At 45.2% G+C, this 144,179-nt stretch overlaps 1 protein-coding gene across 1 annotated transcript; it reads left to right on the forward strand.

The window, feature by feature from the left end:
- The first annotated feature begins 29,691 nt into the window (after positions 1-29,691).
- LOC138666504 (uncharacterized) lies at positions 29,692-102,877 on the forward strand. Its single transcript, XM_069754720.1, has 17 exons — positions 29,692-29,895; positions 30,025-30,204; positions 30,288-30,411; positions 30,495-30,592; positions 30,791-30,881; positions 44,784-45,534; positions 61,243-61,298; positions 78,104-78,869; positions 80,280-80,425; positions 80,906-81,331; positions 81,679-81,830; positions 95,700-95,807; positions 95,934-96,113; positions 96,195-96,318; positions 96,402-96,499; positions 96,699-96,789; positions 101,297-102,877. Exons 1-17 carry the CDS (start codon positions 29,824-29,826, stop codon positions 102,736-102,738), a joined length of 4,905 nt encoding a protein of 1,634 aa, XP_069610821.1. The 5' UTR covers positions 29,692-29,823; the 3' UTR covers positions 102,739-102,877.
- The last annotated feature ends 41,302 nt before the right edge of the window (positions 102,878-144,179 follow it).

Consider the following 144,179-nt stretch of genomic DNA (forward strand, 5'->3'; position numbering starts at 1 on the left):
AGATCATCTACATTTTGGGTAGCCAGACGTGTCCTTTTTTCGGTCAGTATTGAACCAGCAGCACTGAAGACTCTTTCTGAAAGCACACTGGCAGCAGGGCAAGCGAGCTCCTGTAATGCATATTCTGCCAATTCGGGCCAGGTGTCTAGTTCAGATGCCCAGTAATCAAAGGGGAATGACCTGTGAGGGAGAACATCGATAAGGGATGAAAAATAGTTTGTAACCATACTGGACAAATGCTGTCTCCTGTCACTTTGAATAGATGCAGCAGTCCCTGTTGTGTCAGCTGTCATTGAAAAATCACTCCACAACCTTGTCAGAAAACCCCTCTGTCCAATGCCACTTCGGATTTCTGCACCTCTAGCACCTCTGCCATGTTGCCGCCTACGGCAAGTGTGAGGACCATCACAACCTCTGTGTGCTGGGAATGCCTGAACCAAACGGTCTACAAGAGTTGCTTGTTTGGTAGCCAATATTTGCTCAAGGTTCTCATGTGGCATGATGTTTTGCATTTTCCCTTTATAGCGTGGATCCAGGAGGCAGGCCAACCAGTAATCGTCATCGGTCATCATTTTGACAATGCGGGGGTCCCTTTTTAGAATACGCAAGGCATACTCAGCCATGTGGGCCAATGTTCCTGGTGTCAATTCACTGGTCCTGCTGGGTTGAGGAGCACTTTCTTGGAAATCCACATCACAAGTGTCCCGCAAGAAACCTGTACCTGACCTTGCAACGCCACCAGTTTCAAGTGGCCCCTGAGAAGCATCCTCCTCCCATACATAGTCATCCCCATCATTCTCCTCCTCATCCTCTTTGACCGCCACCTCGTCCTGGACAGTTCCCTGACCAGACAATGGCTGACTGTCATCAAGGATTCCCTCCTCCTCGGCTGCAGACGCCAGCTCCTTGATGTGCGTCAAACTTTGCACCAGCAGACGCATAAGTGGGATGCTCATGCTTATGATGGCGTCGTCTGCACTTGCCAGCCATGTGCATTCCTCGAAACACTGAAGGACTTGACAGAGGTCTTGTAGCTTGGACCACTGCACAGCAGACAACTCCATGTCTGCCATCCAACTGCCTGCCCGTGTATGCGTATCCTCCCACAAATACATGACAGCACGCCTCTGTTCACACAGCCTCTGAACCATGTGCAATGTGGAGTTCCACCTTGTTGCAACGTCGATAATTAGGCGGTGCTGTGGAAATTGAGCGATCGCTGATGGTTCAGCATACGGCTGGAGTGTACAAGCGACCGGCGGATGTGCGAGCAAAGTCTTCGCACCTTCAGGAGCAGGGCTGGTAACTCTGGATAATTTTTAAGAAAGCACTGCACCACCAGGTTCAAAGTGTGAGCCAGGCAAGGTACGTGTTTGAGTTGTGAAAGGGCTATGGCAGAATAACTAATATTTTATCACTTATGTAGGGGATGCTGAAGCCTAAATCATAGAAAAAAACCCCAAGAAACTTTATTAAGTATATAAATATTAAAAAGGCCACCAAACCTGTGGCTACACCAAACAAACAAAAAACACACCGTGAAAAAACTAGTGTATGGGGAGAGGAAGTCCCTAGAACGTATCTGTACTGATAGCTGCCTAGCAGCGGGGGTTGGCGCCCTAGGGGGAACGTTATGGCGCCCCCGCTCAACGACGGCTTACCCTAGAGTCCCTGGATAGCCCTAATAATACCAATGGGTCCCTCTACCCGCACAATTATAATATGCTAAAGGTACCCCTATTAAGCTAGACAGATGACATACCTATCCATAGGGAAACCTGCACCCCAACACCGTGAATATAAAAAAAATAATGAGCACATGCAGTGGGCAAATGACAAGCAAGTAAAGCCAGAAGTACTAAGTTGATTCAGCTCTAATAAACGGCTACTTAGTACTATTTGCTACAATTAGCCTGAGTGGTGGATCAATCAGTAGCAAGTCTTTCAGATTCGTTAATGGGTCACATAAATGGGCCCCCAGCCCGATAAAGCGTGACCTCTCATGCAAAGATACATGCCAATAATAAATGCAGCACAGGGTAATCCCTATAAAAATCAACAGTGCCACAAATAGAATAGAACCGAAAGATCCTTTTCCACATCACTTAATCATAGATGAAACTACAAAATTAGTACTCATCCTTCAATGTCATGCCGTCAGCCCACTGTCATACACCGCCTCAACGCGTTTCGCCTTTCGGGCTCATCAGGAGGCCCGATACATAAATCATGTGTCTCGATGATGTGTCCTTCATCGAGACACATGTGAGGGAAGCAATGTTTCAGTGCTGACTACCTTCATTCATACCTGGTGCACCAACGGTACAGGACGTTAGGTAGTTAGTCCAGGCTTGCAAGTGCATGCTGTTTAAATGTCTACGCATGCACGTTGTATTTAAATTGTTAAGAATCTTCCCTCTGCTAAAGGTCTTTGAGCATTTTTTACAGATCACTTTTGACTGATCATTGGGATCTTGGTCAAAAAAACGCCACACTGCACTCTTCCTACTATGGAATTCCTTTTCAGGCATTGCACGCTGTGCAACTTTCACAGGATGGCCACACTGTCCTAAAACTGTTTTTGTCAAACGTTTTTTGCCTGATACGCGCCTGCCAGATGACAGCTGTTGCGATGTAGATTGGTGCTGCTGTGGATAACCCTCCTCCGCTTCTGAGCTAGTGGCAGCACCACCCTCTTCCCCCAATGGCTGCCAATCTGGATCAACAACTGGGTCATCTATCACCTCCTCCTCCTCAATGTCATGTGCACCTTCCTCAGTGTCACCGTGTAAGGTGCTATAGCGTTCGGGACAGGGCACCATAGTCTCATCAGGGTCAGATTCTGGCTCAGCAAACTGTGAGGGCAATGTAGTGATCTGACTCGATGGAACAGCATCATAATCTAGCTGTGGCTGTGCATCAATGGGCAGGGTACAATTTCCCTTTCTAACCCAGGCACGGTATGTGTAAAGAGCTCCATGGAGTAACCTGTTGTGTCACCTGATGCATCCTTCACTTTTGGTTTGGGAGAAGGACACAAGGAAACGTCTTGTTCCTGACCGGGAGCATCCACTGACGACTGGCTGCTGTGACATTATGAACTTTGGGAAGAGGAGGCCAAAGAGCTAGAGGCTGAGTCAGCAAGGAAAGCCAAAACTTTTTCCTGCTGCTCCGGCTGTAAAAGCTGTTTTCCTACTCCCAGGTAAGGGAGCCTTCGAGGCCTTGTGTAGCCAGACGATGACGCAGGCTCAAAACCTCCAGCTTTAGGTGCTACTGTGCTTTTGCCACTACCACCAGATGCAGCACCACCATCAGTACCAGCTGACAACCCCCGCCCACGGCCTCTTCCACCAGACTTCCTCATTTTTGGGGGGGAGACACAGAACCACAACTCTGGCCCAGTGGTATAACAGTAAACTATGAATGTGCCAGAAAGTGGCTGCCTGATATATACGACACACTAGCAGTACAGCAGAATATACACTGTGTGCGAATTTTAATCTCCCTTTTTTGGGGGGGGGAGACACAGATCCACAACTCTGGCCCAGTGGTATAACAGTAAACTATGAACGTGCCAGAAAGTGGCTGCCTGATATATATGACACACTAGCAGTACAGCAGAATATACACTGTGTGCGAATTTTAATCTCCCTTTTTTTGGTGGGGAGACACAGAACCACAACTCTGGCCCAGTGGTATAACAGTAAACTATGAACGTGCCAGAAAGTGGCTGCCTGATATATAAAACACACTAGCAGTACAGCAGAATATACACTGTGTGCGAATTTTAATCTCCCTTTTTTTTGGGGGGAGACACAGAAGCACAACTCTGGCCCAGTGGTATAACAGTAAACTATGAACGTGGCAGAAAGTGGCTGCCTGATATATACGACACACTAGCAGTACAGCAGAATATACACTGTGTGCGAATTTTAATCTCCCTTTTTTGGGGGGGGAGACACAGAACCACAACTCTGGCCTAGTGGTATAACAGTAAACTATGAACGTGGCAGAAAGTGGCTGCCTGATATATACGACACACTAGCAGTGCAGCAGAATATACACTGTGTGCAAATTTTAATCTCCCTTTTTTGGGGGGGAGACACAGAAGCACAACTCTGGCCCAGTGGTATAACAGTAAACTATGAACGTGCCAGAAAGTGGCTGCCTGATATATATGACACACTAGCAGTACAGCAGAATATACACTGTGTGCGAATTTTAATCTCCCTTTTTTTTGGGGGGGAGACACAGAACCACAACTCTGGCCCAGTGGTATAACAGTAAACTATGAACGAGCCAGAAAGTGGCTGGAATTATTATTTTAAAAAAAATTAAAAAATAACAAGCTCCCTACAATGAGCTCAGGACAAGTATGGCAGCAATAAAAAGGACTGCTTAACACAAAAATGTGGACAAATAAACAAGATAGGTAACTGTGCAGAAAGGAGCAACAGGAATTTTGCTTTAAAAAAAGCAGTTGGTTTGCACAGCACCGTGCACACAGCTATGCAGCTGCTGCACTAAAATACGACCTCCACTGTCCCTGCACAAAAAGGTGGTGTGGGACAGTGAAAATCGCTCCAGCACAAGCGGTTTGGGGGTTTATATTTCCTCCCTAACTCTGTCCCTGCTTCTGACTAACTGCAGCAACACCTCTCCCTATGCTCAGATCGGCAGAAGTAAGATGGCGGTCGGCGTGCACGCCCCTTTATACCCCCTGTGACGCCACAGACAGCAAGCCAATCACTGCCATGCTCTTCTCAAAGATGGTGGGGACCGAGACCTATGTCATCACGCTGCCCACACTCTGCGTCCTCCTTCATTGGATGAAAAACGGCGGTGACAGCGTCATATGAAACGCGACTTTGGCGCTCTGATCGTGTACCGCATGGCCAATCCCACTGTAGGATCGGTTCGGGTTTCATGAAACCCGACTTTGCCTAAAAGTCGCCGATTTATGAAAATAACCGATCCATTTTGCTCAACCCTAGTCGGGGTGCATGAGGCCAGGGAGAACCGATAGTAATCTGTTGGCCCAAATTTTTGCATAGATCTTAACATCGCAGTTTAGGAGGGCTATAGGACGAAAATTTCCCGGAGAGGTTGTCGGTTTCCCCTGTCTCGGGAGAGTCGCGATGGAAGCCTCCAACCTCTCAGCTCTAATGCTACCTATCGACAACCAGTTATTAAAAAGGCGCAGAAGATAAGGGGAGAGGACAGAGAAAAACTGAGCATAATAAAAAAAGGAAAGCCATCAGGCCCAGGGGAGGAACCCTTATTAACGTCCCTGACGATTTGAGATAATTCAGACTCAACAATGGGAGAATTCAGATAGGAGAGCTGCTCCGCGCTGACCGAGGGAAGATTAGCCCTCTCCAAGAATGCCAAAATTAGCTCCCGCGAAGGCTGGGGAACCCCTCGATCAGATCCAAGATCATAGAGAGAGGAATAGTAAGGGCCAAAGTACCCGGAGAAAGGTCTGGAAAGACAGTGATGTGGGCAAATCTTTCAGGTAAAACTGGATTCTTCCTTAGTGCCTGAAGAAAGTCCTCCTTCATTTAATAGAAGTGTATGCGAGCAAGTACATCTCTCAGAACCGAGGGCCCCAGGCCAGACAGTTTAGGGATTCGATGGACACGGTCAATTATGATATCTGAGGGAGAGCAGCCGCAATAAAATCCTGCATAAACAGTTTCAAATCCCCTGCCAAGATAGTTTCCTCAACGCCTCTGAGTTTAACCTATCTTCCAGGTCCAGGGCTTTGGAGTGGGTTTTCGCTGCCAGGCTTTGCAGGGTCTCATGTGCGTCCCAGAGTTCATTATGAGAGGAGACCAGCTCCGCCATCTTGCGCTCCAGGCGGTCGCTGCGATTGCCCAGCTCCACCACCTCCCCCTTCAGTTCAGCCAGCATGGCGCGCATATCCTCCTGTATGAAGGTTCTAAGGTCTCCAAGCAGACCCTTAAGTAGAGCGGCAGTCACTGGGGCATCGGCAGGGTCTGGCGCTGCATCGCCTGAAAGCGACGCTTGAGCGCCGCGTTGTGAGCGGGAAGCCCTGGGGGAGGACGGCGCCATCTTGGAACTCAGCGGCGGCTGAGGAGGGGCCGCGATGAAATCAATAATTCTCCTGGAGGGATCGCGGGCGCCAGCTCTAGATTTCCCCATACACTCACCGCCGCTCCAGGGACCGGTGCCGACTCTGTGAGGGTGAGAGAGGCCGCGGGAGAAGATATGAGCCGCTTTAAGGTTCCCAGCCACGGAGCTCCCACTCTGTGCGACCTACTCCATCAGCAGATAGGCCACGCCCCTATTTTTTTTTATTTTTATGGCTGTAGGTTATACCCTTCTGTGAAGCACTTGGGGGTTCAAAGTGCTCACCACACAGCTAGATAAGTTCCTTAAGGGGTCTGGTTTTCAAAATGGTGTCATTGTGGGTGGTTTCCACTGTTTAGGCACATCAGGGGCTCTCCAAACGCGACATGGTGTCCGATCTCAATTCCAGCCAATTCTGCATTGAAAAAGTCAAACGGCACTCCTTATCTTCCAAGCTCTGCCGTGGGCCCAAACAGTGGTTTACCCCCACATATGGGGTATGGACATATTCAGGAGAAATTGCACAACAAAAATTGCTTCTGAAGTAAAATGTTTGTAAAAAAAGTTAAATGTTTAATTTTTTCCTTCCACATTGCTTGAGTTCCTGTGAAGCACGTAAAGGGTTATTAAACTTCTTGAATGTGGTTTTGAGCACCTTAAGGGGTGCAGTTTTTATAATGGTGTCACTTTTGGGTATTTTCTGTCATGTACACCCCTCAAAGTGACTTTAAGGGTATGTGCACACGTTGCGGATTCTCTGATCCACAGCGTTTTTTGCAATGCAGAAATGCTGCAGATCTACAATTGCTTTACAGTACAATGTAAGTCAATGAGAAAAAAAAATGCTGTGCACACTTTGCAAAAACCCGCTGCGTAAACGCTGCGGTTTAAAAGAAGTAGCATGTCACTTCTTTTTTGCGAATCTGCAGCGTTTTTGTACCCATTCCATTATAGAAAACCGCATGGGTAAAAAACGCAGCAAATCCGCAAGAAAACGGCCACAAAAATGCACAAAAAACGCTGCGGAACGCTGTGAATTTTGCTGTAAAAATGAGAAATCGCTGGTCAACTTTTAACTCTCAGAGTCAGCAGGATCCGTTAAAGGGTTCCAGAGTTATAACCTCATAACGTGACAGTGGTCAGAATTGTAAAAATTGGTCTGGTCATTAAGCAGCAAATTGGCTCCGTTACTAAGGGGTTAAACTGCCATCTAATGGCAAGAAGAAAAACACAAAAATTGAGCTTGAATTGAGTTGGTACCCATGCAGAACTTAAATGCATGTTCACATTGGCCACGAAACATATAAAACCTACAAGAGAAAAAGTGAGCAAAAACCCTGATGTAACTAAGTAAATAAAAAGCCAAAGAAAGAATTTAAATAATATAGTTTTTAGTAATACTTTTTTTTTAATCAAAACATAGCACAAAATCCATCCCACCACGACAAGGTAACTCTGATTGGGACAGTCCTACAGTCTCTAATATTAAAACCTTACCATGTATCAATGTTGACCTCAGTGTGAATTAGGGCAGACAAAAGGACTGGGCCCAACCAGTGCAACGCCAGTCTGGGGGAGCTTTACATACAGTCTCCAGCTCAGAAAAGGGATGGCCACACACCAGCTTGCACAGAATGCAATAATACAAAGAAAAATACACAAAAACAGCTTGACTTTAGTTGGTACACATGCAGAACTTAAATGCATGTTCTCATTGGCCACAAAACCTATAAAACCTACAAGAGAAAAATTGAGCAAAAACCTTGCTGTAACTAGTTAAATAAAGAGCCAAAAAGTGCATTTAAATAACAGAGGTTTTTAGTAATACTTTGTTTTTTAAAAAAGCCATCCCACCACGACAAGGTAACTCTGATCGGGACAGTCCTACACTCTCTAATATTAAAACCTTACCATGTGTCAATGTTGACCTCAGTGTGAATAAGGGCAGACAAAAGGACTGGGCCCAATCGGTGTAACACCAGTGTGGGGAGACTTTATTTCCAGCTCAGGAGAGGCAGGACACACTCCAGCTTGCACAGAATGCAATAATAAAAAGAAAAAAAACACAAAAATTGAGCTTGACTTGAGTTGGTACACATGCAGAACTTAAACGCATGTTCACATTGGACACAAAACATATAAAACCTTCAAGAGAAAAATGGCAAGTTAGGGAATAGTATCCCACTTAATCTATGAGCAATTCCCACCTAGACCTTATGAAAAGTCCTATGTGTGTATTGTGGATGGTGCCAAGCACTACCTAATAAATATAAGATCAAGTGAATGGGTCTCTAGGTAGACTTTACGGTGCATCAGGAAAAAGACATGCAAAAGTGCATTTAACCCCTTACCGGCATCGGACGTACTATACCGTCCGATGCCGGCTCCCCTGCTTTGATGCAGGGCTCCGCGGTGAGCCCGCACCAAAGCCGGGACATGTCAGCTGTTTTGAACAGCTGACATGTGCCCGTAATAGGCGCGGGCAGAATCGCGATCTGCCCGCACCTATTAACTAGTTAAATGCCGCTGTCAAACGCAGACAGCGGCATTTAACTACCGCTTCCGACCGGGCGGCCGGAAATGACGTCATCGCCGACCCCCGTCACATGATCGGGGGTCGGCGATGCTTGTGAATGGTAACCATAGAGGTCCTTGAGACCTCTATGGTTACTGATTGCCCGTCGCTGTGAGCGCCACCCTGTGGTCGGCGCTCACAGCACACGTGCAATTCTGCTACATAGCAGCGATCAACAGATCGCTGCTATGTAGCAGAGCCGATCGGGTTGTGCCTGCTTCTAGCCTCTCATGGAGGCTATTGAAGCATGGCAAAAGTTAAAAAAAAAAGTTTAAAAAATGTGAAAAAATAAAAAAAACATAAAAGTTTAAATCACCCCCCTTTCGCCCCAATCAAAATAAATCAATAAAAAAAATATCAAATCTACGCATATTTGGTATCGCCGCGCTCAGAATCGCCCGATCTATCAAATAAAAAAAAGTATTAACCTGATCGCTAAACAGCGTAGCGGGAAAAAAACTCGAAACGCCAGAATTACGTTTTTTTGGTCGCCGCGACATTGCATTAAAATGCAATAACGGGCGATCAAAAGAACGTATCTGCACCGAAATGCTATCATTAAAAACGTCATCTCGGCACGCAAAAAATAAGCCCTCAACCGACCCCAGATGATGAAAAATGGAGACGCTACGAGTATCGGAAAATGGCGCAATTTTTTTTTTTTTTTTAGCAAAGTTTGGAATTTTTTTTCACCACTTAGATAAAAAATAACCTAGTCATGTTTGGTGTCTATGAACTCGTAATGACCTGGAGAATCATAATGGCAGGTCATTTTTAGCATTTAGTGAACCTAGCAAAAAAGCCAAACAAAAAACCAATGTGGGATTGCACTTTTTTTGCAATTTCACCGCACTTGGAATTTTTTTCCCGTTTTCTAGTACACGACATGCTAAAACCAATGATGTCGTTCAAAAGTACAACTCGTCCCGCAAAAAATAAGCCCTCACATGGCCAAATTGACGGAAAAATAAAAAAGTTATGGCTCTGGGAAGGAGGGGAGCGAAAAACGAACACGGAAAAACGAAAAATCCCCCGGTCATGAAGGGGTTAAAGATGTTCCAATAGTGCAGTGTGACCATCACAACAAGGCACATAGAAAGTTAAGCAGACATAGTATTTACCACCAAATCTGTACCAGTGGACCACATGCAGAGACTCCTTAATGTACGTTTCACCATAGTTTCCTCTGACATCCAAATCCAATATTTGCCACCGATTGTAATCCGAACCAAATTTTGAAAAATTCACGCAAGACTAGTCGTGGGAACCGAAAGAGAATATCCATGCCCCACTTTTGCTGGAGAAATTCCTTGTGGGCTTGAAGAGGAGGGGCATAAAGGGGGGTAATGTAGCGATAGTATCCTTGCGTGCCTCCGCTCCTTCCACCCAGCAAGGATGCTGACTTGCTCACTGCCCTGAACACCAGCCCACATCTTCTGCCTCTGCTCCCTCTCCACAGGGTTTCAGCATGCCTATGTTTTATGAAATAATGATTTTCATTATATTCTCACAATAAATTAGTACACCAGTATGGTCACTACCATAATCCAATAAATCACATCTGTTAATTTCCAATACTTGTTTAAAAGTATTATTCAGATGAATTTGTTTATAACCTCTATTTTTACTTAGCACCATATCAGATTCCCTGGCGAAATCGTCCATTTGAGAACAGTTTCTTTTTCTGCGAATGAGTACAGTCTGCACCAGTACCAGCGGCCATCCTGTCTTCTGTCCTGCCTGGGACACACTATCTGAACCAGTGTCTCTGACTCTTGGGGTCAGCTGCTACTGTTCCAGGCACTGCCCATGAATGGTACCTGGCAGATACCTGCCACTCAAGCCTGACCTCACCGACAGAGGCTCTGGTAAATACCAGGGAGCTGCTCAGTGAGCCTGGCCCCTAGTGTGGTAGAACCACCATCCAAAGGAGTTACAACCCCATTTAGTGGCACATGGAAGGCTCAAAAGGGTGCAGGTTTATAATATGTAGGGGGAGTGTGAATTTATATATCTGCAGGATATCTGCCAAGAAGAGAGGGCAGCTTTACCATCTGAGAAAATAAAGAACCTCATCCACAACTACCACAAAAGACTTCAAGATGTCATTGATGTTAGAGGGAGCAATACACGGTATTAAGAAATGGGGTATGTGAAGTTTTGATCAGGGTCAATTAGATGTTTTGGGTTGTCACTATGATTTAAAAAGAGAAAATGCAGAAGTTTGACAATAAATGGCTTCACCCAACTACTAACCACGAGTGGAGAACAAGTTTTGGTGTTAACATTCATATTCTCTAAACAAAAGGCAAAGAAAGCAAAACTTTTGCTGGAGTATGTTAACATTTGAGCACAACTGTATTGTGTCAATGATATACATAACATCTTTCCATCATCTCTCTGTATATATGAATGCTTTCTTAGTTCTGTATATAAGATTCCTTTTTTAGCTCTGTACTGTACTGTACATAAGATTGCTTTCTTAGTTCTGAATATAAGATTGCTGTCTTAGTTCTTTATATAACATTGCTGTCTTAGTTCTTTATATAACATTGCTTTCTTGGTTCTGTATATAAGATTGCTTTCTTAGTTCTGTATATAAGATTGCTTTCTAAGCTCTGTATGTAAGATTGCTTTCTAAGCTCTGTATGTAAGATTGCTTTCTTAGTTCTGTATATAACATTGCTTTCTTGGTTCTGTATATAAGATTGCTTTCTTAGTTCTGTATATAAGATTGCTTTCTAAGCTCTGTATGTAAGATTGCTTTCTTAGTTCTGTATATAAGATTGCTTTCTTAGTTCTGTATATAACATTGCTTTCTTAGTTCTGTATATAAGATTGCTTTCTTAGTTCTGTATATAAGATTGCGTTCTTGGTTCTGTATATAACATTGCTTTCTTAGATCTGTATATAAGATTGCTTTCTAAGTTCTATATATAAGATTGCGTTCTTGGTTCTGTATATAAGATTGCTTTCTTAGTTCTGTATATAAGATTGCTTTCTTAGTTCTGTATAAAAGATTGCTTTCTTAGTTCTGAATATAAGATTGCTCTCTTAGTTCTGTATATAAGATTGCTTTCTTAGTTCTGTATATAAGATTGCTTTCTTAGTTCTGTATATAAGATTGCTTTCTTAGTTCTGTATATAAGATTGCTTTCTTAGTTCTGTATATAAGATTGCTCTCATAGTTCTGTATATAAGATTGCTTTCTTAGTTCTGTATATAAGATTGCTTTCTTAGTTCTGTATATAAGATTGCTTTCTTAGTTCTGTATATAAGATTGTTTTCTAGGTTCTGTATATAAGATTGCTTTCTTGGTTCTGTATATAAGATTGCTTTCTTAGTTCTGTATATAAGATTGCTTTCTCAGTTCTGTATATAAGATTGCTTTCTTAGTTCTGTATGTAAAATTGCTTTCTTAATTATGTATATAAGATTGCTTTCTTAGTTCTGTATATAAGATTGCTTTCTTAGTTCTGTATGTAAGATTGCATTCTTAGTTCTGTATATAAGATTGATTTCTTAGTTCTGTATATAAGATTGCTTTCTTAGGTCTGTATATAAGATTGCTTTCTTAGCTCTGTATATCAGATTGCTTTCTTAGTTCTGTATATAAGATTGCTTTCTTAGTTCTGTATAGAAGATTGATTTCTTAGTTCTGTATATAAGATTGCTTTCTTAGTTCTGTATATAAGATTTCTTTCTCAGTTCTGTATATAAGATTGCTTTCTTAATTCTGTATATAAGATTGTTTTCTTAGTTCTGTATGTAAGATTGCTTTCTTAGTTCTGTATATAAGATTGCTTTCTTAGTTCTGTATATAAGATTGCTTTCTTGGTTCTGTATATAAGATTGCTTTCTTGGTTCTGTATATAAGATTGCTTTCTTAGTTCTGTATATAATATTGCTTTCTTAGTTCTGTATATAAGATTGCTCTCTTAGTTCTGTATATAAGATTGCGTTCTTAGTTCTGTATATAAGATTGCTTTCTTAGTTCTGTATATAAGATTGCTTTCTTAGTTCTGTACATCAGATTGCTTTCTTAGTTCTGTATATCAGATTGCTTTCTTAGTTCTGTATATCAGATTGCTTTCTTAGTTCTGTATATAAGATTGCTTTCTTAGTTCTGTATGTAAGATTGCTTTCTTAGTTCTGTATATAAGATTGCTTTCTTAGTTCTGTATATCAGATTGCTTTATCAGTTCTGTATATAAGATTGCTTTCTTAGTTCTGTATATAAGATTGCTTTCTCAGTTCTGTATATAAGATTGCTTTCTTAGTTCTGTATATAAGATTGCTTTCTCAGTTCTGTATATAAGATTGCTTTCTTAGTTCTGTATATAAGATTGCTTTCTTAGTTCTGTATATAAGATTGCTTTCTCAGTTCTGTATATAAGATTGCTTTCTTAGTTCTGTATAAAAGATTGCTTTCTTAGTTCTGTATAAAAGATTGCTTTCTCAGTTCTGTATATAAGATTGCTTTCTCAGTTCTGTATATATGATTGCTTTCTTAGTTATGTATATCAGATTGCTTTCTTAGTTCTGTATATAAGATTGCTTTCTTAGTTCTGTATATAAGATTGCTTTCTCAGTTCTGTATATAAGATTGCTTTCTTAGTTCTGTATATAAGATTGCTTTCTTAGTTCTGTATATAAGATTGCTTTCTCAGTTCTATATATAAGATTGCTTTCTTAGTTCTGTATAAAAGATTGCTTTCTCAGTTCTGTATATAAGATTGCTTTCTCAGTTCTGTATATAAGATTGCTTTCTTAGTTCTGTATAAAAGATTGCTTTCTTAGTTCTGTATATAAGATTGCTTTCTTAGTTCTGTATATAAGATTGCTTTCTCAGTTCTGTATATAAGATTGCTTTCTTAGTTCTGTATATAAGATTGCTTTCTTAGTTCTGTATATAAGATTGCTTTCTTAGTTCTGTATATAAGATTGCTTTCTTAGTTCTGTATATAAGATTGCTTTCTTAGTTCTGTGTATAAGATTGCTTTCTTATTTCTGTAAACAGCTTTACGTTACATAGAGCTTTATAGTAACAAATGATGTTATAAATGCATTGTATACGGGCGGTAGGAGAGAAACATCCCACACTCGCATGACACTCGTCTAACTCTCCAGGATGAACATCGGAACGATTTATAATATGCTGATCTGAAAGAGCCCTTAGCCGGACTCTGAATATAGTCTGTAAGGTACACCCTCCCTGGAAGGGGGAACATAGACCAGAATTTGGCATTTTAGCTCCTGTGTGAAAACGATAGCACAATCATATACCACCATATAGTAGACGTCCGGTAACTGGTGATAATTCCCTCATGTGTGGGGTCTATTTGTCTCCAGAGAAATCACACGTTACATTCCACACATAACATTGTGTAGAAAAGGCGGCGCGGGGTAATTGTGCCAGTAGTGAGGGGCGAATAATGGCGGAAATGTCACTGACTGAGGAGAAGTTTCCATGTAGCTTCTTCACTCCGGATATCAGTCACTGAGGCCCCTGATCATGTGACCCCTGACTCCTCCCCTCCTGTGATCTCATCACAGGTCCTGTGCGCACCGAGCAGCCATATATGTGGAGTGCGGCTCTGCAGGTGGAGGTAGGTGCTGGAGGCCTCATTATTCTCTATGTGGAGTGCGGCTCTGCGGGTGGAGGTCGGTGCTGGAGGCTCCATTAATCTCTATGTGGAGTGCGGCTCTAACGGTGGAGGTCGGTGCTGGAGGCTCCATTATTCTCTATGTGGAGTGCGGCTCTGCGGGTGGAGGTCGGTGCTGGAGGCTCCATTATTCTCTATGTGGAGTGCGGCTCTGCGGGTGGAGGTCGGTGCTGAAGGCTCCATTATTCTCTATGTGGAGTGCTGCTCTGCGGGTGGAGGTCGGTGCTGGAGGCCTCATTATTCTCTATGTGGAGTGCGGCTCTGCGGGTGGAGGTCGGTGCTGGAGGCTCCATTAATCTCTATGTGGAGTGCGGCTCTAACGGTGGAGGTCGGTGCTGGAGGCTCCATTATTCTCTATGTGGAGTGCGGCTCTGCGGGTGGAGGTCGGTGCTGGAGGCTCCATTATTCTCTATGTGGAGTGCGGCTCTGCGGGTGGAGGTCGGTACTGGAGGCTCCATTATTCTCTATGTGGAGTGCGGCTCTGCGGGTGGAGGTCGGTGCTGGAGGCTCCATTATTCTCTATGTGGAGTGCGGCTCTGCGGGTTGAGGTCGGTGCCGGAGGCTCCATTATTCTCTATGTGGAGGGCGGCTCTGCGGGTGGAGGTCGGTGCCGGAGGCTCCATTATTCTCTTTGTGGAGTGCGGCTCTGCGGGTGGAGGTCTGTGCTGGAGGCCCCATTATTCTCTATGTGGAGTGCGGCTCTGCGGGTGGAGGTCGGTGCCGGAGGCTCCATTATTCTCTATGTGGAGTGCGGCTCTGCGGGTGGAGGTCGGTGCCGGAGGCTCCATTATTCTCTATGTGGAGGGCGGCTCTGCGGGTGGAGGTCGGTGCCGGAGGCTCCATTATTCTCTATGTGGAGTGTGGCTCTGCGGGTGGAGGTCGGTGCCGGAGACTCCATTATTCTCTATGTGGAGTGCGGCTCTGCGGGTGGAGGTCGGTGCTGGAGGCCTCATTATTCTCTATGTGGAGTGCGGCTCTGCGGGTGGAGGTCGGTGCTGGAGGCCTCATTATTCTCTATGTGGAGTGCGGCTCTGCGGGTGGAGGTCGGTGCTGGAGGCTCCATTATTCTCTATGTGGAGTATGGCTCTGTGGGTGGAGGTCGGTGCTGGAGGCTCCATTATTCTCTGTGTGGAGTGCGGCTCTGCGGGTGGAGGTCGATGCTGGAGACTCCATTATTCTCTATGTGGAGTGCGGCTCTGCGGGTGGAGGTCGGTGCTGGAGGCTCCATTATTCTCTATGTGGAGTGTGGCTCTGTGGGTGGAGGTCGGTGCTGGAGGCTCCATTATTCTCTATGTGGAGTGCGGCTCTGCGGGTGGAGGTCGGTACTGGAGGCTCCATTATTCTCTATGTGGAGTGTGGCTCTGCAGGTGGAGGTCGGTGCTGGAGGTTCCATTATTCTCTATGTGGAGTGCGGCTCTGCGGGTGGAGGTCGGTGCTGGAGGCTCCATTATTCTCTATGTGGAGTGCGGCTCTGTGGGTGGAGGTCGGTGCTGGAGGCGCCATTATTCTCTATGTGGAGTGCGGCTCTGCGGGGGGAGGTGGTGCTGGAGATTCCATTATTCTCTATGTGGAGTGCGGCTCTGCGGGTGGAGGTCGGTGCTGGAGGCCCCATTATTCTCTATGTGGAGTGCGGGTGGAGGTAGGTGCTGGAGGCCCCATTATTCTCTATGTGGAGTGCGGCTCTGCGGGTGGAGGTCGGTGCTGGAGGCCCCATTATTCTCTATGTGGAGTGCGGCTCTGCGGGTGGAGGTCGGTGCTGGAGGCTCCATTATTCTCTATGTGGAGGGCGGCTCTGCGGGTGGAGGTCGGTGCTGGAGGCTCCATTATTCTCTATGTGGAGTGTGGCTCTGCGGGTGGAGGTCGGTGCTGGAGGCTCCATTCTCTATGTGGAGGGCGGCTCTGCGGGTGGAGGTCGGTGCTGGAGGCTCCATTATTCTCTATGTGGAGTGTGGCTCTGCGGGTGGAGGTCGGTGCTGGAGGCTCCATTATTCTCTATGTGGAGTGCGGCTCTGCGGGTGGAGGGATGTGGATATTCCCCATTACTGGCGCATTAATACTAGAAATATATTGCACAGCGGATATCGCAGCCAATTCCCACAAGAAGAATTCTGGAAACACAGAATTAGAAATGATTCTTTCTCTAGTCACCTTCCACGACAGCCACTTCGGAGGTTGTCTTCCCCGCCCTAATAGGGGACAGGAACACAAGAGGTTAAATACCCCTCCCCTTCCTGCACCGCCAGTGTTTTCCTGTCCCCTATGGGGCATGAAGAGTTTCTGAAGGGGCTGCCGTGGCCGGCGACGGAGCTCCACTTACCCAGAAGCCGGGCGGCATGAAGGTCGGGTTTCCCTCCTTGATAATGCCGCTCCCGTCTCCTCTCTTCGGAGCGACTCGGGACCTTCCCGCCCCTCCGGCGCTCCCTTTGGGGGCAATGCGGGGCGGTGATGTGCTTGCCGGGGGCCTCCTGCAGCCCCTCGGTTCCCTCCTCCACAGCTGCAGCGCTGGAGGTGGCGCGCGTCCCGGGCTGGGGCCGGAGAGCCTGATGACTTCCGGGTTAAAGCGCGCCACTTCCGGTTCAACCAGGAAGCGTGCCATGGAGCGCACGCCGGCCGGCAATGGCGTCCAGCAGCAGAAGCACGCCATACAAACAGCGGCGGGGGCGTTCTAGGACCTACCCCAATCGGGCCACACGTGGGGGGAGGAGCACTGCACGCTGGACCACCGATCCTTATAAAAAGATCCGGGTAGCAAGGTAAGCTGTCTGACTGTTAGCAACCTGACGGACATGGACAGTGACAGACCCCCTTGCTCTGCATCTGCAGATGCCAGCGTTCCCCCTCCTACCAAAGTAAGTAGCAGGTGTTGGGCCCAGCTATCCCCTATATACATATGTGCTTTTATGTATATATGTATATATAGATATATTCCTCTAAGTGGCTTAGCAAAGCCTCTCTCTCTTAGGGAGAAAAGGTTTCCGACCCTAAAAAGTCAAGCCGCAAATGCAAAGTGTGTACGGCCAGACTCCCATCAACATACGGGAAAAAGCTCTGCCAATCCTGTACGGATGAGATCCTGCGCGCCGAACAACCCTCACTGTTGGATAGCATTAGATCCCTCATTAAAGATGAGGTCCACTCTTCTATGGCTACCTTCTCTCAGATGTCGGTGCCTCAGCCACCCCCTCCAAAAAAGAGGAAAAAAGCCCCAGTAGAATCCGACCCGGACTCGGGAGAAATCCAGTCCTCAGGTTCAGAGGATAACTGGGAAAACGAAGGCTCCACTTCTACCCCCACCTGTAGATCAGAAAACAAAAAATATTATTTTAGTTCTGAGGACATGAGTGAACTAATCGGTTTAGTAAGAAGCACCATGGGGGTAGAGGATGAAGAAGTTACACTCACAGTACATGATGAGATGTTTGAGGGTCTGAAACCCAAAGACCAAAAAGGGTTCCCGGTGCATAAGAACTTACGAGATCTAATTCTGCATGAATGGGATCTCCCTGAAAAAGGTCTGACTATACCATCGGAACTAAAAAACCGGTACCCATTAGATGGGGATAACTCCTTATGGGAGACCCCGAAAGTAGATGTTCAGGTGTCTAGGGTAACTATAAAAACTGCCCTCCCCTTTGAGGACTCTTCGCAACTCAAGGATCCGATGGATCGTAAAATAGAGAGTTTATTAAAAAAGTCCTGGGACACCTCCACAAATCTGCTAAAATCTAATATAGCCTCTACTTGCGTAGCCAGATCTCTATTTATCTGGTTACGCAAACTTGAGGATCACTTGACTCAAGGCACCCCAAGAGAGGAGATTTTAGACTCCCTACCCTTACTACAGAAAGCTACAGGGTTCCTAGCCGATGCATCTGCTGAATCGGTTCGAGTAGCCGCGAAAGCTGCCGTTCTCTCTAACTCGTCCAGGAGAGCACTCTGGATAAAATCCTGGGGAGGCGATTTTGTCTCCAAGTCCAAATTATGTAGCATACCCTTTCAGGGTCATAATGTATTTGGACCCGTCCTGGACGATATTTTGGATAAGGCGGCAGATAAAAAGAAATCTCTCCCTGAGCAAAAGACCCCCAAAAAACGCTTTTTTCGTCCCTCCCGTGATCAAACCTCACAGAGAGGAAAAGGCAAAACGGGAAGATGGAGTTATCCTAAGGGAGGCAGGGGAAAAAATATCCTGGCCCCTCAGGCCCAGCAAACCCCAGATAAACAATGACTGTACTCCGGTCGGGGGTCGACTCTCACGATTTTTCACCGAGTGGCAAAACATCTCCACAAATCAGTGGGTCCTTCGTACCATTCAAGAAGGATTAAAAATAGAATTTGTGAGACCACCCCCACATTGCGTAAAGATAACCTCCCTCCAAAACCCAGATCTCCAAAACTCCTTGTTACAAGATCTACAAAAATGAATACAATCAAATGTGATTTCTCAGGTGCCGAAGTTAGAGGAAGGACGTGGTCATTATTCATGCCTTTTTCTAATAACCAAGCCGTCGGGGAAGAACAGAATTATCATAAATTTGAAACCCTTAAACGATTCTGTCCGATACAGGAGATTCAAAATGGAGACAGTCAAATCCGTAATTCCCCTCATCGGTCAGGGTTGGATGATGGCGACTGTGGACCTGAGGGATGCGTATTACCATGTGCCAATCCATCCAGAGCACAGGAAATTCCTCAGGTTCGCAGTCTCCAAGGGTCACCAAATCAAACATTTTCAGTTCAATGTTCTCCCCTTCGGCATCTCTTCGGCCCCTCGGGTTTTCACAAAGATTATGGCGGAAGCGATAATCTTCATCCGTCAGCAGGGAATATGCATAGTCCCGTATCTAGACGACCTGCTTATCATGGCTCCATCTGCCTCCCGTCTGGAAACAGACGTATCAAAGTCCCTAGAGATATTACAAACCCTGGGTTGGATCCCAAATCTGGAGAAATCGGAGGTCCATCCCTCCACAAGAAGAAAATTCCTGGGGGTGCTACTGGACTCGGATGTAAGAACATCTTTTCTACCCAAAGATCATCAAATCAACCTTGTCCGCAAGGTAACCAAATTCAGAGGCCAGCGTGCACCGACCCTCAGAGAATCGATGTCTGTACTAGGGTCCCTGACCGCATGTATACAATCGGTTTCCTGGGCCCAGGCTCACACACGAACTCTCCAGACTTATGTTCTCCTACATTCCAGGAGACGACAGACTCCATTGAATCAGAAGATTCTTCTCCCTGGCCATGTGAAATCGGCGCTAAAATGGTGGCTAGATTATCAAAATCTCCAGAGAGGGGTCAGCTGGGACCACCTTCCCCTAAAAACACTCCGCTCAGATGCCAGCAAAAGAGGCTGGGGTGCGGTGGTAGAGGGTTTCCACTTTCAGGGACAATGGACATCGAACATCAGCAGCAGCTCCTCGAATCTAAGAGAATTGAAAGCTGTGGAGGAGGCCCTAAAGGCATCATCTGCACTGATCAAAAATCATCACGTTCGTATTTACTCGGACAATATGACCACAGTGGCCTATCTACGACACCAGGGGGGGACAAAGTATGCCTCTCTAAAAGAAGTGGCCGCAAGAATATTTTTCTGGGCAGAGAGGAACCTTCTATCGGTCACAGCAGTACATCTGAGGGGATTGGACAACACTCAGGCGGATTTCCTCAGCAGGAAAGACGTTCATCCGGGAGAGTGGTCCCTAAACCAAGCAGTATTTCAGTCCCTAGCCGAAAAATGGGGTACTCCAGAGGTGGATTTATTCGCCAACAGGCAAAATGCGAAGGTGGAAACATTTTTCTCCCTTCATCACAAAGACAAGACACAGGGAATAGATGCCTTTTCACACCAGTGGAAATTCAACCTTGCATATGCCTTTCCTCCCATTCCCATGCTGGCGAAAACCCTGCAAAAAATCAGGACAGACGACGTGACCACAATCTTGGTTGCCCCATTGTGGCCCGGGAGGAGTTGGTACGGCGCCCTATTAGATATGGCCCTGGAAGGTCCCTGCCTTCTACCTCAAAAGACCGATCTCCTACACCAGGGTCCTCTACTACATCTGGACCTAAACAGACTGAACTTGGCTGCATGGCTACTGAAGCCACAATCTTAAAAGCTAAAGGACTCTCAGATGACGTAATCCAGACCCTTCAAAAAAGCAGAAAGGCAGTAACCAATGCCATCTACACTAAGGTCTGGAAAAAATTTACGTCCTGGTGCTTCCCAGAAGTTCCAGACCCCTTCAATCCTGATATAGCAAGGATCTTACAATTTTTACAGAAGGGCTTGGATATAGGCCTTACCCCTAGCACACTCAAAGTACAAGTATCGGCCCTTAGTAGCTTTTTTGACTCAAATTTAGCCAATCACCGCTGGATCAAGCGATTTATGACAGCCGCATCCAGAATTCGTCCTACACTCCGTACTAGGGTACCCTCCTGGGACCTCAATACTGTACTTAACGCACTAACCCAGGATCCATTCGAACCCCTGGATGCCATATCCATAAAAAACTTAACTTTGAAAACAATCTTTCTAGTCGCAATCACTACGGCTAGACGTGTTGGTGAATTACAGGCCCTGTCAATACAGGAAGCCTATTTAACGGTCACTGCGGATAGCATTGTACTAAAACTAGACCGGTCCTTTTTACCCAAGGTGGTCTCAAATTTCCACAGAGATCAGGACATTCTACTTCCTTCTTTTTGCCCAAACCCTCATCCTAAAGAACAGGCCTTCCACACCTTGGATGTTCGCAGGGTGGTTCTATTTTACTTACAACAAACTGAAGCCTGGCGAATTGATCAAAATTTATTCATTCAGTTCTCCGGACGAAATAAGGGAAAGAAGGCGGCAAAAAACACCATGGCAAACTGGATCAAACAGTCTATTTGCTTGGCTTATTCATCGCAGGGACTGGATCCACCTGCCTCTCTGAAAGCACACTCTACCCGAGCAATGGCAACATCGTCGGCAGAGAGGGGGAATGCCTCAGCAGAGCAGATATGCAGAGCCGCCACCTGGTCGTCCATCCATACGTTCACCAGACATTACCGGCTAAATTTCAATAGGGATTTTGGCAGACGTGTTCTGCAGGCTGTAGTCCCTCCCTAGAGAAATTAGCTGTTGGTACTACTCCGAAGTGGCTGTCGTGGAAGGTGACTAGAGAAAATAGAATTATTCTTACCGTTAATTCGGTTTCTAGGAACCTTCCACGACAGCACTAATTTCCCTCCCTACCTGATATTCTTATTGGATGATTCCTGCACTTTTGTGGTAACTATACATGCTACTGTGTCCAGGAAAACACTGGCGGTGCAGGAAGGGGAGGGGTATTTAACCTCTTGTGTTCCTGTCCCCTATTAGGGCGGGGAAGACAACCTCCGAAGTGGCTGTCGTGGAAGGTTCCTAGAAACCGAATTAACGGTAAGAATAATTCTATTTTCCCCGCAGTTTCTATAGGACTTAATACATTCCTGATTCCGGAGAGTAATAGAAATACGGCAGAAAACAAGAAGAAAGTTCAGAGAAGAAGCTTCATAGAAAGACATTGAAGTTACAGACGCCATTTAACCCTTTGGGAGACAGTGATTCCAGCACTTTACCGTGTAAATCCCACCAGAACTGTAGCAGGTAAAGACCCCAATACCCACAGGTGTCCCTTCTAATTGGGGGAAACTATCCCCTCTAATAATCCTCCGACAGTTCTGACAAACACAGAAAAGTGCCCCTTTATGGAGGTGACAAAGTCTGTTTAGTCACTTTAGCTTCATAGTATCAGCTCTAATCCAATGGTGAGAGAGCGATTTACCCTGAAGATTCACAGATTGTGGGGTTGTTATAGAAATGTTATATTTAGGGGGTTTGTGTTGTCTCCCTATAAGGGCTCCTTCTCACTTGCGAGAAATACAGTTAGGGCCAGAAATATTTGGACAGTGACACAATTTTCGCGAGTTGGGCTCTGCATGCCACCACATTGGATTTGAAATTAAACCTCTACAACAGAATTCAAGTGCAGATTGTAACGTTTAATTTGAAGGGTTGAACAAAAATATCTGATTGAAAATGTAGGAATTGTACACATTTCTTTAGAAACACTCCACATTTTAGGAGGTCAAAAGTAATTGGACAAATAAACATAACCTAAACAAAATATTTTTATTTTCAATATTTTGTTGCAAATCCTTTGGAGGCAATCACTGCCTTAAGTCTGGAACCCATGGACATCACCAAACGCTGGGTTTCCACCTTCTTAATGCTTTGCCAGGCCTTTACAGCCGCAGCCTTCAGGTCTTGCTTGTTTGTGGGTCTTTCCGTCTTAAGTCTGGATTTGAGCAAGTGAAATGCATGCTCAATTGGGTTTAGATCTGGAGATTGACTTGGCCATTGCAGAATGTTCCACTTTTTGGCACTCATGAACTCCTGGGTAGCTTTGGCTGTATGCTTGGGGTCATTGTCCATCTGTACTATGAAGCGCCGTCCAATCAACTTTGGAGCATTTGGCTGAATCTGGGCTGAAAGTATATCCCGGTACACTTCAGAATTCATCCGGCTACTCTTGTCTGCTCTTATGTCATCAATAAACACAAGTGACCCAGTGCCATTGAAAGCCATGCATGCCCATGCCATCACGTTGCCTCCACCATGTTTTACAGAGGATGTGGTGTGCCTTGGATCATGTGCCGTTCCCTTTCTTCTCCAAACTTTTTTCTTCCCATCATTCTGGTACAGGTTGATCTTTGTCTCATCTGTCCATAGAATACTTTTCCAGAACTGAGCTGGCTTCTTGAGGTGTTTTTCTGCAAATTTAACTCTGGCCTGTCTATCTTTGGTATTGATGAATGGTTTGCATCTAGATGTGAACCCTTTGTATTTACTGTCATGGAGTCTTCTCTTTACTGTTGACTTAGAGACAGATACACCTGTTCTGGACTTCAGTTGATGTTGTGAACGGGTTCTTCTTCCCCCAATTATGTATGCGGCGATCATCCACCACTGTTGTCATCCGTGGACGCCCAGGCCTTTTTGAGTTCCCAAGCTCACCAGTCAATTCCTTTTTTCTCAGAATGTACCCAACTGTTGATTTTGCTACTCCAAGCATGTGTGCTATCTCTCTGATGGATTTTTTTTTTTTTTTTCAGCCTCAGGATGTTCTGCTTCACCTCAATTGAGAGTTCCTTTGACCGCATGTTGTCTGCTCACAGCAACAGCTTCCAAATGCAAAACCACACACCTGGAATCCACCCCTGACCTTTTAACTACTTCATTGATTACAGGTTAACGAGGGAGACGCCTTCAGAGTTAATTGCAGCCCTTAGAGTCCATTGTCCAATTACTTTTGGTCCCTTGAAAAAGAGGACGCTATGCATTAGAGCTATGATTCCTAAACCCTTTCTCCGATTTGGATGTGGAAACTATCATATTGCAGCTGGGAGTGTGCACTTTCAGCCCATATTATATATATATATAATTGTATTTCTGAACATGTTTTTGTAAACAGCTAAAATAACAAAACTTGTGTCACTGTCCAAATATTTCTGGCCCTAACTGTACGTCCGAGTCTCACAGGTTAAAACCCTGCTCTAGCGCCGGCACTCCAGAACAGAGAGTGTGGCCGCACATCAATACATGGAGCTGCACGCTCCGCTCTGGAGTGCTGGCACCAGAGCAGGGTTTTAACCTGTGAGACTCGGACATATTTCTCGCAAGTGAGAAGGAGCCCTAAGAATCACAATGGTTTTGTTCATTTTTTGCTGATACATACATAAGACCCAACTATGAAAGACGGGAACCAAGGAAACCTGTATTACTGTCATAGTACAGGGCCCCTTTCTTTGCCCCCCCCCCCAAATGGAATAATGTTCCCACAGTATCTCATATTCAATTTTATTTTGTAACATTTTAATTTCTGGTTTTTTTTTTGGTGTTTATTATGTAACTAGATGGTGGCCGGATTCTAACGCATATATACTACGTCGCCTGTGTTATATACTGCGTGGCTGCTATATACTGCGTGGCCTGTGTTACATACTACTAGATGGTGGCCCGATTCTAACGCATCGGGTATTCTAGAATATGCATGTCCACGTAGTATATTGCACAGCCCACGTAGTATATTGCACAGCCCACGTAGTATATTGCCCAGCCACGTAGTATATTGCCCAGTCACGTAGTATATTGCACAACCACGTAGTATATTGGCCAGTTACATAGTATATTGCCCAGTCACGTAGTATATTGCCCAGCCACGTAGTATATTGCGCAGCCACGTAGTATATTGCCCAGTCAGGTAGTATATTGCCCAGTCAGGTAGTATATTGCCCAGTCACGTAGTATATTGCACAGTTACGTAGTATATCGCACAGCGACGTAGTATACAGCACAGTGCCACGTAGTATATTGCCCAGTCACGTAGTATATTGCGCAGCCATGTAGTATATTGCCTGTTGTGAATTCTGCTTTTGGGCTCCCTCCGGTGGTTGTAGGTGGTAATGCAGTTGTCCCTGGGCTGCAGTCCTGGACAGGTGTATCTGCTGATTGCAATTCTGACTGGGGTATTTAGGTTTGCAGGACTCATTAGTCCTTGCCAGTTGTCAATGTTTCTTGGGAAGTGTTGGATCTCTGTCTGGCTTCTCCTGCTTAGCTGCCAATTCAGCAAAGATAAGTGTCTGTTTCTTTTTCTATGGCACACAAGCTGTGGGCTTGTTTTTTGATTGTATTCCTGCTCTGAGTATAGGAGTCTCTGGAGTTGCAGATATACGTTCCACGTCTTTAGTTAGATGGAGGAATTCTTTGTATAATCTGCTGTGGATATTTTTGGAAGGGTTTTAATACTGTCTGCACAGTACTCTGTCCTATCCTTTCCTATTTTAGCTAGAGTGGCCTCTTGTGCTAAATCCTGTTTTCTGTTTGTGTTTGTCTTTCCTCTCCTACTCACAGCCAATATTTGTGGGGGGCTGCCTATCCTTTGGGGTTCTGCTCTGACTCTGAGGGAAGGTAGTATTCCTATTTCCATCTATAGGGGTATTTAGTCCTCCGGCTGTGACAAGGTGTCTAGGGTTTGTTAGGTACACTTCTAGTTGCGGTGTTAAGATCAGGATTTGCGGTCAGTATAGTTACCACTTACTCCAGTGAAAGTTTTCATGCTGCTCCAAGGTCCCCGGATCATAACAATTGCCCAGTTACGTAGTATATTGCCCAGTGACGTAGTATATTGCCCAGTCATGTAGTATATTGCCCAGCCACGTAGTATATTGCCCAGTTACGTAATATATTACCCAGTGACGTAGTATATCGCACAACGACATAGTATACAGCACAGAGCCACGTAGTTTATTGCCCAGTGACGTAATATATTGCCCAGTGACGTAGTATACAGCACAGAGCCACGTAGTATATTGCACAGCGAAGTAGTATACAGCACAGAGCCACGTAGTATATTGCCCAGTGACGTAGTATATTGCCCAGCCACGTAGTATATTGCCCAGTCATGTAGTATATTGCCCAGCCACGTAGTATATTGCCCAGTTACGTAATATATTGCCCAGTGACGTAGTATATCGCACAACGACATAGTATACAGCACAGAGCCACGTAGTTTATTGCCCAGTGACGTAATATATTGCCCAGTGACGTAGTATACAGCACAGAGCCACGTAGTATATTGCACAGCGAAGTAGTATACAGCACAGAGCCACGTAGTATATTGCCCAGTGACGTAGTATATTGCCCAGCCACGTAGTATATTGCCCAGTTACGTAATATATTGCCCAGTGACGTAGTATATCGCACAACGACATAGTATACAGCACAGAGCCACGTAGTTTATTGCCCAGTGACGTAATATATTGCCCAGTGACGTAGTATACAGCACAGAGCCACGTAGTATATTGCACAGCGAAGTAGTATACAGCACAGAGCCACGTAGTATATCGGCCAGTCACGCAGTATATTGCCCAGCTACGTAGTATATTGCCCAGCCAGGTTTTTCACAGGTGAAAAAATAAAAAATAAACATATACTCACCTTTCCGAAGGCCCATTGTAGTCCACGGCAGCTTGTGGTCCCACGGTTGGTATCAGAGCGCAGGACCTGTGATGACGTCGCGGTCACATGACCGTGACGTCATGGCAGGTCCTTGTCGCGCAGGGCCTGTGATGACATCGCAGGCACATGACTGTGACGTCATGGCAGGTCCTTCTGCCATACCATCTTTGACACCGGAAACTGCAGCGGAAGATGGCAGGAGCGGCTCAATGGACTACGGAGGGTGAGTATAGCGGGTTTATTTATTTTTTTATTATTTTTAACATTACATTTTTTACTATTGATGCCGCATAGGCAGCGTCAATAGTAAAAAGTTGGGGACACACAGGGTTAACAGCGGCGGTAATGGAGTGCGTTACCTGCGGCATAACGCGGTCCGTTACCGCCGGCATTAACCCTGTATTAGCGGTGACCGGAGGGGAGTATGCGAGCGACAGGCACTGACTGCGGGGAGTAAGGAGCGGCCATTTTCTTCCCGACTGTGCCCTTCGCTGATTGGTAGCAGCAGCCATGACAGGCAGCTGGCGAGACCAATCAGCGAATGAATAACCGTGACAGAAAGAAAGACAGACAGACGGAAGTGACCCTTAGATAATTATATAGTAGATTTGGGGTGTGTTATATACTGTGTGGCCCGCATTAACGCATCGGGTATTCTACAAAATTTATGTATGTATATAGCAGCCACATCGTATGTGGCTGCTATATACATACATAAATTTTGTAGAATACCCGATGCGTTAATACGGGCCACGCAATATATAACAGTGGCCACGCAGTATATAACACAGCCCAAATAGTATATAACACAGGCCATACAGTATATAACAGTGGCAATGTAATATATAGCACAGGCCACGCAGTACATAACACAGCCCACATAGTGTCTAACACTGGCCACATAGTATATAGCAGTCACACGGTATATAGCACAGCCCACACAGTATATAACACTGCCCACATAGTATCTAACACTGGCCACATAGTATATAGCAGCCACGCGGTGTATATAGCAGCCCACGCAGTATATAACACTGCCCACGTGGTATATAACACTGCGCACGCGGTATATAACACTGGCCACGTAGTATATAGCAGCCACGCTGTATATATCACAGCCCACGCGCTATATAACACTGCCCACGTAGTATATAGCAGTGTGGGCACATATCCGTGTTAAAAAAAGACAATTTAAAATAAAAAATAGTTATATACTCACCCGCCGGGATCCATCGAAGCTGTCCCTATGCGCGCGGCTGCCGCCATCTTCCGTTCCCAGGATGCATTGTGAAATTACCCAGATGACTTAGCGGTCTCGCGAGAGCGCTAAGTCTTCTGGGTAATTTTGCAAGGCATCTCTGGGAACGGAAGCTAGCAGCAGCCGCAAGCGCATTGTCGGACTATGAAAGGTGAGAATAGCAGGTTTTTTGTTTTTTTTATTATTTTTAACATTCCATCTTTTTACTATTGATGCTGCATAGGCAGCATCAATAGTAAAAATTTGGGCAGTAGAGTAAATGTTCAGCACAGCCCAGGGTGGAGGTGCGTGAAAGTAGGTGCCCAGACCTTTAACGTAATATAGAATATACTCAGCACACTCCAAAATGTCTGATGCAAAAAGGGGGTGTTTAATACATACAGTATTCACATTCACAAACGTTTTGGTCTGCAAAGACCTTCATCAGTGTACTCTAAAGACAAGAAAAATAAAAATACAGTGCATAGACAAAAAAATAAACAAAGTATATACAGGTAATCACATATACATGGTCATATAGACTGTTATGGTGGTATTCCAGAGGTATAATAACAATACAATCACTTGTAAATGCCACCTGTAGGGCTAGCATAATAAATACTTGTAAGAGTTTTTCTTTCACTTTCCAGACACGGTTCTATTACATTAACCCCCCCTCCCCTGTTTATCCCTCTATAGACCGGCTAGCGTCAGCCCTCTACCTGTAAGCAGCTTACCCTGTTCAACTCCAACACCTGGTACGTTCAGAAATATGCCCCGTAGTGATCACTTAGCATACGGATTACTATTATAATATGTATATTTCTCTTAGACAATTATATATATAGATATATTAAAGCCTAAGGGAAAATCTCCCCCCCATCCCCCCCCAAAAAAAAAAATCATATCATGAGGAAATAATAAAACACTGGACATGGAAACTTTGCTATAAAATGACACTTGTCTGTGTGTTCTTATAAACTTTTATAAATTCCTCAAACTTCTGTGTGTGAATCATATATGATTACTAACATGATAAAGAGTGAACACAGAAAACGTTCACATAGACAGCCAGTGGTGATGTTGTTAGCAAACAAATGCCGATTCCAGTGTCTGTAAATGAGACGAGAATTAGCGTTATGGAAGATGAGTCTGAGAAACGTATTCGTGATATAGAAGATGCTAAGCACAGCCTAAGTAGGGGAGGTGCACAGTCATAGGTGCCCAAACATGAACGTATACAATATAAAGTGACTAGCACACTCCAGGGTGTTGTGATGCAAAAAAGTGGGGATTTATTACATACAGTAAATCATAAACGTTTCGGTCGATACTGGACCTTCATCACTGTGCAATCAGACATGCTGGAAAAAAAGGCAACAAGCCGGGAAGAAACAGAAACAGGCTGGTCAACTGACGGTGAGTCAGAATAATAGGTGGCGCTGAGGCTTAAATGAGCTGTCAGTACGCCGGGACACTAAGGATAAATGCGGTATCCACCGCTAATAGAGTGTGCACTCTATTAGCGGTGGATACCGCATTTATCCCTAGTGTCCCAGCGTACTGACAGTTCTTTTAAGCCTCAGCGCCACCTATTATTCTGACTCACCGTCAGTTGACCAGCCTGTTTCTGTTTCTTCCCGGCTTGTTGCCTTTTTTTCCAGCATGTCTGATTGCACAGTGATGAAGGTCCAGTATCGACCGAAACGTTTATGATTTACTGTATGTAATAAATCCCCACTTTTTTGCATCACAACACCCTGGAGTGTGCTAGTCACTTTATATTGAGAAACGTATTCAGCTCCCGACTCTGAGGAAGAAACTGCTTGTTGTCTGTGGCCTAAATATATAGGTTTTATTAGTAGATGTCAGGAAAAACCACAGAATGTTGTAAAATAATAAAAATACCACTGCTCCTTGGGTACCCCCCAATCTCTATTTCCTGGTCAGTTCCATTGAACTTGTGACTCCTACATCCAATCAGTTGCCGAAGCAGTGAGTAACATAACCAGTGATAGAATACAACATCTACACCTTCTATCTCCTGCTATGTTTCCCTTATTATCTCCAGTAATTGTCTTATTACACAGGATTTTTATGATGTTACATCGGCTCATCTTCTTCTCATTCAGGTCTCTACAATATCGTATTTTGTCTGTGGACATTTTATAAATAAAATTTTTCTGATTTACTCAAGGATATGGACAGATACAAGATGGCGGAGAAGATATTACACCTCATCCTAGAGATCCTGTTCTGGCTTACTGGAGAGGTGAGAGATTCTGATGATGTCACATTACATCATTCTTATCTATGGGAATAACAGATGGACAGAACTGGAGAGGTGAGGACTCTGGAAACATCTGTAGTGAGATTTATTAATGTGTCTCTCCATAACCAGGATTACACAGTAGTGAAGAAGACCTCTAGTGAGCGCTGTCAGGACCCTGTGTCTGAGAGATGGGGAAGACCCATAAGCCCAATTACGGGACCTCCACCTCACCCTCTGATACATGAGGAAATCAATTACATGAAGATCCTAGAACTTGCCTACAAGATGATTGGGCTGCTGACTGGAGAGGTGACACTGCTGGGAATGCTGGGACATTATACAGTAACACTATGAAGGGATCGGTTAGATGACGGTATCATTGTATGTGTCAGGTTCCTATAAGGTGTCAGGATGTCGCCGTCTATTTCTCTATGGAGGAGTGGGAGTATTTAGAAGGACACAATGATTTGCACAATGACTTCATGATGGAGGTTCCCCAGCCCTTCACATCCCCAGGTAATAGACAGGACTATATACAGACGGCCTATAATTATCTGTATGTAAAGAATGAATTCAGTCCCTGTATGTGTTTTCTCCAGATCTATCCAGTAAGAGGACAACACCAGAGAGATGTCCCCGTCCTCTTCTTCCACAGGAGTGTAAGCAAGAAGATCCCAATGTTCCTCAGGATCATCAGGTAGATGGAGAGAAGGTGTCATGAGATCTCCCCTATGATGTGTAGACGGCTGTGAAGGTCTTGTGCTCGGTCTTGTTTTATCCACCAGTATTATATGTTTTATACGTGTGTAATGAGAAAGGTGGAGATGGCAGGATTAGAGCTGATCATAGATGTGACTTCTCCATCTGTCTGTGACTTTTACAATATTTGTTTCAGGGTGAAGATCTGACCCATATTAATACTACAGAGACATATGTAAGGGGTGATGAGTGGTGCAAAGAGGAGATTCCTACATATGACTACCCAGGTGAGTAGTAACCACTAAATGCAGAGAAGTCACAGATTCTGCTCCGTCACCGTCTGTGGCTGCTTTATCGGTGGTGTAGTCCGATGGTATCACAATCACGTGATCACCATTTTGTCTCTAGACCACAACATTCTCCTCCATCCCAAACTCTTTAAATGACTTTGGGCATTGAATGCCCTTTTCTATAGAACTTCCAACCTGGAGGATCCACCTATCCCTGGGATTAGAAGATCCTGGCCGTTACCTGCCCAGATCTGTAAACGACAAAGTCAAATGACAGCAAACGTAGAATGTGCTGACAAGTTAGAAAATCACTTGAAAAAAATTATGATGGGGCTGTAAGAGAAGGTGGAGGGTAATGATGCTGTTTTCTTCCTAGAACCCTGATATCTTATTGGACGAATCTACCTTCTCTCCCTTCTGTGCTGCTGAATGTGATCATATGTTCCCAATAAGACCAGATCTAATCTTTCTATCCAAACTTCAGTTTTATGATCTACAACATTAAATGTGCAGAGAGGCCAAGAGTGAATTTCTGTACAATAATAAGAGTTTCCCTTTGTCCTGACTTTCCAATTTCTTTTAAAACTGACTAACTTCAAGGAGGATTGTGATAAACTATACAAAAAACATTACACCTGTGCCGTCATATATCTTCAAGCTGTGTGGGCTGATAGCTGTAATACACATTTATTCATGCCTGAAGTAGATGTGTTGGCATGGCTCAAGCTCTGGTTTCATGGATTCACTCCACGTGATAAATTACATTGTTTTTCCCTTCCCCCATGACAGCACACCTGAGAGAGGGAATCTGCCCAGTCAGAACAGGAACCCTACTGAAAGTAAAAGGGTGGTACCTCTCCCTCACTTCAGTTGGGTATCCTGTCCTGACAGGGACCCTCGTGCTGAACACGGTGGAAGAATTCTACTTACCCACTCCCATCCCGGCGTGGAAGAACAGGCAGGGCCTCTGCGCTGGTCTTTAGATGTTGGAGGTGCCGTCCGCTGGTCCTGTGGGGCTCAGCGTCCAAACGAGGCGTGGGTGCAGCACCGTCAGGAGTCCAGGGCTCTACCGTGGCTGTCACACCGCCCTCCCCCCTCTTCCGGCATCCAGGAGCTTCAGGACGGCGGCCTCTTCTGGGTCTCGCGCGTCTAACATCACAAGCAAGGCACGCTGGGAGTGGGTTTGTCCATGTGACATTGGGGGTGGGCACCGGATCCAAGATGGCGGCGCCCATGAAGAAAACACCGGCAGGCTAAAGCGATCCCGGCGGAGTGGCAGGGGGGAGGGACAATTATTGGGCATCAGAGGAGGCGGGGAGTACAGTGGATCCCTCATAAAGGGGATGACCACAGAAGATGCACTCATGCCCAGAGCTTCATCATGGAAGTGGGGCAGCATGAGCAGCAGCAGCAGCTGACATTACAGCAGCAGCAGGAGCTCTCGCCAGTTGCCTTGCCAAGCCACCAACCTACCAGGAAAAGTAGCCGCTCGAGTGGTTGGAGCAGCACTCGTTCTGTCCAGCAAGACTTCTCGATATCCAGAAGGGACGTTGTATGTGCATCTGACCAGCTTTCGAATCCGGTACCCCTGACTGACAGCAGTGGTGAGTAATCTACGTGCATGCCACCTTTATGGTAACGGGGTCCATTTTTTCTGCTTGATCACTAAGGGTCGATGAAGTCTAGTGGTAAAACAAAGAATAGAGTATGTGCCCTTTGCAAAAACCCACTGGCAGTTCAGTGGCAGAAGGATCTCTGTGCTAACTGCATCAATAAGACCATACAGGAAGAGACCCCTAATTTTTACCCTTCGCCACGACAGCACCCCACTTGAGAGAGAGGGATCCGCCCATAGGAACAGGAAACCTACAGAATAAAAGGAGGCGGTCCCCTCTCCTCCTCAGTTTAGGTTTCCTGTTCCTACAGGGACCCGGCTTACCTACAGATGAAGAGGATCACTGGGCCATGCACCTGCCTGTGCCGGTGTCTGTGGGAACGGCAGGGGCTGCGGTTCCAGAAGCAGCGGCGGGGAGCCCCTGCTTGCAGCCTCCCCCCTCGTCTGGCCAAAACATCCACGGTCCGGGCCGGTCACCGTAGGTCCGACCGGCACTGTGAGGACGCGCGCGCTGCAGCGGCCGGCTTAATACCGCTGCATGGTGAGTGAGAGCGGCGCGTCTAACCCGGAAGTCGCTGGAGCACTTCCGGGTTGGTCCGGGGAGGCAGGAGAATGGGCGGCAGATTCAAAAATGCAGCGCTAGCGTCGGGCCGGTGTGTGTGACATGGCTTCACCGGCCGACGAAGCGCACCTGCCCGCAGTGCAACAGCGCTCTCCCAGCAAGGAGAGAAGCGCAAGGAGCAGCACAAAGAGTGGTGGCCGACCTCCAGAGAAAGGTTCTACCACCAAACGAAATCCGCCTCCAGAACCGGTACCTGTCAGCTTCACTGGGTGAGTTTTTGAAAGTCTCTTCCTATATGCTGATATATGTTCCCCCTGTATCCTTCCTCTAGACTAAGAAAAGGACACACAAATCTAAACACAAGGAATGTGGGAGCACGATGGGGTGCCCAGATGAAAAGGAAAAGAAATCTGCTCAGGACATAATGTTCGCGGGGCTAGGACAGAGGAAACGTAGGTCCTTCCCCGTCACACAAACCATTAAGGAAATCGTTAAAAAGGAGTGGGATAAGCAAAATAGGTTTTCTACCATCGTCCTCTAAAAGACGCTATCCCTTCAGCGATGAGGAGCTAAACACCTGGTCAAAAGTGCCAGAGGTGGATGCTGCTGTAGCCTCCACAACCAAGCAGTCGGTCCTACCAGTGGAGGATTCAGGGGTCCTGACAGACCCGCTGGATCGTAAAGCAGAAGCTTTACTAAAGAGGTCGTGGGAAGCCAATACGGGGGCGTTCAGGCCCGCCATACCTAGTACCTGTACTGCAAGGTCACTACTAGTATGGATGGAGCAATTGGAGGAACAGATTAGAGGTAAAACTTCGAGGGAATCTATCCTGCCGAAATTTCCTCTAATTAAAGAAGCAGTAGCATTCCTGGCTGATGCCTCGGTGGACTCGCTACGTCTGGCAGCCAGGTCAGCCGGCCTAGTCAACACAGCCCGGCGTGCACTCTGGCTAAAGAACTGGAAGGGGGACGCACAGGCCAAAGCAAAACTTTGTGCGATTCCCTGCCAGGGTGAGTTCCTTTTTGGGAAGACGCTGGATGAACTCCTGAATAAAGCGGGAGAAAGGAAGAAAGGCTTCCCTAACCAGTATCTTCCATCCTACAGGAGAGCCTTCAGGAGACGCCCCTTTACTAGGAACAAGCCGTTTGAACAAAGAGAGCGATGGGAGTCGAAGGACCCGAAGCAAAAAGGTGCCTTTTTTAGCGGGTCCCATAATCCGAAACGCAAATACCGCTAACCAGGAAGTGGGCGGCAGATTAAAATTTTTCCTTCCCCAATGGGAACAGATAACATCCAGCCAGTGGATTCTGGACATTGTGCAATACGGTCTTAAATTGGAATTTGATCGAATCCCTTGGGATTCCTTTATAGTAACATCTCCAAAAGGTCAAGACCAACAAAGGGCTCTGGAATCAGAGATCCTATCTCTTCTATCTAAAAAGGTCCTGATAGAAGTTCCCCAGGATCAAGAAGGGAAGGGGTTCTATTCCCCTTTATTCTTGATCAATAAGCCAGATGGTTCATTTAGAACCATCATAAATCTTAAAAAATTAAATTCCTTCCTGCGTAATCATACCTTCAAAATGGAATCCATTAGTTCTACCATAAAACTCTTATTTCCTAGGTGTGTCATGGCCGGAATAGACTTAAAAGATGCCTATTATCATCTTCCCATACATGCCGAACATCAGCAGTTCCTAAGGGTAGCAGTCATCTTGGCAGGACAGGTTCGTCATTTTCAGTATGTAGCAATGCCATTCGGGCTTTCTATGGCTCCCCGCGTCTTCACTAAGGTGATACTAGAAGTAATGGCTCATCTACGCCAACGAGATACCCTGATAATACCCTACCTAGATGACTTTCTAGTGGTAGGAAGCGCTATACTTCAATGTAAAACTCGTTTATCTAATACGATCTCGTCCCTACAGGAGTTAGGTTGGATCGTCAACTTCGAAAAATCTCGGCTGAATCCAGAGACCGTTCAGACATTTCTAGGAATCCAGCTAGACTCCGTAAGTCAGAAATGCTTCCTTCCTCAGTCAAAAAGACTGACTATACAATCAAGGGTATCAGACGCAATACGCAACCCCTACATGACACTAAGGAAAGCCATGTCCTTACTGGGGTCATTATCATCATGTATCCCTGCTGCACCTTGGGCACAATTCCATACTCGTCAATTGCAGTACGAAGTATTGTCGGCTCAGGGAAAAGACGGATATCTAGAAAGTAAAATAACTCTTTCCAAAAATGTCTTCGAATCACTATCCTGGTGGCTAGACATGGACCACCTATCGCGGGGTGTGCCATGGATAATAGACCCGTCTAAATTAATTACCACTGATGCCAGCCCTATTGGGTGGGGAGCACATATGGAAGACAATCTGGCCCAAAATACTTGGGATCAGACAGAATTGACGTGTTCCTCCAACTGGAAGGAGTTAAAAGCAGTAGAATATGCCTTAAATCATTTTCTTCCACAGATTCATGGAGCAAATGTAAGAATTTACTCGGACAATTCCACCGCAGTGGCATATTTGAATCGTCAGGGTGGTACAAGGTCAGGAAGTCTAATGACCATAGCTGCAGACATCTTTCAGCTGGCGGAGACTCATCTAACATCCCTAACAGCCCTGCACATCAGAGGTGTAGAAAACATCAGGGCAGACTACCTCAGCCGGAACGAGTTACGTCAAGGGGAATGGACCTTAAACAAATCCATATTCAGAATAATAACAGAATCATGGGGGATTCCACAAATCGACCTATTTGCCACAAGAGACAATCGGCAAGTAGAAAAGTTCGCTTCCCTGAACACCATGGATTACCCAGATATGTTGGACTCTCTCCACCATCCTTGGAGGTTCAGACTGGCTTACGCCTTTCCTCCAATGTCTCTAATTCCTCTAGTGATCAGAAAGATCAGGAGAGAACAAGCAAGAGTAATCCTCATTGCACCATTCTGGCCGAAAAGACCATGGTTCTCTTGTCTCCAGACCATGTGCCTATGCGATCCATGGATTCTCCCATCAGACAAGGAGCTGTTGTTCCAAGGCCCCTTTTTCCACCCGCAAGTGAAAGGTCTTCACTTGACGGCGTGGAATTTGAGAGGCAACTACTAAGTTCAAGAGGGTTCTCAACAGAACTAGTAAACACCCTCTTATTGAGCAGAAAAAGATCTACCACCCTAATATATAGCAGGGTATGGAATAAATTTTTGGACTTTTACACGGTACCGTTCACTAAACAAGTTCCAAATACACCTATTCTAGAGTTCTTGCAAAAAGGCCGAGAGTTAGGGTTATCTGTAAATACCTTAAGAGTTCAGGTCTCGGCATTAGGAGCCCTATATGGATGCAATATAGCAGCTAATAGGTGGATCTCCAGATTCATAAAATCTTGTGAACGTAGTAAACCGGTCCATATTCCCCGTCTACCTCCGTGGGATTTAAATCTAGTATTAGAGGCCTTAACCAGCTCTCCATTTGAGCCACTAGATTCAATACCTTTAAAAGTCCTGACATATAAAGTAGCCCTCTTGGTAGCCCTAACCTCAGCTAGACGGGTTAGCGACATCCAGGCCCTATCAGTAGACCCACCCTTCTTACTGATATTTCCTGATCGGATAGTCCTAAAACCAGACCCCTCATACCTCCCTAAGGTAGCGTCCACCTACCACAGGTCACAAGAAATATTTCTCCCTTCCTTTTTTGATTCACCTGGGACTCCAGAACAACATAAGTTCCACACCTTAGATGTCAGAAGAGCCATCCTGACTTACATAGAAAGGTGTCACACATGGAGGGAGAGTAGGGCTCTGTTTATCTCCTTTCAGGGCCACAAGAAAGGACATGGGGTCACGAGAGCTACCATATCTCGGTGGATCAGAGATGCTATCTGCTTGGCCTATACGTCAAAAGGCGAGATTCCTCCAGTGGGTATAAAAGCTCACTCAACACGAGCCATGGCTTCCTCCTGGGCGGAACAAGCGGATGTACCGATCCATTTAATATGTAAGGCCGCAACTTGGTCTACACCTTCTACCTTTTACAACCATTATAGACTTGATCTATCTACATCTTCTGATCTGACCTTTGGTAGAGCTGTTCTTAATACAGTAATCCCACCCAAATAATGACTCTCTGAAAATCTCTCATGTGGGGTGCTGTCGTGGCGAAGGGTAAAAAGCCGGATTACGTAACGGTAATGCTCTTTTAATGAGTCCACGACAGCACCCATGTATTACCCTCCCTAAATTATGCACAGCTCTTTCCTTTAAGTTCACAAGTAATGGTTGTATAGAGTTAAGAATTTTATGTTACTGAATAAGAATGAATACTAACACTTTTGCGGTTCCCTTTTTATACTCTGTAAACTAAACTGAGGAGGCGAGGGGACCGCCTCCTTTTATTCTGTAGGTTTCCTGTTCCTATGGGCGGATCCCTCTCTCTCATGTGGGGTGCTGTCGTGGACTCATTAAAATAGCATTACCGGTACGTAATCCGGCTTTTCGCCACTAGCAGACCATAATACAGGCAGAAATAAAATACTTCTTAAAAATAGCCCTTAAAAAACCTGGAAAAAGAAGCCGCAAGGTGCCTACGGATTTGGAGGCCTCTCTAGGACAGGAAGGTTGGGAAAGATCACTGTCTCCCTATGCTTCCTCCTCCTCTCTCCAGTCCTCAGAATCCTCGGACAGCGATATAGGGGGCTGACCATGTTTTCCAACTGAGGATGTAGAGAGACTAGTCAAAGCAGTCAGGGCTGCAATGGGCCTTTAAGGAGGAAAAAACACCTAGATCATTAGAAGATGTTATGTTCGGAGGTCTGGAGGAAAAAAGAAAATGCACGTTCCCTGTCAATGCGAAATAAAGGCATTGATTGACAAAAAATGGATAGGTCGGGTACTTTACCTCTTCATCAAAGAGGAGGTACCCCTTTGAGGAGAAAGACTCCGAAACTTGGGAAAAAATCCCTAAAATTGATGGCGCCATGGAGAGATCTTTAAAAAAAAAAAAATCATCCCTACCATTAGAGGACTCGGGTGTACTAAAAGACCCGCTTGATTAAAAAAAAAGCAGATGGCTTTTTAAGACGCATCGGGGAAGCATCGGCAGGGGGATTAAAACCAGCAGTAGCTGGGACATGTACTGCCCGTGCTCTCATGAGCTGGCTACAGCAGATAGAGGATCAGCTGAGGGATAAAGTAACAAGAGATGACCTAGCGAATATGACCTTAGTGCATGGAGCTGCAGCTTTCTTAGCAGATTCCACAGCGGATTCTGCAAGATTAACAGCCAGAGCAGCAGGCTTGTCCAATGTGGCAAGAAGAGCCCTGTGGCCCAAAGTATGTCCGGGGGATTTACCGTCCAAACACAAACTGTGTTCCATCCCGTGTGACGGTCAATTCCTTTTTGGTAAAAGATTAGAAGAAATCTTGGAACAAGCAGGGGACAAAAAGAAAAGCTTTGATGGATGCTTTAGTCCGGGTCTGGGAGGAGATGCGTCAGGAGACCATCCGCAGCCTTATCAGTAGCATGCTCAGGCGTTTTAGGAAGATCATACAGGCATGTGGAGGCCACACACATTACTAAGTATCATTTCCTTGTCTTGTGGCATTTCCACTGAATTTGGATCAGCCTGAAACTTCATTTTCCACTTTGATTTTGAGCATCATTCCAACTCCAGACCTCCGTGGGATATTAGTTGTGATTTACGTTGATCATTTTTAGTTTTTTTGGTTCTCAACACATTGCACTATGTAATGAATAAATATTTACAACTGGAATATTTCATTCAGTGATATCTAGGATGTGGGAGTTTATTTAAATGGGCAAGGGACGGGGAAGTGGACGTGATGGTGCATGCAGAGGTCAAGGCCGTGGGCAAGCTGAAAGTGGGTCACAACAAACACCCACATCTTATCACTTGACCTTCATGTCCCTGTGCTGATGCTAATATGGTTAGGTGACAAACCCCACAATGTTGAAGAGTTGGAGAGCTCTGAAAGAGCAGGCAGATCTGTGGCTGACACTGCTGAACCTACAGCCAGGCATGGTCGTGTGTGAAAATGGCCGGAACCTGGTGGCGGCTATGTGGCGAGCTCACAGACGTGCCATGTCTGGCCCATGCGCTTAACCTTGTGGTTCAGCAGTTTCTCAAAACCTACCCGGAGCTGCCAGATCTGCTTGTGAAAGTATGCTTCCTGTGTGCCCATTTTAGAAAGTCAGCTACATCAGTTGCCCTTGCCGTGCTTCAGCAGCGTTTGCAGCTTCCGGCTCACCGACAAGTGTGTGATGTCCCCATGCGTTGGAACTCTACACGGCACATGTTGGAAAGGCTTTGTGAGCAGAAGAGGGCAGTTTACTACCAGTATCAACAAGGCCATCATTATTCAGTTCAGACTCCACACATAAGACCTCAGGTGTGGACATGGATGTCAGACATATGTACCATCCTGCAAAACTTTGAGGAATCCATCAAGATGGTGAGCGGTGATGATGCCATAATTGACGTCACTATCCCGCTTCTCTGCATTCTGAAAAGTTCTCTGCTTACAATGAAAGAGGATGCATTGCAGGCGGAGCACAAGGACATGGATCAAGAAAGCATACAGGGTGATTACACACAGCCCTGCCTCATGTCATCCCAACGTGGATTGGTTGACAATGAGGAAGATGAGGGGGAGGAAGAACAGGAGATACTTTCATGCACTATAGACGGTACTACAAGCACAACTGTCATACCGTCTGTTAAGCGTGTAAGGCCTGAGGACAGGGAGGAGGAGGAGGAGGACACCTTGGTCAATCGTCCTGTTGGTGAGGACACGGAAGGCTTGCCTGTTACCAGTCTGGCATGCATGTCTGACTCTATGTTGCACTGCCTTTCCCGTGACCCTTGCATTATGAAAATTTAAGGTGACACTGATTACTGGTTGGTGACACTTCTAGACCCACGCTACAAGGAGAACTTTCAATCTCTTCTTCCAAAGGCAGACAGGCGTACTAAAATGGTGCAGTACCAGAGGGCCATTGTTGCTGAATTATTTAAAAAAATTCCCGTCTGAAACCGCTGGCGGCAGACGTCATAGTTTATTGGACAATCAAGGAGTACAGGCGAGAGAGACACAACTCCAATCCAGCAGAGGCAGGGGAACACTGGCAAAATTCTGGGACAGTTTTTTCAGACCCTGCCATTGCCCTGGCACTGAGGTGCAGGGTAATGTCAGAAGGAATGGAATGTTTGGGAAGATGCTGAGGGAGTACCTTGCTGACCGTACCAACATCCTCCGTGATTCCACTGTGCCTTTTAATTATTGGGTATCCAAGCTGGACACGTGGCATAAAGTGGCTCTCTTCGCCTTGGAGGTCCTGGCCTGCCCTGCCACTAACGTTTTGTCAGAGCGGATTTTTAGTGTCACTGATAGAATTATAACAGACATTCACCTGTCAACTGAAACATGCAGACAGGCTGACTCTTATAAAAGTGAACAAGTGCTGGATTGGGCCAGACTTCTCTACACCACCAAATGAGAACAGCGAAACCTAACCTCCAATACAGTGTCTTTTTGGGAGGTCTATTCCCATGCACCTCTTCACACCCATGGATGTACGCTTCTTGATTTTGGTTATTTGGTGTCCTCCTCCTCCTTCTCCTCATCCTCATTATCCACCGCCACTAGAACACCAGGGTGAATGTGTTCCGTGATGCTTCAGCCAGTTTTTTGCAAGGGTGTCTGATGCCTGTAAAAAAAAATTTCAAAACATGTACTCCCCCAGGGGGACAATTTTGTCAGCCCATGCAATTAATGTATGGGCATTCCAAGTATAGGAGACCCATTCCTTTATAATGGGAACTTTTTTTTATGAGTCCTCCTCCATGTCTCTTTCAAGGGGCATTGGAGTGCCTCCTAATCTTAGACAGGCCTTGTATTCACTGCATAGGCAAACACTATGGGAGACCCACTTCCTAATAATGAGAACATTGTTTTCAGGAGGGTCACCTCTACGTCTCTTCCAATGGTAATTTGGGTGCCTCCTAATTTTTGGAAGGCATCGCATTCACTGCATAGGCAAACAGTATGGGAGTAACAAATAAATAATGTGAAATGGGTTTTTCTGTTGCCATCCAGTACCTGGGTTCAAATGGTTATTAGGGTACATGTAACTTTGGGGCAGGCCATGGCTTGCATTCAATGCATAAGCAAACAGTATGGGAAACAAACTTTCTTCTATTGGGAACAATTTTGTCATGAGCCCCTCAAGTATGTCTGCTGAAAGGGTTATTTGGGTGCATGTAAATTTGGTGCAGGGCAGGCCTTGCATTCAATGCAACATTTTTTTTCAGGAGGCCCTCCTGTACGTCTCATGAAAGGGGTATTAGGGTGCGTCCTAATTTTTGGCAGCCCAGCCACTCACTGCATAGGCATTAACAGTATAGGGGGCCCACTTTTTAATAATGGCCCTTTAAGAATATTAATGCTGCCTGATGCCCCTCTAAAATAGGCTCTGTGACTTTAAGAATCCCTCCTTCATAAATGAAACAAGATGGGTCTGCTTATGTGTCACACACCACATGGACAGCTAAGGTTGTTAAATGTTACAATGACATTTCCCAGTGAATGCATTTGTATTGGTTGAATGCAATGCTAAAGTTGAAAAACGCATCAAAAACACTGCATGTGAACATAGCCCAAGTGGTGGAGGAACATTTTTGTATGGGGTTAATTATTTTGCCTTATATCCAAGTCATTACCCTGGAAAGGATGTTCCTTAGCATATTTCCCAGCAAAATCCATTTTGGTTTAAGTTTTGTATGTTTTTTGGGTGCACCTGTATAAATGGCGTGAAACGCTGACAACATTTACAGCTGTGACCGAGTAGTCAGAAATGCTTCCAGGGGCATTTGCTATGATGTTCCCGTGTCATGTGAGCAGTCTTTCCATCATTTCAGACGTTTTTAGACCTTAAAAGGATCCCCGGGGGAGATCGTGGTAAAAATGCTTGGGTTTCCCATAGACTTGAGTTAGCCTCATTGTTCTAGTCGAGTACCCAAGTATTACAAATTGCTCGACCCAGGCAACAAGCACCCGAGGATTTTAGTGCTTGCTCATCACTAGTGGTATGATGATAAAGCATTGTTTTTTTGCCTTGTTTTTTTTATGGTCTTCACTAGAGGGGATAATTAATGGCACAGTTTTATAGGTCAGGTCGTTGCGGGTGTGGTGATACCAAATATGTGTAGTTTTATTGTTTTTTTTCATTCAAATATTTATTTAGAGATACAATATATTTTAGATTTTTTTTTTTTTAAATATTTTTACAATTTAAAATTTTTTTTTTAAAACTTTTTTATAACTTTTTACTTTTTCCCAATATGGGACAATCATTTTTTGCATGTTGATCATTTCTACAGCGGTTGGAATATTACGTCCGATGTCAGAAAGGAGTTAATCACACTGCAAGGCTCAGAAGCGAGGGGAAGATTTGACTTTGGGAGAGTGGATATTGTATGATTGGTTTATAGAAGCCATGTTACTGTTCAAGAGCCTTTGAGCCACTAATAATGTGGAAACCTCTGTTTGATGATGGAACTGAGTGGGGACTTGTTTTTTGGGAGATGAATGGAAGTTTTTATTGGCATTATTTTCACCTACGTAACATTGTTTGGTGGCTTTTTTCCATATTGGGGAGGCATAATGAACAAACCGTTGAGCACCATGCTCCACTGGTTCATCCTATGAGAATTTCTATTAGGGCAGAGACAGACTGCCGTATTTCTCGTGCGAGAATCGCATCGTAAAACTCATCGTACTGGCTGTTGTCTCTCCTCACCTGAGCTTGACAGTTGCATAGAAATACAGTACAGACCAAAAGTTTGGACACACCTTCTCATTTAAAGATTTTTCTGTATTTTCATAACTATGAAAATTGTACATTCACACTGAAGGCATCAAAACTATGAATTAACACATGTGGAATTATATACGTAACCACAAACTGTGAAACAACTGAAATTATGTCTTATATTCAACGTTCTTCAAAGTAGCCATCTTTTGCTTTGATGACTGCTTTGCACACTCTTGGCATTCTCTTGATGAGCTTTAAGAGGTAGTCACCAGGAATGGTTTTCAATTCACAGGTATGCCCTGTCAGGTTTAATAAGTGGGATTTCTTGCCTTCTAAATGGGGTTGGGATCATCAGTTGTGTTGTGCAGAAGTCTGGTGGATACACAGCTGATAGTCCTACTGAATAGTCTGTTATAAGTTGTATTATGGCAAGCAAAAAGCAGCTAAGTAAAGAAAAACAAGTGGCCATCATTACTTTAAGAAATTAAGGTCAGTCAGTCTGAAAAATTGGGCGAACTTTGAAAGTATCCCCAAGTGCAGTGGCAAAAACCATCAAGCCCTACAAAGAAACTGTCTCACATGAGGACTGCCCCAGGAAAGGAAGACCAAGAGTCACCTCTGCTTCTGAGGATAAGTTTATACGAGTTACCAGCCTCTGAAATCACAGGTTAACAGCAGCTCAGATTAGAGACCAGGTCAATGCCACACAGAGTTCTAGCAGCAGACACATCTCTACAACAACTATTAAGAGGAGACTTTGTGGAGCAGGCCTTCATGGTAAAATAGCTGCTAGGAAACCACTGTTAAGGACGGGCAACAAGCAGAAGAGAACTGTTTGGGCTAAAGAACACAAGGAATGGACACTAGACCAGTGGAAATCTGTGCTTTGGTCTGATGAGTCCAAATTTGAGATCTTTTGGTTCCAATCACCGTGTCTTTGTGCAATGCAGAAAAGGTGAACGGATGGACTCTACATGCCTAGTTCCCACCGTGAAGCATGGAGTAGGAGGTGTGATGGTGTGGGGGTGCTTTGCTGGTGACACTGTTGGGGATTTATTCAAAATTGAAGGCATACTGAACCAGCAGGGCTACCACAGCATCTTGTAGCTGCATGCTATGCCATCCGGTTTAGTTGGACCATCATTTATTTTTCAACAGGACAATGACCCCAAACACACCTCCAGGCTGTGTAAGGGCTATTTGACCAAGAAGGAGAGTGATGGGGTGCTACACCAGATGACCTGGCCTTCACAGTCACCAGACCTGAACCCAATAGAGATGGTTTGGGGTGAGCTGGACCGCAGAGTGAAGGAAAAAGGGCCAACAAGTGCTAAGCATCTATGGGAACTCCTTCAAGATTGTTGGAAGACCATTCCTGGTGACTACCTCTTGAAGCTCATCAAGAGAATGCCAAGAGTGTGCAAAGCAGTTATCAAAGCAAAGGGTGGCTATTTTGAAGAACCTAGAATATAAGACATAATTTCAATTGTTTCACACTTTTTTTATTAAGTATATTATTCCACATGTGTTAATTCATAATTTTGATGCCTTCAGTGTAAATGTACAATTTTCATAGTCAAGAAAATACAGAAAAATCTTTAAATGAGAAGGTGTGTCCAAACTTTTGGTCTGTACTGTACATCATACTGTCTTGCTCAGGCCAGGAAAGGTGTCAGGCCAGTCCGTGCGATGCGATTATGAGTTAAACGGCTGTCTGGCTCAGCCCTTAGACTGAGAATTGTCATTGTCTTGGGAAATAATTCAGTTTTTTTTACACAACTTGCTATTCAACGGACAGTTTAAGTAAAAAAGTTCAAAAATATAAATTTCAAGGATATTTAATTCAAAAATAATAAATGCTTTTTTTTCTTAGCAGATGATTGTACGAGGCGATCAGATGGACAACTGGCACCTTCAATTTTTAAGTCGGATGATCTTGAGATTCCACAGGATACAACTGAAGTGAATGCCATTAATCCATATATACCATCACCTCTTCACAGCAAAGGCCTGTCATCTGGTCCTTTGAAAGAGGTCCCGTCTTCTGATTCGTTACCGACTACTAGGGAAAATCAAAGTCACAATATAAGCATTAAAAATCTAACTGCTGTTACAGCAAATAAGCTATTTTCACATTCAGAATATGGAAATAGTTTTCCCCTTGAAAAGTATTATCTTAAACGTCAAAACATTCACATAGCAGAGAATAGATTTTCTTGTTCCAAGTGTGGGAAATGTTTTAACCAGAAATCAGGTTTTGTTAGTCACCAGAGAATTCACACAGGGGAGAAGCCATTTTCATGTTCAGAATGTGAGAAATGTTTTAACCAGAAGGCGCATCTTATAATGCATCAAAGAACCCACACAGGGGAGAAACCTTTTTCATGTTCAGAATGTGGGAAATGTTTTAACCGGAAAGCACATTTTGTTATACACCAAAGGACCCACACAGGGGAGAAACCTTTTTCATGTTCTGAATGTGGAAAATGTTTTAACCAGAAAGGGCATCTTGTTATGCATCAAAGAACTCACACAGGGGAGAAGCCATATTCATGTTCAGAATGTGGAAAATGTTTTGTAAAGAAATCATCTCTTCTTAGTCACCAGAGCAGTCACACAGTGGAGTAGCCTTTCTTTTATTCTTAAAGTGGGAAAAGTTGTACTTGGAAATCAACTACTATTGATAATGTGTTCAAACTGTAAAGCGCTGCGGAATATGTTAGCGCTATATAAAAAATAAAGATTTATTAAAACACAAAGGAAATTTAGCAACCATTCAAATAACTAAAACATTTTGGGAACGACACAGCATCTTATCTTAATTAACCAGATGTCTATTTTCAGTAAGCCAGGAGTGTTATCTATATGTTGACTTTTGAATTTGTGTTTCTTATTTGTTGGTCAAGAAAACAGACTTTTGTTTGTATAGGCCTGTAGTATTGACTTGTAAGTATTCATTTGATGTAACATATTGTGCTGTTATCCTGGATGACTAGTGATACAGGGTCATTGAACAATGATGTCTGCTGATGTGGTAATTACACATTGTCCAGTCCAGCCATTTTTTTGACTTGCAAAACAGGAAAAACAATGCAAATAGATTAAATAAGTAATGTGACCTTTCTTCCCCTTTACCTGTGAATGCTGGCTTGAAAGATGTTTAACTATAAAAATAGGTTATATGCCTCTGTAACATCAGAAATATATTCAGAAAAGACATCCAGACATCCAACATTCAAAGAACCAGAGACTCTACAGGACAGCAGCCAAGACATCATGACTCCATAATGTGGGACACAGGATGCCAGCTTAGGGAACCACAGCTCCGGCTGAAAGAATGCAGATCTGCTTCATTGACCATCGCTGAATCCATGGATACATTTTGGGTAGTCAGGATTTGAACCCACTGCTCACCTGAGTCCCATGAATACGTTTGTGAACGTCAGGAATGGGACCCACAGGTCACTGGGCTCCATGGAGATGTTAGGAGAAGCCAGGTTGTGACCCTCCATCCAACTGACTGTGTACCTTAATGGACTGTCATCTTCCTAGGCTTGTTGTTACCTCCTCTCTGTGTGTGCCACAGGTGGGGTAGTTGGCCCTGGAAGCTCTGAAGTAACAGTTGCTCTTATTTCGAAGCGGAAGAGTGAGACTACAATTGTGCACCATCTTGGGTATTTTGCGAAGACTGTTATGTGTTATCTACCTGTTTTTGTGGTTCAGTAAAGTGTTGCTGCACTGTTTTAGCCTCACCCTGTGTTGTCTAAGGTTTTGGCTAGCGCACCAGAGCACCAGCTGAACTCAGTGTCTCCACACCTGTCTAAACACTATTGCGAAATATAAACCATTACAGAAATTGCACTACACAATTTGGTCGTCATTCAGTGACAATTCTTTTTCACTTTTCTCTTTCTCTTGTGTTCCTGCATCAGCTCATCTCTTACAATTGTCCAGCAGTAATCTTCAAGCATTAATGTTTCCATTTTACTTGATATCTTTTCTCTACTGACGCAATATTTTGGTGACATCTCTGACCATGCTCTTCGCGCACTTCTCCGCAGTTTGGTGGAAAAAGTTTAGATGCGAAAGGGAGAAATGAATCTTTAACGCATTTCTGATCTTAGACGTACTATCCCGTCGAGGTGCCCCTGGGCCTATCTGACCCTTGACGGGATAGTACGTCATATGCGATCGGCAGCGCTCACGGGGGGAGCGCCGCCGATCGCGGCCGGGTGTCAGCTGCTTATTGCAGCTGACATCCGGCACTATGTGCCAGGAGCGGTCACGGACCGCCCCCGGCACATTAACCCCCGGCACACCGCGATCAAAGATGATCGCGATGTGCCGGCAGTACAGGGAAGCATCGCGCAGGGAGGGGGCTCCCTGCGGGCTTCCCTGAGCCCCCCGCAGCAACGCGATGTGATCGCATTGCTGCGAGGGTCTTACCTCCCTCCCTGCCTGCTCCAGGCCCGGATCCAAGATGGCCGCGGATCCCGGGTCCTGCAGGGAGGGAGGTGGCTTCACAGAGCCTGCTCAGAGCAGGCACTGTGAAGCCTGCAGTGCTGCAAGTCAGATCAGTGATCTGACAGTGCTGTGCAAACTGTCAGATCATTGATCTGTGATGTCCCCCCTGGGACAAAATAAAAAAGTTTAAAAAAAAATGTTTCAAATGGGTAAAAATAAAAAAAAACATTCCTAAATAATGAAAAAAAAAATATTATTCCCATAAATACATTTTTTCATCTAAATAAAAAAAAAAACAAATAAAAGTGCACATATTTAGTATCGCCGCGTCCGTAACGACCCGACCTATAAAACTGGCCCACTAGTTAAACCCTTCAGTAAACACCGTAAGAAAAAAAAAGAAAAAAACGAGGCAAAAACAACGCTTTATTATCATACCGCCGAACAAAAAGTGGAATAACACGCGATCAAAAAGACAGATATAAATAACCATGGTACCGCTGAAAACGTCATGTTGTCCCGCAAAAAACGAGCCGCCATACATCATCATCAGCAAAAAAATAAAAAAGTTATAGTCCTGAGAATAAAGCGATGCCAAAATAATTATGTTTTCTGTAAAATAGTTTTTATCGTATAAAAGCGCCAAAACATAAAAAAAATAATATAAATGAGGTGTCGCTGTAATCGTACTGACCCGAAGAATAAAACTGCTTTATCAATTTTACCAAACGCGGAACGGTATAAACGCCTCCCCCAAAAGAAATTCATGAATAGCTGGTTTTTGGTCATTCTTCCTCACAAAAATCGGAATAAAAAGCGATCAAAAAATGTCACGTGCCCGAAAATGTTACCAATAAAAACGTCAACTCATCCCACAAAAAACAAGACCTCACATGACTCTGTGGACCAAAATATGGAAAAATTATAGCTCTCAAAATGTGGTAACGCAAAAAATATTTTTTGCAATAAAAAGCGTCTTTCAGTGTGTGACTGCTGCTAATCATAAAAATCCGCTAATAAACTCGCTATAAAAGTAAATCAAACCCCCCTTCATCACCCCCTTAGTTAGGGAAAAATTAAAAAAATGTATTTATTTCCATTTTCCCATTAGGGTTAGGGTTGGGGCTACAGTTAGGGTTGGGGCTAAAGTTAGGGTTAGGGTTTAGATTACATTTACAGTTGGGAATAGAGTTGGGATTAGGGTTAGGGGTGTGTCAGGGTTAGAGGTGTGGTTAGGGTTACCGTTGGAATTAGGGTTAGGGGTATGTTTGGATTAGGGTTTCAGTTATAATTGGGGGGTTTCCACTGTTTAGGCACATCAGGGGCTCTCCAAACACGACATGGCGTCCGATCTCAATTCCAGCCAATTCTGCGTTGAAAAAGTAAAACAGTGCTCCTTCCCTTCCGAGCTCTCCCGTGTGCCCAAACTGGGGTTTACCCCAACATATGGGGTATCAGCGTACTCAGGACAAATAGGACAACAACTTTTGGGGTCCAATTTCTCCTGTTACCCTTGGGAAAATACAAAGCTGGGGGCTAAAAAATAATTTTTGTGGGAAAACAAGATTTTTTATTTTCACGGCACTGCGTTATAAACTGTAGTGAAACACTTGGGGGTTCAAAATTCTCACAACACATCTAGATGAGTTCCCTGGGGGGTCTAGTTTCCAATATGGGGTCACTTGTGGGGGGTTTCTACTGTTTAGGTACATTAGGGGCTCTGGAAACGCAATGTGACGCCTGCAGACTATTCCATCTAAGTCTGCATTCCAAATGGCGCTCCTTCCCTTCCGAGCCCTCCCATGCACCCAAACAGTGGTTCCCCCTCACTTATGGGGTATCAGCGCACTCAGGACAAATTGGACAACAACTTTTGGGGTCGAATTTCTCCTCTTACCCTCGGGAAAATACAAAACTGGGGGCTAAAAAATAATTTTGGGGGGAAAGTTTTTTTTTTTTTTATTTTCACGGCTCTGCGTTACAAACTGTAGTGAAACACTTGGGGGTTCAAAGCTCTAACAACACATCTAGATGAGTTCCTTAGGGTGTCTAGTTTCCAAAATGGTGTCACTTGTGGGGGGTTTCTACTGTTTAGGTACATTAGGGGCTCTGCAAACACGACATGGCGTCCGATCTCAATTCCAGCCAATTCTGCGTTGAAAAAGTAAAACAGTGCTCCTTCCCTTCCGAGCTCTCCCGTGTGCCCAAACGGGTTTACCCCAACATATGGGGTATCAGCGTACTCAGGACAAATAGGACAACAACTTTTGGGGTCCAATTTCTCCCGTTACCCTTGGGAAATTACAAAACTGGGGGCTAAAAAATAATTTTTGTGGGAAAAATTTTTGTTTTATTTTTACGGCTCTGCATTATAAACTTCTGTAAAGCCCTTGGTGGGTCAAAGCGCTCACCACACACCTAGATAAGTTCCTTAGGTGGTCTACTTTCCAAAATGGTGTCACTTGTAGGGGGTTTCTACTGTTTAGGTACATTAGGGGCTCTGCAAACGCAATGTGACACCTGCAGACCATTCCATCTAAGTCTGCATTCCAAATGGCGCTCCTTCCCTTCCGAGCCCTACCATGCGCTCAAACAGTGGTTCCCCCCACATATTGTGTATAATCGCACTCAGGACAAATTGGGCAACAAATTTTGGGGTCCAATTTCTCCTGTTACCCTCGGGAAAATACAAAACTGGGGGCTAAAAAATAATTTTTGTGGGAAAAAATGTTTGTTTTATTTTTACGGCTCTGCATTATAAACTTCTGTGAAGCCTTTGGTGGGTCAAAGCGCTCAAAACACATCTATATAAGTTCCTTAGGGGGTCTACTTTCCAAAATGGTGTCACTTGTGGGGGGTTTCAATGTTTAGGCACATCAGTGGCTCTCTAAACGCAACATGGCGTCCCATCTCAATTCCTGTCAATTTTGCATTGAAAAGTCAAACGGCGCTCCTTCCCTTCCGAGCCCTCCCATACGCTCAAACAGTGGTTCCCCCCACATATTGTGTATAATCTCACTCAGGACAAATTGGGCAACAAATCTTGGGGTCCAATTTCTTCTCTTACCCATGGGAAAATAAAAAATTGGGGACGAAAAGATAATTTTTGTGAAAAAATATGATTTTTTATTTTTACGGTTCTGCATTATAAACTTCTGTGAAGCACTTGGTGGGTCAAAGTGCTCACCACACCTCTAGATAAGTTCCTTAGGGGGTCTACTTTCCAAAATGGTGTCACTTGTGGGGGGTTTCAATGTTTAGGCACATCAGGGGCTCTCCAAACGCAACATGGTGTCCCATCTCGATTCCAGTCAATTTTGCATTGAAAAGTCAAATGGCGCTCCTTCGCTTCCGAGCTCTGTCATGCGCCCAAACAGTGGTTTACCCCCACATATGGGGTATCGGTGTACTCAAGACAAATTGTACAACAACTTTTGGGGTCCATTTTCTCCTGTTACCCTTGGTAAAATAAAACAAGTTGGAGCTGAAGTAAATTTTTTGTGAAAAAAAGTTAAATGTTCATTTTTATTTAAACATTCCAAAAATTCCTGTGAAGCACCAGAAGGGTTAATAAACTTCTTGAATATGGTTTTGAGCACCATGAGGGGTGCAGTTTTTAGAATGGTGTCACACTTGGGTATTTTCTATCATATAGACCCCTCAAAATGACTTCAATTGTGATGTGGTCCCTAAAAAAAAATGGTGTTGTAAAAATGAGAAATTGCTGGTCAACTTTTAGCCCTTATAACTCCCTAATAAAAAAAAATTTTGGTTCCAAAATTGTGCCGTTGTAAAGTAGACATGCGGGAAATGTTACTTATTAAGTATTTTGTGTGACATATCTCTGTGATTTAATTGCATAAAAATTCAAAGTTGGAAAATTGCGAAATTTTCATAATTTTCGCCAAATTTCCATTTTTTTCACAAATAAACGCAGGTACTATCAAAGAATTTTTACCACTATCATGAAGTACAATATGTCACGAGAAAACAATGTCAGAATCACTGGGATCCGTTGAAGCGTTTCAGAGTTATAACCTCATAAAGGGACAGTGGTCAGAATTGCAAAAATAGGCCCGGTCATTAACGTGCAAACCACCCTTGGGGGTAAAGGGGTTAAGGACATGTTGCAGTCAAGATCCTTATATATTTTGAGATGTACAGTTATCTGCTTTTGAGTTTCCAAAAAAATTAATTACCACTACTGTGAATGCCACCAATGCAGCATTTTCCTTGCTCTGCAGCAATCAGAAAAACTCCTCATCTTGAAGAAGCTTATGAATCTGAAGTCTAACAGACTCCTTCCATTATATTTGTTTGAGTTAAACTTGTAAATTTATCAATGAGATACTTGAATGCTTTTTCTTTATTATCTATTGACCTTACAAAGTTCTAAATTAGACCAAATGTCATATGCAACGCTGGTAACAAAATCTTATGTGGGTCAGCAAGTGCTGGATGCAGAACTTTTTTACTCCTTGGCTGAAGTGAATGTCAGAGACAACAGTCTCTTTTATTGTAGTGATATTCTCTTACACGACTATCTCACTCACACAGAAAGCAGCAGTACTTTGTGTCCACCCTGGAGATGAAGTATAAGGGCAATCACCTTGACATTTGAGAACCAGCAGATGAAGGAGCTTCTGCCAAGCATCTAAAGTACCTATGTGATATAGGACCTTAAGATCATCCTGAAAATCGCCATACATCCACCAGATAACTTTGACAGGAGAAGCAGGCTCTCAGCTCCAAGATGACACCACGTTCATCACGCTGGAGACAGATTGAGCAAGTGAGACAAGGAAGAGAGAAGTGGTTGCCAGGTTGGAGCGATTTTCCCGCACAGAAACACAAGTCTCAGCAGGTGACGGTAGCCTTCTTATAGCAGATATCCCACAGCTGTGCTGCGCTCCTGAGTGTAGGAGTCTGGAGATGAGGAGTTGGGAGAGGCAGTCGCATTAATGGGGGAAACTGAATGTGGCACAGTACTATCTGTCCCACAACTTAATCTGCACCAAGAGGACATTCAGGTACCTGAGGAACCTGCTTTAACCCCTTAGTGACAGAGCCAATTTGGTACTTAATGACCAGGCCAATTTTTGCAATTCTGACCACTGTCACTTTATGAGGTTATAACTCTGGAACGCTTCAACGGATCCCGCTGATTCTGAGAAAGTTTTTGTGTGACATATTGTACTTCATGTTAGTGGTAACATTTCTTCGATATTACTTGCGATTATTTATGAAAAAAACGGAAATATGGCGAAAATTTTTAAAATTTTGCAATTTTCAAACTTTGTATTTTTATTCCCTTAAATCAGAGAGATATGTCACGAAAAATAGTTAATAAATAACATTTCCCACATGTCTACTTTACATCAGCACAATTTTGGAAACAAAATTTTTTTTTGTTAGGGAGTTATAAGGGTTAAAAGTTGACCAGCAATTTCTCATTTTTACAACACCATTTTTTTTTAGGGACCACATCACATTTGAAGTCATTTTGAGGGGTCTATATGATAGAAAATAATGAAGTGTGACACCATTCTAAAAACTACACCCCTCAAAGTTCTCAAAACCACATTCAAGAAGTTTATTAACCCTTTACGTGCTTCACAGGAACTGAAACAATGTGGAAGGAAAAAATGAACATTTAACTTTTTTTTGCAAACATCTTAATTCAGAACCATTTTTTTTATTTTCACAAGTGTAAAAACAGAAATGTAACCATAAATTTTGTTATGCAATTTCTCCTGAATATGCCAATACCCCATATGTGGGGTAAACCACTTTTTGGGCGCACCGCAGAACTTAGAAGTGAAGGAGCGCCGTTTGACTTTTTCAATGCAGAATTGGCTGGAATTGAGATCGGACACCATGTCACGTTTAGAGAGCCCCTGATTTGCCTAAACAGTGGAAACTCCCCACAAGTGACACCATTTTGGAAACTAGACCCCTTAAGGAACTTATCTAGATGTGTGGTGAGCACTTTGAACCCCCAAGTGCTTCACAGAAGTTTATAACGTAGAGCCGTGAAAATAAAAAATCGCTTTTGTTTACACAAAAATGATCTTTTCGCCCACAAATTCTTATTTTCACAAGGGTAACAGGAGAAATTAGACCAGAAAAGTTGTTGTGCGATTTCTCCTGAATACGTCGATACCCCATATGTGAGGGTAAACCACTGTTTGGGCGCACCGCAGAGCTTGGAAGTGAAGGAGCGTTTTACTTTTTCAATGTAGAATTGGCTGGAATTGAGATCGGACGCCATGTCGCGTTTGGAGAGCCCCTGATGTGCCTAAACAGTAGAAATCCCCCACAAGTGACCCCATCTTGGAAACTAGACCCCCCATGGAACTTATCTAGATGTGTGGTGAGAACCTTGAATGCCCAAGTGCTTCACAGAAGTTTATAATGCAGAGCCGTGAAAATAAAAAAAAAAATTTTTTCCACAAAAAAGATTTTTTAGCCCCCAAGTTTTTATTTTCACAAGGGTAACAAGAGAAATTGGACCCCAAAAGTTGTTGTCCAATTTGTCCTGAGTATGCTGGTACCCCATATGTGGGGGTAAACCACTGTTTGGGCGCACGGCAGAGCTCGGAAGGAAGGAGCGCCGTTTTGGAATGCAGACTTTGATAGAATGGTCTGCGGGTATTATGTTGCGTTTGCAGAGCCCCTGATGTACCTAACCAGTAGAAACCCCCCACAAGTGACCCCATTTTGGAAACTAGACCCCCCAAGGAACTTATCTAGATGTGTGGTGAGAACTTTGAATGCCCAAGTGCTTCACAGAAGTTTAGAATGCAGAGTCGTGAAAATAAAAAATATTTTTTTTCCACAAAAAAGATATTGTAGCCCCCAAGTTTTTATTTTCACAAGGGTAACAGGAGAAATTGGACTGCAATAGTTGTTGTCCAATTTATCCCGAGTACGCTGATGCGCCATATGTGGGGGTAAACCACTGTTTGGGTGCACGGCAGAGCTCAGAAGGGAGGGAGCACCATTTGACTTTTTGAGCGCAAAATTGGCTGTCGTGTTTGGAGACCCCCTGATGTAACAGTGGAAACCCCCCAATTCTAGCTCCAATCCTAACCCCAACACACCCCTAACCCTAATCCCAACCTGATCCATAATCCTAATCACTAACCCTAACCATAATCACAACCCTTACCCCAAAACAACCCTAATGTCAACCCTAACCATAACCCTAATCAAAACCCTAAATCCAACACACCCCTAATCCTAATCTCAAACCTAACCCTAATCCCAATACACCCCTAATCACAATCCTAACCTTAACCCTAATCCCAAACCTAACCCTAATCCCAAGCATAACCCTAATGCCAACCCTAACCCTAATACCAACCCTAATCCAAACCCTAACCCTAATCCCAGCTCTAACCCTAACTTTAGCCCCAACCCTAGCTTTAGCCCCAACCCTAGCCCTAAGGCTACTTTCACACTTGCGTCGTTTGGCATTCCGTCGCAATCCGTCGTTTTGGACAAGAAACGGATCCTGCAAATGTGCCCGCAGGATGCGTTTTTTGCCCATAGACTTGTATTGCCGACGGATCGTGACAGATGGCCACACGTCGCGTCCGTCGTGCACTGGATCAGTTGTGTTTTGGCGGACCGTCGGCACAAAAAAAGTTCAATGAAACGTTTTTTTGTACGTCGCATCTGCCATTTCTGACCGCGCATGCGTGGCCGTAACTCCGCCCCCTCCTTCCCAGGACATAGATTGGGCAGCGGATGCGTTGAAAAACTACAGCTGCTGCCCACGTTGTGCACAATTTTCACAACGTGCGTCGGTATGTCGGGCCGACGCAATGCGACGGCCCCGTACCGACGTAAGTGTGAAAGATGCCTAACCCTAAATTTAGCCCCAACCCTAACCCTAAATTTAGCCCCAACCCTAACCCTAAATTTAGCCCCAACCCTAGCCCTAACCCTACCCCTAACCCTACCCCTAACCCTACCCCTAACCCTAATTTTAGCCCCAACTGCTGTTCTCCTGCCGGCCGGCAGATGGAGACAGATGGCGGGCGCACTGCGCATGCGCCCGCCATTTTCTTCTGCCAGCGGCCAGGAGGAGCAGCAAGAGGATCCAGGGACACAGGTGAGTATTGTAGGGTCCCCGAATCCCCCTATTTCTCTGTCCTCTGATGTGCGATCACATCAGAGGACAGAATTACACTTTACTTTTTTTTTTTTTTTGCGGTCGCCGGTAAACAGTTAATTACCGGCGATCGCAAAACAGGGGTCAGTAAAACCGACCCCGATCATGATCTTTGGGGTCTCGGCTACCCCCGGCAGCCGAGACCCCAAAGATTCTCGCGGGGCCGGCCGGCGGGCGCACTGCGCATGCGCCCGCCATTTTGAAGATGGTGGCGCCCACTGGGAGACACGAGGAGCATCGGGGGAGATAGGTGAGTATTGGGGGGCTACCTGGGACCCCTTTTCTCTGTCCTCCGATGTGCGATCACATCGGAGGACAGAGAAATTAAAAAGAGATCGCGGTTTTTTTTTGTTTTTTTTTTGCGATCGCCGGTAAACGGTTAATTACCGGCGATCGCAAATGCGGGGTGGGTTAAAAACCCCCCGAATCATGTTCTCTGGGGTCTCGGCTACCCCCGGCAGCCGAGACCCCGGAGAAAATCGGCCTCTGGGGGGCGCTATTCACTTTTTCCACAGCGCTGTTAATTTACGGCGCTGTGGTTTAAGTACCCTTAGCGGCCGCCGTTCAAAGGCGTATCGGCGGTCGCTAAGGGGTTAAAAGACATTTTCATGGCAGTGGTACATTGTAAATCCTCTCTATCTGTTTTGAATGTATAGTTTTGTGGTCTTAAAGATGAGATAGCAGGTATAAATCACAAACTGCATAAAACAAAGTAGGGACAGTGGAAAGCAGAGTCAGCGCCATTGAGTATCAGATCGGCGATACAAGCAATGAGAACAGGCTTGCAGCACAGCAAGTATCAACACTGCTGGTGAAAACAGATGACCTTGAAAAAAGATCAAGGCGTAATAATATACAATTTATTGGTATGTCGGAAAAAATAGAAGGCTCCTCTCCTAATGAAATCCTTGAAAACTGGCTGAAATTAATAATCGAGCCTATAACCTTAACTCCCCTATAGGCTGTTGAACAAGCTCATAGGGTGCCGACTCATCTTCCTCCTTTGCCTTCACCAAAACCTGTGCTGGCTAAAATTTGTCACTACCGGGACAGAGATATTATCCTGTGGATAATAATATACTGTGTGTGTGTATATATATATATATATATATATATATATATATATATATTATGCTTTGCAAAAAGGAAAAAGAAAGGAAAAAAAAAAAGCATGAACCGCACATCCCAAAATCATACGTTGATCCACAGCCGCTAGGCAAAAATTTATATACTGAACATGAGGTTTTCAGTTTAACATTCTGATCAGACTGTATGAAGCCCACTGCCACTTCACGGCAAACCTCGTAGTGAGTCCTATCGCCCTAACGGAGCAGAGCCGTGTGGCGACCACCGCCACAGCGGCCACGCACCAGCAGGGCGGACGGCCTGTTGCCCCACAGCACCCATGCTGCGAGACTGAGCCCCCATGACCGGGGACCAGCACTCCTCCCATTTGGCACAGGTGATTTTAATTAGCAGGAGACTGCAAAGTAAGGGGTCTAGCCCATTTTGGCTCTCACTGAAGAGCTGGAGGAAGGTGAGTTTCAATGCTCCTTTCATTTTGGTGCTGTGTGGCGGCCATTGTTGCTGTGGCTTGGTGCTGGTGGGGTGGTGCGGTCTGGAGTCATGGGGGCTCAGTCTCGCATCATGGGCGCTGTGGGGCAACAGGCCGTCCGCCCTTGTTGGTGCATGGCCGCGGTGGCAGTGGTCGCCGCATGGCTCCGCTCCGTTAGGGCGATAGGACCCACTACGAGGTTTGCCGTGAAGTGGCAGTGGGCTTCATACAGTCTGATCAGAATGTTAAACTGAAAACCTCATGTTCAGTATATAAATTTTTGCCTAGCGGCTGTAGATCAACGTATGATTTTGGGATGTGCGGGTCATGCTCTTTTGTTTTTCTTTTTGTACAAAGCATATATATATATATTAGCTGAAGAGCCCGGCGTTGCCTGGGCATAGTAAATATCTGTGGTTAGTTATAGCACCTCACTTCTCTTATTTTCCCATCACGCCTCTCATTTTCCCCATCACATCTTTCATTTTCCCTCTCACATCTCTCATTTTCTCCCTCACACCTCTCATTTTCCCCCTCACTCCTCTCATTCCCCCCTAACACTTCAACCTCACATCTGTCATTTTCCGATCACTCCACTGTTTTCCCTCCTCTCATTTTGCACTCACACCTTTTCATTTTCACCTCACACCTATCATTTTCACCTCAGTATATACATGTTTGTTATCTCCCTTATATATAGTATACACCTGTATGTCATCTCCTGTATATAGTATATACCTGTATGTCATCTCCCCTGTATATAGTATATACCTGCTGTGTGTCATCTCCCCTGTATATAGTATATACCTGTATGTCATCTCCTATATATAGTATATACCTGTATGTTATCTCCTCCTGTATATAGTATATACCTGTGTGTCATCTCCCCTGTATATAGTATATATCTGTGTGTCATCTCCTGTGTATAGTATATACCTGTATGTCATCTCCTATATATAGCATATACCTGTATGTCATCTCCTGTATATAGTATATACCTGTAGGTCATCTGCTCCTGTATATAGTATATACCTGTGTGTCATCTCCTCCTGTATATAGTATGTACCTGTATGTCATCTCCTCCTCTATATAGTATATACCTGTGTGTCATCTCTCCTGTACTCCTGTATATAGTATATACCTGTGTGTCATCTCTCCTGTATATAGTATATATCTGTGTCATCTCCCCTGTATATAGTATATATCTGTATGTCATCTCCTCCTGTATTAGACCTCGTTCACACGTTATTTGGTCAGTATTTTTACCTCAGTATTTGTAAGCTAAATTGGCAGCCTGAAAAATCCCCAGCCAACAGGAAGCCCTCCCCCTGGCAGTTTATATTAGCTCACACATACACATAATAGACAGGTCATGTGACTGACAGCTGGCGTATTTCCTATATGGTACATTTGTTTCTCTTGTAGTGTGTCTGCTTTTTAATTAGATTTTTATTTTTGAAGGATAATACCAGACTTGTGTGTGTTTTGGGGCGAGTTTCGTGTGTCAAGTTGTGTGTGTTGAGTTGCGTGTGGCGACATGCATGTAGCGACTTGTGAGATGAGTTTTGTGTGGCGACATGCGTATAGCAACTTTTTGTGTGTCGAGTTGCATGTGACAGGTTAGTGTAGCAAGTTGTGTGCAGCAAGTTTTGCGCATGGCGAGTTTTACGCGTGGCGAGTTTTATGTGTGGTGCCTTTTGAGTATGTGCAAGTTTTGTGTGAGGCAACTTTTGCATGTGTTGCAACTTTTGTGCATGTGGCAATTTTTCCGCAGGTGCAAGTTTTGCATGTGGCGAGTTTTCCCATGAGGTGAGTTGTGCATGTGTGGCGAGTTTTGCGTGAGCCTAGTTTTGCATGTGGCGAGTATTACGCATGGCGAGTTTTGAGCGGCGACTTTTGTGTTTCGACTTTTATGTGGCGAGGTTGGTGTATGTGTGGTGAAATGTGTGCTGAGGGTGGTATATGTGTTCAAGCACATGGTAGTGTGTGGCGCATTTTGTGTGCGTGTTCATATCCCCGTGTGTGGTGAGTATCCCATGTCGGGGCCCCACCTTAGCAACTGTACGGTATATACTCTTTGGCGCCATCGCTCTCATTCTTTAAGTCCCCCTTGTTCACATCTGGCAGCTGTCAATTTGCCTCCAACACTTTTCCTTTCACTTTTTCCCCATTATGTAGAAGGGGCAAAATTGTTTGGTGAATTGGAAAGCGCGAGGTTAAAATTTCACCTCACAACATAGCCTATGACGCTCTCGGGGTCCAGACGTGTGACTGTGCAAAATTTTGTGGCTGTAGCTGCGACGCCCCCAACACTTTTCCTTTCACTTTTTCCCCATTATGTAGATAGGGGCAAAATTGTTTGGTGAATTGGAAAGCGCGGGGTTAAAATTTCACCTCACAACATAGCCTATGACGCTCTCTGGGTCCAGACGTGTGACTGTGCAAAATTTTGTGGCTGTAGCTGCGATGGTTCAGATAGCAATCCCGGACATACACACACACACACACATTCAGCTTTATATATTAGACATATTATGTAAACATGGCAAAAAAATGGAACATCATTAAAAACAAAAAAATTTATTTACCTCACAGAGCTGACTACGTGGGGGAGGACTCCCAGAAGAAGACATGTCTGCTGCTGGCTGTAGTTCATATCTAAACCAATTTCCCATCACACCGTATGATAGGAATAAAGAGGCTATGGCAAGAATCATAGAGTAAAATAATATTAATGAAAATAAAAATTCAACAGCAGAAAAATTCTAACGTAAAAACATACGCTCGGAACAACACACAGCTAGACCACTCAGTATAAATAGCATAATGCAAAATAACCTAGTACAGCCATACAAGTAGGAAGTAGGAGTATGGACAAAACACCATAATAATATACAAATGCATTACTGGCAAACAAAAGGTGAATCTGGAAAAAGTACCCAAACTTTAAATGAGGATACAGCAAAAATTGCTAAAAATTATCTCCATTGAGAAGCCAAATTAATCACCGCATATTACAGTGTCCGCAGCAACTGTGCATAATATGTAATACAGACACAGTTAAATGTCACCTAAATTTACACCACGGTGGGCTAGAAAGCCTCCTGAATTCATGAGAAACATAGTGCAACGTACTCCTGCCATATACTGCATTACCAGGTGCTTAACCAAGATACATGTAACAGTCTCTATGTGGATCTCCTAGCAGGCTAATAGTACCAGAAAATAAGTAATGTAAACTTACATAGGCAAGTGGTCTAAACAGGTGTGTCCCACAGCGACCCCGACAGCGCCGTTTCGCCTGACCGGCTTCCTCAACAAGGGGGCGAAAGTGTCTAGCAGCTGACTGACCTAGCTATATATGGGCGCAACACAGCTGGAGAGCGGCGTCTGTGTAATGATTCAACCAGCGGCGCATGCGCTGATACACGGCCGTCATAAAAGCGGCAACTTCCAGTACGCCGCACCTGGAAAGCGAGCGTATGACGCTTCACTCTCCTATGTGCACGGCGCCAGAAGCTGCCATGACGACGCCCGACCAGCGCATGCGCATACCACACACAGAGGCAGGAACAAACTCCAAGCACAATGCAGAAGGGTAATGCCGAGATGAAAAAGAAAGAAAACCTTTTTTACTAGTCATATGGAAACCAAAGGGGGAGAAAGAAAAACCTAACTAATACTACTACTAATGTGAATAAAGTAAATATTATAAATGAATAAATACTACAATAAAAAAAAAATGGTGCTAATAAGACATGTAAGATAACGCTAAATAAATAAATATGAATATCTATAATTAATACCTCAAAATTACAGTACCTATGACCTGAATAGTATGTACTAAGGAATACACCATTACTTCTTATAATTATACACACCATATATGGTAATAAATAAATAACACTTAAAATTAATACATGTACAAAATATATAACCATAATCCAGTGATACAATACACCTGTATAGAAAAAGGGAAAACTAATTCCCAATATGTACAAAAAAAGTGAGCAATATTAAATAATCATATTATAAAGTTATAAAATACACTAGTACATACACACACTAATAAAAATATATATATAATATTCTTGTATAAATTCTTCTCTCCTTCTTTCTTCTTTCTTTGTCCAGGAAGAGAGCGGCTTCCAGTACAACGAAAACCACCAACAGACCGGCAATAACACCAGGTAAGTAGCTGCCAATAATATAAAACGAATGACTCTAATAAATGAAAAAAACAAAATTAATATCCAAAGAATACATAAAGACACATACGAACAATTAAAAACTAAAGACTACAGGATATGTCCAAAAAAGTACTAGAAAAAATATGTCCATATATAAAGACAGGTGTGTCAATGAAAAGTAAAGATCTCAAAAAGGCTGATAAGGAAAGAACCATATGGCAGAGGAATTCAAATCCACCCAATAAATATATTTATAAAAATGAGCTAAAGCCCTGAGTTTCATTAAGGCCATATGGGGCCAATGTGTGTAATGTAAAAGTCTAGCACTCAACTTCAGTAACCGTAGAAACAGTTGTAACCGTGAAAACGATTTATTAGTAGCACAAGAAACGTTTCAGTCCCTTGGGACTTTCATCAGTCGCTACAACATAAAAAAAGGAATGAAATAACAAAAAGGGAGTACAACCTGTACAAAAATAACTAAAGTATATACAAGAAAAACACAAATAGATAAACAAACAGGGTTTACATGAAGTATAGGTCAAAAATAATATGTAACATCGCTTATAAATATAACCAGGGAAATGGTAGCAAATAGCCAGGCCAAGTGTCACTCAAATAGGAGGGCGTGATAAAGCCAGTGGTCGGGACCAAGACATAAAGACGGTGGAGCCAACGGACGTGCATACCATGCTTATGGAAGCCTACCGGGGCAGTGATATAGACCTAAGCGAATGGTGGCTAAGCATGGTGTAATATACCCAGATCAGGTGTAGCTACAACGGACGAGCGTGGCTAAATCAGTAACAAGAAGAGGGAGCATGGAGTCGTGCCGGTGGAGAAATGAAAGAGAAAAGAACGGGAGAACAGATAAAAGAAAAAACACACATACCGTGCCTATGAAGGCCAAAAGGCAAATTCAGTATGGCTGAATAGAATTGGATATGACAAGCGCCTGAATATAAGGGAAGCAAAGGAAAATAGAAATAAAATAAAAACAGAGCCACAGAGAATGCAGGGACACAAAGGGAATACCCGAAATACTCACATATGTGTAACGCCCTAAAAAGAAGGGAGTATACTGAAAAGGAGAGGTAGAGGAGGTTTCAGTAAAAATTGATAAACACAGCCAGTGTCAGAAGAGATAATCAATATCAGTACCTTAAAAGCACATAGGATATGGTGGAGATTGCCCACCTGTCGGGTGAAGCACCTGTGACTATAGGGGAGAATGAGAAGAAACAATGGTAAAAATACTGGACCAGGGAGAGAGGTATAGCACCAGGAGCAGTACCGCCGTGAATGGATTACCTTAAGAATGCTGGAGAGGGGGAGAGGAGAAGAGCCGCCTCGAGACACGGCGTCCACCGCAAGTCTGAGTAGCGGTGGGAAACGCCGGGTTGGCGCTATTTGGCGCTATTTAACCCGGCGTTTCCCACCGCTACTCAGACTTGCGGTGGACCTCGTGTCTCTGAGTTTCGGACAGAGGTTCCCAGTTTGTTTCGAGGTTTTGGCGAGCCTTTTGTGCTAGGATGGGCATTGATTTGTCTTTTTCCTCGGCTTTCCATCCTCAGACAAATGGCCAAACCGAACGAACTAATCAGACTTTGGAAACATATCTGAGATGCTTTGTTTCTGCTGATCAGGATCCTTTTTGCCTTTGGCTGAGTTCGCCCTTAATAATCGGGCCAGCTCGGCTACTTTGGTTTCGCCGTTTTTCTGCAATTCTGGTTTCCATCCTCGTTTCTCTTCAGGGCAGGTTGAGTCTTCGGACTGTCCTGGTGTAGGTACTGTGGTGGATAGGTAGATAGGTTTTTGTGCTGACTGCAAAGTTTCCTTTCCTATCCTCTGTCTGTTCAGTAAGTCGGGCCTCACTGTGCTAAATCTATTTCATCTCTGTGTTTGTAATTTTCATCTTTACTCACAGTCATTATATGTGGGGGGCTGCCTTTTCCTTTGGGGAATTTCTCTGAGGCAAGGTAGGTTTTATTTTTCTTCTCTAGGTCTAGCTAGTTTCTTAGGCTGTGTCGAGTTGCATAGGGAGCGTTAGGAGCAATCCACGGCTATTTCTAGTGTGTGTGATAGGATTAGGGATTGCGGTCAGCAGAGTTCCCACGTCTCAGAGCTCGTCCTATATTATTAGTAACTATTAGGTCATTCCATGTGCTCTTACCCACTAGGTCCATTATTGTCCTAACCACCAGGTCATAACAACTATACATGCTGCTTATTGGGGTGTATCATACTATGTATACAAGCTGAACATGGGGTGCAATATACTATACATGATGCAAATGGGGTTGCATTATACTGTAAGGCTACCTATGGGGGTGCATTATACTATGTATACAGGCTGCACATGGGGTGCAATATACTATACAAGCTGCCTATGGGAATGAATTACACTATACAAGCTGCTTATGGGGGTGCATTATACTATACAGGTTTATTTTGGGGGTGCAATATACTATACAGGCTGCATATGGGGGTACATTATACTATACAGGTTGCATATGGGAGTATTATACTATACAGGCTAACTATGGGGGTGCAATATACTATACAGGCTGCCTATGGGGGTGCATTATACTATACAGGCTTCCTATGGGGGTGCATTGCACTACAGAGGCTGCCTATGGGGGTGCATTACACTATAGAGGCTGCCTAGGGGGGTGCATTATTTTGGGGGCTACATTATACTATAGAGATTTCCTATGTGGGTGCATTATATTATAGGCTGTATTACACTATAGAGACTGCCTTGGGGGTGCATTATTTTAGGGGCTACATTATACTATAGAGGTTTCCTATGGGGGTGCATTATATTATAGGCTGCATTACGCTATAGAGGCTGCCTATGGGGGTGCATTATACTAGGGCTGCATTACAATATAGAGGCTGCCTATGGGGGTGCATTATATTAGAGGCTGTATTACACTATAGAGGCTGCCTATGGGGGTGCACTATTTTGGGGGCTACATTATACTATAGAGGTTTCCTATGGGGTGCATTATATTATAGGCTGTATTACACTATAGAGGCTGTCTATGGGGGTGCATTATATTAGGGGCTGCATTACACTATAGAGGCTGCCTATGGGGGTGCATTGTATTAGAGGCTGTATTACACTATAGAGGCTGCCTATGGGAAGTGCATTATACTATAGAGGCTGCCTATGAGGGTGCATTATATTAGGGGCTGCATTATACTATAGAGTCTGCCTATTGGAAGTGCATTATACTATAGAGTCTGCCTATGGGGAGTGCATTATACTATATGGAGGCCTATGGAGAGTGCATTATACTATATTGAAGATTGTCTGGTGCGTTATACTATAAGGAGGCTATCTAGGGGCCATCATACAGTGTGGAGATTAGTGTTAGAATTATCAAACAGTTTGGGGGATACTAAGGGGTCAGCATATATATGTAGTAAGGGGGCATTAGACTGTATAAGAGAGCATCATATTGTGTAGAGGGGAGCTTTAAATGGGGGAGACTTAGGATATTATTAATATACTAGATGGCAGCCCGATTCTAAAGAATCGGGAGTCTAGAATCCATATATACTTTATTTACCGTATATACTCGAGTATAAGCCGAGATTTTCAGCCCAAATTTTAGGGCTGAAAGTGCCCCCCTCGGCTTATACTCGAGTCACGGTAGCGGTGGGGTCGGCAGGTGAGGGGCTGAGGGCGCTGGGGTATACTTACCTAGTCCCAGCGATCCTCGCGCTGTCCCTGCCGTCCCACGGGCTTCGGCGCTGCAGCTTCTTCCTCTCTTCAGCGGTCACGTGGGACCGCTCATTACAGAAATGAATAAGCGGCTCCACCTCCCATAGGGGCGGAGCCGCTTATTCATTTCTCTAATCAGCGGTGCCGGTGACCGCTGATAGAGAAAGAAGCTGCAGCGCCGAAGACAGGAGGGGACAGCGCGAGGATCGCCAGGACTAGGTGAGTATGTTATATTCACCTGTCCTCGTTCCAGCCGCCGGGCGCCGATCCATCTTCCCGGCCGGCGCCTCCATCTTCCCGGCGTCTGCGCTCTCTGACTGATCAGGCAGAGGGCGCGATGACGCATATAGTGTGCGCGGCGCCCTCTGCCTGATCAGTCAGAGCAGAGACGCCGGGAAGATGGAGGCGCCGGAACGAGACGCTGGGAGCTGCAATCAAGGGAGGTGAGTATGTGTTTTTTTTTTTTTATTGCAGCAGTAGCAGCGGCAGCACAGATTAATGTGGAGCATCTATGGGGCACAGTGAACGGTGCAGAGCACCGTATAAGGCACAGCTAGGGGGCACAATGAACGGTGCAGAGCACCGTATAAGGCACAGCTAGGGGGCACAATGAACGGTGCAGAGCACCGTATAAGGCACAGCTAGGGGGCACAATGAACGGTGCAGAGCACCGTATATGGCACAGCTAGGGGGCACAATGAACGGTGCAGAGCACCGTATATGGCACAGCTATGGGGCACAGTGAACGGTGCAGAGCACCGTATAAGGCACAGCTAGGGGGCACAATGAACGGTGCAGAGCACCGTATAAGGCACAGCTAGGGGGCACAATGAACGGTGCAGAGCACCGTATAAGGCACAGCTAGGGGGCACAATGAACGGTGCAGAGCACCGTATATGGCACAGCTAGGGGGCACAATGAACGGTGCAGAGCACCGTATAAGGCACAGCTAGGGGGCACAATGAACGGTGCAGAGCACCGTATAAGGCACAGCTAGGGGGCACAATGAACGGTGCAGAGCACCGTATAAGGCACAGCTAGGGGGCACAATGAACGGTGCAGAGCACCGTATAAGGCACAGCTAGGGGGCACAGTGAACGGTGCAGAGCACCGTATAAGGCACAGCTAGGGGGCACAATGAACGGTGCAGAGCACCGTATAAGGCACAGCTAGGGGGCACAGTGAACGGTGCAGAGCACCGTATAAGGCACAGCTAGGGGGCACAATGAACGGTGCAGAGCACCGTATAAGGCACAGCTAGGGGGCACAATGAACGGTGCAGAGCACTGTATAAGGCACAGCTAGGGGGCACAGTGAACGGTGCAGAGCACCGTATAAGGCACAGCTAGGGGGCACAATGAACGGTGCAGAGCACCGTATAAGGCACAGCTAGGGGGCACAATGAACGGTGCAGAGCACCGTATAAGGCACAGCTAGGGGGCACAATGAACGGTGCAGAGCACCGTATAAGGCACAGCTAGGGGGCACAGTGAACGGTGCAGAGCACCGTATAAGGCACAGCTAGGGGGCACAGTGAACGGTGCAGAGCACCGTATAAGGCACAGCTAGGGGGCACAGTGAACGGTGCAGAGCACCGTATAAGGCACAGCTAGGGGGCACAGTGAACGGTGCAGAGCACCGTATAAGGCACAGCTAGGGGGCACAATGAACGGTGCAGAGCACCGTATAAGGCACAGCTAGGGGGCACAATGAACGGTGCAGAGCACCGTATAAGGCACAGCTAGGGGGCACAGTGAACGGTGCAGAGCACCGTATAAGGCACAGCTAGGGGGCACAGTGAACGGTGCAGAGCACCGTATAAGGCACAGCTATGGGGCACAGTGAACGGTGCAGAGCACCGTATATGGCACAGCTATGGGGCACAGTGAATGGTGCAGGGCACCGTATATGGCACAGCTAGGGGGCACAATGAACGGTGCAGAGCACCGTATAAGGCACAGCTAGGGGGCACAATGAACGGTGCAGAGCACCGTATAAGGCACAGCTAGGGGGCACAATGAACGGTGCAGAGCACCGTATATGGCACAGCTAGGGGGCACAATGAACGGTGCAGAGCACCGTATATGGCACAGCTATGGGGCACAGTGAACGGTGCAGAGCACCGTATTAGGCACAGCTAGGGGGCACAATGAACGGTGCAGAGCACCGTATAAGGCACAGCTAGGGGGCACAATGAACGGTGCAGAGCACCGTATAAGGCACAGCTAGGGGGCACAATGAACGGTGCAGAGCACCGTATAAGGCACAGCTAGGGGGCACAATGAACGGTGCAGAGCACCGTATATGGCACAGCTAGGGGGCACAATGAACGGTGCAGAGCACCGTATATGGCACAGCTATGGGGCACAGTGAACGGTGCAGAGCACCGTATAAGGCACAGCTAGGGGGCACAATGAACGGTGCAGAGCACCGTATAAGGCACAGCTAGGGGGCACAATGAACGGTGCAGAGCACCGTATAAGGCACAGCTAGGGGGCACAATGAACGGTGCAGAGCACCGTATATGGCACAGCTAGGGGGCACAATGAACGGTGCAGAGCACCGTATAAGGCACAGCTAGGGGGCACAATGAACGGTGCAGAGCACCGTATAAGGCACAGCTAGGGGGCACAATGAACGGTGCAGAGCACCGTATAAGGCACAGCTAGGGGGCACAATGAACGGTGCAGAGCACCGTATAAGGCACAGCTAGGGGGCACAGTGAACGGTGCAGAGCACCGTATAAGGCACAGCTAGGGGGCACAATGAACGGTGCAGAGCACCGTATAAGGCACAGCTAGGGGGCACAGTGAACGGTGCAGAGCACCGTATAAGGCACAGCTATGGGGCACAATGAACGGTGCAGAGCACCGTATAAGGCACAGCTAGGGGGCACAATGAACGGTGCAGAGCACCGTATAAGGCACAGCTAGGGGGCACAGTGAACGGTGCAGAGCACCGTATAAGGCACAGCTAGGGGGCACAATGAACGGTGCAGAGCACCGTATAAGGCACAGCTAGGGGGCACAATGAACGGTGCAGAGCACCGTATAAGGCACAGCTAGGGGGCACAATGAACGGTGCAGAGCACCGTATAAGGCACAGCTAGGGGGCACAATGAACGGTGCAGAGCACCGTATAAGGCACAGCTAGGGGGCACAGTGAACGGTGCAGAGCACCGTATAAGGCACAGCTAGGGGGCACAGTGAACGGTGCAGAGCACCGTATAAGGCACAGCTATGGGGCACAGTGAACGGTGCAGAGCACCGTATATGGCACAGCTATGGGGCACAGTGAACGGTGCAGGGCACTGTATATGGCACAGCTATGGGGCACAGTGAACGGTGCAGGGCACCGTATATGGCACAGCTAGGGGGCACAATGAACGGTGCAGAGCACCGTATATGGCACATCTATGGGGCACAGTGAACGGTGCAGAGCACTGTATATGGCACAGCTAGGGGGCACAGTGAACGGTGCAGAGCACTATATGGGGCACAGCTATGGGGAAATATAAATGGTGTAGAGCACTATATGGCACAGCTATGGGGAAATAATGATCTATTTTTATTTTTGAAATTCACCGGTAGTTGCTGCATTTCCACCCTAGGCTTATACTCGAGTCAATAAGTTTTCCCAGTTTTTTGTGGCAAAATTAGGGGGGTCGGCTTATACTCGGGTCGGCTTATACTCGAGTATATACGGTATTCAAATGTAAGAATAATACAATTAATAAATAATAGTAAGAAAGAACAAAAATAATAGGCAGTATATGGAGAAAACACCAAACAAAAGTTCAAAATTGGTGTGAAAATGTCACTGAACCACTTCACAACTAAATATATATAGTTTTGGTAAATGGTATTATCATTTTTTTGACGAAATTCGGCAGGAGCTTGAAGAGCAACGTCACTGGGCCCGCCTCCACGCAGTAGAAACTTGCTGTGAGGTAAAAATTCAAAAATCACACCAAAATGGCGGGCGGAGTGTGTCACAGTACGGCACGTTTCTGATTGGTCGCTCGCAGCAGGCGGCAACCAATCAGACACTGGACACTGTTGACGTCACTTATCTCCGGACATTAGCTCCGGACATTAGCTCCGGACATTAGCTCCGGACAGGAAGTTGGCACAAATTGCAGGAAGTAGTATTCTAGGCAATTATATATTAGATGTTATAGGGGAACTAATGTTACTGTGACTATCAAAGGGGCACACAGGGCAATATTACTTTTAGGGGACAAAATGTGGGCACTGTTTTCTAGGGCACTTGCACTGACATTACTATATTATAGAGGGGTGCTTTAGAATTTAGAGGGCACAGAGAACCACACAGCAGGTGCAGTAATAGGGTCACATACGGCAGCAGAAGCTCAGTTTTGGGGTATCGGCAGGATGAGGAGGTTGTACAGGTTGGGAATAGATGTGTTGGGGCTGGAATGTGAAAGGTGAAATGTGTCTTTGTTGTATTCTCTGCAGCTGAGTCCTGGGTGGAAGAAGTTGTCATGTCGGTCTGGGCCAGATAGAAAAGACGTGAAAAATGAACGATTCCATCAGAAAGAACATCAGCGGTAAGTCACCATGTATAACTGTGCTGTGATCTCATATGTTCTGTAGGACTGGTATATACCACTGACCATATGGCGGTAATATCCATGGTGGTCTTTATATAGAGATTATATTCAGCAACATCGCAGTCATCTGCTGAGGCCCTCTTCCACTATTAGGCTGCCGTCACACTAGCAGTATTTGGTCAGTATTTTACATCAGTATTTGTAAGCCAAAACCAGGAGTGGAACAGAGGAAAAGTATAATAGAAACATATGCACACACTTCTGCATTTATCACCCACTCCTGGTTTTGGCTTGCAAATACTGATGTAAAATACTGACCAAATACTGCTAGTGTGACGGCAGCCTTAGGGTGCGTCACCAAGCTGTAATCAAGGTTACCTGGTTAGGGGCCCACTCAGAAGCTTGACCCAAATGAACCAAAACCCTAGCTACGCCTCTACTCTGTGGTCTGAAGACGCTGCAGAACTCTGGGGTTTTGATGCTTTTTTTCCCTCTATAGGCTTCTTCTGAAAAAAAAAAGTATGAAGAAAAAAACGTATGAAGAGAAAAAAAGATGTTACGCAGAATCAAAGCTTTTCTGTACTAATAAAAAAAATGTTAAACGCGGCTAAATACCTGCCCAAAAAACGCATCAACTATGGGGGAAAACACATAAAAGAAACGCAGCAAAAGCGCAATAATCAGAGCAGATTGTCACAGCGTCATCTGGTGCAGACTCCTGCAGAAGAAAGAACTCGGCATTTACGCTACGTGTGCACACGGCCTCAGCACTACAGTTTTATTACATTATTTTATGGGTTTAATAGAGAAAAATATCAACTACACCTTTTTTCCCATAATATACCAATTCCTGTAAATAATCTGATCGCTGTGTTGTGCCGGTCGTTACGATTATATTGACACAAATATGTCCGGGTTATTTACTGATTTGTGATTACATTATTTTTTCATTATCAAGTGTTTTTCATTATTATTTTTTAGTAATTTTATAGGATGAAAAAATCTCTTATTCTCCTCTAGGACACAGAAACATCCATTGTACACAGCAGTGTATTTCTATCAGTATAATCTGCCTGTAGTCAGAGCCTGGAATATAGATCAAGTACACAGAATTCTACCAGAGCTTGTGGCTCAGCAGCTGAAAGTACCTGTCAGTAATGTTGAGGCCACGGGTTCAAGATCTGGGAGTTTTAACAAAAAAAAAAATGCATTTTTGTAATTGTTTATTATTTTTATTACTTTTATAGGAACAAAAAATATATATTTTTCTTCACCATCAAACTTAACTGAACTGGAATTGTTTTGTAAAGAGGAATGGTCAAAAATACCTTCATCCAGGATCTGAGAACTCATTAAAAGCTACAGGAAGCGACTAGAGGCTGTTATTTTTGCAAAAGGAGGATCTACTAAATATTAATGTCACTTTTCTGGTGGGGTGCCCATACTTATGCAACTGTCAAATTTAGTTTGAATGCAGATTTCACATTTTCTGTTAGTACAATAAACCTCATTTCAAGGCAGAAACATTACTGTGTCCAACAGTTATTAGATATATGAAACTGAAATAGCTGTTGCCAAAAAAACTATTTTTCAAAAACATAAAGCTTAAGACTAATAGGGGTGCCCAAACGTTTTCATATAACTGTATCTATCTATCTATCTATCTATCTATCTATCTATCTATCTATCTATCTATCTATCTATCTATCTATCTATCTATCTATCTATCTATCTATCTATCTATCTATCTATATATACACACACATACATACATACATACACACAGTACAGACCAAAAGTTTGGACACACCTCATTTACAGATTTTTCTGTATTTTCATGACTATGAAAATTGTAAATTCACACTGAAGGCATCAAAACTATGCATTAACACATATGGAATTTTATACTTAAAAAAGTGTGAAGCAACTGAAATTATGTCTTATATTCTAGGCTCTTCAAAGTAGCCACCTTTTGCTTTGATGACTGCTTTGTACACTCTTGGCATTCTCTTGATAAGCTTCAAGAGGTAGTCACCGGGAATGGTTTTCACTTCACAGGTGTGCCCTGCCAGGTTTAAAAAAGTGGGATTTCTTGCCTTATAAATGGGGTTGGGACCAGCAGTTGTGTTGTGCAGAAGTCTGGTGGATACACAGCTGATAGTCCTACTGAATAGACTATTAGAATTTGTATTATGGCAATAAAAAAGCAGCGAAGTAAAGAAAAATTAGTGGCCATCATTACTTTAAGAAATTAAGGCCAGTCAGTCCGAAAAATTGGGAAAACTTTGAAAGTGTCCCCAAGTACAGTGGCAAAAACCATCAAGTGCTACAAAGAAACTGGCTCACATGAGGACCGCCCCGGGAAAGGAAGACCAAGAGTCACCTCTGCTTCTGAGGATAAGTTTATCCGAGTCACAAGCTTTAGAAATCGCAGATTAACAGCAGCTCAGATTGGAGATCAGGTCACTGCCACACAGAGTTCTAGCAGCAGACACATCTCTATAACAACTGTTAAGAGGGGACTTTGTGCAGCAGGCCTTCATGATAAAATAGCTGCTAGGAAACCACTGCTAAGGACAGGCAACAAGCAGAAGAGACTTGTTTGGGCTAAAGAACACAAGGAATGGACATTAGACCAGTGGAAATCTGTGCTTTGGTCTGATGAGTTCAAATTTGAGATCTCTGGTTCCAACCACCGTGTCTTTGTGCAATGCAGAAAAGGTGAACAGATGGACTCTACATGCCTGGTTCCCACCGTAAAGCATGGAGGAGGAGGTGTGATGGTGTGGGGGTGCTTTGCTGGTGACACCGTTGGGGATTTATTCAAAATTGAAGGCATACTGAACCAGCATGGCTACCACAGCATCTTGCAGTGGCATGCTATTCTATCCGGTTTGCATTAAGTTGGACCATCATTTATTTTTCAACAGGACAACGACCCCAAACACACCTCGAGGAGGAGAGTGATGGGGTGCTACGCCAGATAACCTGGCGTCCACCGTCACCAGACCTGAACTCAATCGAGATGGTTTGGGGTGATCTGGACCGCTGAGTGAAGGCAAAAGGGCCAACAAGTGCTAAGCATCTCTGGGAAGTCCTTCATGATTGTTGGAAGACCATTTCCAGTGACTACCTCTTGAAGCTCATCAAGAGAATACCAAGAGTGTGCAAAGTAGTCATCAAAGCAAAAGGTGGCTACTTTGAAGAACCTAGAGTATAAGACATAATTTCAGTTGTTTCACACTTCTTTGTTAAGTATATAATTCCACATGTGTTAATTCATAGTTTTGATGCCTTCAGTGTGAATGTACAATTTTCATAGTCATGAAAATACAGAAAAATCTTTAAATGAGGTGTGTCCAAACTTGTGGTCTGTACTGTGTGTGCATATACAGTGGGGCAAAAAAGTATTTAGTCAGTCAGCAATAGTGCAAGTTCCACCACTTAAAAAGATGAGAGGCGTCTGTAATTTACATCATAGGTAGACCTCAACTATGGGAGACAAACTGATAAAAAAAAATCCAGAAAATCACATTGTCTGTTTTTTTATCATTTTTTTTGCATATTATGGTGGAAAATAAGTATTTGGTCAGAAACAAACAATCAAGATTTCTGGCTCTCACAGACCTGTAACTTCTTCTTTAAGAGTCTCCTCTTTCCTCCACTCATTATCTGTAGTAATGGCACCTGTTTAAACTTGTTATCAGTATAAAAAGACACCTGTGCACACCCTCAAACAGTCTGACTCCAAACTCCACTATGGTGAAGACCAAAGAGCTGTCAAAGGACACCAGAAACAAAATTGTAGCCCTGCACCAGGCTGGGAAGACTGAATCTGCAATAGCCAACCAGCTTGGAGTGAAGAAAACAACAGTGGGAGCAATAATTAGAAAATGGAAGACATACAAGACCACTGATAATCTCCCTCGATCTGGGGCTCCACGCAAAATCCCACCCCGTGGGGTCAGAATGATCACAAGAACGGTGAGCAAAAATCCCAGAACTACGCGGGGGGACCTAGTGAATGAACTGCAGAGAGGTGGGACCAATGTAACAAGGCCTACCATAAGTAACACACTATGCCACCATGTTCTCAGATCCTGCAGTGCCAGACGTGTCCCACTGCTTAAGCCAGTACATGTCTGGGCCCGTCTGAAGTTTGCTAGAGAGCATTTGGATGATCCAGAGGAGTTTTGGGAGAATGTCCTATGGTCTGATGAAACCAAACTGGAACTGTTTGGTAGAAACACAACTTGTCGTGTTTGGAGGAAAAATAATACTGAGTTGCATCCATCAAACACCATACCTACTGTAAAGCATGGTGGTGGAAACATCATGCTTTGGGGCTGTTTCTCTGCAAAGGGGCTAGGACGACTGATCCGGGTACATGAAAGAATGAATGGGGCCATGTATCGTGAGATTTTGAGTGCAAACCTCCTTCCATCAGCAAGGGCATTGAAGATGAAACGTGGCTGGGTCTTTCAACATGACAATGATCCAAAGCACACCGCCAGGGCAACGAAGGAGTGGCTTCGTAAGAAGCATTTCAAGGTCCTGGAGTGGCCTAGCCAGTCTCCAGATCTCAACCCTATAGAAAACCTTTGGAGGGAGTTGAAAGTCCGTGTTGCCAAGCGAAAAGCCAAAAACATCACTGCTCTAGAGGAGATCTGAATGGAGGAATGGGGCAACATACCAACAACAGTGTGTGGCAACCTTGTGAAGACTTACAGAAAACGTTTGACCTCTGTCATTGCCAACAAAGGATATATTACAAAGTATTGAGATGAAATTTTGCTTCTGACCAAATACTTATTTTCCACCATAATATGCAAATAAAATGTTAAAAAAACAGACAATGTGATTTTCTGGATTTTTTTTTCTCAGTTTGTCTCCCATAGTTGAGGTCTACCTATGATGTAAATCAGGGGTCCCCAACTCCAGTCCTCAAGGCCCACCAACAGGTCATGTTTTCAGGATTTCCTTTGCATTGCACAGGTGATGCAATTATTACCTGGGCAAGACTAAGGAAATCCTGAAAACATGACATGTTGGTGGGCCTTGAGGACTGGAGTTGGGGACCCCTGATGTAAATTACCGACGCCTCTCATCTTTTTAAGTGGTGGAACTTGCACTATTGCTGACTGACTAAATACTTTTTTGCCCCACTGTATATATATATATATATATATATATATATATATGCACACACAGTACAGACCAAAAGTTTGGACACACCTTCTCACTTTCCATTACTCCGGATTCAAGCTCAACGTTAAAGAAAGATATCCTTAGGAACTTTCTAATAGTGCCGTGAATCTCACTTACTCCACAAATGGATATCTGAAAAACATAAAAAGAGAAAAACAAAAACCCTATCCCTCGTTCACCAATTTATTAAAATGAGTGCCCCCGCAGGTCAGGTGTAGTCCAGCATTTCCCAATACCACTTCCCAGAATCCTTTGATAAAAACTTATGGAGACCCATTCTGAGTGACCATAAGCTTTTAGCCGCAGCCACTCCCGTTTCCCACTGCTCCGCGAGACTCGGCGGCTCTGAACAGTGGTGACGTCAGTAACTATACCGCTCATCAGACTCACCTGGTCACGCTGCCCTCCATGAGACCTGGCGACTCTGATGAGCAGTTACTCCATTAATAACATCAGGGCTTGATGCCATCTGTGATTTTTTGACAAATTCGAACTGACAACAAACACCGAGTACCTTTACACTGATTGTCAACACACCAGGGCAATCAGGAAGAGCGAAGGCAAAGTGCCATAATTAGTACATCTCATGTGATGTGCCAGTTCTGGGGCAGCTATGGGCTGGTATTTTTAGGCTGAGAAGGGCCCAATAACCAGGGACCACAAGAATGGCTCTAAAGGGTACACATTTATAGTATGTAGGGGAGTGTGACATTATATATCTGCAGGACATCTGTCTATTCTACTATCTATGTATTATATACTGTATGTAATATCTTTTGATCATCCCTCCCTGTATATAAGATTGCTTTCTTGGTTCTGTATATAAGATTGCTTTCTTAGTTCTGTATATAAGATTGCTTTCTTAGTTCTGTATATAAGATTGCTTTCTTAGTTCTGTATATAACATTGCTTTCTTAGTTCTGTATATAAGATTGCTTTCTTGGTTCTGTATATAAGATTGCTTTCTTAGTTCTGTATATAAGATTGCTTTCTTAGTTCTGTATATAAGATTGCTTTCTTAGTTCTGTATATAAGATTGCTTTCTTAGTTCTGTATATAAGATTGCTTTCTTGGTTCTGTATATAAGATTGCTTTCTTAGTTCTGTATGTAAGATTGCTTTCTTAGTTCTGTATATAAGATTGCTTTCTTAGTTCTGTATATAAGATTGCTTTCTTGGTTCTGTATATAAGATTGCTTTCTTAGTTCTGTATGTAAGATTGCTTTCTTAGTTCTGTATATAAGATTGCTTTCTCAGTTCTGAATATAAGATTGCTTTCTTAGTCCTGTATATAAGATTGCTTTCTTAGTTGTGTATATAAGATTGCGTTCTTAGTTCTGTATATAAGATTGCTTTCTTAGTTCTGTATGTAAGATTGCATTCTTAGTTCTGTATATAAGATTGTTTTCTTAGTTCTGTATATCAGATTGCTTTCTTAGTTCTGTATATAAGATTGTTTTCTTAGTTCTGTATATAAGATTGTTTTCTTAGTTCTGTATATCAGATTGCTTTCTTAGTTCTGTATATAAGATTGCTTTCTTAGGTCTGTATATAAGATTGCTTTCTTAGTTCTGTATATAAGATTGCTTTCTTAGTTCTGTATATGAGATTGCTTTCTTAGTTCTGTATATAAGATTGCTTTCTTAGTTCTGTATATAAGATTGTTTTCTTAGTTCTGTATATAAGATTGTTTTCTTAGTTCTGCATATAAGATTGCTTTCTTAGTTCTGTATATAAGATTGCTTTCTTAGTTCTGTATATAAGATTGCTTTCTTAGTTCTGTATATAAGATTGCTTTCCTAGTTCTGCATATAAGATTGCTTTCTTAGTTCTGTATATAAGATTGCTTTCTTAGTTCTGTATATAAGATTGCTTTCTTAGTTCTGTATATAAGATTGTTTTCTTAGTTCTGTATATAAGATTGTTTTCTTAGTTCTGTATATAAGATTGCTTTCTTAGTTCTGTATATAAGATTGTTTTCATAGTTCTGTATATAAGATTGCTTTCCTAGTTCTGTATATAAGATTGCTTTCTTAGTTCTGTATATAAGATTGCTTTCTTAGTTCTGTATATCAGATTGCTTTCGTAGTTCTGTATATAAGATTGCTTTCTTAGTTCTGTATATAAGATTGCTTTCTCAGTTCTGTATATAAGATTGCTTTCTTAGTTCTGTATATAAGATTGCTTTCTTAGTTCTGTGTATAAGATTGCTTTCGTAGTTCTGTATATAAGATTGCTTTCTTAGTTCTGTATATAAGATTGCTTTCTTAGTTCTGTATATAATATTGCTTTCTTAGTTCTGTATATCAGATTGTTTTCTTAGTCCTGTATATAAGATTGCTTTCTTAGTTCTGTATATGATTGCTTTCTTAGTTCTGTATATAGGATTGCTTTATTAGTTCTGTATATAAGATTGCTTTCTTAGTTCTGTATATAAGATTGCTTTCTTAGTTCTGTATATCAGATTGCTTTTGTAGTTCTGTATGTAAGATTGCTTTCTTAGTTCTGTATATAAGATTGCTTTCTTAGTTCTGTATATCAGATTGCTTTCGTAGTTCTGTATATAAGATTGCTTTCTTAGTTCTGTATATAACATTGCTTTCTTAGTTCTGTATATAAGATTGTTTTCTTAGTTCTGTATATAAGATTGCTTTCTTAGTTCTGTATATAAGATTGCTTTCTTAGTTCTGTAAATAAGATTGCTTTCTTAGTTCTGTATATCAGATTGCTTTCTTAGTTCTGTATATAAGATTGCTTTCTTAGTTCTGTATATAAGATTGCTTTCTTAGTTCTGTATATATGATTGTTTTCTTAGTTCTGTATATAAGATAGATGGGGGCTGGAACAAAGCGCAGCTGGGAGGAGGCCTCCCATGACTGCTTTGAGCCGGCGGTCTTTTTGAATAATGCTCCGGCTGGGGATAGGAGAATGGAAAGGGGGGAGGGGTTTACAAGGGGGAGGTAGTAGGGAAAGTGCGGGAAAACCGCCATTCCCTACCTTAATCCAGGAGAAGGAAGAAGTGCAGGATGGCGTCAGCGGAGTCCATGCTGGCCCAGCTCCAAGAGATGGCCAGATCCAGAAGAGGGGGCTGGCTTGAGGCACAGCTGGCCTCCATCATTGGTGCCGCAGGAGGATCCGGGCAGAGCTCACGGGGCAGGAGGACCAGGCCCCCGGAGAGACTATCTCCGGATCTCCCGGCGCGTGGCAGGCGCAGGCTCCGGAGCCCCTCCAGGGACCCTGCGGGCGGTGAGTCCAGCGGCGCTTCCCCCCCTGGTCGCTCCCGCTCCGGCAGGAATCCATGCACCCGGCCTGCGCGCGCCGGGCGGCAGACCCAGGACACCGCCGCTGCCGCCGGGAGCGTCGGACCGGAAGTGCGGCCTGCGCGATCCAGGCAGAGCGCGGCCGCAGCTTCCTCCGCTCCTGGCAGGTCCACAGCTAGCGGCGGGCGTGCGGCCGCCGCTACACCGGCTCCATCAGCTGTCCCAGCATCCAGGAGCAGAGCGGCCGTCGCTTCCCCTGTCCCCGCTTCTCCTGCCACCACCAGATCCACAGCCCCCAGGGGGCGCGCGGCGGCAGGACGAGGGAGAACAGCGCCACCAGGAAGACCAGCCCAGCCAGGCAGGGGGACACAGCCAGGAGGAGCAGCAAGAGGAGCAGCAAGTCCAGGAAGAGCAGCACGGCCAGGACGAGCAGCGGCAGCAACACCCAGGAATCCGGCCCCTTTGCCTGCGGCAGGCACCCACAGCCCATCGCCTCCCAGGGTGCCTGCTGGGATGTCCACGAGGAGTACACAGGCGGCGGACGGTCAGCGGTCAGGAGATCTGCTACGTCCTGCCTACACGGAACGGCGCAGCGGAGGGAGAGATGCAGGCAGCAGTGTCGAGCTGCCTGCTAGGGAGCGAAGATCGTTACACGACCGGGCGGGCTCGCCCGAGTTGGAACGCGGGGATCGGTCGCGGTCGCCCAGGAGATCTCCGGAACATAGAGCAGCGTTTACCCGTTGCCCATCGGACGGTGAGGTGGCGGGGAATACTGACGGCGGACGGAGGAGTGGATCGGTACAGCAGCTACAGCACGCTCGGGTCCCCCCTGGTGACGAGGAGGCCAGAGGCGCGGGCCTGGGGCAGAGAGGGCTAGCAGCGCAGCAGTTCCAGCACGCTCGGGTCCCCCCTGGTGACGAGGAGGCCAGGGGCGCGGGCCCAGGGCATCGACGCGGTGAGGAGGTGTCGGAGTCCAGAGGTGATCGACAAGGGAGATCGGAGCGACAGGGATCCGGAGGTCCGGCTGGCGGGGACACAGCACCCGCGCAGCGTTGTGAGTATGATTCTACGTCTGGTTTGTCGCCCGCAGGGGCCGGGTTGCAGGAAGCTAGGGGAAGTCGGGTGGCGGTGTGTGAGGAGCGGCAGAGGAGTGGGCCGATTGTGGCAGAGGTGCCAGGCATGCAGGACTTATTGCAGGGTATGTCGCAAATTTTGCGTAGATTGGAAGGGGGGTCGGCAAATGGGGTTGCTGCATCGCCGGTGGAGGCGTGGCTGGCTGGGCGAGGGGTGGCACCCCCGTCGGGAAGTGGGTTGGTAAGCCCTAGTCGAGTATTGGAGGAAGCATCGGCAGGAGTATCAGTTTCGGTTCAGACAGAGAAGGAAAAAGGCGATTCGGTAAAATTAGATGACAGAGCAAAAGGGGAAGTTTATGTGTGCTTTGAAGGGCCGTTGGGAGCGCATTTAAAAAAGGAGGTGAAGGAGAAGATTTGGAGAGACGAGTATGTGGAAATTTTTTCCTTGCTCCCGTTGGAGAAGTTTAATTTGGATAAAGGGAAAAAAGACGATAGCAAAAAGGAGGAGGAGGAAAAGCGGAGGTGGCGTTTAATTCCGCAGACATTTGTGAATTGGTTACAGGCATTCGCAATATTGGCGAGCGTAGTGGGGGAGAAGGCGCCCGAGAATTGCTCGGGTTTGTTTTGCTATCTAGACTCAATTGGGGAGGCGCATCGTACATACGGCGGTCAAACGTGGCTGCGGTACGATGAACAGTTTAGACAGAGAAAGGCGGTTAGGCCAGAAATTAGGTGGGACCAGAAGGATATAGGCCTTTGGCTGAAGGTTATGGCCCCAGCCAGACATGGGCAGTCCTTTCATGGGTCCGGGGGTGGTGGCAGCCAGCAGGCGGGACACGGAAGCAGTAGTCAGGGTGCACAGGGAGCAAAGGAGAAATCTGGAACCTGCTGGCAGTTTAATGACGGGCAGTGTAAATACGGTAGCACCTGTAAATTTAAACATGTGTGTTCCCACTGTAACGGAAGTTCACACGGGGCTTCAAAGTGTTTCAGGAAGGGAAAAGGAAAGCCAGTTGTGGGTGCCGGTCAAGGGGGAGAGCCCGGTGAGGCTTCACGAGATGGCCCCCTTTCTAAATAGGTACCCTGATCAGGTGAAGGCAGGTATTATTTTTAATGGCTTTGCGGATGGTTTTAGGATTCCTCCTCCGAGTCATGAGGTTCCTTTTTCAATTAAGAATTTGCGGTCGGCAATGTTGCATGCCGAGGTGGTTGATGTTAAAATTAGGAAAGAAGTAGAGTTGGGAAGGATGTCGGGGCCGTTTGCGAACCCGCCGACGGAGGGTATGGTGGTTTCCCCTTTGGGGGTGGTGCCTAAGAAAGAGCCGAATAAGTTTCGGCTGATTCAACATTTGTCGTATCCAAAGGGTCGGTCGGTAAATGATGGCATCGCCCAAGAGCTGTGCTCTGTGGAGTATACATCATTTGATGCAGCGGTGCAGTGGGTGAGAAGGCATGGCCCGGGGGCGCTGTTGGCAAAGACGGATATTGAATCGGCCTTCCGTTTGCTTCCGGTGCATCCGGACAGTGTTCCGTTATTAGGTTGTTTTTGGAATGGTGGTTACTATCTGGACAGATGTTTGCCAATGGGCTGCGCCATTTCTTGTTCGTTGTTTGAGACATTTAGTACGTTTCTGGAGTGGGTGGTTAGGGACGTGGCGGGAGTTCAGTCGGTTATCCATTATTTGGATGATTTTTTGTTTATTGGGCCGCCTGATTCCGCAGTGTGTCGTAATACGCTAACGGCTATGTTTTGGGTCGCAGAGCTTTTTGGAGTTCCATTAGCGGCAGATAAAACAGAAGGTCCCAGCACGGCGTTGAGTTTTTTAGGAATTTTAATTGACTCCGAAAAAATGGAGTGTCGGTTGCCGGAGGATAAGTTGGCCATTCTGCAGCAGGAGGTTGAAAGGGCTAGAAGAAAGCGGAAGTTGACTTTGAAAGAGTTGCAGTCTCTTTTGGGTAGATTGAATTTTGCATGTCGGATCATGCCCATGGGCAGGATATTTTGTCGCAGGTTGTCGGTGGCGACGGCAGGCGTGAAGGAGCCGCACCATTTTATTCGCCTGAACAAAGAGCACAAAGATGACTTGCTAGTGTGGCAACGTTTCCTGGGCAATTACAATGGGCGGTCATTGATTCAGCAGGAGGTCTTGACAAACTTTGATTGCGAGATATTCACGGATGCAGCCGGTTCGGCTGGTTACGGGGCCTATTGTGGTGGTCGTTGGTGTGCCGGACGGTGGCCAAGCCAGTGGAGAGACTTGGGCCTTACAAAAAACCTGGTCCTGTTGGAATTGTTTCCTATTGTGGTAGCGGTTTTCATTTGGGGGGAAATGTTTGCTAACAGAAGGATTCGTTTTCATTGCGATAACATGGGCGTTGTGTCGGTGATTAACAGCTTGTCGGCCTCATCTCCCCCGGTGATTAAGTTGGTGAGGGAGTTGGTTTTTCAGTGCTTGGAGCTGAACGCTTGTATTTCGGCGGTGCATGTGCCGGGTGTGCAAAACTCAATAGCGGATGCATTGTCTCGTTTCCAGTGGGACCGTTTTCGGGAATTAGCGCCGGACGCGGAGATCTCGGGAGAGGAATGCCCTTTGCATCTCTGGAGCGTGATTACGGACGAGCGGGCCGGTTGATTCAGGAGTCTGTGACGAGCCAAACATGGGCATCATATGAAGCATCTTGGCGGGTATGGCAAAGTTGGGTGTCGGTGTGGGGCCAGTTGGTGTCTGAAGAAGACAGGATGTTGGCAGTATTATTCTTGATCGGGAAGGCGGCCGAAGAAGGTTGGTCAGTTTCGAAGGTTAATAAATTTGTTGCTGGATTGGCGTTTGCTTTTAAGTTGCAGGGGTTGGTGGACGTGACAAAACAATTTTTGGTCAGACAGGCACTTAGGGGTTTTAGGAGAGGTAATCACACTATTGATCGTCGCCGCCCCATTTCGTTTAGCCTTTTAGAACGGTTGGGTGGAGTCTTGGAGATTATTTGTGGTTCGGGTTTCGAATTGGCGTTGTTCCGCCTTGCCTTTTCATTAGCATTTTTTGGGGCCATGCGCGTTGGGGAACTGGTGTCTGCGTCCAAAGTTAGAGCCGGGGGTTTATTGGCGGAGGATGTGGAAGTTTGGACGGGGGGTGTTGTTTTTTGGATTCGGCGTTCAAAGACTGACCAAATTGGGAGAGGGAGACGTGTCGTGCTGGGGAGGGTTAACGGGTCTCTGATGTGTCCTAGAGGTTGTCTGGAAGCATACTGGCAGTTATGGTCAGGCAGATCTGGCCCTTTGTTATGTCACGCAGAGGGGTCATTTTTGTCACGCTTTCAGTTCATTGCAGTGTTAAGAAGGGGCTTGCAGGAGTTGGGTCTTTCTCCGGATATGTTTGGGTCGCATTCATTTCGTATCGGGGCGGCATCAGAAGCTGATAGTTTGGGTTTGGGCGCGGAAGACATTCGTAGAATTGGCAGGTGGACTTCCAATCGTTACTTAAGTTACGTCCGTCATTAATTTAATGGTGCGATTATGATTTTGTATTTGACCCCAGTGTTTTTTCTTCATGCATCTTGTTGCAGGTATGTCCCCTTACTTAGCCTGGATCTTCGGACATTCGTTCGTTCATTGGGGGGCGCTGCGGGCCGAGGTCAGGCCGGACGGTAGGCAACTGGGCTTTAGTAGGCGTCAAGTTGTCATTCGGTGGTTGGGATATAGGGGGATGGTGTGGGGCAGGGCCCTTCCTGAATTTTCTAAGGCGGTTCGGTTAGATAGACAACCTGACATTTTAATCGTGCATTTGGGGGGGAATGACTTGGGTGTGCGGCCTGTCAGGGAATTGATTAGGGACATACGGTTCGATTTGTTGAGGTTGCAGGTATCATTTCCTGGGGTGTTGATAGTGTGGTCAGATATTGTGCCCAGAAAACGGTGGAGGGGGGCTAGATCGTTGAAGGGTATTAATAGGGCTAGGGTCAAGTTGAATAGGGCAATAGCGGGTTTTGTTTCCAGGAATGGGGGGATTAGTGTTAGACATTTTGAATTGGAGGCAGGGACTGGTAACTACTGGTTGGAAAACGGAGTTCACTTGAACGCGATTGGGATTGATTTGTGGACTTTAGCATTGCAAGAAGGAGTTGAGCGGGCGTTGGTGGCATTGGGGCACTCACGAGCCTGAGGTGGTCAGGGCTGTTCGTGTGTGGTGGGGGGGTGGGGGTTCTTGGAGTTGACGCTGATTGGTTGGGGGAAGGAATTGGAGCATAATTACAGTTAATTTAAAATTTGTTGGAGTTGGATCTGGCATTTTGGTATGGGCTCTGGACGGGGTTTTTACCCTGGGAGCTGTTGGTGGTTTTTTCTCTTCCCGGAACGGGATGTACGGTGCCCTCGAGCTGGTTTTCACGGCTGAGGGTAATATGGTGGTCGAGCTTATCTTGTGGGGTTTTTGCCAGATCTTTTTAGCTCCAAGAACCCTCCCCTCGAATTTATACTGTTGTATTTATGTTATGTTATTTTGTTAATAAAGTTGGCCGCTGTGGCCAAAATATCCAAAAAGAATAAGTGGTTATGTTTTATTTAAGGAAAGGTGGGTCGGTGGGCAGTAGTTTGGTGGTTAGGCTACATACGTAAGAAAGACCGTACTCGGCATACGCGGTCAAGATGGGGGCTGGAACAAAGCGCAGCTGGGAGGAGGCCCCCCATGACTGCTTTGAGCCGGCGGTCTTTTTGAATAATGCTCCGGCTGGGGATAGGAGAATGGAAAGGGGGGAGGGGTTTAGAAGGGGGAGGTAGTAGGGAAAGTGCGGGAAAACCGCCATTCCCTACCTTAATCCAGGAGAAGGAAGACCCACCCACCCTCCCTTGTTGTTGTGTGCTTGGGGGTTTTTGTTATTGAGGGGGGGAATTGCGGGGCAGAGTTTATATGTGGATATAGCGAGGGAAGTTATTTATATATATATATAAAAAAAAATAAAAAAAAGGAGGACATTTGTGGGTTTACACTTTGTATGCGGGTGTTTGGTCATTATTTGCATTTTATTCATGTATTGTCACAGTGGCAGTGGGGGGGTGGGGGTTCTTGGAGTTGACGCTGATTGGTTGGGGGAAGGAATTGGAGCATAATTACAGTTAATTTAAAATTTGTTGGGGTTGGATCTGGCATTTTGGTATGGGCTCTGGACGGGGTTTTTACCCTGGGAGCTGTTGGTGGTTTTTTCTCTTCCCGGAACGGGATGTACGGTGCCCTCGAGCTGGTTTTCACGGCTGAGGGTAATATGGTGGTCGAGCTTATCTTGTGGGGTTTTTGCCAGATCTTTTTAGCTCCAAGAACCCTCCCCTCGAATTTATACTGTTGTATTTATGTTATGTTATTTTGTTAATAAAGTTGGCCGCTGTGGCCAAAATATCCAAAAAGAATAAGTGGTTATGTTTTATTTAAGGAAAGGTGGGTCGGTGGGCAGTAGTTTGGTGGTTAGGCTACATACGTAAGAAAGACCGTACTCGGCATACGCGGTCATGCTTTCTTAGTTCTGTATATAAGATTGCTTTCTTAGTTCTGTATATAATATTGTTTTCTTAGTTATTATTATTATTATTTATTGTTATAGCGCCATTTATTCCATGGCGCTTTACATGTAAGGAGGGGTATACATAAAAAAAAAACCCGTTGAAGTGCCGTAGAGCACGAAACGATCGTTGTCCGTGGCTGACCCTATCCCTCCCTGCTATCCGTTTGTTTATATGTCCTAATAAAGTGATATTCACCGCAACAGGGTAAGTGCGCGCCTACTTTTTCTTTTTTGCCATTTGGATTCTGCACACATTTTTCCTGGCAGCAGCACCCCGTTGATTCAGGTGTAAAGGATTCATACAGCCAGTATCACTTTCTGTGGTGCTAGACCGATATTATAATACGGTCACTGAGTTGGACCTTTGAGCAGTGCGGATGTGTGTTTTCTCTACTATTGGACTGTATATAAGATTGCTTTCTTAGTTCTGTATATAATATTGTTTTCTTAGTTATTATTATTATTATTTATTGTTATAGCGCCATTTATTCCATGGCGCTTTACATGTAAGGAGGGGTATACATAAAAAAAAAACAAGTACAATAATCTTAAACAATACAAGTCATAACTGGTACAGGAGGAGAGAGGACCCTGCCCGCGAAGGCTCACAATCTACAAGGGATGGGTGAGAATACAGTAGGTGAGGATAGAGCTGGTCATACAGCGGTTTGGTCAATCGGTGGTTACTGCAGGTTATAGGCTTGTCGGAAGAGGTAGGTCTTCAGGCTCTTTTTGAAGGTTTCGATGGTAGGTGAGAGTCTGATATGTTGTGGTAGAGAGTTCCAGAGTAGGGGTGATGCGCTAGAGAAATCTTGTATGCGATTGTGGGAAGAGGAGATAAGAGGGGAATAGAGAAGGAGATCTTGTGAGGATCGGAGGTTGCATGTAGGTAAGTACCGGGAGACAAGGTCACAGATGTATGGAGGAGACAGATTGTGGATGGCTTTGTATGTCATGGTTTGGGTTTTGTACTGGAGTCTCTGGGCAATGAGGAGCCAGTGAAGGGATTGACAGAGGGGAGAAGCTGGTGAATAGTGGGGGGACAGGTGGATTAGTCAGGCAGCAGAGTTTAGAATAGATTAGAGGGGTGCAAGAGTGTTCGTGGGGAGGCCACAGAGCAGGAGGTTGCAGTAGTCAAGGCGAGAGATGATGAGGGCATGGACTAGGGTTTTTGCAGATTCTTGGTTGAGGAATGAACGGATTCATGAAATATTTTTGGGTTTGAGTCGGCAGGAAGTGGAAAGGGCTTGGATATGTGGTTTGAAGGAGAGATTAGCGTCAAGGATTACCCCAAGGCAGCGAGCTTGTGGGACTGGGGAGAGTGGGCAGCCATTTAATGTAATGGATAGGTTCATTGGGGGGGTCACGTGAGATCGGGGAAAGATGATGAATTCTGTTTTGTCCATGTTAAGTTTCAGAAATCTAGCGGAGAAGAAGGATGAAATAGTGAACAGACATTGAGGGATTCTGGTTAGTAGGGAGGTGATATCTGGTCCAGAGATGTAGATCTGTGTGTCATCAGCATAGAGATGATACTGAAAGCCATGAGATTCTATGAGCTGTCCCAGGCCAAAGGTGTAAATGGAGAAGAGCAGGGGCCCTAGGACTGAACCTTGTAGGACTCCAACAGATAGGGGGCGAGGTGAGGAGGTGGTGTGTGAGTGGGAGATGCTGAATGTCCGGTCTTTTATGTATGATGAGATACAGGATAGGGCCAAGTCTGGGATGCCAAGGGATGAGAAGGTCTGTGATAAGTTCTGTATATAAGATTGCTTTCTTAGTTCTGTATATAAGATTGCTTTCTTAGTTCTGTATATCAGATTATTTTCTTAGTTCTGTATATAAGATTGCTTTCTTAGTTCCGTAAATAAGATTGCTTGACTGCGTATTCCAAAATGGAACCTCCGAGCTACCATACCTCTCTTACCACGTTGATCCTTGTACCCCCTTGTCAGGACTAATTAATGCCCCCTTAAATAAAACACAACAATTAATTTCTTTTGGATAATTTGGCCACAGCGGCCATTTTATTAAATAACAAACATAACAACCATTTATACATTTATATAAAACTTGAGGGGAGGGTTCTTGGAGCTAATAAATCTGGCACCTAATAGGCAAAGCCCAAAACCAACATGGAAAACCCCTTCTTTACCCTCAGCCGTAACCACCAGCTCGAGGGCACCATGTAACCCGTTTACCGGGCAAACCAACCCCAAAGCTCCCGAGGTCAAATCCCCGTCCAGAGCCAGTAAACCAAAGCCAGATCATCCCCATGAAACCAACTCCAAGAACCCCGCCCCCGCCAACCAACCACTGTGACAATAATGCAATAACGACCTTTACAAAAACAAATTTAGCACCTAAAATCCCCAACTATTCCCTCATTACACCAAAAACAAGGGAGGGAGGGTGGGCTTCTCAGGTCAGATGCTCTATCAGTAATGGCCCCCTTTCCTGCACTTTTCCATGACCCGCCCCTACCCCCACTAGGCCACCCCTCTATTCCTCCCCATCCCCTGAACCAATCCCTGTTCCCTGCCTTAATATTTAAAAATTGCTCCCATGCGTTCCCTTGGCAACGCAGTCATGGGGGGCTTTCCTTAACTCCGTTCCTCCAGCCCCCCCTCTTGACTGCGTATTCCAAAATGGAACCTCCGAGCTACCATACCTCTCTTACCACGTTGATCCTTGTACCCCCTTGCCAGGACTAATTAATGCCCCCTTAAATAAAATACAACAATTAATTTCTTTTGGATAATTTGGCCACAGCGGCCATTTTATTAAATAACAAACATAACAACCATTTATACATTTATATAAAACTTGAGGGGAGGGTTCTTGGAGCTAATAAATCTGGCACCTAATAGGCAAAGCCCAAAACCAACATGGAAAACCCCTTCTTTACCCTCAGCCGTAACCACCAGCTCGAGGGCACCATGTAACCCGTTTACCGGGCAAACCAACCCCAAAGCTCCCAAGGTCAAATCCCCGTCCAGAGCCAGTAAACCAAAGCCAGATCAGCCCCATGAAACCAACTCCAAGAACCCCGCCCCCCGCCAACCACGAGCAGCACTGAACACCTCAGGCTCGCGAGTGCCCCACCACCGCCATGGCCCTCTCCACCCCTTCTTGTATTGCCAACATCCACAAATCCAAACCGATATCGTTCAAATGAACGCCATCACTCCTCCAGTAATTTCCCACACCAGCTTCCAACTCAAAATGGCGAACCGCCATCCCCCCGTTACGAGAAACAAAACTCGCCACAGCCCTATTTAACTTTACCTGGGCCCTATTGATACCCCTCATAGAGCGTGCTGCCCTCCACGTTTTCCTGGGCACAATGTCGGACCACACCGTAACCATCCCTGGAAAGGATACCCACAATCGCAAAAAATCATACCGTATATCTCGAATTAATTCCCTCACCGGCTTAGACCCCAAATCATTACCACCCAAATGCACAACAACAATATCCGGAGAACGATCCAAACTAACCGATCGAGAAAATTCGGTCAAAAACCCGCGCCACGACATGCCCCGAAAACCCAACCAACGGACCACCACCGCCTCCCTCTGAAATCCCAATTGCCTACCATCATGTCTAACATCTGCACGAATCGCCCCCCAATGCACGTAAGAATGTCTGAAAATCCACGCCAGAAGTGGGGTCCGTCCTGCAAAATACAATAATGATTAATACCCCCACCAAACAAATAACAAATCAATTACGCACATAAAATAAATAACGATTCGACGACCACCTACCAATACGCCGAATAACCTCCGGACCCAGCCCCAAACCAGCAGCCTCAGATGCTGCCCCAATTCGAAAGGAATGCGTCCCAAATAACGACGGATCCACGCCCAAAATTGTCAACGTTTGTCTCAGAACAGCCGTAAACTGAAACCGCGATAAAAATTCGCCCTGACGATGCCGCAAAAGTGGGCCCGACCTATCCGGATCCAAACCCCAATACTCTTCCAAACACCTATGAGGGCACATCGCCCCCCCAATCACTTTTCCTAAAACCACACGCCTTCCTTTCCCCAACTGATCAGTCTTCGACCGCCGAATCCAAAAAGCAACCCCACCTGACCAAAATTCAGTATCCCCCGCCAACAAACCCCCAGCTGTGAACCTGCTAGGGGAAACCAGCTCCCCTATTCTCAAAGCCCCGAAAAAGGCCAACGAAAAAGCCAGTCGAAACAGCACAGCCTCGTAATCAGAACTACAAACCTCCCCCAAAGCTACCCCCAAACGCTCCAACATCCCGAAAGATATGGGCCGCCGAGTATCGCACGTTGAAAAACCCCTTCTAAAACCTTTTAATGCCTGCCGAATCAGAAATTCCTTTGTAACATCAACGAAACCCTGAAGCTTAAAACCAAAAGCAACACCAGCTATAAATTTATTCAATTTTGACACGGACCAACCCCATTCCTCCGCCGAACCAATTAAAAGCAACAACGCCATCACCCTATCACCATCCGATTCGACTGAACCCAACTGTTCCAACCACCCTTCCCACAAATGCCATGATGCCTCATAACCTGACCACGTCCTTCCCGACACTGACGACTGTATCAGCCATCCTCCTCGTCCGCAACAATCTGCCACAAATGAGAAGGGCATGTCGTTCCTGCATCTTCCGCTTCTGGAGCCAACTCCCGGAAACGCTCCCACTGCAAACGAGACAGAGCATCGGCTATAAAGTTTTGCACACCGGGAACATGTACAGCTGAAATCCATGTATTCAACTCCAAGCACCGCAAAACTAACTCCCGAACCAATTTGATTACCGGAGGGGATGAAGAAGACAGATTATTGATCACCGACACCACACTCGAATTGTCGCAATGAAAACGTATCCGCCTATCCTGAAACGTACTGCCCCAAATGAACACCGAAACCACAATTGGAAACAGCTCCAACAACGCCAAATTTTTTGTAAACCCCCCTTCACGCCACCAATCCGGCCATCCCCCAACGCTCCACTTTCCAGCACAATAAGCCCCTTATCCAACACTACCAGCCGCATCCGTAAAAATTTCACAATCAAAATCGTTCAAATCCTCCTGTTGAATCAGGGCCCTGCCATTATAGTTGTCCAAAAAACGCCTCCAAACCACCAAATCCTCCCTGTGCTCTCTTTTCAAGCGTACAAAATGATGCGCAGACCGCACTCCGGCCGTAGCTCTCGACAATCTCCTACAAAATATCCTGCCCATCGGCATGATCCGGCACGCAAAGTTTAACCGCCCCAACAGTGACTGAAGCTCTTTCAACGTAACCTTGCGCAGCTTCTCACATCTCATTACCTCTTGCCTTAAGGCCAACAGCTTCTCCTCAGGCAAGCGACACTCCATCTTCTCTGAATCTATGAGAATTCCTAAAAAACTCAACGTCGTAACAGGTCCCTCCGTTTTATCACGCGCTAAGGGCACCCCAAACTGACCTGCTACCCACTCCATCGTAGCCAACAAATTGCCACACAACAAAGAATCCGGGGGGCCAACAAAGAAAAAATCGTCTAAGTAATGAATAACCGACGGAACCTGAGAAACATCTCGAACGACCCACTCCAGAAAAGTACTGAAGGCTTCAAACAGCGAGCAGGAAATCGAACAACCCATCGGCAAACACCTATCCAAATAGAACCCCCCGTTCCAAAAACATCCCAACAGCGGAATACTATCGGGGTGAACCGGAAGCAGACGAAAAGCCGACTCAACATCTGTCTTAGCCATTAACGCGCCTGTGCCATACCTACGCACCCATTGCACGGCAGTATCAAAAGAGGTATAAACCACAGAGCAGAGATCATCCGCTATCCCGTCATTAACTGACTGGCCCTTCGGATAAGACAGATGCTGAATAAGGCGAAACTTGTTGGGCTCTTTTTTAGGGACCACCCCAAGCGGTGACACAACCACCCCCTCTACAGGTAAATCACTAAACGGCCCCGCCATGCGCCCCAGCTCAACCTCCTTTGCCAATTTTGCCGTAACCACATCCGGCTGCAAGTTAGCCGACCTCAGGTTCTTTTTAGAAAAGGGGATAGCATGAGCCGGATGAGGAATTCTAAACCCCTCAGAAAACCCCTCACACAGCAACCTAGCCTTTTCCCTATCCGGATACCTACTTAGATAAGGGGCCATCCTTAGAACCTTCACCGGTGTCACCCCCATGACCGCCTCTGACTCCTGGTTTACCCCTCGCTTTCTTGAAACACTTGGCCGCTCCATGTGAGGCCCCTCCGCAGTGGGAACAGATATGCTTGAACTTGCATGTGCTGCCATATTTGCATTGGCCATCATTGAACTGCCAACACGTCCCTGTTTTGTCCTTAACCCCCTGTGACCCCTGACCTCCACTTCCTTGTCCCGACTGCTGACCGCTACTTCCTCCACCCCCATGAAAGGACTGCCCAAACCTCGTCGGGGCCATTACCTTCAACCACAAACCTATGTCTTTTTGTTCCCACTTTATCTCGGGTCTAATCGCCTTCCTTTGACGAAACTGCTCGTCGTAGCGTAACCACACCTGGCCCCCATACGCCCTGTATGCTTCCCCTATCGCATCGACATAGCAGAACAAACCAGTACAGTTCTCCGGAAACTTCTCGCCTATAACTCCTGCCAAAATAAAAAACGCCTGTTGCCAATTCGCAAACGTCTGCGGTATCAATCGCCAACACCTCTTCTCCTCCTCCTCCTTTTTGCTATCCTCTTTCTTACCCTTATCCAGATTAAACTTCTCCAGGGGCAACAAGGAAAAAATCTCTACATATTCATCCTTCCATATTTTCTCCTTAACCTCTTTCTTTAAATGAGCACCCAACGGCCCCTCAAAACACACATAAACCTCCCCCTTAGCTCTATCATCCAACTTGATTCTATCCCCTTTTTCCTTATCCGTCTGTACCGACACCGACACCCCCGCCGATGACGCCTGTTCCACACCACTCGCCCTATCGGATCCGACTCCCCCTCCTGAACCCGTACCAGAAACCGGCAACCAAGCACCTAACGGAGCCGACCGCACACTATCCCGACCCTCCCCATCTAATCTCCTCAAAATCTGGGACATACCCGCCAAAAGCTCTCTGACCCCCGGGACCCTCGCAGTGCTGGGCTCCCCACTCCCTGCCAAATCGACCCCACTATACCAACTATCCCCCACCCGAGCATCACTATCCCACCCCGCAACAGATTCATTTTCATACTCACCAAGCTGCGCGGGTGCTGTGTCCCCGCCAGCCGTGCGATCACCGAACTCCCGCGGGTCGCTCCTGGAACCAGAATCCTCCGCGCCGCTGTGTTGCTCCAGGCCCGCGCCCCTGGCCTCCACGTCACCAGGGGGGACCGGAGCAAGTGAGCTGGAACTTTCCCTGGATCTTCTGGGTGACCTGGACCTGGCCGCCGCCAGCCCGACTCTGGACCTGTCTTCTTGCCGGGCTCTCCCACGAGCCCCGGCAGCTGCCGATATTCTTCCACGCCGCGCTGGGCCAGGCTGCGGGGTTGAGGTGTACCTGCCCGTCGCTCTGCCTCTTGCCGCGCCACCTCTGCCAGGCACCCGGGGTGATACAAACCCCGAGGTACCCGCCGCCACTCCGCTACTGCTCGCTTGTCCCACCGCTCCCTGCGTCCTGCTCCTCGTCGCCGGTGACGTCGCCGGCGCCGCTGCTCGCCGGGTACCGCTCCTGCTGGGCGCCGCCATATTGGTGCCGCGAACCGGAAGTCCTCCGGGCACTTCCGGTGCGGCCTGCTCTCCTCCCTGGGCCTGCGCCGCCGCTGCTCCCGGCCGCCGTCCAGCGCCTGCAACGCCGGCCGGTGGATTCCTGCCGGAGGACGGGCCGGGAAGAGTAGGTGATCGCCGGCCCGCACGCTCCGCAGGGTCCCGAGAGGGGCTCCGTGGCCGGCGGTTGCCGCGCCCTCCGATCTCCGGCGACAGTCGCTCTGGGGGACGGGTCCTCCTGGATCTGGTCCCCTGGGCTCCCGGGCTGCCCAGCAACGACGCCAGCTGGTCCTCCAGCCAGCCTCCTCGCCGCGATCTCGCCATCTCACGTAGCTGCCCCAGGATCACGTCTACTGAGGCCATCCTGCACTTCTGCTCCGGTCAGATGTCACGTCTTCTCAGGTCAGATGCTCTATCAGTAATGGCCCCCTTTCCCGCACTTTTCCATGACCCGCCCCCACCCCCACTAGGCCACCCCTCTATTCCTCCCCATCCCCTGAACCAATCCCTGTTCCCTGCCATAATATTTAAAAATTGCTCCCCTGCGTTCCCTTGGCAACGCAGTCATGGGGGGCTTTCCTTAACTCCGTTCCTCCAGCCCCCCCTCTTTCTTAGTTCTGTATATCAGATTATTTTCTTAGTTCTGTATATAAGATTGCTTTCTTAGTTCTGTATATAAGATTGCTTTCTTAGTTCTGTATATAAGATTGCTTTCTTAGTTCTGTATATAAGATTATTTTCTTAGTTCTGTATATAAGATTGCTTTCGTAGTTCTGTATATTAGATTGCTTTCTTAGTTCTGTATATAAGATTGCTTTCTTAGTTCTGTATATCAGATTATTTTCTTAGTTCTGTATATAAGGTTGCTTTCTTAGTTCCGTAAATAAGATTGCTTTCATAGTTCTGTATATAAGATTATTTTCTTAGTTCTGTATATAAGATTGCTTTCTTAGTTCCGTAAATAAGATTGCTTTCTTAGTTCTGTATATAAGATTATTTTCTTAGTTCTGTATATAAGATTGCTTTCTTAGTTCCGTAAATAAGATTGCTTTCTTAGTTCCGTAAATAAGATTGCTTTCTTAGTTCTGTATATCAGATTATTTTCTTAGTTCTGTATATAAGATTGCTTTCTTAGTTCTGTATATAAGATTGCTTTCTTAGTTCTGTATATCAGATTATTTTCTTAGTTCTGTATATAAGATTGCTTTCTTAGTTCCGTTAATAAGATTGCTTTCTTAGTTCCGTAAATAAGATTGTTTTCTTAGTTCTGTATATCAGATTATTTTCTTAGTTCTGTATATAAGATTGCTTTCTTAGTTCCGTAAATAAAATTGCTTTCTTAGTTCTGTATATCAGATTATTTTCTTAGTTCTGTATATAAGATTGCTTTCTTAGTTCTGTATATAAGATTGCTTTCTTAGTTCTGTATATCAGATTATTTTCTTAGTTCCGTATATAAGATTATTTTCTTAGTTCTGTATATAAGATTGCTTTCTTAGTTCTGTATATCAGATTATTTTCTTAGTTCTGTATATAAGATTGCTTTCTTAGTTCCGTAAATAAGATTGCTTTCTTAGTTCCGTAAATAAGATTGCTTTCTTAGTTCTGTATATCAGATTATTTTCTTAGTTCTGTATATAAGATTGCTTTCTTAGTTCCGTAAATAAGATTGCTTTCTTAGTTCTGTATATCAGATTATTTTCTTAGTTCTGTATATAAGATTGCTTTCTTAGTTCTGTATATAAGATTGTTTTCTTAGTTCTGTATATAAGATTGCTTTCTTAGTTCTGTATATATGATTGTTTTCTTAGTTCTGTATATAAGATTGCTTTCTTAGTTCTGTATATAAGATTGCTTTCCTAGTTCTGTATATCAGATTGCTTTCTTAGTTCTGTATATAAGATTGCGTTCTTAGTTCTGTATATAGGATTGCTTTCTAGGTTCGGTATATAACATTGCTTTCTTAGTTCTGTATATAAGATTGCTTTCTTAGTTCTGTATATAAGATTGCGTTCTTAGTTCTGTATATAAGATTGCTTTCTTAGTTCTGTATATAAGATTGCTTTATTAGTTCTGTATATAAGATTACTATCTTAGTTCTGTATGTAAGATTGCTTTCTTAGTTCTGTATATAAGATTGCTTTCTTAGTTCTGTATATGATTGCTTTCTTAGTTCTGTATATAAGATTGCTCTCTTAGTTCTGTATATAAGATTGCATTCTTAGTTCTGTATATGATTGCTTTCTTAGTTCTGTATATAAGATTGCGTTCTTAGTTCTGTATATAAGATTGCGTTCTTAGTTCTGTATATAAGATTGCTTTCTTAGTTCTGTATATAAGATTGCTTTCTTAGTTCTGTATATAAGATTGCTTTCTTAGTTCAGTATCTGATTGCTTTCTTAGTTCTGTATATAAGATTGCTTTCTTGGTTCTGTATATAAGATTGCTTTCTTAGTTCTGTATATAAGATTGCTTTCTTAGTTCTGTATATAAGATTGCTATCTTAGTTCTGTAAACAGTTTTATATTAAATGGAGCTTTATGGTAAGTAACAGATGATGTTAGAAGCACATTGTATATAGAAGGTAGGAGAAAAACATCCCACACTCGCATGACACTCGTCTAATATCCGGGATGAATATCAGAGCGATTTATAATACGCTGATGTGAATGCACCCTTAGCCGGACTCTGAATATAGTCTGTGAGGTCCACCCTCCCTGGAAGGAGTTAAACCTGAGAGTTCGGCATTTTAGCTCCTGGTATGGAGTCGGTAGCACAATCATATACCACCATATAGTAGACGTCCAGTAACTGGTGATAATTCCCTCATGTGTGGGGTCTATTTGTCTCCAGAGAAATCACACGTTACATTCCACACATAACACTGTGCAGAAAAGGCGGCGCGGGGTAATTGTGCCAGTAGTGAGGGGGAATAATGGCGGAAATGTCACTGACTGAGGAGAAGTTTCAATGTAGGGTCTGCACTCCGGATATTACTGAGGCCCCTGATCATGTGACCCCCTGACTCCTCCCCTCCTGTGACCTCATCACAGGTCCTGTGTGCACAGAAAAGCCATATATGTGGAGTGCGGCTCTGCAGGTGGATGTGGAGATTCCCCATTACTGGCGCATTAATACTAGAAATATATTGCACAGGGGATATCGCAGCCAATTCCCACAAGAAGAATTCTGGAAACATCGGCTCATCTTCTTTTCATTCAGGTCTCTACAATATCAGATCCTGTTAGTGAAGATCTTCTATAGAAGAGAATTTTTCTGAACTACCCATCAAAGATGCATATGAACAGAGACAAGATGGCGGAGAGGATATTACACCTCACCCTAGAGATCCTCTTCCGGCTTACTGGAGAGGTGAGAGATTCTGGTGACGTCACATTACATCATTCTTATCTATGGGAATAACAGATGGATAGAAATGGAGAGGTGAGGACTCTGGAAATGTCTGTAGTGAGATTTATTGTGTCTCTCCATAACCAGGATTACACAGTGGTGAAGAAGACCTCTAGTGAGCGCTGTCAGGACCCTGTGTCTGAGGGATGGCGTGGAACCCTGAGCTCAATCACAGGGCCTCCATCTACCCCCCTGATACATGAGGACATCAATGACCAGAAGATCCTAGAACTCATCTACAAGATGATTGAGCTGCTGACTGGAGAGGTGACACTGCTGGGAATGCTGGGACATTATACAGTAACACTATGAAGGGATCGGGGATGACGGTATCATTGTATGTGTCAGGTTCCTATAAGGTGTCAGGATGTCGCTGTCTATTTCTCCATGGAGGAGTGGGAGTATTTAGAAGGACACATTGATCTGTACAAGGAAGTCATGACGGAGGTTCCCCAGCCCCTCACATCACCAGGTAATAGACAGGGCAAAATACACACGGCCTATAATTATCTGTATGTAAAGAATTAATTCAGTCCCTGTATGTGTTTCCTCCAGATCTATCCAGTAAGAGGACAACACCAGAGAGATGTCCCCGTCCTCTTCTTCCACTGGAATGTAAACAGGAAGACCCCAATGTTCCTCAGGATCATCAGGTAGATGGAGAGAAGGTGTCATGAGATCTCCCGTATGATATGCAGATGGCTGTGAAGGTCTTGTGCTTCAGTCTTGTTTTATCCACCAGTATTATATGTTTTATACTTGTGTAATGAGAACGGTGGAGATGGCAGGATTAGATCTGATCATAGATGTGACTTCTCCGTCTGTCAGTGACTTTTATAATATTTGTTTCAGTGTGAAGATCTGACCCATATTAATACTACAGAGACATATGTGAGGGGTGATGAGCGGTGTAAAGAGGAAACTCCTACATATGACTACCCAGGTGAGTAGAAACCACTAAATGGAGAGAAGTCACAGATTCTTCTCAGTCACTGTCTGTGGCTGGTTTATCGGTGGTTTAGTCTGACCATATTACAATCGTGTGATCACCATTTTGCCTCTAGACCACAACATTCTCCTCCACCCTAAACTGTTCTAATGACTTTGGGCATTGAAGGTCTTTTTTATAGAACTTACCACCTGGAGAATCCACCTACCCCCTGGGATTAGAAGATGCTGACCGTTACCTGCCGAGATCAGTAAACTACAAAGCCAAATGGCAGCACATGTAGAATGTGCTGACAATTTAGAAAATCACTTGAAGAAAAACATTATGCTGGGCCTGTAAGAGAAAGTGGAGGATAATGATGCTGTTGGCTTCCTAGAACCCTGATATCTTATTGGATGAATCTACCTTCTCTCCCTACTGTGCTGATGAATGTGCTCATATGGTACCTACAAGACCAGGTCCCATCTTTTTGGCCAAACTTCGATTTTATGATCGACAACATTAAGTGTGCAGTGAAGCCAAGTGTGAATTTCTGTATAATAACAACAGAATTTCCCCTATTCTGAGTTTTCAATTTATTGATTTTTTTCAAACCGACTAACTTGAAACAGGATTGTGATAAACTGCATAAGGCTGGGTTCACACTGCGTTAGAGGCGTCCATTAGACGGACTACGTTACACCGTGGCATAACGCAGTGTAACGTAGTCCGTTAACTCCGCCATTAAGTCCTATGTCGGACGCATCGCTAGCGCATTCCCACAATGGGCGTGCGCTAGCGATGTGCCGTCATTGAGTGACGGACCCTGGGACGTGGGCTGCAGCGTTTCCGGGTCCGTCACTGCTGGCGCAGATAGAGCATCTGCTAGCTCTGTCTGCGCTAGCGCGACGACATTAATGCATGTGTTGAACGGGCTGCTGTTAACGCAATGTGAACCTAGCCTAAAACACATTACACCTGTGCCATGATATATCTCTAAACTGTGCGTGATTGATGGCTGTAATATACATTTAAAGGGATTGTCTACTGTGATACGGTGTTGTGACATGTGACACCGGCACCCAATCAGTGCTGGCGTCACTGTATCCACCTTCGGACAAACTGAACATGAAGAGGAAGACAGAGCTGCAGCTCATCACGGACTTTCTCTTCATGTTCAGTTTGTCCAAAAGTGGAGACAGTGACGCCAGCGCTGATTTGTCATTTTACCACATCACAGTCCCGGTGCAGCGAGTGCTGGAACGGAGCCAGCATGGCTGCTGAGTATAAGCTTTATTATTTTATCGGGGACGAACATTTAGTTTAAGAAATGCTTGTCCTAGTACTGGACAACCCCTTTAAAAAATACTATAGATATGAGCTAAGTACAGTAAATGGCACAGATATATGAATTACTAAATGTCTTTGTGTATGGCTGGGTAGAGTAGTCAGGGGCACACATATGTTTAAGGAGATGATCAAATCGATGATGACGCCATACTCTGTTTTGGATTTATACTGTGTTGGATGATGCAGAGTCAGCAGTGCTCTGGATGGCTGGGTTGATCCTGACACCTGCTTGAAAAGGAAAAAGCTGCCGCCCTATGTCTGTGTGATGTTACTTCACTGCGGGCTCTTTTCTATTGCAAAAAATAGTGATATTATCCAACGTGTTCCTGAGGCTTCGGTATCCTTCATCAGGGTTCCCTTCTTTTTTTGCAATAGAAGAGAGCCCGCAGTGTACTGAAATCACGCAGACATAGGGTGTCAGCTGTTTCCTTTTCAATAAGGTGGCAGGATCAATGCAGCCGGCTGGAACGCTGCTGACTCTACATCATCCAATATAGTAGAAATCCAGGACATGGTACGGCTTCATCATCGATTTGATCAAGTGTACATGTGCCCCAGACTACTCTACCCAGCCATACATGTAGACGTTCAGTAATTCATATATCAGTTTTTATTTGTGTATGTGGCGCGTATCTACTGTATATATTTACTGCATTTCTACACGTTACGAATGAGGTCAAACAGGTGCGTCAACATATGCAGCTTCATAACACTGGCACACAGTGGCAGTGCCAGTGCAATCATCAAATTTACGTCCCTGTAATATACATTCTTTCATGCCTGCAAGAGATGTGTTGGCTCGAGCCCTGGTTTCATGTATTCACTCCACATCATAAATTCCATTATGTTTTCAATCCTAAGTAATTCAGATTACTGCACAATCTATCCTGAATGGGGAGCACTAATATTTTCTCTACTCTTCTGGTCTGGACTCATAGTAGCCCCAATTGTCCATCATAAATTAATGCAACTCCGGTTTAAGTCATCAAAATGCCGGAGATCTAAATTTAAGATCCCTCAGCTCTGCACTATTATAAAAAGTTATCTTTAAATACCTAACATTTCTTCTTAAAACTCATCTGGCCCTTACGATAGTTTAGATTGCCAAGATTCACTGAGCCCTTACCTTCATTACCCCACAGAGGTTTCACCACTAGTTACTCATTTTTTTAATGATGAAGATTGTTGAGTTAGATAATACATTTACTGAAATGATCAATCTTCAGGTTTCGACTACAGTAGTTAGTGTCCAAAATACTTTGATTTAACTAATTCCTGCAGACAGTTTTGTCTTCATAATCAGACCCCATTTTTCATATCTGATGGGTGTCACTATGTCGTGATAACTAAGAAATTCTTCAAAAAGGATAATTGGAAACAAATTGACATTACAAATTATTTTCCAACTTCTCTTGAATACGACAATACACTATGTACAGTTGTACACTACTGTCTGGGCACATGGCAGGGTTAAGAAGGGAAAGAGCGCCATTAAGCTATATGATGAGAAATTTTACTGGAATAGTTTGAAGACAATTTTTTGGTGACATTGTTCATGGTCACCTGGCAGCTCAAAAAATAGCTACCATGAAGAGGCTTGGCACTATCTACTCTGTTTTCCAGATCCAAGGGATTGTCTTGCTCACACTAAGACTCCTAGGCCTGGACCATGGTGTTTCCTGCTGTTTTGTGGTGGGAAATAGCAAGAAGAATAGATAGTCGTGTCAGAACCAATAAAGGAGTGAAAATAAAAAATTAGATGCAAGAGTAGTCAGTACACGGCTGGGTACATAACAGGAAGCAAATACACAAGCTGGGAGCTGAGCACCGAGGACAGAACGAGAGGAGGCCAAGGCTGTATCTGACAACTTTTGGTAATATGCTTCAAGGTTTAGTAGGGTGTGGTGCTTTCCAATTGGCTGAAGCAGGGAGCAAATAACTTCAACTGGACAGCGCACACACCCATGCTACCAGACTGGACAGTACTACTGGTCCCAGGCACCCTAATCTTAGCAGCTGAACAGTGCCTGTGCCGCCCAGAGCTTCTGTTTCTAACGTCTCCTCCATCACCAGTGCTGCCTGCAGAATGAATAAGATGTTGCCTGGTGAGAGAAGTAGACTTCGCGAGAGCAGATGCCAGAGAAAATGGGACACACCATTTGCGGGAGACCTAATATGACAAAATGGCAGAAATCCAGAGGAGTAGAAATCCTCTTAAAGTGAGTCCATTTTGGAAATTATAACAATCGGTGAATTATAGGAGTAGTGACTATTTTGACTCCACATGCACTTTGCGGAAATTAGCTCGCAGTGGATGTTGGAGAGTGAAAATTACAAACATGCCATTTTATTACCCAGCATATAGTGCCCAGATTGTGCTCCAGGAGACACGCACATTGTAACTAAGTGGGTTCTTCTCATTATAGTGATGCCAAATACATGGATGCTAAATGTGGTTTGGGCACCCTGCAAGGCTCAGAAGAGGGGGAGATTTGACTTTGAAAGTGCAGATTTTGGTGGATTGGTTTATGGAAGCCATATTGCTTTTCGAGAGTCTTTGAGCCAATAATAATGTGGACACCTGCTTTTCCTCTGACAGATGATGGACCTGAGTGTGGACTTGTTTTTTGTGAAATGAAAAGTTTTTCTTGGTATAATTTACATGTACATAAAATCTTTGTGTGATAAAAGCGATACGGAATGGGAAAAGTCAGCTCACCATTTGCAGTCTCTTTTTCTACGCTAGAGTACCTTTTTTCTTCATCCATAAAATCTTTGGTGTTTTTTATTCCATATTTGGGAGGCAGAATGAACAAACAGTTGAACCAGATTGTAAGCTTGCGAGCAGGGCCCTCACTCCTCTTGGAATCTATTTTGAACTGTGTTTTTGTTATGCTGTAATATCTATTGTCTGTACAAATCCCCTCTATAATTTGTAAAGTGCTGCAGAATATGTTGGTGCTATATAAATAAAATTACTATTATTATTTATTTATTAACCACGCTCAACTGGTTCATCCTCCTAGTTTTTCTATTAGACTGTGAACTGTCATTGTGTTGGTCAATCATTCAATATTTTTACATAACTTGCCATTTTTACAGTCAAAGTAGAAATGTTCCAAAATATAAAATTCAAGGTTATTTTATTCAAAAATATTTTTTTTTTTCTTAGCAGATGACTGTACCAGGAGATCAGAAGGACAGCTGACATCTTCAATTCTTAAATCAGACGATCTTGAAATCCCACAGGATGCAACTGAAGTGAATGCCATCACTCCAGATATACCGTCATCCCATCAAAGGAATGATCTGTCATCTGATCCTTTGAAACAGGTCCTTTCTTCTGATTTATTACTGACTACTAAGGAAAATGAAACTCACAAAATAAGCATTAAAAAACATTCTGCTCCTAGAGAAAATAAGTCATTTTCACATTCAGAGTATGGAAATAGTTTACTCCTCAAAAATTTGTTACTTAAACATCAAAAAACTCACACAACCGAGAAAAGATTTTCTTGTTCCAAGTGTGGGAAATATTTTAACCATAAATGTAATCTTGTTAGACACCAGAGAACTCACACAGGGGAGAAGCCTTTTTCCTGTTCAGAATGTGGGAAATGTTTTAACCAAAAATCAAATTTTGTTAATCACCAGAGAACTCACACAGGGGAGAAACCTTTTTTCTGTTCAGAATGTGAGAAGTGTTTTAGCCAGAAATCAGATTTGGTTAAGCACCAGAGAACCCACACAGGAGAGAAGCATTTTTCCTGTTCAGAATGTGGGAAATATTTTAACCATAAATGTAATCTTGTTAGACACCAGAGAACTCACACAGGGGAGAAACCTTTTTCCTGTTCAGAATGTGGGAAATGTTTTAACCAGAAATCAAGTTTTATTAATCACCAGAGAACTCACACAGGGGAGAAACCTTTTTTTTGTTCAGTATGTGGGAAGTCTTTTAACCAGAAATCAAGTTTTGTTAATCACCAGAGAACTCACACAGGGGAGAAGCCTTTTTCCTGTTCAGAATGTGGGAAATATTTTAACCATAAATGTAATTTTGTTAGACACCAGAGAACTCACACAGGGGAGAAGCCTTTTTCCTGTTCAGAATGTGGGAAATGTTTTAACCAGAAATCAAATTTTGTTCAGCACCAGAGAACTCACACAGGGGAAAAATCATTTTGCTGTTCAGAATGTGGAATGTGTTTTAACCAGAAATCAAGTTTTGTTAATCACCAGCGAACCCACACAGGGGAGAAGCCTTTTTCCTGTTCAGAATGTGGGAAGTGTTTTAACCAGAAATCAGATTTGGTTAAACACCAGAGAACCCACACAGGGCAGAAGGATTTTTCCTGTTCAGAATGTGGGAAATATTTTAACCATAAATTTAATCTTGTTAGACACCAGAGAACTCACACAGGGGAGAAGCCTTTTTCCTGTACAGAATGTGGGAAATGTTTTAACCGGAAAGCGCATCTGGATGGCCACCAGAGAACTCACACAAAGAAGAAGACTTTTTCATGTTCAGAATGTGAGAAATGTTTTGTGAATAAATCAAATCTTTTTAGTCACCAGAGAACTCACACACGGGAGAAGGCATTTCATATTTAGAATGTGGGAAATGCTTTAACCAGAAATCAGATGTTGTTAGTCTCAAAATAATTCACGCCTTTTTCATGTGATTAATGAGGAAAATGTCTTACATGGAAATTAACTCTTAATAAACATCAGAGTAGTCACACAGGGGAGAAGCCTTTTCCATGTTCAGAATGCTGGGAAAGTTTTAACCAATAATTGTATCTTCTTAAAGTGGTTGTCCATTGTTAAGGCAATCCCTTGTCATTCCTCATGTTTGGCTTTGTTAACCACTTTCCCACTTTGAACGAATCCATACATCCCTGTGACCTGGCCCATATTGACCTGGAACCTATGGATACGTCCTGGCAAATTTGCGCTCACACGGGCTGTGGGAACGATCAACGCAGGGAGTCAGCTGGTTCTGACAGCTGACACAAAACACTCAGTGCAAGGACTGGTCCCGCACCGCTCCCGGTACTTTAATCCCCTAAGTGATGTGATCAATCTCGATCACAGCATTTCGGGAGCAGGCATAGGGAAGACACACCCTCTGCCCTTGGAGCGAAGACCCCGCAACGTCATTGCAGTGTCCCGATCATTGCCATGGTGACCCAATGTTGTCACGATGACATCCGGGTCACCAGAGCTAGCAAAGTTGCTTGATCATGCTCAGAGCATAATCGGCAATTTTGTCTGTTAGAGCAGCGCTGACAGTTTGCATATCTCCTGCATCCCCATGCTATACAAGCAATCAGGATGGAAAAAAATGAAATTCCTGTAGTGGGACAAAGTAAAAAAAGTTATAAAAACAAGTTTAAAAAATATTGTAAAAATATATTAAAAAAAATTAGAAAAAGAAAAATATTGTACCCATGAATAAATATTTCCATTAAAAAAAAAATATAAGCAATAAAAGTACACATATTTGGCATTGTCGCGTCTAGAATGGCCCGACCTATGAAACTGTCTCACTAGTTAATTCCTTTAGTGAACACCATAAAAAAACAAGGCAAAAAACAATGCTTTACCATTTTACTGTCGAACAAAAAATGGAATAAAACGCGATCAAAAAGACAAATATAAATAAACATGGTACTGCAGAAAACGTCATCTTGCCCACAAAAAAACAGGCCATCATACAGCTCCATCAGCAGAAAAAATAAAAAGGTTATAGCTCTCAAAATAAAGCAATCCAATAATAATAATTTTTTTCTATAAAATAGTTTTTACGCGAAAGTGCCAAAACGTAACAAAAATAAAACTGTGGTATTGCTGTAATCATACTGACCCGAAGAATAAAAATGCCTTACCAATTTTACCACATGTGGAATGACATAGCAAAACAAAAATTCCTGATTTTTGTTCATTCTGCCTCCCAAATATCAGAATAGAAAGCAATCAAACAGTGGCATGTGTCTGATAATGGTACTAATTAAAACATCAACTCGTTCTGCAAAAAACAAGCCCTCACATCACTCTGTGAGCCGAAATATGGAAAAATTTTAGCTTTCAAATTATGATGAAGCAAAAACTAGTTCTTGCAATAAAAAGCGTTTTTTAGTGTGTGACAGCAGCCAAACAAAAAAAAACTATGTAAATCTGGTATCACTGTAATCGCACTGAACCGAAGAACAAAGTCGCCTAATCACTTATACCGCACGAGGAACTTTGTTAAAAATAAATAAAAACTATTTTTCACCTGCTGTTTTGTTTATTCTGTCCCGAAAAGATCGCAGTGAGGACAGGCTCACATTTATCCTGCACTCGGTTCTGAGTGCTTACACCAATGTAAATCTCTGAAATATGTGATTCAGACCGAACCCAGGCGGAATATTCCTTACACTGAGGCAGATGGAGGCACTGTGGACCAGCGGTGTCAGTCTTTTTAGGATTGCATAAAAGTGCTGTCGGGCACAGGTTTGTGCACCTCTGAAAATAAGGACAATGGTTAACAGAGGCCAGACGGAGTCCAGAATAACTCTGCTGCCTCATTATACTGAATGGATCCCATGGGGGTTCATCTGAATCAGATCACTCCGAGATTTAGATGGGAAACCCAAAGTAAGCACTTAGCATAGAGGGCTGGATAAATGTGATCCCAAACGTTATGTAAAATGTTCCCAATAAAATCTTCAAATCAATCCACAAAAAATCAAATCCCCACACAGGTCTGTCATCTGTTAATGGAAATATAGGAGGCTTCCATGTTGCTGGTAGTACAGAGGCACTGGAAAAGTGAAATGGCTCCTCGCTTCTGGAAAAAGAAATTCAGCGCTCCCAAATCCAAATGACCTCCTCCATTCTGAGCCCCACAGTGTACCTAAAGCACATATAGCGTTCACATATTTGGAATTTCTGAAGCAACGAGAGCCCACCTAACTTACTGGTGCATGTCTCCAGAAGCATGAGCTGGGCATAATGTACTGGTGATTGCAACTTACTGGTCACTACAGCTAGAGATGAGCGAATATTTCAATGTTCGGTTTGGATTATGCTCTCCAAATTTGCATTATTCGCCAAACATAATCGAACGCCATTCACCTAAATGGAAGGCATGCACAACACCTTAGAATGACCCCAAATGCTGCCAAAACACATCAAATGAGGGACAGACACCAGGAAAGTTGCCTCAATTCACCAACAGTACAAATTGCAGCATGGAACTGCAGCAATCAGCCAGGCATGAGGTATCGGGGTCTGGGACAACATTTACAGATTTCAATTGAACGTCACAGTAAGAGGAAGTGGGTGAGCGATTGGTGTAGGCCCCCTTTGCTGTAAGCCCTGATACCCTAATATCAGTTTTGTAGACTACCATTGTCAGAAAAATTTAAGGATACTAACACGGGTAGTTGAGTTCAAGGAAGTGGAAGCCTGACGGTCTCGGAGGCCTTCAGCTACATGCAACACACTGAAGGAGACCCAACCAGGAGTGTTCATGCAGCGCCCCAGGGTCCTGGTCGTTGCAGTAATATCATTCTCCTCTAGGGGGGAGTGATGTTACATTTGGAGGCAAAGAAGGATAACTGAATCCAGGTATCACAAACATACAACACATTTCGCACTCCAGCCCACCAGGGGGAGCTATGCTCCTATTTATTAGGGCACTCCTCACACTTGGTTAAAACTGGTTGCCTGGGGAGGAAGTTAGTGAGTGCTGGCTGAGCTTCGCTCAGGTAGTTGGTCCCTGACAGGGGTGGGATCCTGTCAGAGGCTGACACAGAAGGACACGGAGCTGTGCCTGCCCTGAGTGCGGCAGCTTCTAGAAAGAGACACTAAAGGAGGACTGTATTGTAGAGAGGGTGAAGAAGTCGTAGCAAAGGAGTGGATATCAGAGGAGTTCTACCCTACACAGGCTGCCTCCTTCTGAGGCGCAGGATCCCGGTAGCCGGAACACAGAAGGAGCAACAGTCCTTTATGCCTTGCTCCAGAGACCAGCAGGACAGCTAATTTCACGTTACCTGCCCACCCTATACCCAGGAGGCACTGTGGCACCGCTTAGAGGCTGGGGCATGATAGAGTCCTTGTAAAACGCCTCAAGCCATCGATCATACGGGTTTGTCGTATCCATCTGGGGAACAGAGAGAGACATAACATCTGTAACTGTTGTGAATTCTGCTCTTAGGCTCCCTCCGGTGGTTGTAAGTGGCACTTTTGTGAGTTCTGCTCTTGGGCTCCCTCTGGTGGTTTTAAGTGGTATGGCTGCAGCTGCTTCCACTGATTGTCTTTCTGCTCGGGTATTTATGGCTGGCTCTTCCCTTCAGCCAGTGCCACTTGTCAATGGTTCCTGGTTGGATTCACATCTCTCTTGGATTTCCCTGTTATCCTGACCAGTTCAGCAAAGTTAAGTCCTTGCTTGCTCTTTTCTGTCCACAGGTTGTGGACTTATCCGTTCTGTGCTTTCTATGTTTTGTCCAGCTTGTCAGTATGGATTAATTCAGTTAAGCTGGAAGCTCTGGGAAGCAGATGTACCCTCCACACCTTTAGTCAGGTGTGGAGATTTTTTGTAAACTCTTTGTGGATTTTTTGTAGTTTTTATACTGACCGCACAGTATTCCATCCTGTCCTATCTATCTAGCTAGACTGGCCTCCTGTGCTACATCCTGGTTTCATTCTGTGTATGTCTTTTCCCTCTCCACTCACAGTCATTACTTGTGGGGGGCTATCTATCCTTTGGGGATTTTCTCTGAGGCAAGATAGTTTTCCTGTTTCTATCTTTAGGGGTAGTTAGTTCTCAGGCTGTGACGAGGTGCCTAGGGAGTGTCAGGAGCATCCCACGGCTACTTCTAGTGTTGTGTTGAGCTTAGGGACTGCGGTCAGTACAGGTACCACTTCCTTCAGAGCTCGTCCCATGTTGCTCCTAAACCACCAGTTCATAACAGTACAAGTGGCCAAAAATGAATTAAATGCATCTCAAAAGAAGGAAAAAAAAATTCTGAGCCATTTTTTTTTCTGTGCTCGGTTTTGTCTTTTTTTTCCTCTTGATCTCTGGGTGGTTCAGGATTTATGCTCTGGCATGGATGTTCAGGGTTTGTTTTCTCGTGTGGATCAACTTGCTGCAAGAGTACAGAGTATCCAAGATTATGTTACTATCAATATTGTATCATACAATTATTAGGTTCTGTAGAAGGACGTAGATCTGGGTATTTATTATGATAGAATATAGGCTGAACTGGATGGACAAATGTCTTTTTTCGGCCTTACTAACTAACTAACTATGTTACTTTTCGGCCTTACTAACTATGTTACTATGTTACTATGTTGTCCAGACTCCGGCTTTGGAGCCTAGAATTCCTACTCCTGATTTGTTTTTTGGGGACAGATCCAAGTTTTTGAACTTTAAAAATAACTGCAAATTGTTTTTTTGCTTTGAAACCCCGTTCTTCTGGTGATCCCATTCAGCAAGTTAAAATCATCATATCCTTGCTGCATGGTGACCCTCAGGACTGGGCATTCTCCCTTGAATCAGGGGATCCGGCATTGCTGAATGTAGACGCATTTTTTCAAGCGCTCGGATTATTGTATGACGAACCTAATTCTGTGGATCATGCAGAAAAAACCCTGTTGGCCCTGTGTCAAGGTCAGGAAGCGCCAGAATTATACTGCCAGAAATTTAGGAAATGGTCTGTGCTCACTAAATGGAATGAGGATGCTCTGGCTGCTATTTTCAGAAAAGGTCTTTCTGAAGCCCTTAAAGATGTTATGGTGAGCTTCCCTACGCCTACTGGTTTGAGCGAATCTATGTCTCTAGCCATTCAGATTGATCGGCGTCTGCGCAAGTGCAAAGCTGTGCACCATATGGCAGTGTCCTCTGAGCAGAGTCCTGAGCTTATGTAATGTGATAGGATTTTGACTAGAACAGAACGGCAGGAATTCAGACGTCAGAATAGGCTGTGTTTTTACTGTGGTGATTCTGCTCATGTTATTTCTGATTGCCCTAAGCGTACTAGGAGGGTCGCTAGGTCTGTTACCATCAGTACTGTACAGCCTAAATTTCTTTTATCTGTGACCCTGATTTGCTCATTGTCGTCCTTTTCTGTCATGGCATTTGTGGCTTCAGGTGCTGCCCTGAACTTAATGGACTTAGAATTCGCCAGGCGCTGTGGTTTTTCCTTGCAGCCTTTGCAGAGCCCTATTCCTTTGAGGGGCATTGATGCTACACCATTGGCCAAGGATAAACCTCAGTACTGGACGCAGATGACCATGTACATGGCTCCAGCACATCAGGAAGATTGCTGTTTTCTGGTGTTGCATAACCTGCATGATGTTGTTGTACTGGGTTTTCCATGGTTACAGGAACATAATCCGGTGCTGGATTGGAAAACTATGTCTGTGACTAGTTGGGGTTGTCAAGGGGTACATAGTGACGTTCCTTTGATGTCAATTTCCTCTTCCCCCTCTTCTGAGGTCCCTGAGTTTTTGTCGGATTTCCAGGATATATTTGATGAGCCCAAGTCCAGTTCCCTTCCTCCACATAGGGACTGTGATTGTGCTATTAACTTGATTCCAGGTTGTAAGTTCCCTAAGGGCCGACTTTTCAATCTGTCTGTGCCAGAGCATGCCGCCATGCGGAGCTATGTTAAGGAATCTTTGGAGAAGGGGCATATTCGGCCGTCTTCGTCACCATTGGGAGCGGGTTTCTTTTTTGTTGCTAAGAAGGATGGCTCCTTGAGACCCTGTATAGATTATCGTCTTTTTAATAAGATCACGGTCAAATTCCAATACCCCTTGCCTTTGCTTTCTGATTTGTTTGCTCAGATTAAGGGGGCTAGTTGGTTTACTAACATTGACCTCCGAGGGGCATATAATCTTGTTCGTATTAAACAGGGTGACGAATGGAAAACTGCATTTAATACGCCCGAAGGCCATTTTGAATACCTCGTGATGCCATTCGGGCTCTCTAATGCTCAATCTGTGTTCCAATCTTTCATGCATGATATTTTCCGCAATTATGTTGATAAATTCATGGTTGTATATTTGGATGATATTTTGATTTTTTCCGATGATTGGGAGTCTCATGTGAAGCAGGTCAGGATGGTATTCCAGATCCTTCGTGATAATGCTTTATTTGTGAAGGGGTCTAAGTGCCTATTCGGAGTTCAGAAGGTCTCTTTTTCGGGTTTTATTTTTTTCTCCCTCGTCTATGGAAATGGATCCTGTTAAGGTCCAAGCTATTCATGACTGGATTCAACCCACATCTGTGAAGAGCCTTCAAAAATTTTTGGGCTTTGCTAATTTCTATCGCCGTTTCATTGCCAACTTTTCCAGTGTGGTTAAGCCCCTTACTGATTTGACGAAGAAAAGCGCTGATGTGACGAATTGGTCCTCTGTGGCTGTTGAGGCCTTTCGGGAGCTTAAACGCCGATTTACTTCTGCCCCTGTGTTGCGTCAGCTGGATGTTTCTCTTCCTTTTCAGGTTGAGGTTGACGCTTCTGAGATTGGGGCAGGGGCCGTTTTGTCTCAGAGGGAGCCTGATGGTTCTTTGATGAAACCGTGTGCTTTTTTTTCCAGAAAGTTTTTGCCTGCGGAACGCAATTATGATGTCGGCAATCGGGAGTTGTTGGCTATGAAGTGGGCGTTTGAGGAGTGGTGACATTGGCTTGAGGGAGCTAAGCACCGCGTTGTGGTCTTGACTGATCATAAGAATCTGATTTACCTCGAGTCGGCCAAGCGGCTGAATCCTAGACAGGCTCGATGGTCCCTGTTTTTCTCCCGTTTTGATTTTGTGGTCTCGTATCTTCCGGGATCTAAGAATGTTAAGGCTGATGCCCTCTCTAGGAGTTTTTCGCCTGATTCTCCTGGAGTCCTTGAGCCGGTTGGCATTTTTAAGGAAGGGGTGATTCTTTCTGCCATCTCCCCTGATTTGCGGCGGGTGCTTCGGGAATTTCAGGCTGATAGGCCTGACCGCTGTCCAGTGGGGAAGCTGTTTGTTCCTGATAGATGGACAAGTAAGGTAATTTCTGAGGTTCATTGTCCAGTGTTGGCTGGTCATCCTGGGATTTTTGGTACCAGAGATTTGGTTGCTAGGTCCTTTTGGTGGCCTTCCTTGTCGCGCGATGTGCATGCTTTTGTGCAGTCCTGTGGGACTTGCGCCCTGGCCAAGCCTTGCTGTTCCTGCGCTAGTGGGTTGCTTTTGCCTTTGCCGGTCCCTGAGAGGCCCTGGACGCATATTTCCATGGATTTTATTTTGGATCTTCCTGTTTCCCAGAAGATGTCTGTTATCTGGGTGGTTTGTGACCGGTTCTCTAAAATGGTCCATCTGGTACCTTTGCCTAAGTTGCCTTCCTCCTCAGATTTAGTTCCATTGTTTTTTCAGCATGTGGTTCGTTTGCATGGCATTCCGTTGAGCCTTCTGTTTGTCCTGGTGTGGATTCTGTGGTGGACAGGCTGCAGCAGATTTGGACTCATGTGGTGGACAATTTGATGTTGTCTCAGGAAAGGGCTCAACGTTTTGCTAACCGCCGTTGGTGTGTTGGTCCCCGGCTTCGTGTGGGGAATTTGGTTTGGTTGTCTTCTCGTCATGTTCCTATGAAGGTTTCTTCCCCTAAGTTTAAGCCTCGGTTTATTGGTCCTTATAAGATTTCTGAAATTATCAATCCGGTGTCTTTTCGTTTGGCTCTTCCAGCCTCTTTTGCCATTCATAATGTTTTCCATAGATGTTTGTTGCGGAGATATGTGGTGCCCGTTGTTCCCTCGGTTGATCCTCCTGCCCCGATGTTGGTTGAGGGAGAGTTGGATTATGAGGTTGAGAAAATTTTGGATTCTCGTTTTTTGAGGCGGAGGATTCAGTATCTTGTCAAATGGAAGGGTTATGGCCAGGAGGATAATTCTTGGGTTGTTGCCTCCGATGTCCATGCCGCCGATTTGGTTTGTGCTTTTCACTTGGCTCATCCTGATCGGCCTGGGGGCTCTGGTGAGGGTTCAGTGACCCCTCCTCAAGGGGGGGTACTGTTGTGAATTCTGCTCTTGGGCTCCCTCCGGTGGTTGTAAGTGGCACTTTTGTGAGTTCTGCTCTTGGGCTCCCTCCGGTGGTTTTAAGTGGTATGGCTGCTCCTTGGATTTAGCAGTCTGCAGCTGCTTCCACTGATTGTCTTTCTGCTCGGGTATTTATGCCTGGCTCTTCCCTTCAGCCAGTGCCACTTGTCAATGGTTCCTGGTTGGATTCACATCTCTCTTGGATTTCCCTGTTATCCTGACCAGTTCAGCAAAGTTAAGTCCTTGCTTGCTCTTTTCTGTCCACAGGTTGCAAACTTATCCATTCTGTGCTTTCTATGTTTTGTCCAGCTTGTCAGTATGGATTAATTCAGTTAAGCTGGAAGCTCTGGGAAGCAGATGTACCCTCCACACCTTTAGTCAGGTGTGGAGATTTTTTGTAAACTCTTTGTGGATTTTTTGTAGTTTTTATACTGACCGCACAGTATTCCATCCTGTCCTATCTATCTAGCTAGACTGGCCTCCTGTGCTACATCCTGGTTTCATTCTGTGTATGTCTTTTCCCTCTCCACTCACAGTCATTACTTGTGGGGGGCTATCTATCCTTTGGGGATTTTCTCTGAGGCAAGATAGTTTTCCTGTTTCTATCTTTAGGGGTAGTTAGTTCTCAGGCTGTGACGAGGTGCCTAGGGAGTGTCAGGAGCATCCCACGGCTACTTCTAGTGTTGTGTTGAGCTTAGGGACTGCGGTCAGTACAGGTACCACTTCCTTCAGAGCTCGTCCCATGTTGCTCCTAAACCACCAGTTCATAACAGTACAAGTGGCCAAAAATGAATTAAATGCATCTCAAAAGAAGGAAAAAAAAATTCTGAGCCATTTTTTTTTCTGTGCTCGGTTTTGTCTTTTTTTTCCTCTTGATCTCTGGGTGGTTCAGGATTTATGCTCTGGCATGGATGTTCAGGGTTTGTTTTCTCGTGTGGATCAACTTGCTGCAAGAGTACAGAGTATCCAAGATTATGTTACTATCAATATTGTATCATACAATTATTAGGTTCTGTAGAAGGACGTAGATCTGGGTATTTATTATGATAGAATATAGGCTGAACTGGATGGACAAATGTCTTTTTTCGGCCTTACTAACTAACTAACTATGTTACTTTTCGGCCTTACTAACTATGTTACTATGTTACTATGTTGTCCAGACTCCGGCTTTGGAGCCTAGAATTCCTACTCCTGATTTGTTTTTTGGGGACAGATCCAAGTTTTTGAACTTTAAAAATAACTGCAAATTGTTTTTTTGCTTTGAAACCCCGTTCTTCTGGTGATCCCATTCAGCAAGTTAAAATCATCATATCCTTGCTGCATGGTGACCCTCAGGACTGGGCATTCTCCCTTGAATCAGGGGATCCGGCATTGCTGAATGTAGACGCATTTTTTCAAGCGCTCGGATTATTGTATGACGAACCTAATTCTGTGGATCATGCAGAAAAAACCCTGTTGGCCCTGTGTCAAGGTCAGGAAGCGCCAGAATTATACTGCCAGAAATTTAGGAAATGGTCTGTGCTCACTAAATGGAATGAGGATGCTCTGGCTGCTATTTTCAGAAAAGGTCTTTCTGAAGCCCTTAAAGATGTTATGGTGAGCTTCCCTACGCCTACTGGTTTGAGCGAATCTATGTCTCTAGCCATTCAGATTGATCGGCGTCTGCGCAAGTGCAAAGCTGTGCACCATATGGCAGTGTCCTCTGAGCAGAGTCCTGAGCTTATGTAATGTGATAGGATTTTGACTAGAACAGAACGGCAGGAATTCAGACGTCAGAATAGGCTGTGTTTTTACTGTGGTGATTCTGCTCATGTTATTTCTGATTGCCCTAAGCGTACTAGGAGGGTCGCTAGGTCTGTTACCATCAGTACTGTACAGCCTAAATTTCTTTTATCTGTGACCCTGATTTGCTCATTGTCGTCCTTTTCTGTCATGGCATTTGTGGCTTCAGGTGCTGCCCTGAACTTAATGGACTTAGAATTCGCCAGGCGCTGTGGTTTTTCCTTGCAGCCTTTGCAGAGCCCTATTCCTTTGAGGGGCATTGATGCTACACCATTGGCCAAGGATAAACCTCAGTACTGGACGCAGATGACCATGTACATGGCTCCAGCACATCAGGAAGATTGCTGTTTTCTGGTGTTGCATAACCTGCATGATGTTGTTGTACTGGGTTTTCCATGGTTACAGGAACATAATCCGGTGCTGGATTGGAAAACTATGTCTGTGACTAGTTGGGGTTGTCAAGGGGTACATAGTGACGTTCCTTTGATGTCAATTTCCTCTTCCCCCTCTTCTGAGGTCCCTGAGTTTTTGTCGGATTTCCAGGATATATTTGATGAGCCCAAGTCCAGTTCCCTTCCTCCACATAGGGACTGTGATTGTGCTATTAACTTGATTCCAGGTTGTAAGTTCCCTAAGGGCCGACTTTTCAATCTGTCTGTGCCAGAGCATGCCGCCATGCGGAGCTATGTTAAGGAATCTTTGGAGAAGGGGCATATTCGGCCGTCTTCGTCACCATTGGGAGCGGGTTTCTTTTTTGTTGCTAAGAAGGATGGCTCCTTGAGACCCTGTATAGATTATCGTCTTTTTAATAAGATCACGGTCAAATTCCAATACCCCTTGCCTTTGCTTTCTGATTTGTTTGCTCAGATTAAGGGGGCTAGTTGGTTTACTAACATTGACCTCCGAGGGGCATATAATCTTGTTCGTATTAAACAGGGTGACGAATGGAAAACTGCATTTAATACGCCCGAAGGCCATTTTGAATACCTCGTGATGCCATTCGGGCTCTCTAATGCTCAATCTGTGTTCCAATCTTTCATGCATGATATTTTCCGCAATTATGTTGATAAATTCATGGTTGTATATTTGGATGATATTTTGATTTTTTCCGATGATTGGGAGTCTCATGTGAAGCAGGTCAGGATGGTATTCCAGATCCTTCGTGATAATGCTTTATTTGTGAAGGGGTCTAAGTGCCTATTCGGAGTTCAGAAGGTCTCTTTTTCGGGTTTTATTTTTTTCTCCCTCGTCTATGGAAATGGATCCTGTTAAGGTCCAAGCTATTCATGACTGGATTCAACCCACATCTGTGAAGAGCCTTCAAAAATTTTTGGGCTTTGCTAATTTCTATCGCCGTTTCATTGCCAACTTTTCCAGTGTGGTTAAGCCCCTTACTGATTTGACGAAGAAAAGCGCTGATGTGACGAATTGGTCCTCTGTGGCTGTTGAGGCCTTTCGGGAGCTTAAACGCCGATTTACTTCTGCCCCTGTGTTGCGTCAGCTGGATGTTTCTCTTCCTTTTCAGGTTGAGGTTGACGCTTCTGAGATTGGGGCAGGGGCCGTTTTGTCTCAGAGGGAGCCTGATGGTTCTTTGATGAAACCGTGTGCTTTTTTTTCCAGAAAGTTTTTGCCTGCGGAACGCAATTATGATGTCGGCAATCGGGAGTTGTTGGCTATGAAGTGGGCGTTTGAGGAGTGGTGACATTGGCTTGAGGGAGCTAAGCACCGCGTTGTGGTCTTGACTGATCATAAGAATCTGATTTACCTCGAGTCGGCCAAGCGGCTGAATCCTAGACAGGCTCGATGGTCCCTGTTTTTCTCCCGTTTTGATTTTGTGGTCTCGTATCTTCCGGGATCTAAGAATGTTAAGGCTGATGCCCTCTCTAGGAGTTTTTCGCCTGATTCTCCTGGAGTCCTTGAGCCGGTTGGCATTTTTAAGGAAGGGGTGATTCTTTCTGCCATCTCCCCTGATTTGCGGCGGGTGCTTCGGGAATTTCAGGCTGATAGGCCTGACCGCTGTCCAGTGGGGAAGCTGTTTGTTCCTGATAGATGGACAAGTAAGGTAATTTCTGAGGTTCATTGTCCAGTGTTGGCTGGTCATCCTGGGATTTTTGGTACCAGAGATTTGGTTGCTAGGTCCTTTTGGTGGCCTTCCTTGTCGCGCGATGTGCATGCTTTTGTGCAGTCCTGTGGGACTTGCGCCCTGGCCAAGCCTTGCTGTTCCTGCGCTAGTGGGTTGCTTTTGCCTTTGCCGGTCCCTGAGAGGCCCTGGACGCATATTTCCATGGATTTTATTTTGGATCTTCCTGTTTCCCAGAAGATGTCTGTTATCTGGGTGGTTTGTGACCGGTTCTCTAAAATGGTCCATCTGGTACCTTTGCCTAAGTTGCCTTCCTCCTCAGATTTAGTTCCATTGTTTTTTCAGCATGTGGTTCGTTTGCATGGCATTCCGTTGAGCCTTCTGTTTGTCCTGGTGTGGATTCTGTGGTGGACAGGCTGCAGCAGATTTGGACTCATGTGGTGGACAATTTGATGTTGTCTCAGGAAAGGGCTCAACGTTTTGCTAACCGCCGTTGGTGTGTTGGTCCCCGGCTTCGTGTGGGGAATTTGGTTTGGTTGTCTTCTCGTCATGTTCCTATGAAGGTTTCTTCCCCTAAGTTTAAGCCTCGGTTTATTGGTCCTTATAAGATTTCTGAAATTATCAATCCGGTGTCTTTTCGTTTGGCTCTTCCAGCCTCTTTTGCCATTCATAATGTTTTCCATAGATGTTTGTTGCGGAGATATGTGGTGCCCGTTGTTCCCTCGGTTGATCCTCCTGCCCCGATGTTGGTTGAGGGAGAGTTGGATTATGAGGTTGAGAAAATTTTGGATTCTCGTTTTTCGAGGCGGAGGATTCAGTATCTTGTCAAATGGAAGGGTTATGGCCAGGAGGATAATTCTTGGGTTGTTGCCTCCGATGTCCATGCCGCCGATTTGGTTTGTGCTTTTCACTTGGCTCATCCTGATCGGCCTGGGGGCTCTGGTGAGGGTTCAGTGACCCCTCCTCAAGGGGGGGTACTGTTGTGAATTCTGCTCTTGGGCTCCCTCCGGTGGTTGTAAGTGGCACTTTTGTGAGTTCTGCTCTTGGGCTCCCTCCGGTGGTTTTAAGTGGTATGGCTGCTCCTTGGATTTAGCAGTCTGCAGCTGCTTCCACTGATTGTCTTTCTGCTCGGGTATTTATGCCTGGCTCTTCCCTTCAGCCAGTGCCACTTGTCAATGGTTCCTGGTTGGATTCACATCTCTCTTGGATTTCCCTGTTATCCTGACCAGTTCAGCAAAGTTAAGTCCTTGCTTGCTCTTTTCTGTCCACAGGTTGCAAACTTATCCATTCTGTGCTTTCTATGTTTTGTCCAGCTTGTCAGTATGGATTAATTCAGTTAAGCTGGAAGCTCTGGGAAGCAGATGTACCCTCCACACCTTTAGTCAGGTGTGGAGATTTTTTGTAAACTCTGTGTGGATTTTTTGTAGTTTTTATACTGACCGCACAGTATTCCATCCTGTCCTATCTATCTAGCTAGACTGGCCTCCTGTGCTACATCCTGGTTTCATTCTGTGTATGTCTTTTCCCTCTCCACTCACAGTCATTACTTGTGGGGGGCTATCTATCCTTTGGGGATTTTCTCTGAGGCAAGATAGTTTTCCTGTTTCTATTTTTAGGGGTAGTTAGTTCTCAGGCTGTGACGAGGTGCCTAGGGAGTGTCAGGAGCATCCCACGGCTACTTCTAGTGTTGTGTTGAGCTTAGGGACTGCGGTCAGTACAGGTACCACTTCCTTCAGAGCTCGTCCCATGTTGCTCCTAAACCACCAGTTCATAACATGTAACATCTTCAACAGTTGTGAGGACCTTATGAGAAGCTTAGCAGTAAGGTACTACAACACACAGATTTTGGACAGGTAAAAGGGGTCCAGCATCATATCCCCACTGGAGGTCATCCGGTCATTAAACAGAGGTACCGTCCTGTACCACCAGCTCACTACCAATGTGCCAAGAGTATGTTACGAGAGATGAAGCAGGCTGGGGTAATCCGAGATAGTTGTAGCCCCTGGGCTGCCCCAATAGTTCTTGTTAGGAAAAAGGATGGTACAATGAGGATGTGTGTTGACTACAGGCAAATAAACCGCATTACACACAAGGATGCATACCCGTTGCCCAAAATCGAAAGTCATTAGCTGCTTTAAAATCTGCTATTTCTCCACCTTAGATCTCACTAGTGGGTATTGGCAGGTTCCCTTGGCAGAGATGGATAAGGAAAAGACCGCCTTCACGACTCTCCGAATTCAACTACATACCGTTCGGACTGTGCAACGCATCAGAAACATTCCAGAGGATGATGGAATGCTGTCTCGGGCACAAGAATTTTGAGACCGTCCTGTTGTACCTGGATGATGTTATCGTCTTCTCCAAGACTTAAGAAGACGACCTGAAGCATCTGGCCAAGGTGTTTGAAGCTCTGTCTATCTTTGGCCTGAAGGTAAAGCCATCCAAGTTCAACCTGTTAAAGCCCAAAGTGCAGTGCCTGGGCCATGTTGTAAGCACCAAAGGTGTGCCACCAGACCCTGACAAGCTCACTGTGATCAGGAACTGGCTGAAACCCAGCAACATTCACAAAGTCTGGCAGTTCCTCGGGTTGGTAGGCTACTACCGAAGGTTCATTAAGGACTTCACTAAGATAGCCGCACCCCTGCAAGACCTGTTAGTGGGCCAATCCAAAAAGACCAAGAGCAAGGGTCCTCCATTAGAGTGGAACGACAGGCTGGAAGGATCCTTCACTCGGTTGAAGCTGGCTCTCACGGGAGATGAGGTACTGGCCTACCCTGAATATGACCAACCATTTGTGCTTTACACGGATGCCAGCAACGTGGGATTAAAAGCAGTGCTGTCCCAGGTGCAGAAAGGCAAAGAAAGAGTAATTGCCTACGCTAGCAGGAAGCTTCGTCCCACTGAAAGGAACCCCGAAAACTACAGTTCCTTCAAGCTGGAGTTCTTCGCCATAGTCTGGGCAGTAACAGAGCGATTCACACACTACCTGGCTTCAGCAAGATTCACCATTTTCATGGACTACAACCTGCAGACTCACCTGGAGATGGCAAAACTAGGTCCATTGGAGCAGCGATGGATGGCCCGGTTGTCAAACTATGAATTCACCATTAAGTACCGTGCAGGGCACAAGAACGCAAATGCCGATGCACTTTCCAGGATGCCCAATTTAATTGAGTTACCAGCTTTCCATCGCCCCGGGGCAACTCAGTATTCCCATTATGTGAGGAACAAGCGTAATGACAAGCGAGAATCCACGCTGAACCCATTGCCCCACCATGGATGGGCAGAGACGCAGAAGAGTGACCCAGCAGTCCATCTGGTGAAAGATCTGCTGATGCAAGCCGATTCATACCCTGGTGCAAATGTTCCACAAGAGACTCAACAGCTGTGGAAGGAGAAGGGCAAATTGTTTATTTACAACGGTAAGCTGTGTCTGAGGAGTATCGACCCATGCACTCATGAGCTGGTCTGGCAGGTGGTAGTCCCAAGACAAGATGCGCCAATGGTTCTGGAAGCGTACCACGATGGAGCAGGACACTTCAGATGGAAGAAGTTAGAGATCCTACTCTGTGGAATGTTCTACTGGATTGGCATGAGAAAGCCATCGTAAAGTAGTGCCGGGACTGTGGCCCATGCAATCTGCGCAGAAAAGACCGTGACAGACAGAGGGCTCCCCTACATCCCATAATCACCAAACAGACACTTGAACTGGTGGCCATAGACCACGTGAAGCTAACCTCAAGTGGGTCAGACTATGTCTATGCTCTGACGATTGTGGACCATTACTTCAGATTCCTGGTAGTCGTGCCTGTCAAGGACCAGACAGCGAAGACTGCAGCCAAGGCCTTCCAACAACACTTTTGTCGACCACATGGTTAGCCTGAGAAGGCACTCACCGACCAAGGCCCAGCCTTTGAAGCAGAAGAGTTCCAGGAGTTCTGCAACCTGTATGGATGCAAGAAGATAAGAACAACGCCGTACCATCCACAGACCAACGGTATGTGTGAAAAGATGAACAAGGTGGTATTCGACCTGTTAAAATCCTTGCCTTTGGAAGAGAGAAACTTATGGCCAGAGAAGTTTCCAGACTTGGTAGATCGGTATAATCACATTCCAGTGAATTCCACCAACTGCACACAAGCCTACCTGATGAGAGGAAGATCTAAAAAATTACCTGTTGACCTTGATATTGGAGTCCTAACACCAGAAACAACCTCACCAGATGCAGATTCGGATACTGAGCGACAACAGAAATACCGCCAAGTACAAGTACAAGCAGAACCATATACCATGTTTTATCAAACTTTAATAAAGTGTGTCTCATATGCAAAGATGGAGGAGAAACCTCGACTGCAGCATCAAGGGATCATCTTAAAGTGTGCCATCACCAACTGAGAGACAGAGAAAAAGACCCTAGTACTTCTCAATCCACGGAGGAAAAAGAAAAGAGAATCCATACCATTTTTGGAGACTTTCCCCAGTCGTGGACTCAGGTAAATCAATCAAGAGTGGTGCCTGTTTTGACTTTTACCCAGTTGGAAATACCAAAACAAGAAGGGACTCAAAATCATCCTGAAACAGAAGAGACTCTACACCAGTGTGCTCAAGTAGCAGATGTCACACCACCAGTGGAACCAGAGAATCCACCCCCTGCTATTGGTGAATCTGTCATGCCCACAGTGAGTAGAAGTAGTCCCAGAAGGTCCAGTATACCTGTATTACATAGAATCACCAGAAGTGTAGCCATAAGAGAGAGCACTACATCAGTGGTAGCAAGAATAGTGAATCCAGTCAGGTCACTATCAATCCCTGTACTGCGTAGGGCTACCCGTAGTACCAGAGGTCAAATTCCAGCCCGTTACAGGGACTAAAATATGAGATGTCAACAATAGCTGTTATAAGTCCCACGGCAGAACCGGAGGGCAGGAAGCTGAAAGTCACCTGCTCACATTACACCTGAGGTACAGCAACATCTAGAGCCTGGAGTCACCGTGTACAGAGAAACCAAGGGAAAGGCTCAAGTTGCCTACCATGCAGGGACTGTCCCAGGACAAAGAGTAAACCAGGACCATGCCAGAAAGCCGCAGGGACTAGAAACCAGCGCATAGTGGAAGGCTCCCAAACTGACCAGGCAAAGGGATTCCCACTTGTTTTCAGACTGCCTGGACTCCATCGACACCTGTTGCCGGTACCTTGGACTGAGGCTGACTACAACCAGTAAACCAGGTAAAGACTGCAACTCTGTGTCCTCCGTTTGTTTACCGGCAACACACCTTCCTGGCCCACTACATTGGGAGCCCTGGGGACCCTGCTTCACCTGTGGGAAGAGTATACTCGTTGCCCGGGTTTTCCCAAGAACGCTAGGGTGGTCTCCGAATATTTGTGACTGCTCGGAGATTTAGTTTTTGTTGACGTAGCTGCATGATTTATAGCTGCTAGCCAGGCTGAATACATGTGGGGGTTGCCTGGTTGCTAGGGAATCCCCACATGTAATCAATCTGTCTAGTAGCCGCAAATCATGCAGCTGCGTCAAGGAAAACTAAATCTCCAAGCAGTCACAAATACTCGGAGACCACCCCAGAGTGCTCGGGAAAACCCGAACAACGAGTATACTCGCTCATCACTAGTTACCATCTCTGCTGCAGTATATCGCCCCAGACAACCCCTTTAAGCAGCGTCAGTCACCGCTGACCGAGAACCACAGATGGCGTCACAAACACAAACTTTATTCAGACCCTTTAAAGACCTTTCCCCTTTTACTTGGGTGCCCAGAGCCACGGACCGGGTCACTGCCACCGTGACTTCAATTGCGACCGGACTTGGTGCCGAGTATCCCCAGGCCCTGGTGGGCGACTCACACCACAGAAATGGCATCAATTTCAAGACAGTAGAAATAGTATAATAGGGACCGATAGGTCTTTCACTACACCCAGTCCAGCAGATGGACACCCAACCAGGAGTAGGGACAGACGGTTTTTCCACTACACCCTATCCAGCAGATGGACACACAACAAGGAGTGTTCACATTTTCAAAAATTATTGGCAGACACCACCAAAGTGGCATCAATATCACCACAGTAGAAATAGAATTGAAGGGATCGACAGGTCTTTCACTAAACCCAATCCAGCAGATAAACACCCTAGAAAAGAGTGTTCACATTTCAAGAAATGAGCGCCTTACACCACAGAAGTAGAATAATTGTCACGAGAATAGAAATAGAATAATTGGGACCGACATGTCTTCCACTACAGCTAACCCAGCAGATGCAGACCAGCCATGCATGTTCATATTTCCACAAATTTGTGTTAATATCAGCAGCAGTCACAGAAGCGCCACTAAAGATATCACAGAGTGCAGTTACGTGACATTAATGCATCACACAAAAAAAATGCAATATCACCTAGTCTGTACTGCCTGTGATAGGGGTGCAAAAATCCTTGGACATCCATGACTTGTTCATCTTAATGAAAGTTAGGTGGTCTACACTTTCAGGGGACAATGGATGCGCTTATCCATCAGGACACCACCAACAGCGCTGAAGACATGTTCTGAGAGAACGCTGGCATGATAAAACCTCCAAGGCATGTGAGGCGAGCTCAGGCATGTCATGATATTGTATGAAATGTAATATGATTTTGTAGCTTTGCCTGTTAGACCCATGCTGCGGGTTAAAAAAAACCCTTCTCTGTGTGTTTCTGCTGTGTGTAGAAGAGGTTTTTATTGCTTCTAGCTGCAAATTCCTGATTCTGGGCAACTTACTCATTCCCTCCCACCTAAAGAATTTATACGACCACTGTAGTTGCATTGGACAGTTGTGCCAGCTAGAACTGGTCTGATATCCCTCTCAAGACATGCAGTTCTTTGTCCTGTTATTGTAAGATATGGGGCCAACGATTTTGGCTAGGAAAATATTAAGTCCATTTTGCGAATCTCCATCGGCAGATCTATCAGCCACTGTAAGTGTGAGCCTCTAATTCCAACAGGTAAAAAAGTACGGATTTCTCCGGAACTGTGTGTCCCAACTAGCTCGAACTTGGTACCAATAGAAAGCCAATTGTAAAATAAGAAGAAAGAGGGGTGTGCTGGGATTCTGACATGTTCTGGAGCGGAGATACGAGCATTATACAAATTTGTGTTAAACTTGGTAAGTCTGAGGAGAGGGGAGGGGCTGGGGAAACCAGCCCTGTTAATGATGTCACAGGGCTGCAGTTTATAAGTTTTCTGCCAGGCACCCAGCAGTTTGTCTTACCTGAGGAGCTGTTCCTATCCAGACCTCCTGATGCACTGGGACATTTGGGGTTCCGCCTACCAGCATGGTTTTGCCTGAAATGACCTGAGAACATGTGAGTTTTACCTTTTCTCATTTAATCCCGTTATTTTATAATTTCCTTGTACATATTTTCAATTGTAACATCGTTGTAATATTTTATATAAACACTGCTTATTCTTTTACGGAGTAAAATATCTAAATTACTAGTTTCATTCTTCCTGCTCTAAAGCGTACCCTAAGTCTTCTGAAGGGAATTACTCTACTGTTTTGGGTTAGCTTCGGACCCGTTTAATCGAAGCTGGTGGCAGCATACCTTGTTCTGGGTAACAAGAAAAATGGACAGAAAAAACCAGCTCACCTACTAGGCATTTGTAGTGGGGAAGCCCGGATGACGTGCAGTCTTCACGTGAAACAGTGGAACAAATAGAAGAGAAAATCCAGCTTCCAGAAATATCCAATTTATTAAAGTTAAAATCCAAGGTCCAAAAACATGGTTCACAGGAGAGAAGATAGCAGCATGCTACGCGTTTCGAACACTAAGTTCTTTTTCAAAGCTGCCTACTATGCACCAGAATGAGGTTTAAATAGCAACTGTGACCAATCACAGTGAATCAATCCACCACCTGATACATCAGTAATTATATACAATAAAAACGCTGGAAGCTGGATTTTCTCTTCTATTTGTTCCCTTGTTCTGGGTAGTTGGGAGTCGTTGTAGCGACGGCTGCGTTGATAATTATTGTTCCTGCCTGAGTGGGAGTAGTTATATCGCCTCGCTGCAGCATGCCCAATAGCCAGTACATAGCAGGCAGCCTTTCTGGCGACTAATTACCCTAGGTGCAGTACCTAATCTGATCTGAGGGTAAGGGGGCGCCAGAGAGCTGCAAGTTCAACGGAACTGTAAAGCGGAATATACATAAATCCCTGCAGTTCGTGGTATATTGAAGAGCAGTGGGATAACTGAAATAAGCCCCTGCTGTAAACTAAGAGGTCAATAGCCTTGTGTGTGTTTTCATCACAGTGTAGCAGTGGAGGGATAACTAAGATAAGCCCCCTGCACATGTGATAGCCATCTGTTGGCCTAAAGTCGCCCTGATCCATGATGTAGGGATGACGGTCACGGTGTGAATCGTGACATAGGGGTGACAGTCACGGTGTGAATCGTGACAAGGCCCCTCCTACATTTTGGAAGACCAAAATGTGAAAGGGTCCAAACCCTCCCTGATGGTATTGATATTTAGTTCTAGATACTCCTGCACCATCCTTTCCATGCAGTCACCACGTGTAAGACTTGGACTCTGTTGTGCTGGTGCACGAGTTGGTCTAAAAAAAAAAAGTGTCAAAGGACTCACAGAAATTGCTTTTTCCACTTCCCGACATCGTAATTTCTCTCAACAGGAGAGAATTTCTTAGAGAAAAAGTCACAGGGTCTCAGGTTAGTCAAAGTGACGAGTCCTTGGGACAAAACTGTCCCCACCTCCAATGCATCCACCTCAGCAATCAATGGTTCAGAAGGATCGGGCTAGATCAAAAGAGGAGCAGACATAAAGCATGTCAGAACCAACTACCCGACGGGCACTCACCAGTGGCTGTGCAGTGGGTTAGCCTGGACGTCTGGTGCTGGGGACAGCCCGTGACTCCGGGGAGCCGTGAGAGCGGTACCAGTGTTGCTGTTGGAGCTGGCCACTCTCCAGAGAAGGCAAACAGGACCTGCGGTCATGTGACCGTGAGTCAGTGGGGGTAGGTGGAGCCTGTCACCGCTGTTTGAGCTTACAGCGCGGGGCTGCAGCGGCTCCTGGGGGAAAGTGCAAAAGGGAGGGGATGTTAAAAAGGGGTGACAGGAAAACACGTAGTCACACAAGCCAAACTCAAACAGAGAGGTTGGCACAGTACACAGGGGCAGTCAGAAGAGTAGTCAAGACGTAGCAAGAGATCAGTAGAAGGGCAATAGACGGTACAGAAACGGCAGGCAAGAATCACAATGGGGATGGAACCAGATCAGAAACCAAAGAGACAGACAGTAGTACATGCACAAAGCAGAAGCACACCAGGGTCAAACACTCAGCCAAGGGTCAGAGTATAAACAACAAAGATTGGCCTCATAGTGAGGCTATAAAAAGCCTCCCAGGACCCAGAAGGAGGCCATCCGAGTTAACCCTGCAACTACCTGACCCAAGAACCCAGTAAACCATGACAAAGCATTCCTTTAATGAAGAAAATACTGCCACTGCTGAAACTGACCAGTTTTTTTTAGATCAGCCCCCTTACGAGTAAGATCAATGAGGGGCTTGACCACCTGCAAAAACCCCTTAATGAATTTCCTGCAGTAATTAGCAAACCCCAAAAAAACGCTGTAAACCCTTCATGTCTCTGGGTTGCACCCAATCCACAATGGTACATACCTTCACCGGGTCCACACGAAACCCCGTGGCAGGCAGGATGAACCCCAAAAAGGACAGCTCTTGGACAAAAAATGGACGTTTTTCAGGTTTAACAAAAAGAGTTCTCCCGTAACCTCTGGAGAATTGCACAAAGATGACCCATTCGATCTTGTTTGTCAGATATGAATACCAGGATACCATCTAAGTAAACCACCATAAAGTACCCAATGAAATCAGAAAATACGTGGTTAATAAAATTCTGAGAGATGGCTGGTGCATTAGTGAGATCAAAGGGTATAACCAAATTCTGAAACAAACCCTCAGAGGTGAGAAATGCCGGTTTCCACTCATCCGCTTCCCGAATACGGATAAGGTTATATGCTCCCCTGAGGTCCAATTTAGAAAACCACTTGGACCCAGACAATTGGTTATACAAATTAGGGATGAGCAGGAAGGGATAAATATTTCTCACAGTAATCTTATTTAATTCCCGAAAATCAAGGCGCGGGCGCAAACCACCATCTCTTATTTACAAAAAAGAATCCAGCCGCCACTGGAGAGACAGAGGGATGGATGTGACCCTTGCGTAGACTTTCAGAGATATACTCTTTCATGGAGGTACGCTCCTGGCCAGATAGATTGTACAGACTGGTCTTGGGCAATTCAGTAACCGGAATCAGATTGATAGTATAATCAAAAGAGCAATGTGGTGGCAAGACCTCAGCCTCCTTTTAGGAAAAAACAAAATCCCCAAAATCCTTCAGGTACTCCGAAATACCCTCCAGATTTACGGATGATACCAGTACAGAGGTAAGACAACTTTTAACACAATTAGGACCCCATTTAACAATGTCCCAAGATTCCCAGTCAATCACAGGATTGTGTAACTGTAACCAAGGAAATCTTAAGACCAGTCCCGCAGAAGGATTGTTCAGAGCAAAACATGAAATATGTTCCTGGTGTAAGGAACCCAGTTTAAGGAGGAACTCCTCTGAGACAAATTTAATAACGCTTTTAACCAACGGTGTTTTGTCAATGGCCACAATGTGAATAGGAGTCTCAAACCTAACTGTCCCTATCTTGCACTTGGTCACCAAGTTAGATTCAATAAAGCTCATGGAGGGCCCGCAGTCCACAAAAGCAGAAGTGGGCGTGAAGCCATTCCCACAACAAAGTTCCACTTCCAACAATATTTTATGAAATGAGGAAAAAGGTACCTGAGAGTCTGTGTGACTTCCTCGGTAGTCACCCAGACTTAGGCATTACCAGGCACCTTGCTAGTTGGAGGGCAGGAGGGACAGTCTTTTTTCCAATGTCCGGGATCTCCACAGTAGAAACACTATTTTCCTTTGTGTCACCGTCTCCTCTCTCCCTGAGGTTGATGGCCCCCGCTTCCATAGGTTCAGAAGGTGGCATAACAGCAAGAGTAGCAGGAAGCAAATGAACCTCTCGCTGCATTACACCTCTCTCCCGCAGCCTCTGATCCATACAGATAGCCTGATCATGGCCTCCACAGAGCTGGGTGGTGGATGGAGAGCCAGAGCATCCTTCAGGTGATCCGACAGTCCCCTCCTGAACAGACACCTTAGCGCAGAGTCATTCCAGGACACCTCAGTGGACCCGCGTCGGAAAACGGAACAATATCATTCTGCCGAGTGCTTACCCTGAAAAAGAACCAGGATAGTGTCCTCTGCCACTCCAGCCTGATCAGGTTCATCAAAAATAAGTCCTAAGGTCTCAAAGAACCTATCAACAGACATACGTTCATGGGCAGTAGAAGGTAAAGAGAAAGCCCACCATTGAGGTCCCTCCCGAAGTAAGGAAATAATTATCCCCACCGGCTGACTCTCATTCCAGAGGATCGGGGTCTAAGAGAAAACAGCAACTCCCAACTCTCCCTAAGGCTATGTGCACACGTATTCTGGTCCACTGCAGATTTTTCCGCAGCGGATTTGATAAATCTGCAGGGCAAAAATGCTGCGTTTTTGCTGCAGATTTATCGCAGATTTACCGCGGTTTTTCTGCGTTTTTCACTGCGGTTTTACAACTGCAGTTTTCCATAGGAGCAGCTGTAAAACCACTGCTTAATCCACAGAAAGAAGTGACATGCTGCGGAATGTAAACCGCTGCGTTTCTGCACGTTTTTTTCTGCAGCATGTCCACAGCGTTTTTTGTTTCCCATAGGTTTACATTGTAATGTAAACTCATGGGATACTGCTGCGGACCCACAGCTGCGGAAACGCTGCAGATACGCAGTGTTTTCCGCATCGTGTGCACATACCCTAAATGTACGGAACTTTTCCTTTTTTCCAAAGAAGGTATCTGGGAGCCTGACCGTAGGTTCAGGAAAGTGCAGCAAAACATCAACAGTGTCAGAGTGCTTACAGACAGATTGGCAAATAGATCTCTGAAGAGACCCAGATTTCACCTCCAAGGAGGAGGAAGAGAAACTGCCGATAATACTGGGGGAAGAGGAAAGTGCAGTGGCCGTAGCAGCGGAATATGTCAGTGCCTGCCACAGACTAAGAGGAGCCTGATATGTCATGGACTCCCGTACCCCAACACTGGACATATCCCTATCCCCCGACTAAAGAGCCCGATATGTCATGGACTCCTATACCCCACCCTGGAAACATCCCCTATCCTCTAAAAGGAATTTGATATTCCCTGGACCTCTATATGCCCCCCCTCCCCCACCCCCGTATTTTTACCATATGCTTTGGCAATGCTAACATGTACTTAGTCCTGCCAATAAAGCTCATTTGAATTTGAATTTGAGTTAACCATCTCAGAATGCTCCCTCTGAAGTTGTTTATGGGATGTGGTAAGAGCCCTATGTTCCAAAGACAAATCCTGCATCATCTGCGTCAAAATAGACATCTGATCTGCCAAGGTATGGAGCGGATCCATGGAAAGAGGAGCAGAGAAAAAAAGCTGTCTGTTTGGTCAGTTATGATGTCACGCCGCTGCAATGCAGGTAAATGCAAGCTCCACTAGATGGCAAGAGTGGAGGGAGGACAGCACACAGCAAGGCCAGACCTGCAATGCCGCAGCGAGGCCACCATCAGGTGGTAGCAGAATAGTCAAACCAGCCGGTTCGATATAACACTGTAGCGCAGTACAAAAGGGATAAGCAAACACAGAGTCAAAAACAAGCCAAATGGGTCAGTACCGGTCAGGAGCAGATATGCAAAAGACAAGAGACAAAACAGCACATCAGGGTCCAAGCCAAGTCAAAACCAGGGAGTCAATACACGAAAGGGGAACATAGAGTCGGCAAAGGAAGAGGGGATAAACAGACATGGGTTCAGTAAGCAAGCAGCAGGACAAATCAGCGCAAACAGGGTCAGCTACACACGCTGTAGGCAGACATTATAACTGACATGGTCTGCAGGGCTCAGCAGAGATAAATAGCAAACCAAAGACCAGACTGAGGCAGAGAAAGTTAACCCCTGGCATGACCAAACTGGAAAAAGGGGAAAACAGGACTCAAAACCTGGTCTGGATCATGACAGGTCCATTCCAGTTTTGTCTGTTGCTGCTGCTTTTACAGATATTTCTAGACATAGCCCCAGGTATCAGGGGCTAGGAATATTTTTTGGGGAACTTAATCCTGACTATTTGCTTAAAATGCAATCCAGAGAACAACGTTTTTCTGCTCCAGTTGCTTGTTGGTACTGCAGCATTCAGCCAGATCCCTTCCATATTACAGTGCTAAATATCCATCTATTTAAAATTGTGGTTTGTCCGTCACATGGATCACATATAAGTGCGTACAATTTTCTGCCAATTCTGGCCTCCCTTTAAATTTGGTTGCAGTGTGTTAGTGAAGTTATTGACACCATTTTGCTGTTAAAAATAGTTACCTACAGGACAGAGATTTAAAACTGGTTTTCCGTCACACGGATCACATATAAGTTCACTCCAAATTCATCCATTTGTAGGGAACGTGGAGAATACTGTCCTCTATTTAAAATGGGCAAGGCGCGTGGCAAGGGACTGGGAACTGGACATGATGGTGATGGTGCATGCAGTAGCCAAGTCCGTGGGCAAGCTGAAATTGTGCCACAACAAATACTCACATCTTCTCGCTCGACCTTCCTGTCCCAATTACTAGGGTACCGCAGCACACCACTATTGAACCCAGAGCAGTGTCAAATAGTTGTTGGTTGGATAGTGGATAATGCTTCCAGTCACTTTGCTACCACCATCCTGTCTTCCACAAGGTCAAGTCTCGGTAGCCGTGAGTCTGGACCACATATTCCTCATCCTGGTCCTCGTTCGTCCCACCGTGCCGAGTGCCTGGAGACAACTGATCCCACACTTGGACACTCCGAAGAGCTGTTCACTTTTCCATTTATAGATTCGGGTCTCTCGCCCGGTCCACTTGAAGCAGGACAAGAGGAGATTGCATGTAGCGATCCCCAAATATTTGAGCAGCCTTGGTCACACGAAGACGACTGTGGGAACGTGTCACAAAAGGTGGATGATGATGAGACACAGTTGCCAGAAAGTCAGGAGGAGGACCAGGGTGTGGAAGTGGAAGACGAGGAGGTTGATGATATAATAACTGACACAACCTGGCAGGATGACATGCAGAGCAAGGATGGCAGCACACAGAGGGATGGAGATGTAGCACCCCAACAGGCAGGAAGAAGCAGTGTGGTGGCCGAAGACAGATGGCGAGCAACCGTTCCCCATAACACCAACATGACGGAAGTTGCCAGTCCAACTGTTAGGTCTTTCTGAGTCTGGTTGTTTTTTAAAGACTCTGCTGATAACCCCATGACTAGGCACATGGCAGGAAAGCAACCAACTTTGTGGACCGAGCCCCAGGGTCCAGGAACAGTGTCTGTGGGTGACACTACTGCTTCTTCCGCTGTTGTGCATGCAAGCCAATCCTCTGTCTATGGTACATGCAAAGATACCTCTTGCCCTGCACCTGTCATTGCACACACTCAACTAGCACCATCTACAAGCACGTGCATGTCCTTGTCCCAGCTCAGCATTCAGTTGTCCATACCCCAGCTTTTAGAATGCAATCATAAATAAGCAGCCAACGCCCCACAGGCCACACTACCAAATTCCCACATTTCGCAACTTCATACGCTCTAAATGTTGCCTTTTAGGCTCATGGAGATGGAAGCTTTCCGCAACCTGATGGCAGCGGCTATCCCTCGGTACTCGGTCCCAAGCCGCCACTATTTCTTCTGGTGTGCCATCCTTGCATTACACAAGCATGTGTCCCACAACATTAGCCATGCCCTCAACAATGCAGTTACTGGGAAAGTCCACCTTACCACAGACACGTGGACAAGTGCTTTTGGGCATGGATGGTACATCGCGCTGACGGCACACTGGGTTAACATAGTAGAAGCTGGGACCCAGTCGGACCTTGGGATGGAACACGTCCTCCGATGCTGAGGATTGCGGGCCCTAGGTCAATCAGGGTTGCCCTAACAGTCTACAGCTCCTGCACCTCACCCTTCTCCCTCTTCAGCCTCCATCTCCGAAATGACCACATCAGTCACAAGCTGGAAGAAGTGCAGCACTGCCTCAGCCAAGCGGCAACAGGCTGTGCTGAAGCAAATATGCTTAGGTGACAAATCGCACAATGCTGAAGGATTGTGGACAACTCTGAAAGAGCAGGCAGATCTGTGGCTGACACCGCTGAACCTACAGCCAGGCATAGTCGTGCGTGACAATGGCCGGAACCTGGTGGTGGCTCTGAGGTGAGGCAAGCTCACACATTTACCATGCCTGGCCCATGTGCATAACCTCGTGGTTCAGCGGTTTCTCAAAACCTACCTGGAGCTGCCGGATCTGCTTGTCAAAGTACGCCACCTTTGCACCCATTTTAGAAAGTCAGCTACAGCTTCCATTGCACTTGCTGTGCTTCAATGGCATTTGCAGCTTCCAGCTCACCGAATGGTGTGTGATTTGTTCACGTATTGGAACTTGACACTGCAGATGTTTGGAAGGATTTGTGAGCATAAGAGTGAAGTTGTTGACTATCAGCATTAACAAGGCCATCCGTATTCAGTTCAGACTCCACACATAAGAGAAGTGTGGAGTGAACATGGATGTGAACATGGATGTGAGACATATGTACCATCCTCCAAAACTTTGAGGACTCCACCAACATGGTAAGCGGTGATGATGCCATAATTAGCATCGCTATCCCGCTTCTCTGTGTTGTGAAATGCTCTCTGCTCACAATCAAAGATGAGGCATTGCAGGCGGAGCACGATGAGATGGAGCAAGGGACCATACAGGGTGATTACACACAGCCCAGCCTCATCGATTGGGTGAAAATGAGGAAGAAGAGGAAGAGGAAGAACAGGAGCCAGTTTCATGCGCTATAGACAGTACTACCTGCACAACTATCATACTGTCTGCTATGGCTTCTGACCCCCCTGCTGTGTCTACTCACCTCTCCAGGCGTCGCGCTGTCTCTGCCTCCATTGTGGTCGTTCCACCTGCTGTCTCCGCTCCTGGGTCCACTGTCCCGCTTCCTCCTCGCCGCTCTGGTCATCTCGCTGCCATGTCCTCTACTGCAGTCGCTGCCGCCGCTGTCTCCGGGGTTTCTGTTCTGCCTTCTCCTCCTCAGCGCCGCGCTGATCCTCTGTCCTCTCATTCTGCCACTATGAGGCTTCAGCGTGGTGCTCCTTTCCATTCATTCTCCCGGCCTGTTTCTGCTCCATGCATGCGTCATAGGTCGCGGGCGCGCGCTCCTCTCCCATATTAACCCTCTCAGCTCCTTCCCAGTAGCCCTTGCATCCCAATCAGCCTTCAGCACAGGGTATATCAGGCGGCTCCACCATTCAGGCAGCGCCTGATTATTGTGTGCACTCCATACGTGCTTCTGGACCATTTTCTGTCCTGTCCTGCTTACTTGGCAGTTCTAACCTTCTTGTTCAGACCTTTTTGACTCTCACCATCTGTATCCTGTCCTGTGCTTCCTTTCTTCTGAACCTTCCCTCTTGGTTCCAGTTGTTGCGATATCTGACTCCCTCGGGCCTGCTCCTCACAATGCCTGTATAGGGGTTTGTCTCCCAGTTCCGCTCGCCCGTGGGAGCTTCAGTGCCGTGACCCAGACAGTCCACTCTTGCTTCACGTCTCTCCCGACGTCATGGTATCATAGTATAATCATGCCATCGATCCCGCTGGTTCCTCAGCCGCGACACAAAAATAATTACTCTTTTTGCGTGAAAATCAGATTCGGGTTATGTCTGTTATGAAGTCAATGGATACCCGGCTGTCTGCTTTGCAGTCTTCTGATCCCAGGAACGCTTCTCTCTTGGCTGGGCTCCAGCAGGACCTCATGCAAAAACGGGATACTCAGTCCCACAAACTCAGCTACATGGTGTCCGTTGATGACTGTTTACTTTCTCTTCAGTCCTCTGTGGCCGCTGCCATTTTGGTTCCTCTCCGTGATCCTGTGCCTCACCCGCCGCCTCGTTTGGCTAAACCCTCCAGATATGCTGGAAATCCCAAACTGTGTCGGGGCTTTCTGAACCAGTGCTGCCTACATTTTGAGTTTTTGCCCCAGCAATACCCTTCGGATAGAGCCAAGGTGGCATTTATTTTATCCCATCTCGAGGGGGAAGCTTTAGCCTGGGTGAATCCCTTGGGGGAGCAGGATGACCCGGCAGTCACTAATATACAAAACTTTTTGGACACCTTCCGCAGGGTCTTCGATGAAACCGAGCGCCTGGCCTCCACCACCGAGTCCCTTTTCAGTCTTCAACAGGGAACCCTCACAGTGGGGCAATATGCCATCCGCTTTCGAACTCTATCTTCAGAGCTGGGGTGGAATAATCAGGCTCTGGTCGGGGCTTTCTGGAGGGAGCTTTCGGGTAAAGTTAAGGACAAGCTCACCTGTCGGGACACCCCTACTGCTCTGGAGGACCTAATATCTCTGGCCATGCGAATTGATTGTAACAGGAACGCTCTCAGGAGGCAGGTTGGGATAGGAGGTCTCCTAGGTATAATCGGTCATCGGTCCCTTGTCCGACCAGTCTTCCCAGTGGTTCTGTCCCAGAACCCATGCAAGTTGATCGTATAAAGTTGTCAGAGCAGCGATGCAGAGATAGACTTGCGCAGGGGTTGTGCCTCTACTGCGGAGGAGCTAATCATTCTTGCGTTCTTGTCCTGAGCGAGTGGGAAACTCCTCCACCTATGCCAGGTAAGGGAGGCCTTCCTAGGTGACTTAAATTCCTCTCTACCTCTTACTTTTTCAGTTCTGATCTCTTTAGGTTGGGGGCGTAAATTCGACGCAAGCAGTGAATAGCCAGGCCTTTCCCCGGGAAGGAACAACCACGGGAAGGGCAGCATCCTATGAAGGAAAGCCACCTATGGCAAGCATGGTATCCATCCACAGACAGCTGTTTCGGGGTTTTTGCCCCTCATCAGTGTGGAGTAGGAATCTGGCTATTAGGAGCAGTGCCTAGTAAAAAGGCTATAAAATCTGTCTGTGGATGGATACAATGCTTGGCATAGGTGGCTTTCCTTCATAGGATGCTGCCCTTCCCGTGGTTGTTCCTTCCCGGGGAAAGGCCTGGCTATTCACTGCTTGCGTCGAGAAACACGTGATGGTGTCTCCGCAGCTTCTTTACATGCATCTGCATATTTCCCATAAGGGATGGGGGCAGTGTTCTGGAATCACTGCGTTGAGAAACACGTGATGGTGTCTCCGCAGTGTTGGATGTTTTGGTCTCCCCGAGGCCAATCATCTGTGCCTTTATAGCCTTTTTACTAGGCACTGCTCCTAATAGCCAGATTCCTACTCCACACTGATGAGGGGCAAAAACCCCGAAACAGCTGTCTGTGGATGGATACCATGCTTGGCATAGGTGGCTTTCCTTCATAGGATGCTGCCCTTCCCGTGGTTGTTCCTTCCCGGGGAAAGGCCTGGCTATTCACTGCTTGCATCGAGAAACACGTGATGGTGTCTCCGCAGCTTCTTTACATGCATCTGCATATTTCCCATAAGGGATGGGGGCAGTGTTCTGGAATCACTGCGTTGAGAAACACGTGATGGTGTCTCCGCAGTGTTGGATGTTTTGGTCTCCCCGAGGCCAATCATCTGTGCCTTTATAGCCTTTTTACTAGGCACTGCTCCTAATAGCCAGATTCCTACTCCACACTGATGAGGGGCAAACACCCCGAAACAGCTGTCTGGAGTGAGGTTTTCTGGAGCAATCCAGACCCTTTTGCAGAGAATTCTGTTTTTTTCTGTGGTCGTTTGTACCGACAGCTTTGAAGATGAGTTATGTGAAGAACACCATCCGAGTGACGTTGGAGCCATCTATCCGGGCAAGGAACAGCGTGGTCTTTATTGTACAGTTAGGGCCAGAAATATTTGGACAGTGACACAAGTTTTGTTATTTTAGCTGTTTACAAAAACATGTTCAGAAATACAATTATATATATAATATGGGCTGAAAGTGCACACTCCCAGCTGCAATATGATAGTTTCCACATCCAAATCGGAGAAAGGGTTTAGGAATCATAGCTCTGTAATGCATAGCGTCCTCTTTTTCAAGGGACCAAAAGTAATTGGACAATGGACTCTAAGGGCTGCAATTAACTCTGAAGGCGTCTCCCTCGTTAACCTGTAATCAATGAAGTAGTTAAAAGGTCAGGGGTGGATTCCAGGTGTGTGGTTTTGCATTTGGAAGCTGTTGCTGTGAGCAGACAACATGCGGTCAAAGGAACTCTCAATTGAGGTGAAGCAGAACATCCTGAGGCTGAAAAAAAAGAAAAAATCCATCAGAGAGATAGCAGACATGCTTGGAGTAGCAAAATCAACAGTTGGGTACATTCTGAGAAAAAAGGAATTGACTGGTGAGCTTGGGAACTCAAAAAGGCCTGGGCGTCCACGGATGACAACAGTGGTGGATGATCGCCGCATACTTAATTTGGTGAAGAAGAACCCGTTCACAACATCAACTGAAGTCCAGAACACTCTCAGTGAAGTAGGTGTATCTGTCTCTAAGTCAACAGTAAAGAGAAGACTCCATGACAGTAAATACAAAGGGTTCACATCTAGATGCAAACCATTCATCAATACCAAAAATAGACAGGCCAGAGTTAAATTTGCAGAAAAACACCTCAAGAAGCCAGCTCAGTTCTGGAAAAGTATTCTATGGACAGATGAGACAAAGATCAACCTGTACCAGAATGATGGGAAGAAAAAAGTTTGGAGAAGAAAGGGAACGGCACATGATCCAAGGCACACCACATCCTCTGTAAATCATGGTGGAGGCAACGTGATGGCATGGGCATGCATGGCTTTCAATGGCACTGGGTCACTTGTGTTTATTGATGACATAAGAGCAGACAAGAGTAGCCTGATGAATTCTGAAGTGTACCGGGATATACTTTCAGCCCAGATTCAGCCAAATGCTGCAAAGTTGATTGGACGGCGCTTCATAGTACAGATGGACAATGACCCCAAGCATACAGCCAAAGCTACCCAGGAGTTCATGAGTGCCAAAAAGTGGAACATTCTGCAATGGCCAAGTCAATCTCCAGATCTAAACCCAATTGAGCATGCATTTCACTTGCTCAAATCCAGACTTAAGACGGAAAGACCCACAAACAAGCAAGACCTGAAGGCTGCGGCTGTAAAGGCCTGGCAAAGCATTAAGAAGGAGGAAACCCAGCGTTTGGTGATGTCCATGGGTTCCAGACTTAAGGCAGTGATTGCCTCCAAAGGATTTGCAACAAAATATTGAAAATAAAAATATTTTGTTTGGGTTATGTTTATTTGTCCAATTACTTTTGACCTCCTAAAATGTGGAGTGTTTGTAAAGAAATGTGTACAATTCCTACATTTTCTATCAGATATTTTTGTTCAACCCTTCAAATTAAACGTTACAATGTGCACTTGAATTCTGTTGTAGAGGTTTAATTTCAAATCCAATGTGGTGGCATGCAGAGCCAAACTCGCGAAAATTGTGTCACTGTCCAAATATTTCTGGCCCTAACTGTACGTGACCTTATTGAGTTAAAGGCTGGAGGAAAGCGGGAGAACATCTATAGCATCAATGAGTTCCCTAATCAAGGTAACTACGATGTTACTTTTATGTCGGAGCATTATTGCCTGAATGTCTATGAGTGGTTTCGGAATCATGCCGGAGATCCCTGTTTGAAGGGAGTCAAATGTGAACCACTGTTTGGTCTTCAGGAAAGGCAGGTGACTATCACTGTCTATAACCCCTTTACTGAACCTGCATTGTTGGAGAGCTTCCTCTCACAGTATTGTGACTTTGTTTCAAAGGGAGAGAAGCAAGTGAACTGTTTAGGAATCTTCAATTGTCGATACAAATATCGTGTAAGGTTCAGAAGAGATCCTGGCAGTGTGGGTGGGTTCAGACACCCTCCGGCGAACTTCTCTGTGGCAGGGCATAGGGGTTTCCTCACGTACCCTGGGCAGCCTCTGTTTTGCAGGAGATGTTTCTCTTTTGGACATGTCCAGGCAGACTGCCAGAAGGGGCAGTGTTGCCGAAACTGCAAGAAGGAGGGGCATATGGCTGGTGATTGCCCGATGGCTAAGACCTGTGACGTGTGTGGTAGTAGTGACCACATGTATAAGGATTGTCCGTGGAGGGCGCCTAGACGCTCTGAGAGTGAATGGAGAGAGGAGGAGGAGAGAAGGAGGAGGTTGGCGACTATCAGGAAGGAAACTGAAAGAATGGAGAGAGAGGAAAGGAGGGAGAGGGAAAGACGCTCTGTGACTCCAGATGACATTGTGCTAGCACCCCGTGGTACTATGAGTGATGCACAGAAGGAAGATAAGGAGTTTTGGTTGGCGGCAAAAAAAGTAGAGAAGGGGTTTAATAAGGAAGATCAGGAAGAAGATGAGGAAGAAGATGATGACTCTACTGTGCCTGAAATGTTTTCTCTTGAGGAAGCAATGGATGCAACGGAGGAAGACGTGCGTATTTCTGAAGCTGAGAGCCCTGTGCACCCCTCAGATCCTCAGAATATTAGAGGGCTTTCTTCAGATCAGGACAGGGGTGCGAATAAGTGTCAGAGGGAGGAGGATGGGGAAAGTGATGAGGCATGCAGTAGTATGCCTAAGAGGAAAATTGGGCCAGCTAAAAAAAAATGGAGTGAGCACGAAGGGGTTAGTGGTTCAGAGACTTGCTGTTCAGTCCAAATGGCAGAGGAGGACAATGGTGATACTGGGTAAAATGAAAGCTCAGTGGATCTGTTTTTTTTTTCTCTCCTTTCTGTGAGTCTTGACCTTTGTCAAGGGCTTTTTGTGTAATGTGTGTAGTTTTGTGGTAATTTTTGCATTGTTTTTTTGTTTTTATAGTATGGGTTTTTCTATAGTTTCTCAAAATGTGAGAGTTTTTAAGAAAGCGAGGAGGAGAGCAGCAATTTTGGATTTTTTAGCTATGCAGAGTGTATCTATTTTTTGTTTGCAAGAATGTGGGATTGTGGATGGTGTGAAAGGGGATGAGTGGTCTTATGGTGCGTCTGTGTGGTCTGGTAGTGCAAATAATAGAAATGATGGTGTGGGTATTTTAGTTAAGGGGCAGGAGGTTGTTTTGAATAATTATTTGGTGGTGGAGGTGGGGAGGTGTATCTTAGCAAATTTTGAATATAAAAATGTTAAGTTTTGTGTTATCAATATTTATGCGCCAGTAGAAAAAAATGAGCGTAAGTTATTATTTGAAAAAGTGAAGCTTTTTGTTCCAGGAAGAGTGCCTGTGGTGATTGTGGGTGATATGAATTGTGATGTGGGGGGAGTGAATGTGGATGTGTCTGGAAAAGTTTTGCTGGAGTTAGTTACTGACTTTGATTTGAGTGATATGCAGCGTGTGTGTAAGGTTAACCCTTTGTTAGATACCTTTTTTTCTGATAGTGGAAGAGCACAGTCCAGGTTGGATTATTGTTTTATTTCTAAAAATATTATTCCTGTTGGATATAAGCAGGATAGGGTCGTTTTTTCGGACCATGTTTGTGTGTTGTGCGAGTTAGATATTAATGTTAGTGGTGTGTTTGGAAAGGGTTTGTGGAAATTAAATGTGAAATTGTTGGAAAATGAAGCTGTGAGGAAGGAGTATGTGAGAAAGTATGAACAGTGGTGTAAAAGTAAGGAAAGTTTTGGGAATGTTTGTGAGTGGTGGGATTGGGTTAAGAGGCAGACAAAAAAGTTTTTTAAAAGTGTGGGGTATGAATTTGCGGCAATTAAGAGGGAAAAGTTTGTTAAGTTGAATGCCCGTTTATGTTTATTGTATACATTGAGGGAAGGAGGAATGGAGGTGGAGGAGGGGATAAAAATGGTTAAAAAAGAAATTAAAGAGTTTTTGGAAGAGAAAGGGAAGAGTATTATTTTTAGGGCAAAAATTGATAGAATGGAGCAAGATGAAAGGTGTTCGAGGTTTTTCTTTAAAAAGGTTTTTGGGAAAAAGCAGAGTATGGGTGTTTTGAATGCAGAGGATGGAAGAGAGGTAAGTGGGGAGGATATGTGTGAACATGTGGCTAAGTTTTATGAGGAGCTGTATGCAGTGAAGTGGAGGGATGAGGCTTTGGAGGAGGATGTACTAAGTGTATTAGAAAATAAATTGAGTGAGATGGAGAGAGAGAGTGATGGGTGAGGTGACAGGTGATGAGGTATGGAAGATAATGAATAGCATGGCGTTAAATAAGACTCCAGGAGAGGATGGTCTTCCTATAGAGTTTTATAGGGTGATGTGGCATGTGATTGGTAAGGATTTTGTGGATATGTGTAAGTATATGTGGTCTAGTATGGAGGTGGCTGAGAGTATGCGTGCAGGGATGGTTGTGTTATTACCTAAAAAAGGAGATTTGAAGAGTTTAAAAAATTGGAGACCGATAACGTTGTTGAATTGCGATTATAAGATCTATGCGAAAGTAATGGCGAATAGGATGCGTGATGTGATAGAGAGTGTGATTGGGGATGAACAGTGTTGTGCAGTGCCTGGGAGACGTATACATGAGTGTGTGTGTATGTTGAGAGATTGTTTGTGGGACTGTATGAGTCGGAAGAAGAGTGTATTTGTTTTGAATTTGGACTTTGAAAAGGCGTATGATCGGTTATCACATAGTTTTTTGTTCCGGGTATTATTGAGAATGGGGTTTTGTTTGGAGGGTGAGGAGCTTATATAAAGACATTTATAGTTGTGTTTTGATGAATGGTTCTGTGGGTAGAAGAGTGAATGTTTTTTCAGGTGTGCGACAAGGTTGTCCGTTGTCTCCTGTGGTTTTTATTTGTGCGATTGAACCGTTGCTTTGTATGTTGAGGAAAGATAAAGTGATTAGAGGAGTACAAGTGCCAGGAGGTGGAGGGAGGGAATGGAAGGTTAGTGCTTATATGGATGACGTGTGTGTGTTGTGTGATTCAGAGTATTCTGTGAGGCGGGTGAAGTTATTAGCGTCTATTTTTTGTGGTGCGTCAGCATTTAAGGTGAATTGGGAGAAGAGTGAGTGTAAGGTTTTTGGGGGAGGGGTTTTAAGTAAGGATGTAGGAGTGAATGAGGTGACTGGGTCTATTAAGGTTTTGGGGGTGAAATTTTCAGAGAGTTTGGATGGGAAAGAAAGTTGGGATGATGCGAAAGGAAAGGTTGAGCGGAAGTTATGTTTTTGGAAGATGAGAAGTCTTTCGTTTTTTGGAAAAATCTTAGTTATTAAAAGTGTGATTTTGCCTATTTTCTTATATATTGCAGTGGTCTTTCCGCCGGGGTATATGTGTATGAGGGGGTTAAATAGGATTCTGTTTGTGTTTTTGTGGAATTCTAGAATGGAGAGGGCTAGGAGGGAGGTTTTGGTGAAACGTTTAGAAAAAGGTGGGTTGGGTTTTCCAAACCTTGAGGTGTTTTTTGGTGTAAATATTGTGGTTTTTGTGTTGAGGGTGATTAGGATGGATGGCAAGTTTTCTTGTCTGTGTAGGTTTTTGTTTGGGGCGTATTTATTTCGTTTGAAGTGGCGAGAGAGGGATCTGAGGTATCCGGTTGCTTTTGACGTGCCTAGATGGTATGTGTGGGTTTATAAATTTTTGGTGAAGTATGAGTTATGTGATGTGGATGTTAGGTTGTTGAGTAATAAGAAGGCTGTATATAGGATGATTGAATGTAGAGAGACAGAGTGTGGAATAAACATGGTAAGAGGGAATGATATAGAAAAAGTATGGAAGAAAGTGCGGTTAGACGGTATGACGAATAGGCAGAGTGAGATTGTGTGGCAGTCTTTGCATGGAGTGTTACCAGTTAGGGAATTTCAGAAGAATCGCGGGTTGGGGAGAAATGATATGTGTCCGAGAGGTGGGTGTGGTGGAAGGGAAATACACATGTGTTTTGGAATTGTCATTATGCTAGGGAGGTGATTGGAAGAATGGGACCGTTGTGTAAAGAATTGTGTGGTGTGAGCTTGTTATCATTCGAGTTGTTCATGTTTGGCTTGGGAATGTGTGATGGAGTGAAGGAGAGAGTGTTGTGGTTAATAGTTGCATGTATAAAGGAAGTGTTATGGGATGTGAGGAATGTGTATGTTTTTAAGAGAAAGGAAATTGTAGTAAAGAATAGTCTAAAAGTGATTTTGGGGAAGATGTATGTGTGTTTTCTATGGGATAAAAGAAGAAGGGGGGAGGTGGATGCCGAAGGGATTTGGAAGGTGAAGAAGTGGAGATACCTTGTAAATATGTCTTGACTTGTTTTTTCTGATGTTGTAGTAAACTGAAATTTTCCGATGATGATGGGAACAGCTTTTGTGTTTTGGATTTGACGCAGCTGTTTGGGATTTTTCTTTGGTCTTGGATTTCTGGACCGTGGATTTTCCCATCTGAGGGAAGAAAAAAAAAAAAAGAAACAGCTGTCTGTGGATGGATACCATGCTTGGCATAGGTGGCTTTCTGTTATGATGAGGTAATTCAGTACCACAATGGACATAGAAGTCAGAGCACATACAGTGACCTGACAATAACCCAAAAACATAGAACGAGCTCTGAGACGTGGGAACTCTGCTGACCGCAATCCCTAATCCTCCAACCACACTAGAGGCAGCCGTGGATTGCGCCTTAGGGTACCGTCACACACTGCCATTTCGATCGCTACGACTGTACGATTCGTGACGTTCCAGCGATATCGTTACGATATCGCTGTGTCTGACACGCAGCAGCGATCAGGGATCCTGCTGAGAATCGTATGTCGTAGCAGATCGTTTACAACTTTTTTTCGTCGCTGGATCTCCCGCTGTCATCGCTAGATCGGTGTGTGTGACACTGATCTAGCGATGCGATCTAGCGATGCGTTCGCTTGTAACCAGGGTAAACATCGGGTTCCTAAGCGCAGGGCCGCGCTTAGTAACCCGATGTTTACCCTGGTTACAAGCGTAAAACTAAAAAAAAAAAAACAGCACATACTTACATTCTGGTGTCCGTCAGGTCCCTTGCCGTCTGCTTCCCGCACTCAGTGACTGCCGGCCGTAAAGTGAAAGCAGAGCACAGCGGTGACGTGTGCTTTCACTTTCACTTTACGTCCGGCAGTCACTGAGTGCGGGAAGCAGAGGCGGCAAGGGACCTGACGGACACCAGAATGTAAGTATGTGCTGTTTGTTTTTTTTTACGCTGGTAACCAGGGTAAACATCGGGTTACTAAGCGCGGCCCTGCTCTTAGTAACTCGATGTTTACCCTGGTTACCCGGGGACCTCGGCATCGTTGGTTGCTGGAGAGCTGTCTGTGTGACAGCTCCCCAGCGACCACACTACGATTTACCTACGATCACGGCCAGGTCATATCGCTGGTCGTGATCGTAGGTAAATCGTATAGTGTGACGGTACCCTAACGCTCCCTATGCAACTCGGCACAGCCTGAGAAACTAGCTAGCCTGAAGATAGAAAATAAGCCTACCTTGCCTCAGAGAAATACCCCAAAGGAAAAGGCAGCCCCCACATATAATGACCGTGAGTTAAGATGAAAAGACAAACATAGAGATGAAATAGATTTAGCAAAGTGAGGCCCGACTTTCTGAACAGAGCGAGGATAGGAAAGGTAACTTTGCGGTCAACACAAAACCCTACAAACAACCATGCAAAGGGGGCAAAAAGACCCTCCATACCGAACTAACGGCACGGAGGTACACCCTCTGCGTCCCAGAGCTTCCAGCAAGCAAGAAAAAACAAATAAGCAAGCTGGACAGAAAAAAACAGCAAACAAAATAACAAAAGCGGAACTTAGCTATGCAGAGCAGCAGGCTACAGGAACGATCCAGGAGGAAACAGGTCCAATACTAGAACATTGACTGGAGGCCAGGATCAAAGCACTAGGTGGAGTTAAATAGAGCAGCACCTAACGACTTCACCACATCACCTGAGGAAGGAAACTCAGAAGCCGCAGTACCACTCTCCTCCACCAACGGAAGCTCATAGAGAGAATCAGCCGAAGTACCACTTGTGACCACAGGAGGGAGCTCTGCCACAGAATTCACAACAGTACCCTCCCCTTGAGGAGGGGTCACCGAACCCTCACCAGAGCCCCCAGGACGACCAGGATGAGCCATATGAAAGGCCAAAACAAGATCGGGAGCATGGACATCAGAGGCAAAGACCCAGGAATTATCTTCCTGAGCATAACCCTTCCACTTAACCAAATACTGGAGTTTCCGTCTTGAAACACAAGAATCCAAAATCTTCTCCACAATATACTCCAACTCCCCCTCCACCAAAACCGGGGCAGGAGGATCAACAGATGGAACCATAGGTGCCACGTATCTCCGCAACAATGACCTATGGAATACGTTATGAATGGAAAAAGAATCTGGAAGGGTCAGACGAAAAGACACAGGATTAAGAACCTCAGAAATCCTATACGGACCAATGAAACGAGGTTTAAACTTAGGAGAGGAAACCTTCATAGGAATATGACGAGAAGACAACCAAACCAAATCCCCAACACGAAGTCGGGGACCCACACAGCGCCTGCGATTAGCGAAACGTTGAGCCTTCTCCTGGGATAAGGTCAAATTGTCCACTACATGAGTCCAAATCTGCTGCAACCTGTCCACCACAGTATCCACACCAGGACAGTCCGAGGACTCAACCTGCCCTGAAGAGAAACGAGGATGGAATCCAGAGTTGCAGAAAAACGGCAAAACCAAGGTAGCCGAGCTGGCCCGATTATTAAGGGCGAACTCAGCCAAAGGCAAAAAGGACACCCAGTCATCCTGATCAGCAGAAACAAAGCATCTCAGATATGTTTCCAAGGTCTGATTGGTTCGTTCGGTCTGGCCATTAGTCTGAGGATGGAAAGCCGAGGAAAAAGACAAGTCAATGCCCATCCTAGCACAAAAGGCTCACCAAAACCTCGAAACAAACTGGGAACCTCTGTCAGAAACGATATTCTCTGGAATGCCATGTAAACGAACCACATGCTGGAAGAACAATGGCACCAAATCAGAGGAGGAAGGTAATTTAGACAAGGGTACCAAATGGACCATCTTAGAGAAGCGATCACAAACCACCCAAATGACTGACATTTTTTGAGAGACGGGAAGATCTGAAATAAAATCCATAGAGATATGTGTCCAAGGCCTCTTCGGGACCGGCAAGGGCAAAAGCAACCCACTGGCACGAGAACAGCAGGGCTTAGCCCGAGCACAAATCCCACAGGACTGCACAAAAGAACGCACATCCCGCGACAGAGATGGCCACCAAAAGGATCTAGCCACTAACTCTCTGGTACCAAAGATTCCAGGATGACCAGCCAACACCGAACAATGAACCTCAGAGATAACTTTATTCGTCCACCTATCAGGGACAAACAGTTTCTCCGCTGGGCAACGATCAGGTTTATTAGCCTGAAATTTTTGCAGCACCCGCCGCAAATCAGGGGAGATGGCAGACACAATTACTCCCTCTTTGAGAATACCCGCCGGCTCAGATAAACCCGGAGAGTCGGGCACAAAACTCCTAGACAGGGCATCCGCCTTCACATTTTTAGAGCCCGGAAGGTACGAAATCACAAAGTTAAAACGGACAAAAAACAGCGACCAACGAGCCTGTCTAGGATTCAACCGCTTGGCAGACTCGAGATAAGTCAAGTTCTTATGATCAGTCAAGACCACCACGCGATGCTTAGCTCCTTCAAGCCAATGACGCCACTCCTCGAATGCCCACTTCATGGCCAGCAACTCTCGATTGCCAACATCATAATTTCGCTCAGCAGGCGAAAACTTCCTGGAAAAGAAGGCGCATGGTTTCATCACCGAGCAATCAGAACTTCTCTGCGACAAAACAGCCCCTGCTCCAATCTCAGAAGCATCAACCTCGACCTGAAATGGAAGCGAAACATCTGGTTGACACAACACAGGGGCAGAAGAAAAACGACGCTTCAACTCTTGAAAAGCTTCCACAGCAGCAGAAGACCAATTGACCACATCAGCACCCTTCTTGGTCAAATCGGTCAATGGTTTAGCAATACTAGAAAAATTGCAGATGAAGCGACGATAAAAATT

The sequence above is a fragment of the Ranitomeya imitator genome, chromosome 2, assembly GCF_032444005.1.
Source record: "Ranitomeya imitator isolate aRanImi1 chromosome 2, aRanImi1.pri, whole genome shotgun sequence".
In the NCBI taxonomy this organism is placed as follows: Eukaryota; Metazoa; Chordata; class Amphibia; order Anura; family Dendrobatidae; genus Ranitomeya; species Ranitomeya imitator.

Excerpts from the sequence above, each read along its gene's own strand:
- LOC138666504 (XM_069754720.1), top strand. The coding sequence starts at position 29,824 with ATGGACAGATACAAGATGGCGGAGAAGATATTACACCTCATCCTAGAG. Across the intron at positions 80,426-80,905 it reads TGCGAACCCGCCGACGGAGG|AGCTTTTTGGAGTTCCATTA; the intron begins GTATGGTGGTTT and ends TTTGGGTCGCAG. Across the intron at positions 81,332-81,678 it reads GATATTCACGGATGCAGCCG|TGGGACCGTTTTCGGGAATT; the intron begins GTTCGGCTGGTT and ends TCTCGTTTCCAG.